At 46.0% G+C, this 126,725-nt stretch overlaps 3 long non-coding RNA genes across 5 annotated transcripts; 2 read left to right on the plus strand and 1 right to left on the minus strand.

Annotated features, from left to right (window-relative positions):
- Nucleotides 1-6,809: 6,809 nt before the first annotated feature.
- Nucleotides 6,810-95,667, minus strand: LOC131492491 (uncharacterized). Of its 3 annotated transcripts, XR_009252064.1 has the most exons (6): nucleotides 95,559-95,667; nucleotides 91,190-92,074; nucleotides 87,983-88,038; nucleotides 16,984-17,154; nucleotides 10,459-10,625; nucleotides 6,810-8,045 (listed from the first exon to the last, which is right to left on the minus strand). It is a non-coding gene; the product is annotated as an uncharacterized LOC131492491 (long non-coding RNA). The 3 variants fall into 3 exon arrangements; XR_009252066.1 differs by lacking the exons at nucleotides 87,983-88,038; nucleotides 91,190-92,074; nucleotides 95,559-95,667 and adding an exon at nucleotides 26,564-26,708; XR_009252065.1 differs by lacking the exons at nucleotides 87,983-88,038; nucleotides 91,190-92,074; nucleotides 95,559-95,667 and adding an exon at nucleotides 24,994-25,539.
- Nucleotides 25,797-28,394, plus strand: LOC131492493 (uncharacterized). Its single transcript, XR_009252068.1, has 2 exons — nucleotides 25,797-26,046; nucleotides 26,580-28,394. It is a non-coding gene; the product is annotated as an uncharacterized LOC131492493 (long non-coding RNA).
- LOC131492492 (uncharacterized) lies at nucleotides 91,863-94,372 on the plus strand. Its single transcript, XR_009252067.1, has 4 exons — nucleotides 91,863-91,928; nucleotides 92,601-92,684; nucleotides 92,979-93,142; nucleotides 93,632-94,372. It is a non-coding gene; the product is annotated as an uncharacterized LOC131492492 (long non-coding RNA).
- Nucleotides 95,668-126,725: the final 31,058 nt, after the last annotated feature.

The raw sequence follows: 126,725 nt of genomic DNA on the forward strand, positions 1-126,725 counted from the left end.
CTTTCCCTCTGATGGTGCCCACAGCAGACCGTACCTTAAAGCCACACAGGCCTGTTGTGCGTCTTGTTTTTGTTTTTGTTTTTGTTTTTTTATCACTGAGGAAGATCGTTCTTGCTTTTCTATGTAAAAAATCCCTCAAATTTCCAAGGCTTTGTTCCGAAAGATGATGCGTCACTTGAGGTGACTATCACCTCTCCTGGGTCAGGCACCTCAGATGCTGGGGGCCATCCTTGGCAACCGAGGGAGGAACATTCCAGGTGAGCCAGCAGCTTGTGCTGTCAGGTGGCCCCAGGCTACGCTGTCACCTGAGGTCTTGCCACAACAGAGCCAGCCCTAGACAAAGCCCTCGCAGGCTCTGAGACCCCAGGGCAGAGCCCATCCCTCCAGACCTTCCCACACAGTCTCCTGTTCGCCCCCCCGCAGACCCCTGCTCCACGTGAAGCTGTGCGAACATCCCTGTAAGATATTATGCCTTTGTCCCCTCCCTCAGATGGCTCTTTCAACGGAAACTTTCCCAATGTTTTGACTGATTTCCACACACCTGAATTGCGGCCTACTCTGCCACGATCATCATCATGATGGACGAGGCCGAGTTTCTCTCCTAGAAGAGAATGTCTCATCCTTGACATTCGCCTTTCCCGCCAGGGCACCTAGCCCGGGCACCTAGGGGGCTCCCCTGCAAGCCTGGAGAGCTGACCCCACACCCGGTCTCACTGGCCCAGAGGGAGCACCTGTGCGGAAGCTCCAAGGCCAGCCTGGATCTTTCTTTCACTCTCTCAGCCGGTGCCCCGGGGTCAGGTTCCCAGGCCTGGCTGTCACTTCAGTCATCTTGTCCGTTTGTATAACTGAGCACTACTCGCCCGCCAGGCCGCCCACCATCCACCAAGCCCCAAAGGGGCGCTCCCTTCCTGCTTTTGTCACTTGTCACTCCTGACGACAGAAGTGGCCGTGTCTCCAGAGAGTCTCTCAAGCGCGTCCATTCCCAGCACAGCGGGCTTTGTGGCGGGAGCGCCGAGTTCCCCTTGGCGAAGGGACTGGGAGCCTTCGGCCAAACTTTAACCTTGATGGGGGGAGGCGGTGTTCTCGTCACCTCAGCCACTCGTAGGCTGTAGAGATGTGAAGGAAAAGGTTGGAGAAGAACCTATTTTTAGCCCACCTAAGAAGCGTCCCCGGTCGTCACCAGGCCCGTGCCCGATGGCATGCGAGGTCTCAGTCACCCCCACTATCAGGAGGGCCAATAAAGCAGAACCTCTGTCTCCACAGAAGAGACTCTGGCCTCATTCCCAACTTCCCCTTCCTGTGCTCGAGTAGGTAAACACTCGGTTCCGTGAAAGCAGCTGGGATAAAGGCCAAGCTTCTCACGCATATTACCTCACCCCTGCTTCCTGCCTTGGGTGATGCCCTAGTTTATAAGGACTCGGGTGGATCGAGGCAGCCAGGCTGGGCTCCTGCCCCCTTCGGTGAAGCCCTGACTTTTGAGCCCTTGCCCTCTCCTTGGAGTCCCCTTTGTTTCTGGAGTCAGCTTCCGGCCCAGACCAGAGGCAGCCTCCACGGGCAGTGCGTGGGCCCCTGAGACTTGTGGAGCCGCTGTGCTTGGCACCCCTCCCTCCCCTAAAGGTTCACCTTCCACTCCTCGGCCTCTTCTTTCCTCTGGCTTCTGCCATTGCGCTTCCCCCTTGCACCCCTCTGTCCCCCTTCTCTTTTTATCTCCCCAATTGCTTATGCCCGAGCGAGGCCCCCCGACCACCCCGCTTGGCTCTTGGTATCTCGAGTCCAAAGGGCTTATCTGTGCTCTAGGAAGGGAAACTCCTCTGTGCTTATCCAAACCCGTGGATGAGCAAAGAGCCACAGGTCAACCAAGAAGATAGTGTAGTTTGGGGACGCCTGGGTGGCTCCGTCGGTTAAACGTCCAACTTCGGCTCAGGTCATGATCTGGCGGTTTGTGAGTTCGAGCCCCATGTCAGGCTCTGTGCGGACAGCTCAGAGCCTGGAGCCTGCTTCAGATTCTGTGTCTCCCTCTCTCTCTGCCCTTCCCCTGCTCATGCTCTGTCTCTCTCTGTCTCAAAAATAAATAAAACATTGAAAACAAAATTTCTTTTTAAAGAATATAGTGTAGTTTATAAGCTACAAAAAAGGGAGGGGAGTAAACCCCTGTATTAAAAACTCCAACCTTTAAAAAACACTGCAATTTAGAAGCAGAAAGGAACAATTGAAAGATCCTCATTGGGGCGCCTGGGTGGCTCAGCCGGTTAAGCGTCTGACTTTGGCTCAGGTCATGATCTCACGGCTCGGCTTGTGGGTTCGAGCCCTGCGTTGGGCTCTGTGCTGACAGCTCAGAGCCTGGAACCTGCTTTGGATTCTGTCTCTCCCTCTCTCTCTTGCTCTCAAAAATAAATAAACATTAAAAAATAAAAAAAATTTAAAAAGATCCTCATTACTCCCTGAAAAATATTGCCATTGTCCCATCACTGCCTGGAAAGAGTCACCACACCAGTAGAGGAGTTCCAAGCAAATGTCCTCCTGGGGCCTTAACGGGCATCTGTCAGGAGGCCCAGACTTCACCTGTGAGAGAGCTGGGGCACCGGCCAGAAATGGGGCAGCAAAGCGAGGCAGGCAGATGACAGGCGACCTTTGAGCCCTGTCATGACGGTCAGCACTTGCTTCAGTCACAAAATACCACAGAGTGGGCGGCTGAGACAACCAGAATTTATTTCGCACAGTTCTGAGGCTGCAAGACCAAGATCAAGGTGCCAGCTGGCTCAGTTCCTGGTGAGGGCCCACCTCCTGGCTCACAGACGGCTGCCTTCTCGCTGTGTCCTCCCACGGCAGAGAGAGACAGCCCTGGTGTCTCTTCCTCTTCTTATGAAGACACTTAACCCCATCCTGGGGCCACCCTCCTGACCTCATCTAAACCCAGTTGTCTCCCAAAGGCTCCACCTCCAAATAGCAGCCCCTCGGGGGTTAGGACTTCCTCGTGTGAATCTGGGGTAGGGGGGCACAAAATTCAGTCTATAGCTCCCTTATCACCGGGGGAGAAGTTCCTTGAGCATATGGATACCCCAGAGCAGAGGCCTGTGGGCTGCATTATTCCTAATTATATTCCCCATGTGACAGAGCTGTATGTTTGGAATTCAGAATCCCGCCAGTCTGCTGGTTAGAAAGGCCAGGGCAGCCCCTACGGAAACATGGAAGGCATTCAATCTCTCTAGAATCCAACTGTTATTCTGTACATGGTCCCCGGGAAGCCAGGGGCCCCAAGGCTCCTCGAATCTCTGAGGGGAATGACTATGCTTCAGAAAGAAATAACAGCAAAGCAGTTGTCTTGTGACGATAGGGCCGATACAACACAAGAATGGGGGGGGTGGTAAGGGCTGAATGCGGACCCCACTGACTCATCTTCACTTGAGCACAGCATTGGCAGGGTAGTTTGATAAAGCCTGGCTAATGTGAAATCACGGTAAGGATCTGGTTCGTTAAGAATTCATTGCAGGGGCGCCTGGGTGGCGCAGTCGGTTAAGCGTCCGACTTCAGCCAGGTCACGATCTCGCGGTCTGTGAGTTCGAGCCCCGCGTCGGGCTCTGGGCTGATGGCTCGGAGCCTGGAGCCTGTTTCCAATTCTGTGTGTCTCCCTCTCTCTCTGCCCCTTCCCCGTTCATGCTCTGTCTCTCTCTGTCCCAAAAATAAAAAAAAATAAAAAAAAAAAACGTTGAAAAAAAAAAAATTAAAAAAAAAAAAAAGAATTCATTGCAGTCCTATTTGCCACTCTGTTACCCAAGATAACATTTTGTAGGTCAGCCTCCTTTCCAGTTCCATTAAGAAATCATTAATATTTGGGACGCCTGGGTGGTTCAGTCAGTGGAATGTCTGACTCTGGCTCAGGTCATGATCTCGCGGCTCCTGGGTTCGAGCCCCGCGTCGGGCTCTGCGCTGACGGCTCGGAGCCCGGAGCCCCCTTCGGATTCTGTGTCTCCCTCTCTCTCTGCCCCAATCCACTCGCATTCTGTCTCTGTCTCTCTCAAAAATACACAAACATTAAAAACAAAAGGTTTTTTTTAAAGAAATTATTAATATTTGCGATTCAGTGAACTATTATGAATAAGTTCATAAAGAAAGTAGAGAAAACTGACCTAAAGTATTGTGGTCCTCGGCAACAGAATTGTAAATAGAGCCGTAATTATTTTTATAATCAGATACAGAGATAGCATACCCATGTTTTCGTTTTTAAGTAAAATACATATCGTTATAGAATAGGCACATGATAGTCATAGGATTTTGAATCTCGCAGATAAGCTTTCTCCCATTAATTCCTCAACTCTCCAAATTTACCCTTCCTCTGTTGCTTTCTTGAGCTCTCGTGCCACTCTGCCTTCTTTTGTTCCCTCAGAAGGATATGATCTTGTCCCTCACGACATCTTGGTGGTTATGTTCTTTTTGAAACATAATGATGTATGAGCTTATCCCAGCCTGTCACCAAATCGTTACTCCCTGCGTGGCACAAGGACTAGGGCCTCGATACCTTGTGTTAAACGTTACAGTTTATCCACAGCCCACACTTTATAAATGTGTGATATGACTAATCAAGACTTAAAACATGACGGAAAACCGGTCCACAAAGAAGCCACACAGAACATCTGAGACCTGGGGGCAGACTTTTACTCCTCTGTTTTATCCAAGCTATAAAGCTGGGAAGATTTAACTTCTCTGCCATAGAAGCGAAGTTTTCCTTCACTGCCGTGTGCCCTGAGTTGTGAGAACCCCCACTCTTTTTGTGGGAATAGGGGAAGACTCATAGATGCTTTTTGCCAAACCTATGGTCAGAGTCTGAAAGTGGGGTTCCCTGTACCCCTATGTACTGCTCATCCTTTAAGCCAGCTTGTCCCCTCCCCCTAAATGGATGACCCCCTTGAGAGCCCACATTTTCATGTTTCTGGGGATTATTTTCATGATAAACAGAACTGGGAGACCGGGGAGATGAGGAACAGACACGGGCTAGAGAATCAGTGTGACTATAAAAAAAAAAAAAAAAAAAAAAATCAAATAAGGAAAAAAAGCAGTTGGTGTTTTTAAAGATGAAGAAATGTATTCCATCTGCGATTTGGCTCTGTGTGTCGCAACCAGAGACGAAGGAATTTTTGAAGGAGACTGAAAAGCGATTTTCGTTTTTTTTTTTTTTTTTTTTTCAGATCCATTACTTCACTAGATGGTATTTCAAGCAAGCATGGGAAGGTCTGAGAATGCCAGGTTTCTTCGTAAATCAGATGTAAAATGAGAAGGCCAGCCAACTCACAGGAACCCAAGGATCCCTTGACTAAAAGCGGTCCAGGAGAAAGAAGGAAGTGGGGATATACCTAAAGGAAGTTAGCAGAGGAGTGGGAAATAAGAGGAAAAAATTTTTTCGACTGAAGAACATACATGGGGCAAGGAACTTAAAGACACGCTATGTGTTTGCTAAACAGGTCAGAGAGGTGACAAAGAGAAAAGTCTGCTTGAAGCTAATTCCAACAAACATAATTCTCAGTGACAGACACCAGAGCTTAGGAGTTTTCAAAACGGGGGCGGGGGTGGAACAAGTGATCAGACCTTTGCATTTTTTTTTTTAATTAAAAGTTGTTTTAATGTTTATTTTGAGGGAGACAGAGACGGAGTGAGAGTGGGGAGGGGCAGAGAGAGAAGGAGACCCAGAATCCGAAGTGGGCTCCAGGCTCTGAGCCGTCAGCATAGAGCCCGACGCGGGGCTCGAACTCACGAACCGTGAGATTGTGACCCGAGCCGAAGTCGGAGCTTAACCGACTGAGCCACCCATTCTTAACATGGGGATTGACCAGCCCAAGGAACAGATGCGGCCAGCACTAGCTTTCTGCGGGACAGCATGTTGGGAGCCACAAAGGGGTCCCTGGGAGAAAGGTGGGGGAGCGGGGTATCCCCACAGGAGCCTGGGGCCAGCCCTCCGACCCAAGCCCAGAGCCCCACACACGGTGGAAGCTGACTGTTGCTGGGGTCTTCAAAGCCATGTGGGAGAGATCCGATTCTCACGCCTACACCCATCTGAAAATGTTGGTTGGATCTTCTCAATGAACCCTAAGGCAAACTTTTGGTGATTAAGAAAGACTGCAAAGTCTCCTGGAAAAGAGACGTCTTGAACTTCCATTCCGCACAAACTTCATGTCGTGGGTAAGTTGAGTTGAAGACTGTTGACGGAAGAGATGAATTAAATTTATTCCGACGAATTCCAAAATACCTCATCCTAGAGACCATATTTGAAGTGATTGTAGATCCAGAGGTTGAGGAAACATTTGTGGAAGAGAGTTTGAGGGACAAACATGTAGTTCCTCCCCCCTTTTACACCTCTCCATAGTTTTGTTCTCAGAGGCCTGGCGTACAAAACTTTCAAGGATCCCCCAACCTTTAGTGTTTCGGGAGCTACGTAACCATTTAGGCAAAGCGGATTCTCCTTTCTTCTGATGAACCAAGGAGAACTTATTATACCCAACTTCGACCCTATGAGATTGCTTCTAGCCTGATGATGAGCCCCTCTTCATGGCCCAGAATTCCTCTATCCCAAGGAAGACTCCATATGTAAATGTTCAACAGAAAGAAAACCTACCCTGAGAGTCCTAGACCTGCTTGTTGCTGGCCCTTTTGTGGAGGTCTGTGCATGGTGAGAGGACATCAATCCCAGTACAAGGCAAGGAAAGAGACAGAGGCTCGTCCTCCCCACGTCCCTTTATTTTTTTTTTTTTATTTATTTTTTTTAACGTTTATTTATTTTTCAGACAGAGAGAGACACAGCCTGAACGGGGGAGGGGCAGAGAGAGAGGGAAACACAGAATCTGAAGCAGGCTCCAGGCTCTGAGCCATCAGCCCAGAGCCCGACGCGGGGCTCAAACCTGTGGACCGCGAGATCGTGACCTGAGCCGAAGTCGGACGCTCAACCGACTGAGCCACCCAGGCGCCCCTCCCCACATCCCTTTAAATGAGCCTGGCTCTTACCTTCCTCAGTGGCTCCCCCAAACCATTCAGATCTCCTCTTACCCTCTGTCAGGCCAGTAAGCCTTAAGGTACAAGGCCCACTGGGTTTGCTTCATACAAACTTCTTTGCTCTAGAGCCAGTTCTGTATTATTTTGTTCATGGTGTTTTACTATTTGTCCCTTTTACAGACGAAAACACTGAGGCGGACTACAATAAGAGTTTTATAAAGAGCCCTTAATAAGTATCATGAACCAACCAAATCGTTATAGATTCATTATCTTATTTCAATTTCTAACAGCGCAGTGAGCTGGAGACTGTTCCTATTACCAATCTCCAGAGGAGGAAACTGAAGCTCAGAGAGGTTTAGTTGCTTCTCCAAGGCCACACAGCTAATGAGTGGTGAGCCCGGATTCAAAGCTGCCGGGTCTGACTCTAAAGCCTCCTCCCTCTTTCTCCACCTCGTGCCCTCTCCGCCCTCCGCCTTAACCACTAGGAGAAGTTAATTATCCAAACGTACAAACAGCCTTTGTAACATGTATGTTTGCTCTTGTAGTAAACAAAGCACGGAAAATTAGAAACATAAAAGCATCGACCCACCCTTGGATTGTTCTGGAAAATCAACGTCAGAGAAATCGGAAAGGCTTTCAAGGAACAGGATAGCTAAAAATACACCAGAGACAGTGACAATGCCTTAGCTCTGGGCAGGAGAGGGATCAGAGCAGCAGCAGCAGAGAAAGGCCGCATCTGGAGAAACTCCTTACCCATGCACAGAGCCCAGAGGTACAGTGTCCCCTCTCAGGTTTTCCTCCCCTTCCATCTCAGCCACTGCCCCTTCCGGGTTGGACGTGAGCAACCGGGTTCCAGAGGGGAAGAGAAGTGAGGCATACAGCAGAAGGTCAAGGACCCAGCCAGCTACATCAGTCCCTGTGACATGGTGGCCGGGATCGCAACATGAAGTCGCCCCTGAATGCGGGCCAGGCTCCTCACAGCTGCCTTTCGGACCAGGGTTCTCTTGGGAGTCAGGCAGGACTCGGCTGCAGGGAACCTCATCTGTCTGAAAGCAGAACAGGACGGCCTGTAAGGGAACAAAAGGCTCACAGAATCTATGGAACGGCTCACGCAGGCCAGGCTGGGTCTCAGGTTCAACTCCCCAAGCCACCCCACAGGACCAGGTGACAAACGACCCGTCCCCGCTCCCCTGCCACGATCAGGAGCTTGCCGGCCATCAAGCCACAGTGCTTCCTCTAAAAGCACTCCCGCCCTGCCTCTGTCTCCCCACATAACTCCACCGCGAAGTAGTTTCCTCCGGTGCCCTTGGCCGGCAGAGCCTGCGTCCCATCCAGAACCCGCGTCCCGTCCAGAACCTGCGCGCAGAGGATCTGCGAGGTGCGGGCTTAGCTTTCCAGTGTTTGCGGGTGGGGAGGACACAGAAGGAAGCTGACCGACCAGCCGCATCTTCGCAAATAAAAGTAAAAGAAAGGAAAGGAAAGGAAATGTGGCCAAAAGTTTCCGGTGCTGAAGAAAGGACCGCCCTGGATGCCTACACCTTCCTCCCTGCTCCACAGACCTGCAGTGAGTGCCCGCCCTTGCACAGAAGTGTAGACAGGGGCCTGCCCCTGAGGGGCTTTCAAAGAGAAGCTAGAGTCAAGGAGGGAGTGGGCAGAGCCCTTTAGTTTTGTAGCTGGGTAAGCTGAGGCCCCAGGAGGCCGCCAGCCCTGCCCAGCAGGCCTCTGGGTAAAGCCCAGGCGCAGACCCCTGCCCTTCCAGGCGGGGCGTCTCCGGCTAGCAGTGAGCTCCCACAGTGACCCAAGCCACAGAGGAGCTCAGATTCCGGGGAGCCCCCAAGCCGCACATGCGGATTCCAGGAAAGAACCATTTCACTAGAATTTTCAATGAAAGATCAAGTCAATTCGTACTTAGATTTCAAGATGACGTCGGGGGGTGGCGTTTCATGCACAGGAGACTTTTCTGAAGTCCTCTTTCTCCTTCTCTCCCACTGACCCTCCGTAACTTTTCTCTCACCCTGCCCCCTCCCCGCCACCCCTCCTTGCAAAGCCCGCCCCCTCCCAGTCCCCGGTGGACAGCTGTCTTTCCTTGTCTGCTTCCTTCATTTCACCTCCACTACAGATTCTCTCCCGTCGGGAAATTTCTGACTCTCCTGCCACGGCCACTCCTCAGCACGTGCCTCCAGGAGTCTCCAGTCCTTTCTCTCCCCGCCTGGCCCTGACTCCGCAACGGAAGAGCTCAGGAAGGCAGCTGGCAAAGACAGAGTCCACTGTGGTTGGCGGAGGGCAAGGGGAAGGCTGTAGAGGCTCCTTTGCAAACCGCAGGGTCCCTGTTCACTCCCGTGGCGGAGAGAGGGAAAGCGAACCTCTTCTTCTTTCTGGAAGGTGGCTTGGCATCTAGAATTCCTCTCGGGAGCTCTCTACAAACTTCCCACCCCCCTCACCCCATCACTGTCCTTGAACAGTTGGGTAAATCTTTAGAACATGTCACAACTTGCCCAGGTTCACAGCAAAAGCAGAAACACATTAAAGACACCTGGCTCCCGGCCTGACTTCCCTACCTCCACCCTGGCTTTTCCACCATCAGACTCCTTTGAGTGGTTTAAGCACGAAATGTGGCAATTGCTGGTGCTGACCAAGCTGGAAAGCAGCAGGTACCCACACCTTAGGTCACCACTGCCCACCATGATGGCTCAAATACTTGAAGTTAATTAAATCCATTTACTACCTACTCTGTGCCTTCGCACAAGCATTAATTCATGCCCCGTATGGAGATCAAACCCAGGAAGCATTTACATATGATGTCCTGCCCAGCATGGCACACGAATCATTTCCATCATGGAAAAAATCCAGGCAGGAAAACAATAGCCCATTGAAACGAGTTATGCAACGGAGCCTGCATGGTCAAAGTCCTCCTGGCTTTCGGTTAACACAGGGAGTTCAGGTTAAGAGGGCCGCCTGCTTATTGATGGGTTGATTGTTTATGAGAAGAAGAAACGTCTCTTTTCCCTATATTCCCCCGCTGGCTGGAAGCCCAGATGCTGCCTCCAGCACCATCTTGCAAAGGCAGAGAACATTCTGTCGGCTTCTCCTGACCTCCTGGGTGCCATTGCCCCCACGTTCCCCAAGCTAGACCCCTCAGGAACCCCCTGGGTCCCTCCTTGCCCTTGCCTCCTCATGTGACTGATCCCCACGGCCTCTGACACCCCTCCCCTCCTTTCCTCCTGTCTCTGCCTTGGCCTTCTATCACCTGGACAGTAATTTGTTTCCCTAAATCTCAGATTGGGTCACGGTCATCCCTCGACAGAAGCCCGTCTTTTGGCCAATGAAAAGGGATGGAAGTGAGAAGGCATAATAAGGGCCCACGCCTGATTGGAGACGCTCTTTCTCCCCCTCTGCCACGGCAGCCGGCCGTGTTCTAATGAAGTTCTCCGTGAACCTGGGGCCCAGTAGGAAGCCCCTGAGGGACAGAGCGGCACCAACCTGCAAGGGCCAGACCGCGCAAGTGAACAGCAGTGTTTTGTTTCCAGTGATCTTGAAGCTCCTGTTATCAGAATGTTATCTGCGCTGAGTTGAGGGATCGCTCCAGTTCCCTTCTATAGAGAATGTCATGACTTCCTCAAGCTCACAGCCAACGCATGAGTCAGAATCTGGAAAATAAAACCAGAAGGCTAAAAGCTAGTATCATACGATAAAGAATCTGACTGGCCTCTCTCCCTGGTTCCTGGGAGAGAGACTCTAGGTCCTCGGAGTTTCCCAAGCAATAGGAGTGTCTTCGTTATTCACGAGCCCCTGGATTGTATCTGAGTTTATGCTAATGAGCTGACTCACGTGGGCCCCCGGTTAGTTTCAGGGTGCTCTGATCGTGCTGGAAAGACCGACCATGTGATTGATTAGCGAGTTAGGGCCACTGGCATCAGCCTGACCTCCCGACCTCCAGGGAAGGGTGGGGGGCTGATGGTTGAGCCACATGTCACATGGCCAATGTTAAGCCGCATGTCACATGGCCAATGGTTCAATCAACCATGCCGTTATAAAGAAATCTCAAAACAAACTCTGGACACTGAAGCTTGGTGGAGACTTCTGGTTGGGGAACACGTCACTGTGCTGGGAAGGTGACGTGCCTTGATTCCACAGAGACGGAACACGGAAGCTCTGCGTCTGCAACCTTCCAGAACTTGCCGTACGTACCTCTTCATTTGGCTGTTTCTGACTTGCATCCTTTACAATAAAACGGTAACTGTAGCATGGCACTTTCCTACGTTCTTTGAACCATTCTAGTGAGTTATCAAACCTGAGGGGGATCGTGGGAACCTCCCAGATTTGCAGCTAGTCAGTCAGAAATGAGAACACTCTTATTGTGGGCCACACCCTTTGATTTATGGGGTCTGCTCTAACTCCGTGTAGTTAGTGCCAGAATTGAATCCCAGCATACTGGTTGGTGTCCGAATCAATAGACAAATAGGTCCAATGGTGGATCAAGCTGGGAGATCCAGGCAGGAGACCCAGGGGACTTAGCACAACGGGGTAGAGATGAAAGGCTGTGTATCGTTGGTTGTTGTAAACCCCACCTAAGTCAACTTCTTCAACCTCTCACGTTCCCATCTTTTTTTTTTTCTTACATTTATTTATTTTTGAGAGACAGAGGAAGACAAAGTGAGAGTAGGGGAGGGGCAGAGAGAGAGGGAGCCACAGGATCGGAAGCAGGCTCCAGGCTCTGAGTTGTCAGCCCAGAGCCCGACGCGGGGCTCAAACTCACGAGTGGTGAGATCATGACCTGAGCCAAAGTCGGACGCTCAACTGACTGAGCCACCCAGGCGCCCCTTCACGTTCCCATCTCTTTGCAGACAAATGAAACCATCTCTTGCTGAGACACTGGATTCAGCCTGGCATCACTTGGCCTAACAGGGAAGGCTACCAACCATCTCCTGTCCCAGAGAGTGTGGTGCTCATGCAGGGATGAGAAGAGGACCCCACCCCTCATTCCAGCCCACTCTGTTTCACCCCCATTCTTATTCTGTACACACATTCCTCAGGGGTTAGGCCACCATTTACAGTTCCCAGGGATGGCTGATCCCTTGAGTCTGCTCTTAATTTGCCTTCTAGCAATTTCTAAAAGCTCACTTGAACATCAAGATGTGAAGCAAAAGTACACACGCCCCTTTGGATGGCCCAGATCTCTCACATAAGCTTCAAAAACTGTCTACCTAAAAGGTGGCTCAAAAATATACCACTTCAAAAACAAATGTTAAAATAACAGATGACATTCATCAACTCAGGCCTGTGTGTAGCGAGCATTTAAACGGAGTCTGGCAAAGCTCTAGGGAAGGGGTGGCAGGGTGGGGGGGATGGTGATCAAAAGAAGTGTGACACAGCCCTTGGCCTCAAGGCCTTGACCGTCTACTTGCAGAGACAAAGTTTATAAACGGAAAAAGTACTACAAGGCAGGCCGGGATTACATTTCCAACTGAGTTGGGCAGATTGAGAGTCAGTCTGGGGAAGAATTTAGAGAAAGAATTGAGCCTCAGGGAAATGTCACAAATGATGTGGGTCCCTGGTTCCTGGGAGAGAGACTCTAAGTCCTTGGCGTTTTCCAAGTAATAGCAGTGTCTTCATTATTCATGAGCCCCCGGATTATATCTGAGTTTCTGGGTTTATTAGCATAAACTCAGATATAATCCGGGGGCTCATGAATAATGAAGCTAATGTTATTTTTATGTGTATTCTGATGCTAATGAACTCAGATAGAATCCGGCAGACAGGCTGAGTCTTCGTGACTTTCCAAAGAGGAAAAGGCTGCCCCTCCACTACTCAGCTCCTTTCCTTTCTGTTCCCTGAGAATCTGTCTTTGCCTCTTGTGTGTGGCACTTTGCTGTTGGTTTTTTTTTTTTTTTAATGTTTATTTGTTTTTGAGAGAGAGAAAGTGCGAGCAGGGGAGGGACAGAGAGAGGGAGACACAGAATCCGTAGCAGGCTATAGGCTCCAGGCTCGGAGCTGTCAGCACAGAGCCCCACGCGGGGCTCAAACTCACGAACCGCGAGATCATGACCTGAGCCGAAGTCAGACGCTTAACTGACTGAGCCGCCCAGGCGCCACTTGTGTGTGGCACTTTGAAGGGTACACAAGGTAACCCAAAACCAGCCCACTGAAGGTCAAGGGCAGAATTCTTTGGATGTACTGAGAATGGAAGTCAATGTACTATCCACCAAAGATCTTGCCTTCACTCAGATTAGCTCAGTCAGAAGGACAGCAAGGATCTCAGCCGGGTTACTAGGGAAAGACCTCTCCCCCACTCCCAAATAGAGTGCAAATCACCATCTGGGACTGGATCCCAAAGAAATGACTGAGTGTGGGGAACCCATGTGGGGCCCAGCTGGTGACTGTGGCTGGGGTTTTGGTACATGGGGCAGATAAGGCACCAGGAGTCCTCAGGTAATGCGATACTTAAGGGCAGCAATGGGGTGTCCTAGGTTCAGGTGGACTGTGACCTAGAGCAGAACCCAGCCATATGCACAGAGGTTTAAATCAGGGCTCCAGTCCCAGGCGTGGGGTGGGAGTATTCTACTTCCTTTGGGAAATCTTCCCTAGATTAGTCTCCTTTACCCAGTCTTGGTTAGGGGTCCCTGCGGAAGGCTCCTACGGTGTTCTGTTCTTACCTCTCTTTCATTACCTTGTGTTAGAATCTTCCATTTCTATCTCCCCAGCTAGAATGGCACGCCTTGGGGACAGCCTCCCTCTTTGTAGCCATCAATGTCCTACATGCAACGAAGGCTCAGAAAACATTGGTTGCTGCTCTATATGAAGATTGCAAATGAAGGAGTCGGGACAGAACCCTGCATTTAGGGGAACCCGTGGTCCTGAGACCATGTGTGAGGTCAGAGTTTCCACAAGCAGATGAGACCTCGGACTGCTACGGAGACTTAGAGTCCATCTGCTAATGGGAGTGGCTCAGAAACTTGAAGGGGCTGAGCCTATGGTTGGAAGGTCAGTGAGGTCCCAGAGACATCAGAGCCTGTGGCTAGTTGGGGCTGGGGAATGTGACAAGAGCGTTCATGAGAACACTCACTGTTAGGCTTTCGTAGGAAAACCTACTCTGAGTAGCAAAGTTTACACTAGTCACGCTCAAGCCATAAAATCCAAAATCAACGACACAACCCAAGAATGACTTTGCCTTTCTCCACTCTCTAGGGGAAAGGAAAAAACCTGTGCTCAAAATGTAGCTTCAGTTTCTGTCTTGACTTAGAGATGGTGTTTTTGAGCACATACGTTTCTAACCCCTCCAAATAACCACCCAGCCCTCCTCCCAAACACCCAGAGCAACTGACTGGTGCACCTGCTCTAGGCAGGTCCAATAAATGTTTACTATGCAGAAGCGTGCCAGCAATGAAAGAAATCTTTATCGTAAATCACTACACCTTGCCAGAATCGAAATAAACCTAAAATTACACCTGAAATGGGATGGGAAGGGAACTTGCCTCCAAGTAGGGTCAGAGAAATAGTGGGGAGAGAGAGGGTCTAAGCAACATCTTTGAGGCTCAGAACGAGGCTCTTCCTGTTGGCCCCTAGTTCTAATAAATAGCCCCAGGTTGACAGAGGCCAATGTGGGCCCTTCCTTGCAGCATTCCAGGCACTGGGCAGGGAGACAGACGTCAGCCCAGGGCCGGTTCCATGGTGAAGGCCAGCACTTGCACAGCAAGCTCTTGGCCACCACCATCAATCAACCTTCAGAGGAACTTGATCCATGGTAGCATACCCCTCACATTCTAAAGAGGTTTCTGCCAGTCAGTGTCTGTTAACTGCCCTGCCACTAGGGACAGAGTTTGGTTACACGAAAGGCTGCCCTCCCCTTTCAGCTCCTCTAGAGACATAGTCATTTCGTTGCCCTTTCTGTTGCGGAAAGTCAGGGGCAAACGTGTCCTCCCCCACTTTAGGGCTGGGGAGAAGAACAGGGCACGTGTTTTTCTTTGAACAGTTCCTGTCTTCCGGGCCACATTCTACGTGACTTACCCATCTCATGTCAGTGCACAGAACAACCCTGTGAGGTCGACTGTTGTCCCCATTTCACAGGTGAGGAAGCCAAGAGAAGTGATAGAATCAGGCTTAAAGGCAGGTAGACTCCAGGGTCCACATCTACTGCCCTCCCTGGGAATCTGGAGGTAAGAGGTCACAAAAGGCCTGGCATGTTGCCTCACTAGCCCTGATTCAGTGGGAGAGATGACAGAGGGCACAGTGGGGTGCACAGTGCCCCCACTGCATCATGAGAGGGTTCAAAATATCTTCCAATAATACACTTCGAAGTCAGACTGTGGCTCAGCAAACCAGAAGGGCTGGGTTTACCCTCAAAACTTGTCCTGGCCCAGCGGCAGGGTTGGCCTCTGCCTTTGTTGCATTTCTTTTTTTTAGGATTATTTAAATTCAAGTTAGTTAACGTTGGGTTTCGGGAGTAGAATTTAGTGATTTATCACTTACATATAACACCGAGTGCTCATCCCAGCAAGTGCCCTCCTGAATGCATTTCTTTAAAGCCAGGCAATGTATTAACTGAGCTGAGGAATTCAGGGGTGGAGCCAGACAGTTTCTAATAGGTCACTGGCCCCTAAGATGTCAGCCATGTCCCCTGGGTCCTAGAACCACCTGAAGCAGACAATCTCCAAGGAAATGAAGAGAGAGAGACTTGGGGGGCAGGGGGGAGGGAGGGCACAGAGAGACCACAAGCATCAGAGAACACGTGAGTAAGAGGAGAAATGAAAACAAGAGAGAAGAGAGAAAATAGAAGAGACTAAGAACACAGGGATATTTTTGCAGTAAGACCTGTCTGCGCGTGCATCAGTCTGCTGGGGCTGTCGTAACAAAGTACCACAGACGGGCTGGCTTAAACAACAGAAATCTATTGTCTCACAGCTCTGGAGGCTGGAAGTCCCAGACCCAGGTGTTGACAGGGGTTGCTTCCTTCAGAGGGCTGTAAGATTTGTTCCAGGCCTCTCCCTTACCTTCTGGTAGTTTGCTGGCAAACTTTGGTGTTATTTATCTTGTAGAAGCTTCACCTCAATCTCTGCCATACCTTCACATGGTGCTTGCTCTCCTTGTGTTTGTCTGTGTCCAGATTTCCCCTCTCTATGTGGATGCCAGACATATTGGATTAGGCCACCCTAATGGCCTCATGTTAACTTGGTTGCCTCTGTAAAGACTCTCTCCGAACAAATTCACATTCGAAGGTACTGAGGGTTAGGACTCCAACATCGTTTTGGAGGGACACAAGTCAGCCCATAACAGCATGCATTTTCCTCACTTTTAAGAAGGGGTCTAAGCCTGTGACTTTTGAAGGACTTTAAAAAAAAAAAATCCTTCGATACAAAAGGCCATACAGAGAAAGAGAGATACCATATGTTTTCACTCTTATGTGGATCCTGAGAAACTTAACAGAAGACCATGGGGGAGGGGAAGGAAAAAAAAAAGTTAGAGAAGGAGGGAGCCAAACCATAAAAGACTCTTAAAGACTGAGAACAATCTGAGGGTTGATGGGGGGTGGGAGGGAGGGGTGGGGGGTAATGGGCATTGAAGAGGGCACCTGTGGGGATGAACACTGGGTGTTGTATGGAAACCACTTTGACAATAAATTTCATATTAAAAAAAATCCCTTGTGGGGCACCTGGGTGGCTCAGTCGGTTGAGCGTCCGACTTCAGCTCAGGTCACGATCTCACGGTCCGTGAGTTCAAGCCCCGCGTCGGGCTCTGGGCTGACAGCTCAGAGCCTGGAGCCTGCTTCCGATTCTGTGTCTCCCTCTCTCTCTGCCCCTCCCCCATTCATGCTCTGTCTCTCTCTGTCTCAAAAATAAATAAATGTTAAAAAAATTTTTTTTTTTTTAAAAATCCCTTGAAATCAATCAATCAGTTAATTGCCAACTGCTATCTATGGGATGTGTGTTTGAGTAGAAAGCAGTGAGGGTGTTGACCCTTTCACATGAAACCCAAATTTCTTGTGTGCTCCATTGCAAGACCCATACTCACAGAGGCAGACGCCTTGGAACATCCCTTCTATTATCTGGCCAAGACCCATATTATAAAAACATTCTCTTCTCTCTCTCTCTCTCTCTCTCTCTCTCTCTCTCTCTCTTGCCTGCTTCTTCCACTGAGAGATGATGATGCTCCTATTCACTGAAGACTCAATGTCAGCAACAGCTGAAAGGAAAGAAAATTCTTTTACTTGCTGATATAAAATTCGGCTCCTTTTTAAGGTCAGTGTCAGGTGGTACTCGAGAGCATGGACGCTGGTGCAGGACTTTCTGGGTTCAGGTCCCAGCTCCGCCATTTAGTAGTTATGGGATCTAGAGAAAATTCTCAAACTCGATAGCTCAGTTTCCCCACCTGTGATAAGGGGTGAAAATAGCACCTCCCTCCTGGATTTGTGAGAATTATGCGATGTGGTATGAATACATAATATGAAATAGAGCCTGAAGCCTAGTAAGACCCACGTAAATACTTGCCGTTAGTTAATAGTTAATGGTTACACTGTTTTGTTTGGAGTCAAATATAAACTTTCCCCCAGATACATTTTTAACCGTCTAAAGCCCACTGAAGATCGATCGGAAAGTACAGAAGAAGACAATATACAGAGGCAACAGATCTAGAAGTTTAGAATCAGACTCAGTAGAGGCTGGAAAAAGACAATAATCATGATTAGAAGGAGTCATCGCCAGCAACCAGTTCATGAGAAGGAAGCGGCAGCTCCCGTGTAAGCTTCATCAGGGACTGTGGGAAGGATGCCAAGGCACATAACAAAAGACTGCCAACTAAGAAGCACTTGGAGGTGTGCATAAAGGTAAAAAAAAAGATCATGGTCATCAAGGAGGAGGATTGGGTGCTGGGAAGTACACTCAGGAAAAACACAGGGGCAGTCACAAGGGCCAAGGGGTTAATTTGCTTACCAGGCCCCCATCACCTCGTCCCTGGGTTACTGCTATGGCCTCCTCTGTGGCCTCCCTGCTCTGCCTTTATCACTGCCACCTCTGCCCCCATTCTCCACACAACAGCCAGAGCGATCTTGTTAAAACATAAGTCAAATCAGGGGCGCCTGGGTGGCCTAGTCAGTTGAGCATTTGACTCTTGGTTTCAGCTCAGGTCACGATCTCATGGTTCGTGAGCTCGAGTCCCACATCAGGCTCTGCACTGACAGGGGCAGAGCCTGCTTGGGATTCTCTCTTTCCCTCTCTCTCTGCCCCTCCCCCACTCACACTGTGTCTGTCTCTCTCAAACAAATAAATAAACTTAAAAATATATATATTGGGGCACCTGGGTGGCTCAGTCGGTTAAGCGTCTGACTTCGGCTCAGGTCATGATCTCGCAGTCCGTGAGTTCGAGCCCCGCGTCGGGCTGTGTGCTGACAGCTCAGAGCCTGGAGCCTGTTTCAGATTCTGTGTCTCCTTCTCTCTCTGACCCTCCCCCTGTTCATGCTCTGTCTCTGTCTCAAAAATTAATAAATGGTAAAAAAATTAATATATATATATATTAAAAAAAACACATAAGTCAAATCACCTCCCTCAGTAAAAACCAAAGTCCCTATAACGTCCTGCAAGGACCTCAGATGACCTCTCCACTCCTTACCTCTCAAACACATCAAGCATGATCATGCCTTATACGAGTTTACTATTTCTGTGTAACAAATTACCACAAACTTAGTGGCTTAAAATAACAAAAGTTTGTCCTACAGCTCTGGAGGTCAAAAATCTAAATCGTTCTCACTGGGCTAAATCAAAAAGTTAGCAGAACCAAGTTCCTTCTGAAGGTTGCAGGGGAGAATCCATTTCCTTGCCTAGGCCAAGTTCTAAAGGCCGCAGGCATTCCTTGGCGCATGGCCCTTTCTGTCATCTTCAAAACCAGTGGCGCGATGTTCTCACACCTTCACAGACTGACCCTCTTTCCTTCCTCTTGCAAAGGCTCTTGTGATCACATTGGGCCCACCTGGATAATTCAGGATAATCTCTCTGTCTCAGAATTATAAACTTAGTCACATCCACTAAGTCTCTTTTGCCATTAATGTAACATTTTCCGTTTCCTGGGATTAGGGTGTGGACATTTTTGAGAGGCCATTATTCAGCCTACACACGCCTCAAGGCCTTAGCACTTGGAATATTCTTCATCCAGATATCCACCTGGCTTACTTCCCTTAGGTATTACTCAAAAGGTACTTTCTTAATGAGGTCTGAACTGACTATCTTTTTGAAATTTCTATACACATATTCTTACTCCTTCTCTCCCTTTTCTGATGTCGTTTCTCTTTAGTCTATATTTTAGGAGTATATTTTATTATGTGAATCTATTATGTGAAATTCTATACGAGGTCAAGTTTTTGTTTGTTTTGTTTTGTTTTTTTTTTGATATAACATGGACATACACATCTATACCAAAAAAAAAAAATAGCACTGAAAATGGCAACTACATGAGTAAATATATAAGATCATTTCTTCTATTTTGAATCTCTCTAAAATCTAAGTAACCACTTAAACATGAAAGATGCAATGTATTTTAGCACTTACATGTATTAGTAAAATACTTACATGTATTAGTAAAATATAAAATATATGACAACAATAGCATAGAGTCTGTGTCGGGGGATGAAAATATGTTATTGTAGTGTATTTACACTGCACATAAAATCATATAATATCACATGACGGTAGGCTATAATAAGTTGAAGATATACGTTATAAACTTTAAGGCAACAACTTAAAAAGTTATAGGTAATAAGCCAACAGAAGAGTTAAAATGGAATTACAAAAAATATTCAATTAATCTAAAAGAAATCAAAATAGGAAAAAGAAATATAGAACAGATGGGACAAATAGAAAACAGCAAAACGATAGACTTACACTTAAAAATATAAAAATATAAAAATATGCCTGGGTGTCTCAGTTGGTTGAGCATCCAACTTCAGACTAGGTCACGATCTCACAGTTCACAAGTTCGAGCCCCATGTAGGGCTCTGTGCTGATAGCTCAGAGCCTGCAGTCTGTTTCAGATTCTATGTCTCCCTCTCTCTCTCTGCCCCTCCCCAGCTTGTGCGCTCTCTCTCTCAAAAATAAATAAAAGCAGTTAAAAAATTTTTTAATTAAAAAATATGTATAGATAGATATATCGTATGTATAGGGGTATCTCTGTGGCTCAGTTGGTTGACTGTTCAACTTTGATTCACATCACAGTCTCAAAGTTCCTGAGTTCGAGGGCCACATCAGGCTCTCTGCTAACAGTGTAGAGCCTCCTTCAGATCTTCTGTCCTCCTCTATCTCTCTGCCCCTTCCCTGCTTGTGCTTGCTCTCTCTGTCTCAAAAATAAATAGACATTTAAAAAAATAAATCATATATAAAAAATAATATTACATGTAATGGTCCAAACATCCCAATTAAAAGAGAGAGACTGTCACATGGAATAAAAAAGTAAGACCCAACTACATATACAACTTACAGGAACATTCTTTAAAGACGTAAGTCAGTTAAAAGAAAAAAATATAAAAAGATATAGCATTCTAATACTGGTCAAATGAAAGTTGAAATGATTAAATTAATATCAGACAAAATAGGCTTCAGGGAAATTACCAGGAATAAAGAAGGTCATTTCCCAAGCATAAAGGGATCAATTTATCAAAAAGACATAACAATCTTAAACATTTATGTACCTAATAACAGAGCTTCAAAACACATGATAGTATTGCAAAAACTCAAAAGAGGTACAAGGAGAAATAAACAAATCTGCAATTATAACCAAAGATTTTAGTATTCTTCTTCCCAAAATAGATAGAACAAGCAGACAAAATCACTAGGATACAAGGACTTGAAAAACATTATCACCCAACTCGAGATAATTGACATTTATAGAACACTCAACAAGAATAAAAATTCTTTTAAGTACAGTTATCAAGAGAGATCTGGGCCATAAAAGAAGCCTCAATAAATTGGAGAAGGATTCGAATCGCACACTATATGTTCTATTCCCAGAATGGAATTAAACTGGCAAACAATCATAGTAAGATCTCTGGAAAATCCCCAAATATTTAGAAACTAAAAATTATACTTTTGAATAACCTACATGTCAAGAAGAAATCAAATAGATATTTATAAATTACTTAAAACGGAATGGAAATGAAAACATGGCACTTCAAAATTTGTGGGATGCTACCAGAGTAATATTTAGAAATAGCCCTAAATGCCTTAATCAGAAGGGAAGAAAGGTCTCAAATCAATGGCCATAGCTTTAAGCTTTAAAAACTAGGGGGAAAGAAAATCAGATAAAACCAAAACTAAAGACAGGATAGAACAACATAAATTACAGTAGAAATCAACAAAACAGAAAACAGAAAAATAATAGTGAAAATCGATGAAATAAAAGCTGTTTCTTTGAGAGGACAATAAAACTGACAAAACTCTAGCTCAACAGATCAAGCAAAAGGGAAGGAAGACGCCATTTACTATTATCAGAAATGAGACAAGGACTATCTCTACAAATTCTACAGATATTCAAATGTCGACATTTTGTTAACAACTTTATGCCGATAAATTTGAACACTAACACGAAATGGATAAATTCTTTGAAATACACAAACTACCAAATCTCCCTCAAGAAAAACTAATTACGCTGAATAGTCCCATTACTATCAAATAAATTGCATTTGTAGCTAAAAGCCTTCTCACAAAGAAATCTCCAGGCCCAGATAACTTCAGTAGTAACTTCTACGAAACGTTTAATAAAGAAATAATACCAAATCTTACACAAGTTCTTTCAGAAAATCGAAGAGACTACTTTCCAGTGCATTCTAGGACAGCTATTATCCTGAAAATAAAGCCAGACACAGGCATTACAAGAAGAGAAATCTACAGATCACTGCCTTTCATAAACATAGAATTAGAAATTATAAACAAAGTTTGGGGTGCCTGGGTGGCTCTGTCAGTTAAGCGTCCAACCTCGGCTCAGGTCATGATCCCACTGTTCGTGAGTTCGAGCCCTGCCAGGGCTCCGTGCTGACAGCTCAGAGCCTGGCCCCTTCCTCGGATTCTGTGTCTCCCCGTCTCTCAGCCCCTCCCCTGCTCATGCTCTGTCTCTCTCTCTCAATAATAAATAAATGTTTTTAAAAATTTTAAAAAAGAAATTATAAACAAAATTTTAACACATAAAATCCAATAATACGGAAAGTGACCAAAAATAGAAAACCCTATATGATCTCAGTTGACATTGGAAAAAGCATTTGACAAAAATCCGACATCCATTCCTGATGATAACTCTTGGCAAACTAGGAATGGATGGGTATTTCCAACCTGGTAAAGGTTATCTACAAAAAACTCCTACAACTAATATCACACTTAATGGTGAAAGACTGAATGCTTTTATCTGCGGGTAACTGGAATGAGGGACAAGTAGAAGACAAGCTATTGTCTTGGTACTAGATGCTAGAATGGTACATGGAGGAAGTTGACTGTTTTTAACTGCATTGAAAACCTTCTTAATAAGAGGAAATAATAAGCTCAGGGCAGTCATCTGCCAACTCAAATATGGTGGCCTTAAGGAGACTCTAGCCTCCGGCAGTCACAGGGCAAGCTAGGCTGAAAATCAGGCTCGGGATCAAACTGTAAACACAGCAGAGCCATAATGGTTACAGAGGAGACTGAATCCAGAGTCTGGGTAGGTGTTCTAGGTCAAAGTCAAGGCCCCGATGAGAAAAAATAAATAAAAGTGGGACTCTGAGATCTGTAACAAGATTATTTGAATGGATGGGACTGAGAATTTGGAGCCTCTAGACTGTCCTGAATCCAGTGAACCATCAGAGGCAGCCCAAATCTCCTCCCTAGAAAAGAATATTCCTTTGCCCGGAAATTAAGCAGCAAAAGACCTTCCTGAAGCACATGACTTGCATGATGATACTTGTTCTCCTCTAGATTTGCTCCCAGCTACCCTGATTGATTCCAGGACAAAAGTCACCTAAATGGGAAAATATAGCCCATGTTCCAGGATAAAGTTTACATACCAAAGGAATTGCAGTCCTGGATCATCAGTACTGTCAAAAACTGGGAAACATGTGGGAATAATGTTGATGATAATGTGGGGTGAGGAGGCATAGGCTGGGTAAGGGAGAATTTATTTGACATGCGAGTTGGAACTCAGTGTTCAGACAAGGACGCCTGGAGCCAGTCCCAAGAGTTTATTGAGATGCCTCTTTGATGATTTGACATAAAGAAAATCTACATAGAAGGAGGCAATGATACCAATTTCCTTTTCACACGATCCAGGAAAGGGTCAGTTAGCTCAAGGAGGTAAGACGGTTAGAGCGGATTTACCCTACCAAGGAAGACCTGCGAAGACCTGAGATCAAGCTATTAATGCTCCCCTAGTTAGAGTGGGGAAATATGGAGACCGGGTGACAAAGAAAATTTTCCAAAGCCAATACTCCTGCCAATACTGTCCACAGTAGAGGACAAATTGTTGCAACTTGCACTAACAAAGGAGGAACAGTGCTTGGTAGGGAGGGCGCTTCAGGTTTTAGAGGACGCAAACATAGCACATGGGAACACTTCTCTGACCCATTTGTCAGGTGACGCAGAAGGCTCCCAGTCTTGAGTGGGTCACTGAGCAAGAAGGAACCCCTGCAGCAGCTTCAGGCTGCTTGGACCATATAACTCACCAGATCCCGGAAGATTCCTTGATGCTGGAGGTATCTTTGATGGATTAAAAATTGTGACCCGGGTGGGGGGCGGCGGGGGTTAGGAGATCCACAAGAGGGAAGTCATAGCACAGACCCCTAGGGCTCTGGAACAAGGCCTCTGCCTACTTTTTGTTGAAAACAGGCAGGAACGCCCACCTGGGGGCCTCTCTCTTCTCCTTTCTTTATCTCCATCCTCCTCATTCTTCAAGGACCAGCCACTTTCCATTCTTTATAAAGCCTCCTCTGATGACTCCAGTTCCAAGAAGCTTTTCACGCCTGTGAATTCCCATCATCCTTACATCCCAAACCACCTAGTCTTGAATTTGCTAATGGTTCTCTGTGGGAATCACAACTGGTGTGATTTAAGCATGTGTAGCAAAGGGGGGCGCCCAGGTGGCTCAGTCGGTTAAGAGTCCGACTTCGGCTCAGGTCATGATCTCGCGGTTTGTGAGTTCGAGCCTCGCGTCGGGCTCTGGGCTGACCGCTCAGAGCCTGGAGCCTGCTTCCGATTCTGTGTCTCCCTCTCTCTCTGCCCCTCCCCCGTTCATGCTCTGTCTCTCTCTGTCTCAAAAATAAATAAACGTTAAAAAAAAATTTTTTTTTTTTTAAAAAGCATCTGGAGCAGAGCAGAGGAGAGAGAGGCCTTCGGGCAGCGCTGATCAAAGCCCTCTGCCTGTATTAGTCTGCTGGGTCCGCGTAACAAAGTACCACAGACCGCGGGGCTTAAACCACAGGAATGTATCTTCTCACACTTCTGGAGGCTGCAAGGCCGAGATCAAGCTGTCGGCAGGGTCGGTTCCTGCTGAGGTCTCGCTCCTTGCCGTGCAGAAGACCATCTTCTCCCTGGGTCTCCACACGGCCTTCCCTCTGCTTGTGTACTCCTAATCTCCTCTTTTTTTTTTTTTTTTTGATTGTTTAGTTATTTATTTTTGAGAGAGAGAGGGACACACAGAATTCAAAGCAGGCCCCAGGCTCTGAGCCGTCAGCGCAGAGCCTGACGTGGAGCTTGAATCCACGACCACGTCGGACGCTCAACCGACTGTCACCCGGACGCTCAACTCAGCCACCTGGGTGTCCCTCTCCTCTTTCTAGGAGGACCACCGTCACGGTGGATTAGCACCCACCCTAATAAGCTCGTTGTAACCCAACCCCCTGTTTAAAGGACCCATCTCCAAATACAGTCACAGTCTGAGGTACTGGAGATTAGGACTTCAACATAGGGATTCGGAGGACGGGAGACACACAGTTCAGGCCCTTCTGGTCTGACTCAGAACCACTCAAAGGTCATCGAAGGTCAGGAACGAGAAGAACCTTCGGGAGTGGAGCTGACCTACCTGCTCAACAGGGTCCCTTTTGTCCTTCCGGCCCAGGCTCCTGTCTCATGGGCGGTGCCTTGAGGCAGACATGGTGTCGAATCCTGGCTCCTCCTCTTCTTAGGGTGGACACTTGCAAGTTTACTCAAGCTTCCTGGGCCTCAGTTTCCCCTCGAATGAAGTGAAGATGAGGCCATCTATGTCCCAGAGCCCCAAAGACAGCTAGTACAAAGAACCCAGCTCACAGGCAGTGCATGCTGTTCCCCGGCTGTTTCTTCATCCCCAGGGCTGACTCCCCAGCCGACAAATGGCTGGTCGTGACATTTGTGATGCTTACAAATATTTACATAGGATTTGGTTAACCTGCAAAATTTGACTTCAGCCTCAATAGGATTTTAACCTCCCAGGGGCAGCGCTCCCATCTGTCTGATTGTCCTCGTAATTCCCCTGAGGACAGGACGTCGGGCAGATAGGCCTGGGGACTGGCTTGTGAAGGGGCATGCAGACGTAGAGGTCCCGCACTTCTGTCCCCTTGTCACCAGGCATTAACTTCTGTCCCCTTGTCACCAGGCATTATCTCAGCCGCCACAGACCCATCAGGGAAATCCACCCTCCACCCCCTCCACCCTGTGGTGCCAGGCGGTCCTGCCTCAGACTTTCAAATCAGGCCATTACTAGCCTAGAAGCTTCATTGCTATTCACCGGGCTTCAGTTTCTCCGCCCTTATCTAATCAACACACAAACCCAATTATTCAGCCAGTATTTACATAACCCTTCCCTCCAGAGCCTTCCGTCCTCCAGCTGCTCCCCTGGGCACAGAGCTCTGGTTTTACTTAATCAAGTGTCCCAGGTAACAAGCCGTCCGCCCGTTTGTGTTGGCAGTTTTCAAAGGTGAGGGCCGGATAAACACGGAGCCTCTCTGTCGGAGCTGGGGCTCGGAGAACGGGGTGTCCTGAGCCCGCCAGAGAGAGCCTGTTACACAAAGTCACTCCCTCCGTGTCCAGGACTCGCATGATTAGATCCCTGGCCGCAGCCCAGTCTTCCCTGAGGAAGCAACGCACGACGGACGAACAGGTCACCGGGTCACCTTCCGCCACGGGACAGCTCCCGCCGAGTGCTTACCACTCACCGCGGGGTGGGCAACACAGAACACCCGGGGCCCAAACTTCACACTGAGCTCTTCACACAGTCTCTATCATTCTGGTGCACTAAGTTTGAGAACCACTAGGCTTCACGATCCCCAGGGTTGCCTTCCATCCTTGGACGTTCCCTGGCTTCGAGAGATTTTAATAAGAAGCGACACATTAGAGCCCCCCCCCCCCCCGCCCTCCCCGGGCTCCTCCCTCTTCCCTCGGTGACCATCCCTGTGTGCTCTCCGGGGCATCTCCCCATCAAGTCAGATGGGAGGACACCAGTCACCGCTGGGTAAGGCAGGCCCTAGACCAGCGCCTAGCTTCCTGCTGGAGCTGCGGGCCCTCAGACGGCCTGAGGGTCAGGGACCGCATTCTGCCTCCAGAAGACTGAGGTGACAGGGCGGGTGATGGCAGAGGTGGGGCAGGGCTCATCCCATCACATGCATTTTGGCACTTACCCACAATATCCTCCAGGCCTAAAAGCGGGGAGAAGACATTTCTGCTCTGCTCCAGGTCAACAACCCACCAGACTTCATTCCAACAGCCTGGGCTGACCTCTGACACCTATCCAAAGTGAAATCTGAAGATGAGAACACGAGCTTTGGCAGGTGACTTTACCGGAGGCCCCCTCCTGCAGCACATCCCCATGAGGAGTGCCCTCGGCCCTTCCCCCGTCTGAAAGGGTGTGTGTGAGTTCCAGAGGTGGCAGGTGTCCCGGCAGGGAGGACTCTGGGGACCCTGGGCACTGGGAGAACTTGTGAGAGCAGCTAGGAGGTCCTGGGAGCTCTCCGTCCAAAAGCCCCGGGTGGACACACAGCAGGTGTAGCAATGCCCCGACAGCCACAGCTCCTGATCTGGGTCAGGCCATGGGGCCATGGTCAGCCACACCACTGAGGTGAAGACAAGAAATCCCAGGGGAGTCCACGTGGGCCAGATATGTACAGAGGGAGACACAGAATCGGAAGCAGGCTCCAGGCTCCGAGCTGTCAGCACAGAGCTGGACGCGGGGCTTGAACTCACAAGCTGCGGGATCATGACCTGAAGTCGAAGCCGGACTGCTCCGCGGGATATACAGCAAAGTTCCAGAGAATGGCCATGGAGGCCAGGGTCAAAGTGTTCTTTTGCCTGGAACGGTTCTCTGGGTTCATCTCCTGCAGGAAGCTCGTGGAGACCGAGGTCGAGGATACGATTCTGGATCCTGTGCAACAGGCACAGTTCCAAGCAACAGTCGCTCTAATTTCCCAACACGCATGAAGCAATTTCTTTTAACTCATGAATTTGCAAAGCGGCAACATAATAAGGTGAACAGAATTGAATTCATGCTATGGCATAAGTTATCGGTAGGTTATTAAACAATTACGTTAACCATAAGTATAGAAAGCTATAGATGTGCATCAACTTCAAACCCTGCACGCACGTAACTGCATTGTGAGACTATTACTAACGTCCGTGGCCCTGGTCCTCGGCCAGTGGCCTGGCCCCAATTTGTCTGAGCGCTTCACTCTAGTCACCTGGCTCTGTATGTCACCACCTCTATGTCCCAAGCTAGTCCAGACCAGCCTGAGTCAGACTTGTCTCCTCCCTGAGTCAGCAGGGACAGGTGACTGCAGAGACACTCCATCGCCCTTGCTCAGAGTTCAGCTGGAGAAGTGTAGAACCTTCCTACAAAAGGTACGACTGCATCCTCAAAGCTGGATTGCTCTCTGGCCTCTGGCGGTCCCCTGTGCCTTTGCAAAGGATAAAAGGCCCGGACGTTATGTGTCTTTGTACTTCCTGAGTGTTCCATGAACCCCTGTGACATGCTCACTGCTGGAGAAAAGCCTGTGATAGGAGGCGGTAGAAAGAGATTTCCAGACCTTGTGGGCACCCAGAAGGGGAAGTTGCTCCTTTCACTGAGGGATGCCTGGACACCCCTTGTGCCCATGGTAAGCCTTCCTCTCCATGATGATTTCCTGTCTGTCTCTCAGTATCAAATCCCTCCGCCCACCACCCCCAGGTATGAAGCCCGGAGCTACAAAGCAACCACGAGGGACAAAATGCTGCCTCACCGAGGTTATGGGTTTACCATTTTCATGCTGAATGTGAAGTGTCTGAGATACACAAAAGAATAAAATGGCTAGCCAGACTGCTTGAGGAATAATCCTAGAGAACCATACGTACCTATTAACTGGGTTTTAATAAGAAGTCCCCTTTGTTTTGTTTTGGCTGGTACTGTTTTCCTCCAATCTTTCTAAAATGTAAGCAAGCAGCATGGTATACAGGAAAATAAATGAGGTTGTTGGATGGGCACCGGGAGACCTGATGTTTTGTCCAGGTTCTATAATTATCTAACCATGTCTCCCAGGACAAGAGTGCTCCAGGCCTGAGTCTCCTTGACTATAAAGCCAGGGAGCTGGATTAGATGATTTTCAACGCCCCTCCCACAGGTGTGAATCTGTAGTTCACTTTCCTAGTGGATTAAGTCTAGGATACAGGACCTTTGGTCATTGAGAGTGGTGCCACATGGCCCAGGAGCCCTGGGTGGGTGAAGGGGTGGGCAATGGGTTTCCCGCCATGCCCAGAGGAAGTTGCCAGCTAGAGGGAGTTGGAGGTGGGGAAAGGGTGTCTAGTCCCAGGGGGTAGGGCTCTGGATTCTACCTCCCTTCAACCAGGGCCACCCCACTTACACTGTTTTATATTTTTTTTTCAACTTTTTTTTTTTTTTTTATTTACTTTTGGGACAGAGAGAGACAGAGCATGAACGGGGGAGGGGCAGAGAGAGAGGGAGACACAGAATCGGAAACAGGCTCCAGGCTCCGAGCCATCAGCCCAGAGCCTGACGCGGGGCTCGAACTCACAGACCGCGAGATCGTGACCTGGCTGAAGTCGGACGCTTAACCGACTGCGCCACCCAGGCGCCCCTGTTTTATATTTTAAAATAGTAGATTAGCTCCTGTTTAACCAAGAAGTTATACTACAAGAGGCACCTGGGTGACTCAGTCAGTTGAGCATCTGACTCTTGATTTCAGCTCAGGTCATGATCTCACAGTTTTCTTTGTGGGTTCAAGCCTCACATTGGGCTTGGAATTCTCTCTCTCTCTCTCTCTCTGCTTCTTCTCCACTTGTTCTCTCTCAAAAATAACAACAACAACAATAATAATAATACAACTTAAAAAAAAGAAGTTACACTACAAAAAAATGGTGCGTAAAGGACACTGATGTTGGAGATCTTATTCGAACAACTGAGAACCTGGAAATCACTCTTCCTTTCTTTGTTTACTAAATGCCTAATATGAGCTGGTTTTCTTATCAATTGCCCTTCTCTGCAGAAACAAACAAACATAAAAGTATAGTGTAAAAAAGATTTCAACCAATTGGGAGAATCTGCTCAGTTGTGATTCTAGCAGCTAGGGCCTTCTCTGTCAAGGCTAGCAGCCTTGAGCATATTAAGGAGAGGCTGGGCTGCTTTCCACAGCAGCCTCTGGTTGCCCCATGGAAAAATGACACACCCCAATGCAAGTCAAAATTTCTTTCAGCGGGGATTGCCTCCTGCTCCTGTTTTTTTTCTCCAACAAAAACTAGGAGAAAACAATTTGTGCTTCTGCATGAAACTCTGACATGCCTCCCTCGATAATCATGCACTTCCTGAACTACACAGCACCTACCCCAGTGGCAATACCAGATAAGATGAGAAATATTCACCGGACGTCTGAATGAAGATTTTGCTGATGCCCTGAAGACTTCCCTGTGTTATTTCTTTTCATTTCTCTCCTCTTCCTCCCTCTGGCCTCCCATCACCTCTCACTGGAAACTGCTGCAAGGACCTGAGTCTTTAGAAATTCAGTCTCGGCAGCCTTTGTGCAAAGTCTTCTGGTAGAATCTTTTCTCTCAAAGAGCTTTAAAGCCATTTGACTTAAAACCTAGATGGGGCGCCTGGGTGGCTCAGTTGGTTAAGCGTCCGACTTCGGCTCAGGTCACGATCTCGCGGTATGTGAGTTCGAGCCCCGCATCGGGCTCTGTGCTGACTGCTCAGAGCCTGGAGCCCGTTTCAGATTCTGTATCTCCCTCTCTCTCTGACCCTCCCCCGTTCATGCTCTGTCTCTCTCTATCTCAAAAATAAATAAATGTTAAAAAAAAAAAAAAATTAAAAAAAAAAAAAAAAAAAAAAAAAAAAACCTAGAAAAAATGTTCCTTTCCTCTCCTCTCCAGTTCTTTCCAACTCTCTTGCACCCTGCAGCTGCCCTAAAGCCTTCCCACTCTCTGGATGTCTCATCCTTCACCCTGCTATCTCAATTACAGCCCCAAAACATGAGCCTGCCCAGATTTTCCATGAATCAACTCTTGATTATATACATGGACTTAACCTCTTGATCAGTCACCTTAAGCTTACACTTCCCTAGCAGATACCTCCAGAAGTTTAGTGGCTTCTAACATCCAAGACTTAATTCTCATTCATGTCAGAGCCAAAAGGGTTGGCTTCAGCTTCAGCCTGCTCCAGGTTGCCAGGAATCCAGGATTGAAGGCGAAGGAGCAGCCCCTCCCTGGCACATGCTGGTCTTACAGCAGAGGGAAAAGAGAGATGGTGTACCCACGAATGGCTCTTAAGTCTTCTACTCAGAGATGGCTCCATATTGATCATCCCATTCCAGAGCATTCCACAGGTAGGAGGCAGCAATGATCTCCAGATTCACTCTATGATGCAGTGGAAGGCTCATGGCAAAGGATCTGGGGATCGGTGACTGAAGACAGTCGCTTGGCCCAGAGGACTCAAGTTGTCCATGTGGGAACTCTGCCCCAACCCACCCCATTCATCCATCTACCTGGGGTCTGGCTAGTTGTCAGAGAGTAAATCTGAGAGCGAACCAGATTCAACAACTCTTCATGTTACCAAGAAGACACACACCCTTCTCTCAATAACTGAAATCCCATTTGCCCGAAACTAGTGGTGGGGACATTCTTTTACAGGCCAAGTTCTAGAAGCAGAGCAGGCTACTTAAGTGTTTGGCTGATCTACAGTCCAACTTTCACTGGATTTTATGGGAAGCTGCTTTCATGGAGACAAAATAGAACAGTGGTCTGCAGTAAGCCAAGGAAGAGTTCCTTCAAAGCAATTGATTTATCCATTTTTGTCTCCATGCCACAGTTTTGTCATCCTTTACTCAGGAAAAAACATGCTAAGCAGTTCCATGAGACAGTTTAAGGGAAAAATGATTGTGCAGCATTTTGGGGGAATGTATCAACAAGTGAAAATATCAGCAGATTTGCTGAAGAAGCAGGGAGGGCTGCCCTCTTCAGTTGAGGAGACAAGTCCTTGACAAAAGAGTTTGAAACTCCCTGATAAGCATTTTGTTGAAGAGGTTAAGTCTTTATCCTCTCCTGCCAAAATTAGAAACCCCCCTTTTTTTGTCTGTAATAACAACTCTGGTGCTTAATCAGCAGTTGTGTAGGGAAAAAAAAATTTGTGTACTTGAAGTCTAGTAGTCCTCCATATCAAGGACAGCTGAAAATTTCCAGAACGTCCCTGTCTAGGAAACACTTTCCTTTTTCCCTCTGACCTGATATCCTGAGTGGATCATCTGATCTTCACAGAAGGAAGAAAATGATACAAAGGAAGAGATTCCTTCCAATAAGGAAGCTTTGCCCAGGAGGTCACTTCAAGTGAGGTAGATGGAAAAGTAAATCACTCCCGTGCCATCCAATGTTGCTGCAAATGGCCAGATTTCATTCTTTCTCATTGCCAAGTAGTATTCCATTGTGTATATAAACCACATCTTCTTCATCCATTCGTCAGTTGATGGACATTTAGGCTCTTTCCATCAGTTGGCTATTGTTGTAAGTGCTGCTATAAGCAGAGAAAGACAGATACCATATTTTTTTCACTCATATGTGAATCCTGAGAAACTTAACAGAAGACCATGGAGGAGGGGAAGGGGAAAAAAAGAAGTTACAGAGAGGGAGGGAGGCAAACCATAAGAGACTCTTAAATACTGAGAACAAACTGAGGGTTGATGGGGGTTGGGGAGAGGGGAAAGTGGGTGACGGGCATTGAAGAGGGCACCTGTTGGGATGAGCACTGGGTGTTGTATGGAAACCAATTTGACAATAAATTATATTTAAAAAATAATAAATAAATAAATAATACTGTTAAACTCTAAAAAAATAAAATAAAATGTTTTATATCAAAAAAAAAGGACAAGTAAATCACTTGTGAGATGGAAAAGAGAGAGACAGAGAGAGACAAAGACACACACACACACACACACACACAGGGAGGGAAGAGACAGAGAGAGGGAGAGAGAAAGAGTCTTGTTAACCCTGCCTGGCTCTGCTTCTCAGAGATGCTCCAAGTGTCCAGACAAGTTGAGCTCATACTCCACTGCCTGATACCTTCAGTAATGGCCGTCTCCAACGTAGCTGAATTTCTCCTCCCACTCTAGGATTGTGTAAGTTAAGATCATGGACAGGGGCACCTGGGTGGCTCAGTCGGTTGAGCGTCCGACTTCGGCTCAGGTCATGTTCTCACACTTTGTGAGTTCGAGCCCCGTGTCAGGCTCTGTGCTGACAGCTCAGAGCCTGGAGCTTGCTTCAGGTTCTGTGTCTCCCCCTCTCTCTGCCCCTCCCCTGCTCAGGCTCTGTCTCTCTCTGTCTCAAAAATAAATAAAAACATTTTTAAAAAATTGTTTAAAAAAAGATCGTGGACAGCTTATGGGCCTTCCCATATTCATCATGCAAGGTAACAGATAAACAAGGAGTAACATACGTGGTTTCCAGTCCCTCTGCCTGGCCGCCTGGGGATGCTAATTATCACAACCTCACCTTCTAGCAGCAGTATGTTAATCAGAATCACAGCCTTCAGATGCTAATTCTATGACCTCCCACTTTTTCCAGGAACAAGTGAAATGAATGAGCCCAATTTGTAGCATGAAAATGTGAGGCAACTTCCGCAGACGGAGGCGCTTGGGAGGTGGATGGGAGCATCACTGCAAACGTGAAGCAGGAAAGACATCGTTTCTTGGGCAATGAACTTCAATGAAGCCTTATTATTAGGAAGGTTGTGTTTATGCCCCAGTGTCGATGCAGGTGGAGACAGGCGTGCAATAGGAGCAATGCTCCAATATGGAAGGATATGAATACTCAATCTAATTTGATATAAAATCTCAAGCTGTTTTTGTCTTTCTTTTCCCACCTTACACGTGACACATTCTGGGATGGGCAGGAGGGAGAACAATCTTTCCCAGAAAGTGCACAACAAGCAGCTGTGTTTCTGAGTAGAGTCTCTTGACAGCAAAGAAGGGGGGAGTGATTTCTTCTGTTGCTAATGACTCATAATCTTGTTTTAAAGGCTCTTTCTGATTTGGTCATCATGGTGTTTTGTGAAAGAAAATCCTGGAAGATGGCTTTAGTGTGCAGGGGAACAAAGGATCCAGGCAGAAGGTGAGGAAGGGACTGAGAAGTAGAGAGAGACTCCAAGGGACTCTGTGACCATGGCAAGAAAGAGGTCAGAGCACAACACTAACTCAGCATGTGCAGCAAGGGAAGGCCCATCTGGAGGAGTGCAGTTTGAATGCCCAGGAGCTCCTTCAACTCAGGGGTCTACACAAAGAGACCCAGACTTCACCTTGCCATCACAGTGCACCCCACCCAGCCTCATAGCATGATCCTGGCTCCACACACCCCACACACAGGTTCATGCGTGCACGCACACACCGTGATGCAAAAGAGTCTTCTGGCAATCATGCAGGGTGGTGGACAGCAGTTCAACCCGTGCTAGGTTGAACTGAACAACATGTAGAATAGTAAGATATCAACACACCCCAGGAATCAGAATTCCCTAAAAAAAAAAAGGCGGGGGGGGGGATTTTGTGATTATCTGTGGTAAAGCAAGTTTGAGGAAAACTATGTACCGTGATCTCTACCTAAGATCGTGTAATGTCACGGGAACCAGCCGCCAGATGGCTCCCAAAGATCACCTTCTTGTCTGGCAGATTGTCTGGGAGAAGGTGGCCCCCATGCCATGAGGACACACAAACAGCGCTGTGGGGAGAGATACCTAGAGAAGAACTGAGAGCTCCCACCAATAACCAACACCAACTTGCCAGTCAGGTGAGTGAGGCATCTTGGAAGTGGCTCCTCCATCCCCAGTCGAGCCTGCAGATGATGCAGTCCCACCCAACATCTTAACTGCCACTTCATGACAGACCCTGAGCCAGAACCACCCAGCCAAGTTGCCCACAAACTCCTGACCCACGGAAATTTTGGGCACCATTCGACATTTGCTGTTCTCAGTCACTAAGTTTTAAGGCAATTTGGTACATGGTGATAGACAATTACTACAAAAATGTATTAACATATTTTAATCTCAGAAGCTGTCCTGCATGTTTTTAACTGTATTTTACTTTGTTTGACTCAGTATTTTCTGAATGCTTTAGTTATAAAACAGTTTCTTCAAAGAATGCTTTGTTAACATCTCAGGATATTAGAGTTTCACAGAGCATAGTTTGGGAAGATCCAGGCTAGCTGTGGTTGTTTTTATTAAATAAATTAACTCACATACACTTCATGCAATAGTTTAATGCCAGATAAATTATCTCTAATGAAAAATATTTGGGGGCGCCTGGGTGGCTCAGTCAGTTAAGCATCTGACTTCAGCTCAGGTCATGATCTCAGAGTCTGTGGGCCCACATAGGGCTCTGTGCTGACAGCTCGGAGCTTGGAGCCCACTTTGGATAGTGCGCCTCTCTCCCACTCATGCTCTGTCTGTCTGTCTCTCTCTCTCTCTCTCTCAAAAATAATAAACATTTAAAAAATTTAGAAAAACATAGTTGAAGAAAAACTTAATTCTAATTTTAGAAACAAAATATATGCATTTAGGTAGATCACCAATTAAAGGAATGTTAAAGAAAAGTTTTGTCCACTTAGCGCTTTGAAAATAGAAAGGCTCTTCCAACTTCATCATTTTTTTCATGTATTGGTATGTGTTAAATTGAATTTTATTTTTGTGGCTCCAAATTATCTATAAGATGTGAAAAATCTCTGGCCATTAAAAATGTTAACCCCAGTTATTGGTCAAAATAGGGCAACTGAGCTATTTGCTGTCTTAAATAATTTGGTGGTCTTAGAGGATGACCTTCATCCTGGAGAAGAGAGGCTAAAGAAAAAGTGACTTGCCAGAGCCCCCAGGTATTGGGAAAGTTAGGAGAGAAACACTGAGCCCCCATTTTTCTCCACCATTCTGCACGACCACAGTGGAACCACCCAGAAAAACTGCATCTCATGACAACCCATCTCCTTTCTTAAGAATAAGGGGGCTTAACCCTGAGATTAGTTTCAAAGAACTGCAGGTAAGAGTGGCTTCAAAACCCAGAGCCTAAATCACTTGCCCAGGTTGCTTCCCATTGAAAAGCTGAGGCACCAGAGGACCGTGAGCTCTGGGAGGTCCCTCTGAGCCAGGTGGTGAAGTGCCCTTGGACTGGGTTCTGGCCCTGCCCGTGCCTGCCTACAACTTTGGTCATGGACCCCTCCTGAGCCTCACTTTCTCCCTTTCTAAATATGGACAATAACACCAGCTCACAGGACTCTGAATGGATTATGTGAGAGTGGGAACACCGGGTGCTCTGTTCACCTCCGATCTCCCTTCTTCTCCACTACACTGCTCTGCCCACATGTGTGGTCTTCAAGAGCCATTCAGACATGAGCTAATTCTAGTACATTAGTGACTATATACAGCAAGATAAATGCCATTTATTAGATCAATTGGGGAGAGATTTTTCCTCACTAAAATGGGATTTTGTGCTTTACAAAAGGATTCACTTAAAATAGCTTATTGCTTTAAACAGAGAGCACATTTATGGACAATTTACCACTTAGGAAACTAAAAAATGAAGTATTTGGGGTATTTGATGATCAATTAGAAATGCAACAATTCTGTCAGCCAAAGGTGAAATATTTATAAAAAATACATACACATCATTTTTTAGGAATATTCCTACTACAAGCAGCCAGTCCAACACAGATGCACCTCCACGGTGCTCAGCATCAAAGACAGCCTCAGTCCAGTGCAGAAAGGCAGAGGTAGGGCCCTGTTCCCTTGTGTTCACCAATATAGGGCCAGTGCCTTGCTAACCAATCTTAATTTAGTGGTGAAAAATAGTCTATAATAACCTTGTCAAGAAGTTGGTTCCCAAAATCTCCCTAGCTTGCTTCTCAAAGTCTTCTCATTCAATAGAACTCATGACTGTTTCATGTAAAAACCCTTCTTCCAATTTCAATATGTTGCCCATGAAGATTCCACAGGGTGTACAAAGCAGGAGACTCACTGGCCCCTGGGGACCATAGCCATGAAGCTGCTGGGCATGTAGGCCCTTGCCCAACCCCTCCACTGGCCACGGGCCAACTCTGCTCAAACCCAGGCTTGATGTCTTCCCAGGTTGCAGCAAGGAGGGAGACCCCAGCTGAAATTGCGTGCAGGTTACAGGCTCATTGTAGCCTAGATTCAGAAGACATGGACTTATAGTGGATGCAGAAACCACCCCATGTTTCCCTTAGCTCTGAACAGAAGATTCCACAAGTGCTGTGGACAGACAAAAGGCATATGAAGAAAAACCACCGTCTGTGTCCCCAAAAGTGTGCAGTCTAGTGTGGAAGATATGTCTAATACATCCACCACGTGGAAAAAAATTCAGGGTCAAATCTGGTGCCCACAGTGCACTAGGACTTGATTGTTATGCAGCTAGAGAAGTCAAAGAAGCTTTGTGAAGAAGGTAGATCGGGGATGGACTTTAAAGAATGGTTGGTAACAATGACCATAACCAGGAGTCCTTCTCATTGGCCTGTGCAAGGTGCTTTGCATGTGACTCTCCACCATGTCACTCTTCTGTCAACACATGGAAATTTATATTAATATTTTCATATTATATGAGGTAACTCTGACTTTCAAGGTTAAAAAAAAGTCACACACAGCCAGCCAAGTGGTAATTACATAACTTTAACACAGATCTCTTTAACCTTGAAGCTCAAAATTACAATTTTACACATTAGGGTAAGCAGGAGGAAGGAGGAACTAACTGTGTTTTTCAAAAAGGCAAAAGGGAAGATGGGGTTGAACAAACCTATGATCTGTGTGGGGGACAGAGGGAAGGGCACCCTTGTTAGTCAGCAGGAGTCTACTTGCAGAGGAAAGGATATGAGGTCAAATATGTTGGGAAGGGTGATTATGGACCATCTTGAAGACCTACCATGGGAGACTGGCCTTGGAAAATATGGCAGTAGGGCCTCACAATAGGTTCTGTAGTAGAGGCCAGGCTGTGACCATAAAGACAGGACCAGGGGCCAGCAAGAAGGTCATGGAAGAAATCCAAGTGAGGACACTATGTGTTTGAAGTCCAGTTGGGGAAGGAAGGAAGGAAGGAAGGAAGGAAGGAAGGAAGGAAGGAAGGAAGGGAAGGGAAGGGAAGGGAAGGGAAAGGAAGGGGAAGGGAGGGGAGGGGAGGGAGGCAAGGAAAGGAAGAGAGAGGGAGGGATGGAGAAAGGAAGGGGAAAGTGGAGAAGCATTCCACAGGCAAGGACAAGGAGGCATGGTAGAAGGAGAAGGCAAGAGTCAAGATAAGGTTACTATGGACCTACAGAACATCTGAGCCCAGGGCAGCGGCCACTGAGCTGCCCACCCAGGGGCCAGATTTTCCATGGTGTGGCCGTCTCCCCAGCTAATGTGAAACTTCCATCAGAGCAGGTCTTCATTTCATTCACTGATATATCACTAAGGGTATCTCCCTTCCATTCCAATCCTTTCTCCCCACCCGATGTTCACATGAACTTACAGTCTTATTGTTCTTTCTTGTTACTCTAGATCTCAAGAGAAGAAAAAGAAGGACAGAGGGAAGGAAGAATCCTTAGTTGCTCTGTGATACTGGTACATTTCATCATTTCCCTGGGCCTCAGTTTCCATATCAGTAAAATTACGATTGTAACCTCCTGCAGTTGTTACGAGAATTAAATTAGATAGCAAAGTGCAATCATCTATTAAATGTAGCAGAGGTTAAGTTATATATGCAAATTATAATTTATATAAAATTCTACATGTAAAATCCGTTGGAAGTAACAACTATCACACTAAGTATTGTGCCTTCTATCTCTCTGGAATCTATTGTGAGTAGAATAATTGGGCAATGAGAAAATCTTGAAGCAGTGAGAACACGTGACTCCTCATATACAAAGCGTCCCAGGAAGATTAACAGCTGACTTTGCATGAGAAACCATGGAGGCCAGGTGCAGTTGGACGCCATATTTAAAGTGTTGCAGGGGGAGGGGAAGAGTGATCAAGGATTCTATATCCAGCAAAACTATTTTTCAAAAACCAAAGATGAAATAAGGACATTCCCAGATAAACGGAAACAGAGGATCCATTGCTAGGAAACCCACCTTACTAGAAATACTAAAGGAAGTTCCTTAGGTTGAAAGCAAGGGACTCCAGATGGTAATTCAAATCCTCATGAAAAAGAAAGCGTACCAATAAAGGTAATTACATAATCATAAGAGATATTTTAAATGCACATTCTATTTTCTTCTCTGAACTGATTATAGAAACAGTTGTGTATGTATATGTAATACATATAATGTACTGTGAAACCTGTAACATACAGAAATGTAATATATTTGAAAATAACATCACAAAGGAGGTGGGTGGGCACAAACTTGTAGTCGAGTAAGGAAATGGCACCAGGCGGTAACACAAGTCCTCAAGATCAAATGAACAGAAGGATATGGTAAAGAGGATTAATATAACCAACTCCATAAATTTGTACTTTATAATTCCTTTTATTTCTTTTGCTAACTTCTCTAAAAGGTATAAAGTACATAAAGTAGTAATTGTAACAATGTATTATTAGGTTTGTAACATATATAGATTAATGTGTATCACAATAGTAGTATAGAAATGGGAATGAGAAATAGACTTTTTTTTAAGTTTATTTACTTATTTTGAGAAAGAGAGAGACAGAGCATGGGAAGGGGCAGAGAAAGAGGGAGAGAGAGAGAATCCCAAGCAAGCTCCATACCGACAGCACGGACACGGATGCGGGGGCTCAAACTCACAAACTGTGAGATCACAACGTGAGCTGAAATCAAGAGTCGGACGCTTAACCAACTGAACCACTCAGGCGCCCCGAGACAATAGAATTATGCAGGAGTAGTGTTTCTGTATCTCACTGGGATCAAGTTAGTAAGTCATATGTAGTTAATAGATCCAGAATACATTCTGATGAGTAAAGAGCTATGTGCTAGGCCCTAGGGTGACCACTAAAAACAACAAACAAAAACTCCAAGAAAATCATTAACATTTAACAATCATTAACAACGTTACAATATTATCCTAAGAAAATTATCATAAGTATGCCCATATACTAGTGACCAAAAAATTCGTTGCAGAATAAACTGTGAAAAATAATTTAATTTTTTAACACAGAGAATTAGCCATATATTTAATGTTTATCCATATAGTGGTTTAAGTTAGTGATTACAGTCATCTAAAATTATGTTGTAGAATTGCATTAAGGGAAAAGAGAGGTGGCTACAATACAAATTTTAAGTGTTATAAAATAGTAGGTACAGTATGGTTCCACTTCGGGAATGACATTTATATTTTCACAATTTAAAAATGTGCTTTTATCGCATTTTATTATTTCTGAAATGGATTCATCTTTCCACTGAAAGTACTTCTTTTAGTTTGCAAAAGGCTATTAATTGGGCAAGATGTATCTTAGAATTGATATCTTAGAATCAAGAAAACACACACACACACACACACACATACACACCGGCCCCAAAATGCTGGGCTTGAATGTGACACTTGCCAATGAAATGAGAATGTGCACGACCGTACTGTGCCAAGACCAGGCAAAGCTTCGAACGTTCCCAAGGGTTTGCTTGGCCCCTGCCCAGACCACTGGGAGGAGGCCAGTCGTCTTCACCCAGGAGTCCCCGGACTTGACCTGACCTGGAGCAAAGCCACGCCGCTGCCCTGCCAACCACGTGGAAGAGAAGAAAATCACTGAGCGATGTGGGGCTTTTGTTATCTCGGCAAAAAACCGACTAATACCTTCTCCCGAAAGTTGAACGCAGGAAGGAAAACCTCATTCACCTCAAGGGTCTAGTCTGTTAAGTTCTGGTTAGCCAAGGATCTACAACGTGCTTCATCGAGGTTAATATCAAAGTAGATGAGTAGCAAACTTCCTGGGACTGTTTGGTCTAATCTATGAGTCGCCGCGTACTCATAACTCCAAACAGACTGTGTTCACACCTCATGGTAGCTTACTCAACATTACCTCTAAGATCTCTGTGCTCATTACTTCAGACAATGCTCTATGTCACTGTGACCTCATGGGGTCAATGGTGATAGGAACTGTATGGCCCATCAGTACCCCCTGAGGTCTGCTCATCCCCCACTCATTCAGCACGCATCCATTCATTCAGCACGTCACTCTCATGTGGTGTGGTAGCCACTCTGGTGGCCCCTGGAAACACAAATGTGAGGATGACGAGATCCAGCCCTAAAGAAGCTCATGGTCTAGCGAGCCTATAAATACCATTCTGTTGGGTTTTTTTTTTTAAAAAGAAAAGGGCTCACTATAATCTCCAAGTTACTTGTCCAACGGTGAAAGGAATAGGGATAACAAATCCCGTGTCCCGATCTGTGGTTTGAGGCAAGGAGCCTTTGTGCTTCAAGGCCACTTTGGGGAGGGCTAAAGCGTCAGAGGCAATGCAGAAAGATCCTCAGAGCAAGGTGATTGTGTGTGTGGATGGATGAGCGCGTGGTGTGTGGAAGGAGCACACGCGTGAGCATACATTCAGTCCTCCAACGCCAACTGAGGAACAAAGTGAGGACGTTTCTCCTTGGCCCCTCTGCCTCGCTCAGGGCCCCCCGCTCTGTGCAAATTGACCCGGTATAAGTAGAAAGAGCCTCAGAGGGTAGTCGGGCCGCCACCAAGCTGTCATTCTTGAGCGAGTTTCAATTCTCTTCACCTAGTCCAAAAGTGAGAACTGTAGAGGGCTTACGGAATTGTGTGGGAACATTTTTGGCGGACACCATGGACGGGGAAGGAGCTCCTCGCCTTCCCAGGCACAAGCGACTTTCCAGGTCAGCAGAGCTGGTAAACCACTCAGCTAGATGGTGCCCTGCATGGCATTTGATGATTCTAGGAATATTCCAAACGGAGTATCTTAGTAAAATTACCAAAAGACACCCCTGATGTCCCCCCGCACTTCTGATATCTGTGACTCTGGACCTGCGGATTAATATTTCCAGGTTGTGTCAGCTTCATATATTTAACTGCCTTTCTTTTTTCTTCTCAGTCCTAAACTATGTCCTTCAAGCTTCAGTGGCGCCCACTGGCTCCACTGTGGAGGTCACACCATCCCTACACTGACCCCGCACTAGCTTCCTCCAGCATCTCGTGTCATGGGGGCTGACACCCACATACCAGGAGGGAGCACCTTGTCCATGGATGGCTGAAACGGGCTTTAAATTATAGGCTCGGCTTTAATACAGAGGAAAACAGAGGACTTCAGGGCTGCTTTCAAAAAAAAGAGACAGGGTACTTGGATGGCTCAGTCGGTTAAGTGTCCAACTTCGGCTCAGGTCATGATCTCACGGTTTGTGGGTTCGAGCCCCGTGTCGGGCTCTGTGCCGACAGCTTAGAGCCTGGAGCCTGCTTTGGATTCTGTCTTCCTCTCTCTCTGCCCCTCCCCCGCTCACGCTCTGTCTCCCTCTCTCAAAAAATAAATAAACATTAAAAAGAAAATTAAACACACACACACACACACACACACACACACACACACACACACAAAGAGCCAAGGACATGCCCCGTGGATGAAATGAAAGCTCATTTACTAATTGAGGAAGAAGCATGCAAATCCAATCAGGAAGTAATTGGATTGGAGGCTTAAGGCCCTATGTTGGATGTGGGTAGAGGAAATCCCTTAAACTTATACATCAAGAAAAATAAAGCCTGCAGCTTCAAGAGAGAAAATGCTCTTAAAGCAGTGCTGCGGCAAACAAGCAGATGAATCAAAGACAATTCCACCTTTGCTTTGCATCTGGGGGGCTTTTTACAAGCCCGCCGTATTGAACTTGCTAGCTGGCAAGACAAAGTCAGTGATCAAACATCTGCTCACATGTGAATCCAGCTGATGAACAAGAAATGACAGAAACCTACTGGGAATGGGGGTAAAGGGGGAGAGACAGGGACAGAAAGGGAGGGGGGAGGAAGGGAGGATAAAAGGGGAGGAGAGAGGGAAACCATGGGGGTAGGGGAGTTGGTGGGGGGGGGGAGAGGGAGCCAGATCAGAGTTCAAACCCATAGGTTCAGCATTTTCCTATATTCTCATATATTATTAGGCTCCCACCTTTGTGGAGAATTGGGAAAAAAGCATCAAACCTCTATTGGGGGTAAAGACAGATACGGACATTTTAGTGACTCCTTTGCACGAGAACCATACGTGACAAATACCTTCCAAGGAGAAAACGGGAAGAATGGAGGGTTGACCTGCCTTCTCCTCCAGGCTGAGCAGATTTGCACGCGGCAGGGCCGGGGGAGGTGAGGAGGGGTACACGTGTTGTTTTGTCTGTCCAGCCTCCTCTGCTCACCACACACAGTCTTCTCCTCACAGCACCTCCTTCCATTGGAGAAGTACTCCTCCCTCTCACCAAATGCTTCCACCCATTACAATATCCCACCCCTAGACTTGCCCCCGCCCGGCCCATCCTAATACCTTCGGCTTGGACACCATGACTGGCCCAGGGACGGCCGTGTGGCCTGGTATTTGCAATGCGCACAATAAAAAGTCTTTCTTTTGTTGTGGCGTTGCTAACACTCTTACACGGATGTGATCTGTGGGTCCCTCTTCTGCTGTACGAGGAACAGGCCCCTCTGTACAAGGAGCCTGAGTCCCCCCGCTGGTACCCCAGAGCTGAGAAAGGACAAGAGGAAAGAGAGATGTCCCGACCTCGCTCTTCCAGTCCTTAGATCCAATCATGCCCAAGGAATGCCACTCCATCTGTGCCTGTCCCAACTGAGACAAATAAGTCCCTCTTTTCCTTAAGCTACTTTGAGAGAGTTAGGTTTTTCCTGGCCTCAGAAAGTGTCCTCATGGGGTCTGGTTTGTCACAGCACCACCCTTAGACCTGAGCCACTCCAGTGCCCCTGGGTGTCCCACTTGAAAGGGCTCTTGTCCGCTCAGGCTCTCATGTGGCCACTCCCCTCCCCGTGGTGCGAAGAGTCTGGGGCCAGGGGACCACCTCGCCTTCTAGGCCAGGCTCCAGAAGCTCCTGCCTCAACCTGGGTCATCTCCCAGAGCCACACAGACCTCTCCCCTGGGTCTATCTTCCAAAGGACAGAACACCCTGTAGGTGTGTGAGCTCCCGGGCTCAAAATGCCATCTGCAGGGGCGTGAAATTAAGGTGTTCGTCACGTGGACCTAAGGCCATCACGATGCAAAGTAGAGTCAGGTCAGGGCTGGGGGAAAGGAGACTTTTTTGGTTTTTTGAGAGAGCACAAGCAGGGGAGAGGAAGAGAGAGACAGAGGAGACAGACAGAGGATCCAAAGGGGCTTTATGCTGACAGCAGTGAGCCCAGTGTGGGGCTTGAGCTCACAAACCACGAGATCATGCCCTGAGCCAAAGTCGGATGCTCAATTGACTGAGTCACCCAAGTGCCCCGGGAGAGGAGACTTTCATCCGCACTCTTTCCTGGGTGCACAAGTCTGGGGTGAGGGTGCATTTAACCTCTCAACAACCCATGAAGTCAGTACCATGACCCCATCAGATAGATCAGCCAACAGAGTAGTCAAAAACATGAGAGAGAACACAGTGTGGCCAGAAGTAGGGCTTTCCCGAATTGGTGACATTCTCTCACCTTTTGTGTCTAAATCACAGGGCAAATGCCCCGTGCCAGCACAGACATCAGGGCTTGTGCCTGAGCCGTACCAGCCAAATGGTGACCCCAAACTCTGCCTCTGTCCCCAGCTGACTCCGCTCAGAAGGCAAGTCCCTAAGTCCTTTGATTGGTCACCGAAGCTCCAGCTTCACAAAGCTCAGGGAGGCGTCAAACTGTTCACTCTTCAGGGACAAAGAGTGGGCACAAGAACACCAGGCTTTAGTCAGTTTGCTTCAAGGACTTAAGGAGGCCAAGTGCACAAGGCCCCGGGCACCCAGCGGTACGGAGCTCCTCACCCCAGCCTCCGGAGGTCAGTGCTCCCGATGCGCTTTCAGATCAAACCTCAGGAGCAAAGGAGTGATTAATCAGCCTTTCCAGCTGTGTCCAATCATTCTCGAACGCCAGCCCAATCTAAGTGGCTACAGGTTAGGGGCACAAAGAGGAACTCAAGACATGAAGCAAATTCCAAGAACCATCAATAAACCAGCTCCTCTCCGGATGATTAATGTTCATAAAATACCGGGGCGCCTGGGTGGCTCAGTCAGTTTAGCATCTGACTTCGGCTCAGGTCAGGATCTCACGGTTCGTGGGTTCGAACCCCGCGTCAGGCTCTGTGCTGACAGCCTGGAGTCTGCTTCGGATTCTATGTCTGCCTCTCCCCTGCCTGCACTGTCTCTCTCTCTCTCTCTCTCTCTCTCTCTCTGTCTCAAAAATAAACAATCAAAAAATTTTTTAAAAGGAAAGAAAAAAAAACCTGCATCATTGGGCTGGGACAAAAGAATTTTTAACAGATCAGTTTAAACCAGAGTCGGGAGGAATGGGAAGAGACCAAGGCTGATTTTTTTTCACCTTTTAAATGTGGGGGGAAATCAAAGGTTCCCAGAGGTGACCATGTATCCCAGGTCACCCCAGCATAGGCGAGAGCCCAGAGAGCATCGTTTAGGCTCTGCAGTGAACCTTCCTGCCTCCTCTCCGGCCTCTTCATCCAGGACTGGGATCCTGCTGCAAATAAACGTCAACCGGTGTCTGGGTGGGAGCATCGCTGACTCCAGCTCAACTCCGACTTCTCTGGCTTGGGAGGCCCACGGCTGAGAGATGAGGCCTTTAGTTTCTGTGTGACTCCAGAAAACCACACCACCAGACACACTCTGCAGCCAGGGAGATAGAAAGACAGGGGGAGAGAGAGAGAGAGCAGGGCAGGTCCGCCCTTAGAGAAAGTCCCTGCTGCCCTAAATAATCTCTGCTTCACAGGTACCATAGACTCTCCACTTAAAGAGCACCCAATGCAAACGTCCTCACCTTTAAAACACAGTCATTGGGAACGGAAAACGAAAAGATTTTTTTTTTTTTTTCAAAAGAAAGGATGAAAATAAAAGGTGGGAAAAGATATACCAGGCAAATAGGAGTCAAATCCAAACACCAGGACAACAATCTCAACAATTTGCCAAAAATAGAATCCGGGGGCACCTCAGTGGCTCAGGTGGTTGAGCATCGACCTCTTGAATTCGGCTCAGGTCGTGATCCCAGGGTCGTGGGCTCTGTGGTGTCTAAATTTTTTTTTTTTTAATGTTTATTTTTGAGACAGAGAGAGACAGAGCATGAATGGGGGAGGGGCAGAGAGAGAGGGGGACACAGAATCGGAAGCAGGCTCCAGGCTCTGAGCCATCAGCCCAGAGCCTGACGCGGGGCTCGAACTCACGAACTGTGAGATCGTGACCTGAGCTGAACTTGGACGCTCAACCGACTGAGCCACCCAGGCGCCCCCTCTGTGGTGTCTATAAAGAGTGACCATGTACCTTGTTGGGTTTTAAGGAATATGTATATTTAATAACTAATATATATTTATATATACAAAAGGAATATAAAAGAATATATAAATAGAATATATTATGTTAAATAATAGAATTGATTAACATAATTTAAAATCCTATTATATTATAATATATTTAAAATACATACTTATATACAATATATTTTCTGATCATGTAACAATAAAATTAGAAATCAATATCAAATGAGTATGTCTTAAAATCCCGTATACTAGGGTCACCCGGGTGGCTCAGTCAGTTAGGCATCAGACTTGGGCTCAGGTCATGATCTCACGGTTCGTGGGTTCGAGCCCCACATTGGGCTCCGTGCTGACAGCTCGGAGCCTGAAGCCTGCTTCAGATTCTGTGTCTCCCTCTCTCTCTCTTCCTCCCCTGCTCACACTCTGTCTCTCTCTCTCTCTCAAAAAGAAAGATTAAAAAATAAAATAAAATCCCATATACTAAAAAATAACGCTGAGATTAAAAATAAAATTAAAAGAGAAATTGTAAAATACTCAGCAGTGAACTAACAATGAAAACACTACATATCAAAATCTATAAAGCCGTCACAGACTGCTTTAGAGTAAGTTCTACCAAGTTTTCAAGGCATAGATAATATGTTTCAAAATCTGACTCAAACAGCATATTAAGAAAAATTATAACTAATTAGGATGTATCTGTGGAAGCCATTAAATGGTTCAACGTTAAAAAAAAAAAAAAGACCAGTCAATGTAGCTTTTTTTAAATTATTATTTAAATTCTAGTTAGTTAACATGTAGTGCAATATTGGTTTCAGGAGTAGAATTCAGTGATTCATCACTTACATGTAACACCCAGTGCTCATCCCAAAAAGTGCCCCTCTCAGTACCCATACCCCATCCACCCCATTCCCATCCACCTCCTTCCATCAACCCTTAGTTTAACTTTACTAGAACAAAAAGAACAATTCTATGATTATCTCAATTTTTGCAGAAACAGTTGATAAAGTTCAATCCATATATTTTTTTAAAGAGCCCTTAACAGACTGAACAAATTACAAATTGAAAGGAAATGCCTTAACTTTAGAAAAAGTTATATACCAGAAAACTTATAGCAAATTTTATGCTGAAGGGAAAAGCTTTATCCTTGCTCCCATTAAGATTGAAAGTAAGACAATGCTTTCCCATCACCACCATTCTTTAATACAGTCCTAGAGGTCTCAGCCAACAGGAAATCTTTTTTAATTTTTTTTCTTTAATGCTTACTTATTTTTGAGACAGAGCATGAGCAGGGGAGGGGCAGTGAGAGAGAGAGAGACAACAGAATCCGAAGCAGGCTCCAGGCTCTGAGCTGTCAGCACAGAGCCCAACGCGGGGCTCGAACTCACGGACCGTGAGATCATGACCTGAGCTGAAGTTGGACGCTTAACAGACTGAGCCACCCAGGTGCCCCAGGAATTTTTTTTTTTTTTAAGAGAAAGAACAAAGGGGCACCTAGGTGGCTCAGTCCATTAAGCATCTGACTCCTGATTTCGGCTCGGGTCATGATCTCACAGTTTGTGGATTCGAGTCCCATGTCAGGCTCTGCACAGAGAGTGTGGAGCTTACTTGAGATCCTCTGTCTCCCTTTCTCTGCCCCTCTCCTGCTCACACTCTATTTTTCTCAAAAATAAATAAACATTAAAAAAATAAAAGAGGAAGCACATAAAATTTGGAAGGGAAAAGATTAAAAAATACCATTATTTACCAACAATGGAATCATCTATATTCAGAAACCAAACGGGGGGCGCCTGGGTGGCTCATTCAGTTAAGCGTCTGACTTCGGCTCAGGTCATGATCTCGTGGTTTGTGAGTTCAAGCCCCGCCTTGGGTTCTGTGCTGACAGCTCAGAGCCTGGAGCCTGCTTCGGATTCTGTGTCTCCGTCTCTCTCTGCCCCTCCCCTACTTGTGCTCTGTCTCTCTATCAAAAATATATAAAATGTAAAAAAAAAAAAAAGAAACCAGAGTTCATAAAAATTGCCCTCCGTGGAAAACAAACTCTTTTAAAGGACATTTTAAAAGAGCTGACTAAATAGGGTGACATTCCATGATCTCAGGTAGGTTCCCATCATATTTTAAAGGTACCTGTTTTCTCCCAAATAAACGTATAAATTCAAGGCTATGCCAATGAAAGTGATAGCTGATCCTCCTGAGAATTTAATAAACACATTCTAAAATGTTTATGAAAGAATAAGATCTAGACACAGCTAAATCTGTATTGGAAGAGAAGAGCGGAGTGGGGGGAACATAATCTACTAGACATAACCACCTTCTCTAAAGCTCCGCTGATAAATCTGCGCACTAACAGCTCAACAGCAGTAATGACAACAAACATGACAGAGTGTTTGAGGCTACAATAAAGGACGACCGCACCCACGGAGGCCAGGACATCCCGGGATGGGCTTACGAAAACTGACTCCCAGCATGCCATGCTTTCCTAAACCCATATGAAACCCTTCCACCCCAACGTGGAAGGTAAGACTGTAAGTTTTAGAGAAGATGATGTAGGAGAAAAACCTGGCATGCTAGGAAGGGAGAATAACTTACACAGAATCCCGAAAGCACAAAACATAAATTCAAATATTACTGAATACGATTGTATCGCAATTAAGGAGCTCTGGTCAACCAAGAACTCCGGAACAAAGGAAATATTTTGTGCTTATGTAGCAAATACTCATACACTGCACACCGTGTGCCTCGGTGCTTTAAAATACTGACTGAGTCAATGTTCTTAGCTGCCCTATGAAGTGGGTACTGTTATTATCCCCATTTTGCAGACAAGATGCTGAGCTGTGCAGACGTTAACTGGCCCAGGATCACATAGGTTAATGAGCATGGCCAGAAGGCAAACCCAGGCTGTCTAGATGCAAACATCTGGAGTCACATTCTTTTCCTTTTTTAAGTAAGCCCTATACCCAACATGGGCCTTGAACTCACGACCCCAGATCAAGGGTCACACACTCCACCAACACTCTACCAGGCACCCCTAGAGCCACATTTCTTAACTACTATGCCGCACAGACACTCCACAGAGTGGAGACAGATTGGGACAAGATACTTGTGAAGGTGTGTCTAAAACATGTTCCAAAACAAAGGACTAACGCTTGGAATACGTAAGGAGCTCCTGCAAATCGGCAAGCCTAGGACAACGAAGTCCAACAGAAAAATGATGTGCGTGCCAAGGCTAGAAGAGGAGATCTAAAAGGACTGACGAGCATATGGATAGGATATTCAAATGCATTACTATCAGAAAAATGGAAATTAAACAAGAAAATATCACATCACACCTGTTGGACTGGGAAAAACTGAAAAGCCAGACGGGAGGCTGCAGGGGGTTAACTGTTTACTGTAAACCGGCACGGCCATGTGGCAAACAACCTGATCGTTGTTATTCCGCGTATGTATATGGATACTTTATGACCCAGCAATGCAGCCCCTGAGTAGTTCCGTCTTAGTCCATTGTACTGCTATAACAGAGCACCATAAACTGGGTGGCTTATAAACAACAAAAATTTATTTCTCACAGCTCAGGAGGCTGGGAAGTCCAAGATCAAGGCGCTAGCTGGTTCAGTGCCTGGGGAGAGCCCACTTCCTGGTTCATGGATGGCTGTCTTCTCCCTGTGTCCTCACAAGGCAGAAGGGTTCTATGGGGTCTCTTTCATAAGGGCACTTATTCCATTCATAAGGGCTCTGCTCTCGTGATCTAATCACCCCCCTCTGGAGGTGGATGTGATCAGATCATGACCAGGTCGGATCCTAACCCCTAATCACATTGGGATTAGGATCTGAACATGTAAATTTCAGAACACAAACCTTCCGTCTATAGCACGTTCTCATAGATGTCCCAGAACGGGATGAATATATGGACATTCATCTCAGTTTGTTACAGAGTCCGGGAAGTGGGGCGATCTAGGCATCCGTTTCCAGATGAAGCAACATACACCATAAGACGGATATGCACTGTGGAATCCTGTGCAGCTGTGAGGGACCCACACGCCAGATGTACACACAGCAGTAGGAACAGACCTCAAAAACATCGTGTTGAGTAAAAAAAGGAAACAGAATTAGATGTAAAGCACATTACCATTTATGCAAATTTTAAAAAGGCATCCATGCAAACTACACCACATGTTTTATAAATCACACTTATACATAGTTTACGCATGAACTATATATTTTATAAATTATATGTTTGTTTACAAACAAAAAGACAGATACAGATACAGATCCAAAACAGGCAACGATTGCCTTTGAAGGAAGGAACTGGAAGTGGGAAATGCCTATCAAAAGGAATGAATAATGAAAATTAGAAACCAGCGTGGGATCTTGCACAAACAATGATGATAAAGTGTCCTGAGCCACGAAGTGTGATTAATTCAGCCCTCCTTGTCTGGGGTTAAAAAATAAATTCCAAAATTATGAAACACAGTTAGGGACTGACCATTGGTTTTACACAATGGATTCATCCTCCATAGGGTCACAAGCTTCCCTTATCTACTTAGATTATTTTGTTGTAAAATTTAGGTTTCCAATAAGACTATTAAATAATGCATTTGTCAAACAGGGCTATAGGGCACGCCTTTAGGGAGGTTTCGTTTTTTTTCTTTTCAAACAACAAATATATATCAGACTTGTTTGCTATCTTTGTCCTAAAAAGTTACTTTGGTCTCATGTTTAGAGCAGTTGGTCTCCAAAGTAGGGTACAGGTAACTTAAAACTAGTTACAACAATCTACTAAGGGATGGAAAGAAATGTTAGAAATTCAATGTTTATCTTGCAAAATGAAGACTTGTTTTAGGCTATTTGCTCCACAATTAAAGTTGCAACTCTTGCTTTTTCAACACATCAGACTGTCCTAGGTTGGAAGCAATGCACAATGTATCGTGAGCGACCCTGGAAGAGGTGACATGGGGTTCTCATTCACTCATTTCTTCCTGCATGTGATGCAGTGACATATGCCCAACTAGACTGTCTAGCTTGAACTGGAGCCACTCTTACAAAATGACCTTAAAAGATTCCTGCAAGAAAACTATAGAGTGAAGAGAAGGCTAATCATGCAAGCCCAGTGAACAACCAGAAAATGGCAGAGATGACCCTTTTCCCATCCTTGAGACAAAACCTCCATCAGCCACGTCCACAAGAAAAACAGGGACAATCTAATCAGACCTGATGGATAATCAGTCACAAATATTGAAATAATCAAGGAGATGATTTGAAGAATGGATTTACAGCCACTCTTAATCTCCCCGAAGTGTGTATTATGCTGAGATATTGGCTAATGATAGCATAAAACCATCATGATGAGTCAGACATTTCAAATCTAAACAAGATTATAGAGGCAAGGACAGACCTCTATCCGTTCTTCAGCAGTGTTTAAAGTAAGAAAATATTTAAGCCACCACTTTTGGCTATTTTTAAAATATTTTTTAGGGGCACCTGGGTGGCTCAGTCGGTTAAGCATCCAACTTCAGCTCAGGTCATGATCTCACAGTCCGTGGGTTCGAGCCCCGCGTTGGGCTCTGTGCTGACAGCTCAGAGCCCGGAGCCTGCTTCGGATTCTCTGTCTCCCTGTCTCTCTGACCCTCTCCCACTCACACTCTGTCTCTCTGTCTCTCTCTCTCTGTCGAAAATAATTAAACATTAAAATTTTTTAAAATATTTTTTAAACCTTATTTATTTATTTTGAGAGAGAGAGAGAGAGAGCAGGAGGGGCAGAGAGAGAGGAAGAAAGAGAGAATCCCAAGAAGTCTCCACCATCAGCTATCAGTGCAGAGCCCAATGAGGGGCTGGAACTCACCAACCATGAGATCATGACCTGAGCCAAAGTTGGACGCTTAACCGACTGAGCCACCCAGGCGCCCACCCACCACTTTTGAAAAGCTCACTGAACCCAGTGATAAATTTGAAAACTTCCTTCAAGGCTTCTCTTTCATAGCAATGGACTAGCAAATGCGCTTACTTGGGAAACACACTGTTTTTTTTCCTGCTGGGGAAAAAAAGTGACTGAAATAAAATATGAAAAACAATAGCAACAAACTAGAACGTAATCCTTTGTTAGCAGATCCTGCTGAAAGACACAAATTCAAATCTTGGTGAGCATTTGAAAGAGGAGGCATCAAAGCAAATTACTTGAGGAAGTTTGTTATACAATCAGATGAAAGTACAGATGTCCCTAACGTGTCTTGGCTTATAGTATTTACTAGATTCTGTATTAATAATGCAGTGTGCTTTCAAAAGTCTTTTTTTTTATGAGCTTCTGACAGATGCCCTGGAGATGTGCTCACCATTAAATGATATCCTTAATAAAAATAAAGTCTTAACAGGAAGACTGTGTAAAATGTGGCCATGGAGGGAGCTACTCCTTTAACCAGAATTCTCTCTCTCTTTTTTTTAATGTAAGGAATTCTGGGCTTAGGTTTATGAATAAAGCACCTCCCTTGAATTTCATTTGCAATAAGTTACTGTGCCATAGAAGTGGATGTCACAATGCAACAGTAAGTGACGCTGGATGTCTCTGATGTTGGCTTTATAAAAACAAGACCTTTAAACTTTCACTGGGAGTGATCATTCAACTTTATACCACAATGGTTGCCTCATGGCAAGATACTTAAGAGACTTATCAACTCAACCGTTCTTCTTGTACAAGGTGTTCCAAGTCGGCTGACATTTTCTGTGATGACAAGAGGCACTCAACAGTTTGCCTGCCAGCAGATTTTATTAAGATATGTAAATGAATTTTTAAAACACTCTGGGTCTGCAAGGTAAAAGTAAACTTGTAACTAAGAGTGAAGAAAGAAGTCTTTCAGAAACAAAGTTGTGTATTGGAGAAGGCATTTTTTAAAACCAAAGTCGGGAAAGGGTTGCATCATTATGTGACTTCATTCCTGAAAATTACCGAAGTGTGACACCTACAGAAACCCTGGTATCTACACACTTTCAAAACTTAGAAACATCAAGAAAATGAAAAGGCAACCCAAAGGATGGGGCAAAAATATTTGCAAGTCATATGTCTGATATCATATAACATACTAAGAACACTTACAACTCAAGAGTAAAAAGGCAAACAGCCCAACTTAAAAATGGGCAACAGATTCGAACAGATATTTCTCCAGAGAACACACAAAATGCCCAATAAGCACATGAAGACATGTTCAACATCATTAGTAATTAAGGAAACAGAAATCAAAACCACAAGGAGGTACCCTTCACACCAACTAGGGAGGCTATAATAAAAAAGACAGATAGTAACAAGAGTTGGAAAAAAAAAAAAAGTATAGAAATTGGAACCCTCAAATGTTGTTGGTAGGAATGAAAAATGGTGCAGCCACTTTGGAAAACAACCTTCCAGTTACTCAGAAAGTAAACACGGGGGCACCTGGGTGGCTCAGTCGGTTGAGCATCCGACTTTAGCTCAGGTCGTGATCTCACTGCTCGTGGGTTTGAGCCCCACATTGGGCTGTGTGCTGACAGCTTCAGAGCCTGGAGCCTGCTTCGGATTCTGTGTCTCTGTCTCTCTCTCTCTCTGACTCTCCCCCAATCATGCTCTGTCTCTCTCTCTCTCTCTCTCAAAAATACACATTAAAAAAAAATTTTTTTTAAAGAAAGTAAACACAAAGATACCATATGACCCCATAGTTCCACTGCTAAGTATGTGTTGATAAGAACTGAAAACATATGGGGGTGCCTGGATGGCTCAGTCAGTTAAGGTCCGACTGTGGTTCAGGTCATGATCTCCCAGTTTGTGGGTTCAAGCCCGTGTCGGGCTTTGTGCTGACAGCTCAGAGCCTGGAGCCTGCTTCCGATTCTGTCTCTCCCTCTCTCTCTCTCTCTGCTCCCTCCCCCACCAGCACCACTCATGTGCTCTCTCTCTCTCTCTCTCAAAAATAAATAAACACTAAACTATAAAATTTAAAAAAAAGAATTGAAAACATATGTTCACACAAAAGTTTGCATGTGAATGTTCGTAGTAGAACTAATCATAATTACCAGAAGTGAAAACAACCTAGATGCTCATTAGCTGATAATGGATTTTAAAAATGCAAGGTATCAAGATAGTGGGATATTATTTGGCCATGAAAGGGAATAAAGTATAATACATGTCACAACATGGATGAACCTTGAAAACAGTACGCTAAGCGAAAGAAACCAGTCACAGAAGACCACGTGTTGTATGATTCCATTTATACGGAATATCCAGAAAAGGTAACTCCCTAGGGATCAAAAGTAGATTACGGAGGACCTAGTGGTCGTCAAGGGCTAAGAGGAGGGGAGAAAGGAAGGGTGACCGTACTGGGGATAGGATTTCTTCTTGTGGCGATGAAAATGTTCTAGAATTGCCGAGAGTGATAGTTGCACAACTCTGTGAATATACTAAAAGCCATGAAATTGGGGGTTTAAACGGGTAAATCGCGCAGTATGTGAACTATTAACTCAATAAAGCTGATACGAAAAAAATCCTTAAAAACAGACCCTTCCGACACGTTTCTAAAATTTCCAGACAACCCATAAAGGCAACCCCATTCGTTTTAAGAACCTCGCTGATTAAGGCAAGGAACGCAGAAATGTAGTTACTACGTTTTGTTTTGTTTTGTTTTTTTAATTTTTTTTTTTAACATTTATTTATTTTTGAGACAGAGAGAGACAGAGCATGAACGGGGGAGGGGCAGAGAGAGAGGGAGACACAGAATCGGAAGCAGGCTCCAGGCTCTGAGCCAGTAGCCCAGAGCCCGACGCGGGGCTCCAACTCACGGACCGCGAGATCGTGACTTGAGCTGAAGTCAGACGCTCAACCGACTGAGCCACCCAGGCGCCCCGGTAGTTACTACGTTTTGAAAAAGAAAGTGGCGTAATCAATAGATAGAACTGGAAAAGAGTAACGAAGCTCAGCGAAGGCCTAGCAAGTGCCACCAACCACGGGTGGCTTCCACCTAGACCCACTGTGTCTTCTTTGGGGGCAGCTGCCATTAATCCAAGTATCCAAACTGGACCTAACACAAGCCTTAGAATCACCACATCACACAGAGTGGAGCCAAGATGTCAAAAGAAAATAAAGGCTCTTCAAACAATTTTCCTCACTGAGAGAAAACAACTTTTGCACCTTTTTTTTTTTCAAAATTTTTTTGATGTTTATTTATTTTTGAGAGAGACAGAGACAGAATCCGAGTAGGTTGGGGGAGAGAGAGAGAGGGAGGCACAGGATCCAAAGCAGGCTCCCGGCTCTGAGCTGTCAGCGTGGAGCCCCGTGCGGGGCTCGAACTCACGAGCTGCGAGACCATGGCCTGAGCCAAAGTTGGACACTCAACAGACTGAGCCACCCATGTTTGCACTCTTTACTAAGTAACACATAAATGTTAACTCGCAATATTTATTGCATCACTTTGACCTTTGTGTGTAGGTATAGTATACAAATTATATTAACACAGTTGTATAGTGGATAAAATAAAATAAGTACCCCCGCTGAGGCTGCAAGCCCAAAATCTTGTCGCAGACATGATCAGAAAATCTAAGAACCTAGGCTGGAGGAGGAAGTTGAAGTTGGAAGGCTGGGATATTCTACGTTCCCCCAACTCGCTGCGCGAGTCTGAGCGAGGGGTGCAGTTGTGAGTAACTGAGCCACAGTGGGCCACCCCATGAAGAAGGAAGTCTCTGTAAGGCTCCAAGGAGCCTGAACCTGGAACAGAAGCCGAGGAAGGGCAGGATGGGCTCCCATTTGCCCCCAGGGCTCTCCCGGCTCCTGCTGTGACTACTGCTCTGTCCCGGTCTGCCTGTTCCCTGCCAGCTGGTCAGTCCTCCTGTCTCCCTGGTTCGTGTGATGCAGGGCTAGACTGCTTAGTGTGGTTGCCTGCCCCTGGTCCCCTGGGCAGAACCCGAAAGCTGGTCTCCGGGTCAGGTATGCATACGTGTGCTCACACACACACACACACACACACACAGCCTGGACCACCAGGGATGGAGCAGGGAGGAGGGGTGCAACTGATTATAGCAGGCACTGTGCCTGATAGGGCTCCTACAGGGGATGTAACAAGAAATGCTAAGACTGGCAGGGACCCGCGAACAGACCACCTTCTCCATCCCGCTTTCTGCAGTCCAGGGATACCACCCCCGCCCTTTTAGGGGCCACAGGGTCCCACGAAGTGGGAGTCAGAGGCCTGGGTTCTCGTCCAGCTCTGCACAAGGAGCCTGGCCTCTGCACCCCCCGTTCTGCGTGCAGGGCACACAGGCGCTTTGCAGGTCCTTGCAGGGATGCGGAGACAGTGTCATGAGGCGAATCTGGATTTTCCCAAAAGGATTGTGCCAGTACACTTGGGTACATCAGGTGACGAGCTCAACGGTCACGTTGAGGTTTCTAAGTGGTCTTCCCAACAAGTCTCTTTTGCCTGGGCCGCAACAGAAAAGCATCCAGGAGCACCCCGTGCCTTCCTGAGCCAGCAGCATCCTCTACTGCTGTGTCCAATATCACAGACAGGTATTTCGGACACGCTGGGGACACACACGACATAGACTCACTATCAGAGCCAGGAGGAAACCCAGCCACTACCCAGGGCTAACTCCCGTTTTATGTGTAAGGGAAGTGGGGCCCAGGATGGGAGAGGGACATTCTCAGTTCACACAGATACACAGACACAAAAGACATTTCTCACGATACAAGCCAGTGCTCCTGGGATGGCCCGTAGTTAAGAGTTGTGGAAAAAGGGGCGCCTGGGTGGCACAGTCGGTTAAGCGTCCGACTTCAGCCAGGTCACGATCTCGCGTTCTGTGAGTTTGAGCCCCGCGTCAGGCTCTGGGCTGATGGCTCGGAGCCTGGAGCCTGTTTCCGATTCTGTGTCTCCCTCGCTCTCTGCCCCTCCCCCGTTCATGCTCTGTCTCTCTCTGTCCCAAAAATAAAAAAAAAAAAAAAAAAAAAAAAAAAGAGTTGTGGAAAAATAATAATAGCTCCCCCAGCAAGTCCTTTCCACTTGCCACGCATTATCTAAAGCAATGTTTCCAAACTGTAAGTCATGACTTGATATTCTCGGGAAATCTCTTTAGAAAATTGAACCCAGGTCGAAGTACAGACTAGAATAGGATCTATCAAAGTACGTCACTTGGTGCGCCTGGGTGGCTCAGTCAGTGAAGCGTCCGACTCTTGATTTCTGCTTAGGTCATGATCTCATGGTTTGCGAGATCGAGCCCCCAGTTGGGTTCTGCACTGATATCTCAGAGCCTGCCTGGGATTCTCTCTCTCTCCCTCTCCCTCTGGCCCTTCCACGCTTGTGCCTTCTCTCTCAAAATAAATAAACATTAAACACACACACACACACACACACCAAATTCATCACTTAAGAGTAGAGGTAAGTATTGTTGTCACAAACCGTTGTTTCATTTTTATAGACACACAAACACATGCAGATACATACGTGTCTATAAGCGCTGAGTATTTATCTACTGGGTTACTAAAAAATGCCTTTCTTCCTGAGGTCCTCTTCAAAAAGGCATGAAGGCCCATGACCTGAGGACGAAGTGTGCAGAAAGCAACACTGATGGGAAGAGAAGCTCTTTGTGCACGCACATAAGGGGATACAGCTGAGGAGCAGCCGGGCAGGGGTGGTCACTGCCACCGGTGAGGTGATTGGAAGCCACGGGGTAGGCTCTAGGCAGCTGCAAAACCATCTGGTCCACTTTTGTCACACTCCAGGCCACACCTGGCTGCCTCAGGTAAGGACATGGCAGGAGTTCCACCCAGGATGGGCTCAGGCCCACCCTACCCAGCTCCCATCCCTCGGCCCAGGATGCTCCCGCGCTGTTCAGCCTCACCAGAATCAGGAGGACATTAGGGGGCCTCACTCCCCTGTGCTTCTCAACAGTAGAGAATGTATCTCCTGGACACTGGCCAGGGCCTGCTACTCTTCCAAAGGTCACGATTGCTACACGAGGTAGAGGAGAAGCGTGCCCGGTGTTGAAATTGGGTTTCCAGTGTCCTCCTGTCCGAGAGCAGCGGGCCGTGGGCAGCAAGGGTGCTCAGCAATGCTGTGGATCACACCCCGTCACACAAACTGCAAAGGAGCTTCTCTAAAGGGAACTGGGGTTGGTACAAACATTTCTTGAAGCAAATGGTCCACTGGCAAGGGCTTGACAGATAATCAGGGAATTTAAGAACTGCCCTTACAATTCAGAGTACAAACCTGGGTGAAGCCTTTCCAGGTCCCCTAGTCCAAGGGTCACAAACACTGTCTGTAGAGAGCCAGAGAGTCAGTGTATCAGCTTTGCAGACCACACAGTCCCTGTCACAACTCAGCTCCGCTGTGGTACAGCAGGAGCCCCACAGACAGGAGGAAATGAGAGGGTGTGGCTGTACCCATAAAGCCACATCCACAGGGACAGGTAGGGGCCACATGATCTGCTAGCCACAGTTGGTTGACCCCACTCTAGTCCAATCTCCCCTTTTTATGATTTGGAAACTGCTATCTGGAAGAGGGAAGCACGGTCAAGTGTCCTGGGGAATGACTGCTGGCCAGATAAGGACTCCTGCTGCCTGGAGACAGCCTACCCAGTTCTCTATCAAATAACGTCTTGCTACTGAGACATAGACTTTCTAGCTCTGTCTTGCCCAAGAGGAAATTCAGTTTAAAGGTTAAATCGTTGGGACCAGAAGTCAGGCAGATCTAAGTTCCAATTCAGGCATTGCCCTGAATTGCCTAAGTTCTCTAAACATTGGTCCTTTTCACTGGAAAATAAACGATAAAATTGCATTAGGCTAAAACTGTCCTGAAGTATATACAGGTAAAGACGAACAAGGTGAACATTTGGGGCAAATGTGGGCAGGCTAAGCATGTTGAGGTGAGGGTGAACAAGGCGAAGCTACGTCGCACACAAGGCAAAGGGAACAAGGAGGGGTATGTGAAGGGCCTAGATGTAATGAGCGCTCAGTAAATTCCGGCTGTCTTTCCCCACCCCTCAGACCTGAACTCTCACACCTCCTGTCAAGCTCCACCCTACTCTTACTTGAAAGGATGGAAGATAACATAGGTGGACTTTGAAAACCATAAAATACTGAGATGGCATCATCACACCCTCCTAGACCTCATCCACTCCTTTTTGTCCATTGAGATGTCTCCTTCCATGAACATGGTATACTCGTCCCCAGCTACACATTTGTCGCACATTTATGGAGCGTCTTTGGGCCAAAAACTACTAAGCAGAGTGTCATACGTGTGATCTACTCACACGGTTCCACTCACTTGCAAAGGCATCATCTCTTCTCTTTTTATACTCAAACCCTATTTCTGCTTCCTGACTTGAGTATTATTTTCCCCAGGATGCCACCATTCTCCTACTGTCTTCTGATCCTCAGCAGTATTCTTACCTCTGATCATTCCTGTATCTCAGGGGCTGAAACTCTTATTCTCTCATCCCAGGAAGTTTCTGGCCTAGCTTAGGCCATTGAGAGGCACTGGCACATGAAACGTGGAAGACGGAAGAGAAAGAGTAAAGTAATATTCTTCTCTAATAGCAGTGGGTATGTGTATAGTTAGACAGCAGACACAGGGTTCATGGTGTCTAGGCAAGCTCCCAGAAATCGCCTACTTCAATTCAGCAAGCAGCTGACTTCCAAGTGGTGACTTCCTACAATTCTGAGCACTTCTTAATTTTCTTAAATCCCGGAGCACTGCTCCTGACCCTTGTAACCTCAATTTTATAAGCATGTAAGTCCTTACATTACATCTTTTACTACTAAAATACAGAGTAGTTTTAGACCAAACCCTGACTGATATGGTCATTGGAGCGCTGAAATGAGTTTCCACCATGAAAACTAAATATGGCATTATCTTAACAGTTTTGTGGCAGGCATGAGGAAACCAGGATCGGAGTCTGGGAAGATGGCACCACATGTCATGTGGTGGTAAAACACTTGGTAAAACTTCCCCTTGCGATAATTTGGAAACCATTTGCCTCCCAAGCAGGGTCTCTAAGGGAAATCATTGGAAAGAACCAGTGTGATAGTATGCATTGGCCACTACTGGCTTCTTGGGGCTAGGTTTATAAGTAAAAGAAGAGATCAAAAGAGACCTGGCCAATGAGTAAGCAGAATAAAGAGAAATACAGTCTAGAAATTTGGGTGTTGAAGGGTTGGAAAATCCAACTATTTCTAAAGTCAAAAGTTCAATAGATTTCTCAGCTGAATAAAATAACTCGGCCCTCCATCGATGATCAAATTAACATTATTTTTCTAAAAATTTTCTTGAATAATATGAAAATGGCCACCATTAAGCTGACAAGGAAAGAGCAATGACAGTCCGGTGGAAAAAAATAATTATTAAGAAAAATAATAATGGGGGGGGCACCTGGGTGGTTCTGTCAGTCAAGTGTCAGACTTCAGTTCAGGTCATGATCTCACTGTCAATGAGTTCAAACCCCACATCAGGCTCTGTGCTGACATCTCAGAGCCTGGAGCCTGTTTCAGATTCTGTGTCTCCCTCTCTCTCTCCCCCTCCCCTGCTCACACTCTATTTCTCTCTCTCTCTCTCTCTCTCTCTCTCTCTCTCTCTCTCTCAAAAATAAATAAACATTAAAAATTATTTGAAAAAAAGGAAAATAATCATGGGAGTTATGTCTAGGAAAAATGCTTTGAGTATTACTAACAGTTACTAACACAGAACTATACAGAAACAACGGATGTGGAGGGTCTTCCAGAAGGCAGAATCATTGTTGTGATGGTTTTAAAATATGTCTCTAAAGTTTCTTCTAACAAACAGAACCAGGTAAAGGGACAATGTATGACTTTTGAAATTAAGATTTTTAAAAAGGCATTGTGGCTTCCTCCTTTCCCTCTTAGATAGTTCACTCGGGGAAGCTAACTGCCACACCGTGAGAACACCGAAGCAGTCCTATAGACAGGTCCATTGGTGAGCAACTGAGATTTCTTGCCAACAGCCAGAGAGGAACTGAGGCCTCCAGCCCACCGTTGTGTGGGTTAGCAGCTCCTCCGACACCAGTCAAGCCTTCGGATGACAACAGCCCCAGCCAACGTAGTGACTGAAACCTCAGGAGAGACTGAGCCAGAACCACTCAGGAAAGACACTTTCAGACTCCTGACCCTCAGAAACTGTAAGATAAATAAGCATTTATTGCTTTTGGCTGCTAAGTTTTAAGATATTTTGCTATGCCACAATAGACAGCTAGTACAATGGCTGAATCCAGAGGTGGGAGGGGAGGGGCTCTTCACAATGTCTGCCCAGCAGGAGCTTGAAACTACCACATGCCTACCGCTTTTCAATTTGTGTCCAGTTCTAGATGAACCTGAAAATATGGACTTGTACTGTGGCTATCCTGTTCTTCTTTCACCATTTATATTCAGTTTATGAGGACGTGGGAAGACACACACATTTTAGTTCTTAGGGCGTTACACCATAAGCAACCACATGTAGACTGGTGGGACGAGTTGCACATCATTTGAGTGTGACCATTAAACCGGATGCAGAGACTAGATGGGATTAAGGGATGTGTTTCTCTTGGGGAGGGATGAATGTAGGAGAAAGATAAAAACAGGTACTCGATGCGGTGCCTGGGTGGCTCAGTCGGTTGAACATCCTACCTCCACTTAGGTGATGATCTCACGGTTCATGGGTTTGAGCCCTGCATCGGGCTCTGTGCTGACAGCTCAGAGCCTGGAGCCTGCTTCGATTTCTGCGTCTCCCTCTCTCTGTCTCTGTCTCTCTCTCAAAAATAAACATTAAAAAAATTTAAAACAAAAGCAAAAACAGTTATTTGATGACCAGAAGGATGGACCTTGGCAAAGACAATACTATTCCCAAATAGTATTCTCCACATCCCATTTTTCTTCTCCTCCTGGACACACAGCTAGGTTCTATTTCCCAGTCTTTCTGTGGTTGGCGAGGCTGTGTGAGCTCTGTAAGGGAATGTGGGCAAAAGTGTCCACGGCACTTCCAGACCCGGCCCCTAAAAAGCCTTCTGAGCCCTTCTTCGTGCCCTCTATTCCCTCACTGGCTGCCCATAGGCAGTGTATCCAGTGGGGGGCTCAGGGGCTCAGGGAATTGCTGCTTCTAGAGCGAAGCAACCTAGGTCCCTGCAAACATCATGCACGTGATGCACACACACACATTCACACACACGCTGGCCTACCGAGTAAGACAGAAATATGTTTTTATTTGAAGACATTTGTTATAGCAGTTACCTGCCACAACTAAAACAATTTAGCTCCTCTGCTCTGCGTTGCAATTTTACTGAGAGCTGGTGCCACACTATCTCACAATTATATGCAGGCAACCCGTGAGTTATAGCAATCCACATTTACAATCCTCTGACAACCGCCTCGTGACATTAGTTATGGTATTTCAAAACCAGAAGAATACAAAACCATATCTCCCCGGAGGGCTTTGGCCTTGGTCTGGCACCACAAGCCTCCTTTAGTGGTTAAGAGCGTAGACGCTGGAACTCATGTTACTCAATTTGGTTCTCATATCGGCCATGTAAGAAATGTGTTTTTATCAACAGTTTGCTATGCCTGAGAAAGTCAAGGCCCTAGGAGGCTTGGAGCCTTGCCCAAAGTCATACATCTGATAACTTTAGAGCTAGTGTTCCTGTCGAGCTCTTCTGACTTCAAGCCCCACGGTGTCTTCCTCATATCACGACGCAAGGGGGAAAGTCCATCTGTGGCCTTGAGGTTGTCTCTCTCTCTGCATGACTTACTGCCAAATGCCTTCAAACATGTGAAAATAACAGAGAGGACAATTACACATAACGCTTCTTCCCGGTTCTGACAAAACCCTTCCCAGACAAAGATGATTCCATTCCCAGTTGGGAATATTTTCCTGAAGCAGGAATGTGCATTCCCCATCGAGGACAGAGGCCCCTACCCCATCCTATGTGTAGAGTCCACAGGGCTCTTCCCTTCTCTGTTGGGCCAAAGAGAGGTAGCCCTACAACATTCCCCTGGGAAGAAGACCAACTTGAAACTTCGGTAGTCTGGACCCCAACTGCTTTGAGAGGTTAATATACCCCTAACCTCCAGTCACTAAGCAAATGAGCCAACTGTTAAAATTGTCTTTCCCCAGTTCCTGATCCGACAGGACATATCTGTCCTGTGGTGACTCTAGAAATACCACAATAGGTGGAACAGGGTTCTTGGGGAAACCCAACTACACAAAGCACGAGCCACGGTGTTCATCACAGTCCATCGCGGTTCTCAGTGGCCGTAACACAGCATCCCTCAGCTGGGTACAAGGAAGACCACGTATGTGCCTTCTGAAGCAGACGGATGCTCGGAGCTGGATAAACCAACGAAAAGGTGTTTTTACACACGCCAGCAGCTTGGGGTTGGAGCTCAGAGGCCGGGCAACCAATGAGCTCTTGCCTCCATGATGCAATGCTTCCAATATGGAATCTGAGTGGGTGAAGGACTTATCACTCACTCACCAAAGTTTACAGGGATGAAATCTGTGTAATCCAGGGCTTTCTCCCATAAGGAGAGGCTCAGGGAAGCTCTGGTCGAACTCCCTTGCTGTCTTCCTCTCCTACAATTCACTTCTGAGGGTTTCTTGGGCTTTTATGCCTTCTAATATCATTAGCGTAAAAAGCCCTTCAGTTAAGAGACTTTCCGAAGCAGTAAATATTTTCGGGAGATTGATGCTCCACACTTTTCAGAGTCCTGCTGTTATTTTTATCACTTCCATTTTATCCATGGAAACAGAGAGCCGGCAGCAGAAAAACTTCCCAATTGCGTGGATTCGTGGGGTGAGGACTGCTGGCCCCCGGATACAGATTTTAAAAGCAGAAAGGACAGAAAGGAGCCACAAATCCAAGCGTGGCTCTGGCAGCATTTTCTGGGCTTTCAGTCCAACCACTCCCACCTGCACGCATCCTCTCTCTCATTGTGCTGGCCGGGGGCCTGTGTGCAGGGCAGCGAGGTGGGAGACTGGGCCAGCTGAGCTGGTCTCTGATCCCAGAGGCCATGTGACCTTGAGCGAGTCCATATGCCAGTGTGAGCTTCAGCTCCGACACTATAAAGTGAGCCGACCAATGTCTCCCTGGCAGAGTGGTTGTCAGGATTAAAGGAGGGTATGCACGAGTCCCTGGCACGAAGCTGGTGCTCAGGGAAACCTGAGCCAGGAGACTGGCTTCAAACGGTGTCCGTTCCAGGCAATGCAGTCCAGGAAGATGGTGGGGGGGGGGGGGGGGGGCGGGGGGGTGGTTCAGCTCAAGTGGTCAGCGACATGGCTTCAGGGAGCATCTGCAGGAGGCTGGGACGAGCCAATCTGCTGGTGCCGACCAGGGTCAGGTGCCCGAAGTAGCCTCACGCCAGAGCGAAGACCACTTTTCCAGGAACGCGGACTCGGCATTGCCCGTGTGAACTTCCACAGCGTCCCCAAAACAGAGGAGCCTCGCCAGCATGGCAGTCACACTTCCCACAAAGGTTGCGCGGGGAACACACTGGTCTTCACCCAGGAATGTGCCAACAGGAACTTCACTCAGCCAGATTGCCTTGGGCGCCTGAGACATCTTCCTGGCACATGTAGGGGCCGCTGTGCTTTGAGAAAAGTAGGAAAGGAGTAAAGGGAGAAAATGCTCCCGATCCCTTATGACCCAAAATCACACTTCTTCGGTTGAGTGTGGTTTTAGATCCGGCTACTCAAAAACATCAGGCAGAGGGGGGCCGGACGTCTGTCTTCCCTACCGTTTGAGGACAAAGGAGGCAACGGCCTCAAGAGAAGCTGTGTGTAAGCCAGACAAGCTCCAGTCAAGGCCTCTGGGAGAGGGAGGGACCAGTGGCAGGAGGGCACGTGTCCAGAGGAGGGGGAAGGGGACCTGAGATCAAAGACTGGCGTTCTCCGCCCTCCCCCAGCCCCCTCCCTCTGCCCTCTCTCCACATCTCCTCCCCAGCCACCAAGACGGCTGCCCTGCCAGCCCTGTACCAGTTCGTGCAAAGGGAACAAAACACGTCACAATCACAGAACCACCTCCGAAACAGAAAACGCTGCCAGCTTTTTTGCCCAGGGTGAAGCAGGACTTGGGTAGGGAGCTCAGCCCCGGCCACCATCAGTGAGCTTGCAAAAACTGCAGTGCCACACCTCGGGGAACACAAACCGTTGAGGATGGAGTCCTGGCATGTCACGCTTGGCATCAGAAGCTCATCTGAAATTTCCAAGATGTTCTCTTTAATACCGTCATCTGGATGATACGGAGGAGCTTCGATAACTTCCCCGAGTGATAAAATTAGTCATGCTATGCTGCAAAGCTGTTTCCAATTTACGCCGCTGCTTACACTCAAGTTCTCCCAGCATTTGGCACATGCATATTTCAGTGCCTTCTGCCTTTAACAATGTTTCTCTTAGAGGCTTACTACTTGGGAGACTGAATTTCTTGCTCGGAAGAGACACAAAGACACAGGATCGCCTGCCACTCTGAGCATGCGGGCTCCCCAGTGGCCACCATCTTGAGCCACGGAATTTTTTTTTCTTTCACAAATGGGGATCCTGATACTTGGAGAGGACTTTCTCACGGCTGCACAAAAGTGAGGGAACCTGGATTTCGGTCCAACCTGCCTGGATGCACACCCGGAGTGTTATTCTCCTAGGCGGTCGCAAAATTAGGGGCAGGGCCGTCGTTGGGTACTTGACATTGTGTCCATCAGCCTCCGTGTACAGCTAGAGTCCCATTTCCAGGTGAGGTCAGTCCTGAGGACACTAAGCCACTGAGTCCCTGTCGCTTTGCAGTGATGATGGGCAAACCACAAATTGCAAATTGGCTGCCCCTGCGTGCTTCAGCATTGTTGCTAGGTCGGTGGTGGCCAGGCCAACCTGGCTAGGTTGTTGGTGGCCAAAAACAGAGCCAGCTAGGTGAGTTAGCGGGCGGCTGACACATCCTCTCCCTTCTGCTTCAGCATTAGGCAAGGAGCCCTTTAGATGGTCCAAAATGCCTGTCCTCTTCCTTTTCCTTCCAAACCTCCTCCTTGCCATCTTTTGGTTGAATCTTCTTGAGGTCTTCGGATTCATCCACTGTAAGCAAGCCTCCTCCAGCTGTCTCCCGCAGTGTTCAATGTGGCCAGGCTCTTAACTGAGTCTTAAACCCAGTTCTGAATTCCCTAACTCAAAGACGGGCGGATAACCTGAGAAAAGCCTTCCTCGGCCCTTCGTGGCAGAGGTAAGTGCCCACGTTCTTCCCCTCCACTTGGATGGACTGAGGAGGGACAGGGAAACAGCTCACCGCACCTAGAGACAGAACATAAGAGGACTCCCACAGGTCAGACCCCAGCCGCAGGGCAGATTTCTTCTGGGGGCGTCTGGCCCCCACCCTGTCTGGACCCTGACTGAGCAGCGACCCCCTGAACAATTTCCAGGAACGATCCCTGTGGATTCCGGAAAAAGGTCATAGAGTCTCAAACAACAAAACTTTACCCCCCTGCTAAGTATCAATCATGTACTAAATGTTGCACAGGACGTACACTGACCCTCAGCTGGCCCGTTATCTGAATTTCAGATGTCGCCCCCTGAGAACACGCGGACTGCTAATCACACGTGGTAGGGTGCTCTGCAGGCCCTCGACAGGTGGGCTTCCGAGGGGTCTGGAAGAGGTGTCACTGCAGATCTTAGTGAACAGCGTGTCTCCTCTGACATCGGGCTGCAATCCTGCTCCTCTCTCCAGGCCAGGGTGGATAGTGTTCTAGAAGTGGACATTAGTCTCTGTTACAGAAACAGTAGGAGATCGCTCCCAGGGTAGGAGGTTGCTCACTCTGCACCATAAAAGAACCGTCTTTCCCTTCCCATCGATGACAGCACCCATCTTGTCCTCTCTTCTACTCAGTGAATTAGGTTCTGTTTTCAAAGGAGTTTTATTGCTGATGGTCAGGTCAGTCCAGCAGGTACTGGTGGTGTCAAAGAGTTTAGGGCAGGATTTTTTTTTTCCTATGGAGGGGCTGCAACAATTTATTCCTGCTCAGATTCCTACTAAACCAGAGAAAAATCACTGCTGCCTTCAAGGTATCAGATTGTAAACGGCACTCTTGTAAAGGTATTTTTGCTGTATTTTATACAGTTCTGCATGCAAGAATTCTTTTTTAAAAATTTTTCTAACGTTTATGTATTGTTGAGAGACAGAGAGACACAGAGCATGAGCAGTGGAGGGGCAGAGAGAGAGGGAGACACAGAATCCGAAGCAGGCCCCAGGCTCTGAGCTGTCAGCACAGAGCCTGACGCGGGGCTCGAACTCACGAACCGCGAGATCATGACCTGAGCTGAAGTCGGTCGCTTAACCAACTGAGCCACCCAGGTGCCCCAGGAATTCTAATTTAACAGCCCTCTTGACTCCCCAGCAACAGAGGTGGCACACGACTACCCGGGGACAATGCAAATTGAAGGCAACGTTCAAAGAATATCTAAAGATCCCACCACTTCATGAATGAGTCCTTTCTAAAGACTTTTTCTTAAGTAAGATTTCTCTAGCACTTTCCAAATCTCTTGATTGTGTCCCAAAGATGAATTCAGCCCTTTCTTATTAAGGGAGGGAAGAGAAGAGGGAGGGAGACTGAATGATATTCTCCCTTTTTCAGCAGCATGAGTATGAACCTCTCCTAGACATCATCAACTCCTCACTGTGACTTAGGGACTTAGTGGCTTCTTGAATGGCTATTTTAGAGATAGGTAAGAAAAGACCAGGATGGGGGTTGCGTGACTATTCCAAGATCAGAAAGAAAGACAATTGGTGAATTCAGAAATAGGTCCCGGAGTCCTAGTTCAGGCCAAGGCACCTGTCTTTCCATCCCAGATGGATTTACTTAAAGAGCTGAGTTTGCCGAACACCCCCAGGAATAGGCAGAGACCGCAGGCAGTACTCAGGGCTGAGGCCCTTCACAGGGAAGCTCCAAAGAGGATCTCTAGGTCTCTGATGTCATAGGGAGCACCGAGTTCTTGATCGCTGAGTCATCACTCCCTATACCGCTGCCACCTTATAAGCGTTTAAGAGCCGTTCTGGGCGCTCCTTATCCCAATTCTCAGCTCTTATCCCCTCAGTTCCTCCTCTTTGTGGTCCCAAGGCTCCTACCGAGGCAAGATTAGTATAGACGTTGCCCTCCAAGCAGCTTCGGGGTTATCTTTTCCCAGGAAGCGGTGGTTCAAGTGTGCTTGGGGTCTGACCTTATGGCTTGAAGGTAAAACCACAATAAAGGAAGTGAAGGAAGGGGCGCTGGCTTCCCCTCTCAGCTGTAATTACACTGGAAACAATAGAGAGTTTTTATAATGAACTGGGTCATTTCTTGGCCTGGTGACACCGAGGTCTGGCAAGAAACCTGTCGGTCAGGAAAAGCAACTATGCAACTTACAGCTTATTGGATCTAACGCTCTTGTCCTCAGTCCCCAGCTCTCTCACCTGAACTGAGCACCCTGCTTGAACTGTTTTGCGGTGAATCCACTTAGCAAGTCTAAGGGTCATCTAGGCAGAGGGGCCCCTAAGTAATGTATTTCTGTAACAAACCTTGACCTAGCACTTACTAACTTCCACGTCTCATCTAAGCACTTTACATACACTAGTCCCTTAAGCCTCAGAAGGGTCCTACTGGGGGAGGAGGCTGGGAGATGGCAGAGTAGGAGGACCCCAAGCTTACCTCATCCCATGCATACAGCTAGATAACACCCACATAAGCATAAATAACCCGAAAAGCGACCTGAAAACTGGCAGAACAAACTCCACAACCAAAGACGGGGAAGAGGCCACGTCGAAGAAGGTAGGAAGGGCAAAGACGCAGTTTGGAAGTGAAACAGACCGTGGCCATCCATGGCAGGAGGGAGCAGGGGTCATGGAGAAGGGCAAGAAACAGGCTATCACACTGGGGAGCCCACACGGGTTAGATGAATCCCCGTAACATTTGGCTTTGAAAGCGAGAGGGGCCGACCTTCGTGAGTTCTTACAACCATCTGGACTTAAAGCCTGGAATTTTAAAAATCAGCATGCTTAGCCCTGGAAGAGCCGGTTAGGAAGCTGAGTCCCCGCCCTTAAAGAGACAGCAGACAAACAGCCGGTGAGATACAGCCTGGAGGCAGCAGTTTGAAAAACGCCAGGGACAGATGGGAGGGAGAGTTCTTTACTTATCTCAGAGCATGGCCTGGAAAGTCTGGGATCATGGGGAGACCCTTTCGGGAACAAAGTAGCTGGCATATACCATTTTCCTCCCCCATCCCTCAGTATGAACAAATGGCCACCTGCAGGAACCAGCACTGTGCCAACACTCACTAAATAACTTGCTTACAGCAAGCCCCACTTCCTGCACTTCCGCGGATCCACCCTTTCCAGTCAAGGCCTACTTTAGTCCCTGTGCTACAGGGCCCCTCCCCCAGAAGACCAGCCCTGCATCTCCCGACCCACACCTTTTGTGCGGCCTCAGTTTTGGCAGCAGTGGTGGCAGGTCTCATTTCACAAGCAGACTAGTGCACACCGTGTTAAAAAGGAACCAAACACTGCCAACAATAGGCAAGAAGAGCCTTGGCAGACAACCGGACTAAAGGAAGAAGAAGCCAGGACTCAGCAGGAGGGCACACACAACACACATAGGAGATGCTCCCTGATGTGCCAGGTCCTGGGGAACAGGGGACGTTGCAGTGCAGGACACTACAGGACCTCTTTCTTGTTCATAAGGCCATTACCTTCAAGGCCAAGAGACATAGTTGACTTTCCTAACATGCAGAAACAGACACAGAGAGTTAGACAAATTGAGGAGACAGAGGAATGTGTCCCAAATGAAAGAATAGGACCAAACCAGAGAGAAATGGATATAAGTAATTTGCCTGATAGAGAACTTATTATTTTCTTAAGTAGACTCAACAACAGAGTCCAATTCAGGGCCTGAACTCACCACCCTGAGATCAAGACCAGAGCTGAGATCAAGAGTTAGATGCTTAACCAACTGAGTCACCAAGGTGCCCTGCCTGATAGAGAATTTAAACAAATGATTATAAAGGTATTTATTGAACTTAAGAAAAGAGTGGAGGACATCAGTGAGACCCTTAACAAAGAGATAAAAAAGAGCCAATCGTCAAAAGCAGTTCTTGAAGTAGCTCAAGAAGCAAGAAAAATCTCAAATAAACAGCCTAATCTTACACCTAAAGAAGCTAAAAAAAAAAAAAAAAAAGAACAGATCAGTGAAACCAGGAGCTAGTTCTCTGAAAAGATCAACAAAATTGATAAACCTCTAGCCATATTCATAAAAAGAGAGAGACAGAGAGAGGACCCAAGTAAAATCACAAATGAAAAAGGAGAAACACCAACACCATAGAAATACAAACAGTTGTAAGAGAATATAACGAAAAAGTATATGCCAACAAAGTGGACAACCTAGGAGAAATGGATAAATGCCTAGAAAGAGATAACCTACCAAAATTGAAGCACAAAGAATAGAAAATTTGAACAGGGGCGCCTGGGTGGCGCAGTCGGTTAAGCGTCCGACTTCAGCCAGGTCACGATCTCGCGGTCCGTGAGTTCGAGCCCCGCGTCAGGCTCTGGGCTGATGGCTCGGAGCCTGGAGCCTGTTTCCGATTCTGTGTCTCCCTCTCTCTCTGCCCCTCCCCTGTTCATGCTCTGTCTCTCTCTGTCCCAAAAATAAATTAAAAACGTTGAAAAAAAAATTTTTTTAAATAAATAAATAAATAAATAAATAAATAAAAAAAAAGAAAATTTGAACAGACGTGCTGCCAGCAAATTAACTGAATGAGTTATGAAAAAACTCCCAACAAACAAAAGGCCAGGACCAGATGGCTTCACAGGCAAATTCTACCATTTTTTTTAAGTGTTTATTTATTTATTTTGAGAGAGACGGAGACACTGTGAGTGGGGGAGGGTCAGAGAGAGAGGGAGACAGAGAATCCCAAGCTGACAGTGTGGAGCCTGACACAGGACTTGAACTCACAAAACTGTAATCATGACCTGAGCAGAAACCAAGATTCAGGTGCTCAACTGAGCCACCCAGGCACCCCTCACCAAACATTTAAAGAAGAGTTAATACTTATTCTTCTCAAACCATTACAAAAAATAGAAGAGGAAAGAAAACTTCCAAATTCATTCTATGAGGTCACTATCACCTTGATACCAAAACCAGATAACAACACCTCAAAAAAGGAGAACTACAGGCCAATAGCTCCAATGAACATAGATGAAAAATTCCTCAACAAAATATTAGCAAACCAAATCCAATAATACATTAAAAAAATCATTCACCATGATCAAATGGGTTTATTCCTGGGATGCAAGGGTGGTTCAATATTTGCAAATCAATCAACATGATATACCACATCAATAAGAGAAAAGATAAAAACCATATGACCATTTCAATAGATGCAGAAAAAGTATTCAACAAAGTATAACATCCGTTCATGATAAAAACCCTCAACAAAGTAAGTCTAGAGGGCACATACTTCAACATAATTAAGGCCTTATATGAAAAACCCACAGTTAACATCATCCTCAATGGGGAAAAACTGAGTGTTTTTTCCCTAAAGTCAGTAACAAGACACGGACATCCACTCTCACCACTTTTATTCAACATAGTACTGAAGTCTTAGCCACAGCAAGCAGAAAACAAAAAGAAATAAAAGGCATCCAAATTGGTAAGGGAGAGGTTAAACTTTCACTATTTTCAGATGGCATGATTCTATATATAGAAAACCTTAAAGAGTCCACACACATACACACACACACACACACACACACACACACTACTAGAATTGATTAATGAATTCAGCAAAGTCACAGGAAATCACTGTACAGAAATCTGTTGCATTCCTACATAATAATGAAGCAGCAGAACGAGAAATTAAGAAAACAATCCCATTTACAATTGTACCAAAAACACAAAATATCTAGGAATAAACTTAACCAAGGTGGAGAAAGACCTGTATTCTGAAAACTATAAAACATTGATGAAAGAAATTGAAGATGACCCAAAGAAGTGGAAAGGCATTCCATGTTCATGGATTGGAAGAATAAATATTATTAAATGTCTACATTACCCAAAGCAATCTACAGATTTAATGCAATCCCTATCAAAATACCAACAGCATTTTTTCACAGAATTATAACGAACAATCCTAAAATTTCTGTGGAACCACAAAAGACCTTGAATAGCCAAAGCAATCTTTAAAAAGCAAAGCAAAGCTGGATGCATCACGATTCCAGACTTCAAGTTATATTACAAAGCCGTAGTAATCAAAAGATTTTGGTACTGGCACAAAAATAGACACATAGATCAATAGAACAGAATAGAAAGCCCAAAAAGAAACCCACAACTAAATGGTCAATTAATCTTCAACAAAGCAGGAAAGAATATCCAATGGGAAAAAAACAGTCCCTTCAACAAACGGTGTTGGGAAAACTGGACAGCAACATGCAAATAATCAAGCTGGACTCCTTTCTTATATCACATACAAAAATGAATTCAAAATGGGCTAAAGACCTAAATGTGAGACCTGAAACCATAAAAATCCTAGAAGAATGCACAGGCAGTAATTTCTCTGACATTGGCTGCAGCAACATTTTTCTAGATATGTCTCCTGAGGCAAGGGAAATAAAAACAAAAATAAACTCTGGGGACTATATAAAAATAAAAGGCTTTGGCACAGCAAAGGAAAAAAATCAATAAAACCGCAAGGCAACCTACTGAGTGGGAGAAGATATTTGCTAATGACATATCTGATAAAGGGTTAGTATCCAAACTATATAGAACTGATACAACTCAATACCCAAAACACCAATAGTCCAATTTTAAAATGGTAGAAGGAGGGGCGCCTGGGTAGCTCAGTCGGTTGGGCGTCTGACTTCAGCTCAGATCACGATCTTGCGGTCCGTGAGTTTGAGCCCCGCGTCGGGCTCTGGGCTACTGGCTCAGAGCCTGGAGCCTGCTTCCGATTCTGTGTCTCCCTCTCTCTCTGCCCCTCCCCCGTTCATGCTCTGTCTCTCTCTGTCTCAAAAAATAAATAAACGTTAAAAAAAAAAAATTAAAATGGTAGAAGGAGCGCCTGGGTGGCTCAGTTGGTTGAGTGTCCAACTCTTGATTTCGGCTTAGCTCATGATCCCAAGGTCATGTGATTGAGCGCCACATAAGGCTCCACACTGAACATGGAGCCTGCATAAAGACATTCTCTCTCTCCCTCCCTCCCCCTCTCCCCACTAATTTAAACAGAAAATCTAAAATAAATAAATATATATATATGTATAATGGGCAGAAGACATGAACAGACAATTCTCCAAAGAAGACACACAGATGGCCAACAGACACATGAAAAGATGTTCAACATTACTCGTCATCAAGGAAATGCAAATCAAAACTACAATGACACATCACCTCCCACCTGTCAGAATGGCTTGAATAAAAAACACAAGAAGCAACGGGTGTTGGTGAGGATGTGGAGAAAAAGGAACCCTCTTGCACTGTTGATGGGAACGCAAACTGGTGCAGCCACTGTGGAAAGCAGTGTGGAGGTTCCTCAAAAAGTTAAAAATAGGGGCGCCTGGGTGGCTCAGTCGGTTGGGCGTCCGACTTCAGCTCAGGTCATGATCTCACGGTCCGTGAGTTTGAGCCCCGCATCGGGCTCTGTGCTGACAGCTCAGAGCCTGGAGCCTGTTTCGGATTCTGTGTCTCCCTCTCTCTCTGACCCTCCCCCATTCATGCTCTGTCTCTCTCTGTCTCAAAAATAAATAAATAAACGTTAAAAAAAATTTTTTTTTAAAGTTAAAAATAGAATTACCTTGGGGCCCCCCGAGTGGCTCAGTCGGTTAAGCGTCCAACTCCTGATCTCGGCTCAGGTCATGATCTCATGGTTTGTGAGTTTGAGCCCTGCATCAGGCTCTGCACTGAGGGTGGGGAGCCTGTTTGGGATTTATTTATTAAATAAATAAATAAATAAATAAATAAATAAATAAAACAAACTACCTTATGATCCAGTCATTTCACTACCAGGTATCTACTTCAAAAATACAAAAACGTTAATTCAAAAGGACACCCCTATGTTTATTGCAACATTATTTACAATGGCCAAATCATGGAAGTAGCCCGTGTCCTTCGATAGATGAATGAATAAAGAAGAAATGGTATATATATATATATATATATATATATATATATATATATGTGGTATATGGAATATTACTCAGCCACAAAAAAGAATGAAATCTTGCCATTTGCAAGGACATGGATGGAGCTAGAGAGTACAGTGCTAAGCGAAATAATTCAGTCTGAGAAAGACAAATATCAAATGATTTCACTCATATGTGAAATTTAAGAAACAAAACCAATGAGCACAGGAAAAAGAGGGAGAAAACAGACCGACAAACCAAGAAACAGCCTCTTAACTCTAGAGAACAAACGTGGCTACCAGAGTGGAAGTGGGGGGAGGCATAGCTGAAATAGCGATGGGAACTGAAGAGTACACTTAACATGATGAGTTCTGAGTGATGCATAGAATTCTTGAACCACTATATTGTATAACTGAAACCAACATAACACTGTATGTTAACTATACTGGCATTAAAGCAAAAACTTAATTTTAAAAAAGAATCCTACTGAATAGATCCCACTGTTGTCTCCATTTAAAAAATAATGGAGGGGAGGGGAGGTGATGGGCATTGAAGAGGGCATCTTTTGGGATGAGCACTGGGTGTTGTATGGAAACCAATTTGACAATAAATTTCATATATTAAAAAAATTAAATAAATAAATAAATAAATAAAATAAAAAATAATGGATCCCCTCCCACTGCTCCTTTTCAATATTGTACTGGAAGTCCTAACTAATGCAATAAGAGAAGAAACAGAAATAAAAGGTGTAAGATTAAGAAGGAAGAAATAAAACTATCTATGTTCACAGATGGTGTGATTGTCTATATAGAAGTCTGAAAGACTCAAAAAAGGACGCCTGGAACTAATAAGCAGTTACAGCAAGATACAATACAATACAAGCAATATCTTGTATTACGAGATACAAGGTTAACATACAAAAGTCAATTGTCATCGTATATACCGAAAATGAACAAGTCAAAATTGCCATTTGCGTTGACACCGCCTAAAATGAAACACGGTAAAACCTTGGATTGCAAGTAACTCGTTCTGCAACTGTTCCGCAAGGTGAACAAACATTTCTAATCAATTTTAACTTGATAAATGAGTGATGTCTTATAATACAAGTAGTACGTGACACTGAATGTCACATGATCACCACTGAGTCCATGGTTCTTCTCTCACGCGCGTGTGCACACGGAATTGTGGGTGATCATCTCCCATGCTCAGATGCTTGGTCTCGGGCCACGGTATTCGGCAGAAATCAGTGATTTTTCAGAACATTGGAAGGTGCCCACGACTGGCACTTGTGTATTTTCTGTCACTTCAAAGCCCCCGTGGACAGTCCTTTGCTTTTCCGTGCAAGGGTGAGCTTAGGAATGCTTTGCGTCCTTTTAGGTCAGGCTGCCTGCAGATACAGAGCCTTTCCTCTGCTGCCTTATTGCCAGTTACATTAAATACAGTATATGACAAGAGTTTATTAATACTTTCTGTAGCAGTGATTCTGTTAGTGATAGTGAAAGTCGCCTTACGCGATAACCCTCCTCTCTCTTGTCCCCCTCACACAGCGGCAAAGGTTCTCAGAGGTAAGTGCAGGTTACTTTATTTTTCTTTATATTTTGTATTTTCTGTATTCTTTTGTATTATATTACAGCATTGTAATCATTTTTCTAGGAATATTTTGGGGTTATGGAACGAATCATCTGAGTTTCCATTATTTCTTATGGGGAAATTCGCTTTGATACACAAATGTTTTGGATTACAAGCATGTTTCCGGCATGAATTATGCTCGTCAACCAAGGTTTTACTATACTTTAGGTATAAAGCTAACAAAATATGCCTAAGGTCTGTATGAGGAAAATTATAAAACATGATGTAAAATCGAGGCACAGAGAGGTTAAGTAACCTGTATGCCTAAGTTTGTACAGCTTGTACAGGGGAGGGTGGGCTCTGAAATGAGGGAGCCTGGCTCTGATGTCCGTGTTATAACCCCCATGCTATGCTATCTTGCTGCTGAATTTTAAGGACATCTGGGCCTGAGGTACCAAGGATTTACACGTATGCACTGCCCTCTACTGAATCTAAGCCACTGAATAGGAGACCTGGGAGAGACATTGGGGTGCGTTGAGCTCTACACTCAACTTAATAGATGAGAATGCTCAGGCCCCAGGGAGGAACTTCTTAAGGTTACTAACTAAGCCTCAGATCTAATCTTGAACCTAGAAAGAGCATATGTGTCTGCAGAATGACTGCCGTGTTCACTAAGCCCTTACACTCATTGGTGAGGGTGGGCTTGCCCATTCTGTACAGACCCTTGAGATCTCAATGGCTTGGCACAATAACGGTCTACTTCTTGATCTACTATAGTCTGAGGTGGGCTGGACGTGCGGCAGAGCTCTTCCATGCAGAGGCACAGGCTGCTCTCAGGGGCACACGTCCCCCTAACATCTCAAGGCAGGAGCCCGTTGTTTCAGAGGAAGGGAAAGAGCCTGGAGATAGTGTTCATCCTTTCTGCCCGCCTCTAATTGGCCAGAACCCAGTCAACATGGCTCCCACTTAGCTGCAAGGGAGGCTGGGAAACGTAGGCTAGGAAGAGTGAAGGGAAACAAGATTTGACAGACACATAACACAGTCTCTAACATTTACCTTTGCATATATCACCTCATTAAACTTTCCCAGCAGCAGTACAAGAGGAGCATTATTATCCCCACTGAAGGAGATTAAGTAAATTGCACCGGATTCACCCTGTTAGTGGATGGCCGGATCAAGATTAAAACTGAAGTCTTTCAGGGGCACCAGGGTGGCTCGGTCAGTTGAGCCTCCGACTTCCGCTCAGGACACGAGCTCACATTTCGGGGGTTCAAGCCCTGCGTCGGACTCTGTGCTGACTGCTCAGAGCCTGGAGCCTGCTTCGGATTCTGTGTCTCCCTCTCTCTTTGCCCCTCTCCTGCTCACGCTCTCGCTCTCTCTCTCTCTCTCTCTCTCAAAAATAAATAAAATAAGTTTTAAAAATTAAAAAAAACAAACAAACCCTGAAGTCATCCTGACTCCAAAACTCTCTGATTTCTGTACTACACCAAACTAGCTCTACAAGATTGTCTTGAGTCCCACCTCCAAGCTCTTTCATGACTCTACACAGCAGTGTGAGAATATAGAGAGGTGGAAAGATAACTTCTCCCCAGCTTTGTAGCCAAGGATGTAGCTCTTCTCCCAAATGCTGTAGGTGAGAGTATAAATTAGCACAACCTTTTTGGAGAGCAACCTGGTAACACTTATCCAAGTGATAAATATGTGTATTTTTGACCCAGCAATTATACTGGAAGTCCAGGAATTTCTCTCCTACAGATAAAGTTTCAACAGTGTACAATGATATACTTGCCTAAAAATCTTTATTGCAGCCTTGTCTTTAATAGCAAAAGAACTGGGGGAAAAGAAAACAAAAGTCTAAAAGGAAGGGACGACTAAAATAAATACTGGAACATCCATTTGGCAAAATACCCTGCATCCATTAAAGAACAACGTGAGTTATCTCTACACGCCGACAGGAAGAATGGCTGACCTATATGGACAAGTGGAAACAAAACAATAATATATATGAGCTAATCTCATTTGTGAAAGAAAACATGGGTATGCATATTATATATAATGTATATGTTATATGTCATGTGCAAGGTACTGAAAGTATTCCCAACAAAGTATTATAAGTGGGCAAATTCAGAAGAACCTTTTATGTGATAACATTTGACTACTAATTTTTATAGTAACTATAAATTATGTATATAAATAAAAGAACTACATTTTGAAAACAATGCTGCTACAGTTCTGTACTCGAATGCAATGTTCCGACTAAACCTGAACTCTGATAATGTCCTACAGTTCCGAGGTGAAAAATATATCATATTTAAATTCATTCACTCTGTTGATTGCTAAATGCAACAATCCCTCTCTTGGTCAGCCTGGGATTGCCACAAAGGACAGGCTTCATTCGATGGGTTAGCACAGCCTCATATCAGCCGGGTAAGAGCTCACTTTACTGTCCCCCAGATTAGCCACACCTAGCTCATGCTTGTTCCGTGGGCTTTTTAAGGGGAACTCCATCTCTTTCCACGCTGCTTGGCTCCTACATGCTCGCGGTCAGCCATAGGGTTGGCAGTGAGATATTTGTGGGAGCCAGCCCACACCACAACACCAACAATAACTGATTACACACAGAAGTGACTGCAAACCGCTAAACCCTAACTGAAAAGAGTCCCCCGCTCTCATCAGGGTCCCAGAAATGCGCTATTCAAGCCCCACAACACAAGTAAACAATGTTTTAAGGAGTCTAAAATACATTTTCAAATACAGGGAAGAGAGCCCAGAATACAAACAAAATGCAAATGTTTGTTACAAGCTGGGGCGCCTGGGTGGCTCAGTCGGTTAAGCGTCCAACTCTTGGTTTTCGGCTCAGGTCATGATCTCATGGTTCGTGAGTTCACGGAGCCTGCTTGGGATTCTCTCCCTCCTTCTCGCCCTCTGCCCCTCCCGCACTCGTTCTCTTTCTCAAAATAAATAAATGTTTGTTTGTTTGTTTTTAAAGCTCATTAAAGCATAAATACGCCATTATAACTGCCACCGAAAGATATTGTGGAACATAGGTACGGATTCCTTTTCTGGACATACATGAAAGGGATTTTCTTTTCTCATCTTTCAATTTATCTGTTAAAAAACTGAGAGAAAATCCATATATAAATTAACGGAATATGAAACAAAAGCGACAAATGGAAGCAGAGACACTGATAGAAATTGTTCTGATATCAAGAAGCGTATTGTAACCAAAGAAATTCAGACCACGCCAAAAGCAATAATTCGTTAAATAAGAAATCGATTTCTAGTCGAAGTAACGGATTATGATGACTAGGCTCTTGTACTGGCTGGTAATTCAACTAGTGAAGAGAAGTGAATCATAGAATTCATTGAGAACACCAATTTTTTTTTACTGATTTGGCCCCCCAAAAATGGCATCAACATAAATAACATAAAATTCCTAAGAAACCAGTACCACTGGAAGATTATCCCTGGCAAATTAATGAGTTTTTTTTTTTCAACGTTTTTTATTTATTTTTGGGACAGAGAGAGACAGAGCATGAACGGGGGAGGGGCAGAGAGAGAGGGAGACACAGAATCGGAAACAGGCTCCAGGCTCCGAGCCATCAGCCCAGAGCCCGACGCGGGGCTCGAACTCACGGACCGCGAGATCGTGACCTGGCTGAAGTCGGACGCTTAACCGACTGCACCACCCAGGCGCCCCATTAATGAGTTCTTTCAAAGCAAAGAATACTCAACATCAGTCACTTGCACAAGAAAACTTGAACTGACCAGTGACAGAGAAAGAATTTATTCTGTGAATAAATATTAAAGGGAAGAGGCGAAAAGCTAATTTCTATTGATTGATACTCCCACTCTGTGTTTCTTATAAACTATAAGAAAATTCAGTAATAATATAAAATGATTAACTCAATATCTTTCGGCATACACTTAACCACAACCAGTTAGAAGATATATTAAAGAGTAATTTACAACAGAGAAAAGAAAACAGCTACTTAGAAATAAAGCCAACAAGAATTCAGGGAAAATCTATATAAAAAAATTAAAATGTTACTGTAGGACACATTAAAAATATTCTGAGCAAATGAAAAGATTCATTATACTTCTGGATCGGGAAATAACACAGTGTCATTTCTCCCTTACTTACTGTATCAGGAGCCTATAAAGAAGCAATCCAAATAAAATGCCAATAAGAGTGTTGTACTAGATAATGAGATCCTAAAGATTATATATAGAAATAAGCAAACAAAGTGGTCAGGACATTTCTGAAAAAGAAAAGTAATAACGAGGCAGCACAGGCAAATACTGACATATTCTCATTAATGACTGAAATAGTGTGATAACGATGAAAACCAGACAGGCAGATAAATGAGACAGAACTAAAAGTCCACAAAGAAACCCAAGCGCAAACGAAAATTTAGTGTATGGAAAGGACAGCACATGAAATCAGTACAGAAAATATGATGTCGGAACAGTTGGATAACCACCTGTGGAAAAAAGGAAGTTGAATCCACACTTCACATCTTACACCAGGGTAGATGTAATGTGGGTTTAAAATGTTTGTATAAAAATTAAGTCATGGGAGAATTAGGAGATTCCATGAGATAATCTCTACGTTAATCTTGGCATAAAGAATATCTTTTTAACTGCAAAGCAAAACAGAAGCCATTTAAGAAAAGACTGATCCATTCGACTACATACAATATTTCAGGGTCTGCGTGGCTAATATATAAACAGCTCTTTTTCAATATAAACATAACCCAATAGAAAAAAAAACAATGGATATGGGTAGGGGGTGGGGAGGGGCAGGGGAATACTTCCAAAATAAAATGAAAATAGGTTTTAAACACGAAAAGGTGTTCAGATCCACTTATTCTAAGAAGAATGTAAATTAAAATTTCAGTGGAGCACATTTTTTTTCACATATAAAATTGCAAATGTCAAAAAAAATTGACAATCTATTATGGCGACATGTGGTAAAACAGGCACTTACGGATGATTAGTGGCCATGTCAACTGGTACCTCCATAGAGGGAAATCTGGCCATACGCGTCAAAACTACCTCGGGGCGCCTGAGTAGCTCAGTCGGTTAAGCTCGGGGCGCCTGAGTAGCTCAGTCGGTTAAGCATCTGACTTCGGCTCAGGTCACGATCTCACAGTTTGTGAGTTCGAGCCCCGCGTCGGGCTCTGGGCTGACCACTCGGAGCCTGGAGCCTGCTTCGGATTCTGTGTCTCCCCCTCTCTCTGTCCCTCCCCTGCTCGTGCTCTGTCTCTCTCTCTCTCTCAATAATAAACGTTAAAAAAAAATTTTTTTTAATCACCAAAGCTCATATCTTTTGACTCAACAATTCTACCTTTAAAAATTTAGCCTGCAACATACTCGCAAGTGTATTAAAATGGGAAGTTTGGAAACAACCTAAATGGCCATGGGTAGGGAACCAATTAACTAAACCACAGGTCATATACACAATGGAATATCACACAGTCACGGAAAGAGTGGGGCATCTTCTCAGGGACTGATGGGGCATGATCTCCTAGATATATTTTTAAATAGGTAAAAGAAGGAAAGTACAAAACAGAATTTGCTCCTAAAATAAAGACAAATCTGTTCCTTAGTATAGAGAGACTATCTCCGGAAAGATAAGAGAGATGTGTGCCCTTGGGAGGGCCGGTGAGGCAGGTGCTATTTATGTATTCCTCATACATTTTCTTTTTCAGCTCTGTGTTTTGCTTACTCAGTAAATAAATGCTAAATAAAACTAAGTAGATAAGAAACAAGTACACCTCCTTCTGGAGAGAAGAGGGAGGTAGTTGAGATCGTACCTACTCGGAGCGGCGAGGGGCAGCTTGGAGGTGACAGCAATAGGGAATCACTCACATAGCCAGAGACGGACCACCATGGGACAGAAGAGGAGAAGGGTCTACCTGTTCTGGAAACTCTGATGATTCCAAAAGCCACTGGTAAGAGCTTGAGACAAGAGTTGGGAATTTTTTAATAATTATTATTATCGAGACACACAGTCTGATATTTATCCGTCAGACCTGTTGGGACCTGCAGAAAAATGGGCTCCCAGATACCTGGGAGCTGCCTTCTCACCCCCCTCCCCCTGTCATCTGGTGTCACCTTTTCTTAGCAGTATTATCCCCCCTCTTTCCCTTCACGAAGGCCCTATTTCAGATCAGGGCTAGCCTTCCCGCTCTCCCGGCTCCTCATGAGATCTAGCCCTGGTCTGAGCTTCACGACAGAAAAGGGGGCTGTATCTGTCATTGCACTCAGTAATATTACCTCTGGGTTCCTGGGCGGATTGAATGACTCTGAGACTGTCCCCCGGGACACCGTGTCTACTGTGTTAGCAAAGAGACACAGGGATGAGCTGAGGTCCAGGGGACACGAGACCACCCTGGCTTAGGGTGGGTGGCTTCATCCTAAACCAGCCCCAGCTCCCGCCTCAACAGGATTAGGTCAGAACTTGGCACATTGTAGGCACAACGAGCCATCGAGAATGAAGGCAGGCCAAGGAGGGACTCTGACAAGGCTCACCTGTCCTTCTGCCCACTGGGTTGTCAGCACATCTTCCCGGAAGAGGAAGTGTTTCTGAAAGTGGCAATTGGCCGCCTGGACCAGAATCCTCTGGGATGCTTGCGGAAAATACACATGTTCAGGCTCTCCCGAACCTGCTGGAACAGAGGTCTGTGGGTGGAACCCCTGAATCTGCACCTTAAAGACCCCATGGAATTCTAACATAGACGACTGGGAAACACTCTGAAGGACATGGTCCTAAGAACTCCATAAGCTCTGCTTTTTTATTTTGTAACTTTTTGGTGTGAAATAATTTCAAACTTTAGAGAATTCAGGAATAGTACAGAGAACCCCCTTATACCTTTGTTTCGCTACATCTGTGCACTCTCTCCATATATACGTACACACATACGTACGTATGATTACATATATAATATTTTCTGAACTATTTGAAAGTGAGTTACAGAGACAACATTGCCTTTCACCCCTGCATATTTCAGCATTTTTATCCTGAGATTTTACATAGCAACCGTATAATATTCAAATTCAGGAAATTTAAAACTGATGCAATTATCTGTCCTATAATCCGTGTACCAACTTCTTCAATTGCCCGATGGCGTCCTTTACAGCCATCCTCCCTGACCCAGGATCCAATCCAGGCTACACGTGGCACTGAGACATCACGTCCTGTACCCAGGAATATTTCCCCAGTCTGTCTCCATTCTGCTCCTGGGGACCCCTGCTTTGGGGTCCGTCTGCTGTCTGTCCTCTCCCCACGCACCGGTCCTGCACTTCCGGGGACAGATGACGATGCACAGAAGACAGCAGGAAGACGAGACGCTGACCTTTGGGACACCTGGTTGTTCGGGTCGTTGCTGCTCTCTGAGTGTGCGCTGCGGCCCCAGGAGACCGAGGGCTGCTTCCCGGGCTCCGGGGAAGACGCGGACCTTGGGGCCCAGAATAATGGGCTGGCTGCACCCGCATAGTTCAGCCCACTTAAACCATGCCTTTGCTCTCTCCCTCGCCTCTGCTCTCCCTCCCCTGCCACTGCATCAAGACCAAAGCATTTGGATTCGCTCCTTAAACATGCTTTCCCTGGCCTTTGAGTAGGCCCATAAAGATGGGGAAGGTCCAGGGGCCTGGAGTCAGGATCAAGTTCCAGCCGCTAGTTACCATGACCCATGTTTCCTCCCCGCTAGAGCTCAAACACAACCCCCCCCCCCCCCCCCGCAGTAGGAGATAATGGCGTGCCCTTCAGGGAGCCTCTAAAGGGGGGAGACCTCCCAGGGGCTCTCACAGGAAGCCAACTGAAACTCAGGCTTCAGCCAGCACCTGGGAGGGGTTAACACACTTGTGTTTCTGGAAAATTCTGCAAAGATCATTTGTATTTTTTTTTCTTTAAAAAGGCCACCCGAAATTTTATAAGCTACTGCCTTACGAAACTGGTATCCAATCCTGTGTCTATAGATATTACCTGTGTGTATGCACAATAGATAGGTACATAGATACGTAGATATGATATGTAACAATGAAGAATACTCCAGTGAATTCTTTCAGGGAGCCTCAAAATGGAAATTAAAGCTATTTACATTTAGATTAGTTTTTTTAATTATTTATTTATTTTTTAATTTACATCCAAGTTAGTTAGCATATAGTAGATCAGTTTTTAAACTGAGAGGTAAGGAACTATATCAACCGGATGGAAACATGACTATTCAAAACTTGCCTTGGGGGACGGGGGTGGAGAACTTGCCCTGGATTTTTTGAGCGAAATTCCAGACCAAAAAATGTTTCTATCCTTTTCTTTTTCTCTTTTTTTCTTTCTTTCTTTTTTTTTAAGTTCCTTTTGAGAGACAGAGAGAGCAAGTAGGGAGGAACAGAGAGAGAGGGGGAGAGAGAGAATCCCAAACAGGCTCCACACTGTCAGCTCGGAGCCCGACTTGCTGCTTGAACCCACCAACTGTGAGATCATGACCTGAGCCGAAACCAAGAGCCAGATGCTTAACTGACTAAGCCGCCCACATACCTCTCTCTCTCTCTTTTTTTTTAATGTTTATTTATTTTTGAGAGAGAGAGAGAGAGAGAGAGAGAGAGAGCACAAGCTGGGGAGGAGCAGAGAGAGGGAGACACAGAATCCAAAACAGGCTCCAGGCTCCAACCTGCCAGCATAGAGCCCAACATGGGGCTCAAACTCACGAACTGTGAGATCATGACTTGAGCCGAAGTCGGACGCTTCACTGACTGAGCCACCCAGGTGCCCTTCTTCTTCTTCTTCTTCTTTTTTGTTGTTTTGTTTTTTAAACATTACTGGCCTCTTACTGGATTCTTCCTGGTTTTCTAATCCAAAAATCACTTCTCTGGCTTTCTCTTTACCAGAAAGTATAAACCCATATGGCCAATGAGGTACAGAAATCTGCAGCCTTTTGCTGAAGGAGGAGAGGACAGAGCCCAACATCTGGCTGAGAAATAGTGTATACACAGAGCATGTCTCTTACCCTCGTTTGGAATGTTCTAACCATAGAATTAATGCTATTGCCGTCAACTGTCTTCCTACCTTAGACCATGTTCATTTTGTCCTTTTTTTTCCCCCTTGACATGCAGACTCATTCTAGAAAATAAAGACCATTTTTCATCTTGCTAGTTATTCCATTTCAAATAATCTCTTGCTAACTAAATGATCCAGTGGGAATAAAGTTGTTTTCCAACGTTTCCATAATCATTCAAAGAAACACCTTGTGTTTTGTCGCCATCCCCTTTTCCGGAAGACTCTGTGGGACATGGCAAGATATTCTCATTTGCTCCTCTCTCTATACAGATCTTGTGTCTACTAGGCCAGGCAGTAAAAACAAGTGAGGACCCAGGCAAGAAAAGACTCTAAGAGGTCACACAGAAAGGACTCCCCATCCAGGAATACCCCTTAAAGCCACACTGTTCCCCTCAAAAATCTCAAAGCTTTGCATCACCCCAAGCCATAGAGGGCCTCTCCAGAGGATACCTGCTAAGCGCTTTCCATACATTCTGCCATCTAACCCTCAAAAACAAAATCCTGGAGGGCTGTTATAAACAAAAAGCATCTTTAACAGAAAATAGCACGTGTGGCGGAGGATGTGGACCCGGAACGCGTGCACGTGGCTGCTAGGAAGGGAAAATGGTGTAGCTGCTGTGGAAAACAGTGTAAGAATTTCTCAAAAAAATTAAAAATAGAATTACCATGCCACCTAGGAATTCGACTCCTGGGTATACACCCACGTGAACAGAAAGCAGAGACTTTAACAGGTCTTTGTCCCCCCATGTTTATAGCAGCATCGCTTACTATACCCAAAAGGTGGGAACAACCCAGTTGTGTCTCCATCGATGGCTGAATGGATAAGCGAAACAGGTGCACGCAGTGGGATCCTGTTCAGCCTTGACAAGGAAGGAAACCCCGACGCACGCTGCGGACATGGATGAACCTCGAGGACGCGCGGCTTCGTAAAACAAGAAAGTCCCCAAAACACAAATGAGTGCATGATTCCACTCGTATGAGGTACCCAGAGTTGTCAAATGCATAGAGACTGAAAGTAGGACAGTGGTTTCCAGGGTCTGGGGCGGGGGGAGGAAGGGGGAGTTGTTGTCTAAGGGGGACAGGGTCTCAGTTTTGCAAGATGAAAAGAGTTCTAGAGGTGGACGTTAGGGAAGGTAGCACAAGTGTGAGTGTATTTAACAGGACGCTTAAAAATCATTAAGATGATGGGGCGCCTGGGTTGGTTAAACTTCCACCTTCAGCTCAAGTCTCGAGCTCAGGGTTCGTGACGGGGCCCTCTGCTGTGGGCGCAGAGCCCGCGTTAGATCCTCGGTCTCCCTCTCTCTCTCTGCCCCTCCCCGCCCTCAGAAACAAATAAACGTTTAAAAATAACAGTCGGGGCGCCCGGGTGGCTCAGTCGGTTGAGGGTCTGACGTCAGCTCAGGTCGTGATCTCACGGTTTGTGGGTTCAAGCCCTGCCTCAGGCTCCGTGCTGACAGTTCAGAGCCTGGAGCCTGCTTCGGATTCTGCGTGTGTGTCTCTCTCTGCCCCTCCCCCACTCGTGCTTTCTCTCTCAAAAATAAATAACCGTTAAAACAAATTTAATAATAATAATTAAGTGGGTAAATCTTTTACCACAAAAATAAAATCCCATGAATGAGGTGCTATTATTTTGCTGAGGCAGCAACCGAAGCACAAAGATATGCTGCAAATAAGTGGCAAGGCCGGGATTCCCAGTGGGTAGGCGGACCTCAAGGTCTGGGATCCGGCCGCTATCGTCCACCACTGTCGACCCCTGACCATCCACACCCGCCATCTACCGTCTACCATCGATCATCTACTTGGTGGGAAACAAAAGACAACCAGAAGATAAGCAGTAAAAATAATAAAAATATCCACCCTGGCTCTGGGCACTCAGGCATCCCAAGCGCCTAAAAGAGTTGACGTGGCCTTCTCGTCATAGCTAATTACAGACGCTAACCCTCTATCCCGAGCCAGTTGTAAATTGACCACAAATCAGTAGTCATCTTGCTCTATAACGTGACATGGGATTTGAAGCCAGGCCTCACAAAACCAGAGTGAATTCTAATAATTCCCTGATTTCCCAGATTTCGGTGCCCCCCCCGCCCCCCCCCCCCCGCCAATGTGCCAACAGGAACTGCCATCCTGTCATTCCCAACTTGGTCTCTCCATCCAGCCCATCTGTGTCAGCCCCCCTCAGTGGTCATGGAAGGTGTCACGTGAGCAACCAACCAAAGGAAACAGAATTGTCCAAAAGCAACAGAAAGCCTCTCTTTCCACCCTCGGTGAAACAGAGTCAACTGAGGGCTACCTGCAAATTGGTCCTCTTCATGAGGTCCCCGGGGACTGGACGACCTAGTCGATTTACCCGGATTGCACAGCAGTCCACCCGTGTCATGGTGGCGGCAGTGGCTAAGACCCCCACCCGACGCCCACCCACACAACAGCCATGCTTCTGTATCTCCAGGTCCCGGATACAAGCTCCACCACTCACACTTCTGAGGGAGGAAGGGGCTGGGGGAGCCACGTGCCTGTCAGAGCAACCCCCCACGGGGGGTCACAGCGCTAAGACAGCTCATTTAAACCGCGCGCGGTATTGAAAACCAAATGAAAGAGAGAAAGAGTCAAGTAGAGAACACTGAAAAGTAAACATTACAAAACCTTCCAAACCAGAAGCCCAGAGGCACATTTTCTTTGGGGAGAGACCAGCTATTTGTTCTTCCTTCCAGGAGTGTGATGTTTATTTAACTGGAAAAGACAGCTTGACTTAATTGAGTGTGTGTGTGTGTGTGTGTGTGTGTGCGTGCACACAGAAGAGGGGGGCTTCTCTAGCTAGGCAGAATTTCTGCTCTCTGGGGCAGAAACAGGTCACACTCTAAGGTCCGTGACTGAACATGGGCACAATTTGGGTTTCTAGAAAAGAAGGAAGGGGATACACAACCATTGTTAAATGCCTACTTTCACTGGACAGATCTATGCCACACATTTAGGCTTTAAACATTTTACGCAACAATCCACAGGAAGAAGCACATTTTACCGTAGCCCAATGCACGCACGAGTGCACAAACACACACACACATTGACACATGTATTTCATAAAACTCATGCTTGCCCTTCTACATGTGAGGCACTCTGATCTTTTCTATGCCATTGTTTATATTTAATTTTTAATTGAGGTCTAGCATACCACAATAAAGCGCACAGATCTCAAACATACAGCTTGATGGATTTTTTTCAGGGTTCCTAATTTTTTTTTTATAAATCATTTTATTGCTATATATATATATATATATATATATACAACATATATATATATATATATATATATATATATATATATATATATATTCACCCATTTCAAGTATACACCTCAAGAGGTCTTAGTATATTTCCCGAGCTGGGCAGTCATCCCACAAACTAATCTTGGAACATCTAGCATTTTCATCAGCACAGAGAAAACCCACTATATGTTCTATTTTTTACTTACTTATTTTTTTAACGCTGGTCACAACCTATCAAATTTATGTCACCAGTGGGTCACAGCTGCAGGTGAGAAAAGCTGTATCAGACGTTTTACTATAATATCCCACTTACTTTTCAAAACGAGTCCTGATAGGCCAAAGTATGTCCAAGTAGCTGGAGGGCCAAGGGGCAGGTGTCACAGTAATTCCAAGCTCACAGCACTCAGAAGTGATAGAGGCTGGTCAGGAGAACAAGCCAGACCCACACAGAAACCTCCCTCGTGGGGAGATGCTGACCTTGGTGACTCATTGCACGGAACAGATTACATCCAGAAGTGTTGCCAGACAAACTGAACTCAAACCTCGTTACGCAGAGCTCAGCAATGACATTCATAACCTGGGTGGAGCTGGGGGGACGTGTGCCCTAGCAGGATTTAGGAGAGGAGTCTGAGACGCAAACAAATAACCTACGAAAGCCGTCAGAGATATTGCTGCCTCAAACTCTTTCAACGTGGAGCAGTTGGTCCACATACATGGGAAGAATCCCACAGAGTAAGAGCGAAGATCATTGCGGGGAGGAAAGTAGATAAAAATTTTCCCCTTCCGATCTAGCCCCATCCTCTGTCTAGACACCTGTAAGTAACAAAACCAGGCTCCCCTTCAAGATCCCAGTTTCCTGTTCCATAAGCCGCCTTGATTCATGCAATTAGCAAGCATTTCTTGAACACCTCGTAAGGGATGCCAGTCGGGATAGAGAGCACAAAGCCGTTTCATTTTCCCCTCGAAACCGTTGGTCTGAAGTTGAGGGTAAGTGTCTAAGAGGGTGCCGCATAAAAATCACCAATTTGGATACTGGGGAAGAACCAAGTTCAGTTAATGCCAAAAAGCTATGCCTGAGAGCCTGCAAACCCTATGCTAATCTGAACACATCCGCACCTTGGGCTCAGATAAGCTCACCCGTGCTCCACCCCCCAACTGCAACAAAGGGTCCCCACAAAAGAGCAGAAGCATGATGGGAGCAAAGCCGTGGAGGCAGCCTCTGAACGGAGCAGGGCTGACCGACTCACCAGCAGTGCGTTTGGCTTTATCACGCGCTTGCTCTAGGATGGGCTTGACATCTGTTCCGTGACCTGCTCCGTGGCCATGAGGGCTCCCGCTGCAAAATGCAGGGCAGGGTTAAAGAGCACAGCCTGATCCCATAAAACAGAGCAGAGCTGGCCATGGTGGGTTTGGGCCTCCCTTCCCCTGGAGCCTGGGACACTGACACTGACAAGCAGTAAAAGGCGGGGGGGGGGGGGGGGGGGGGCAGAGCCCTCAGTCCCCTCAGATCCAGGTGCCTGTGCTGCCAGATCTCCCTAGGATATGGGCTCCTTTGAACTTTTCAAAGGTATGGAAGAAAGCCTGGCTTTTTATGAGTTGTGCCTCGGGCAGAGGAAATGGCTGTGTGCAGAAATGGGGGCCAATTAGAGGCAAAGGTCCGGGAGTTGCTCTCCAGAAGGGCTTGCTGCAGCCTTGCCTCGGGGGTCCCGGGGCCAAGGCTCCAGTGCCCCGCTCCTGAGGGCTCCTGGACAAGGGGCTGCTGGACAGAGGCAGGTGACCATTCCAAGGTGTCCTCTTTTGAAAAAAAAAATTTTTTTTAACGTTTATTCGTTTTTGAGAGACAGAGACAGAGCATGAGTGGGGGAGGGGCAGAGAGAGAAGGAGACACAGAATCCGAAGCAGGCTCCAGGCTCCGAGCTGTCAGCACGGAGCCCGATGCGGGGCTCGAACTCACGAAGTGCGAGATCATGACCTGAGCCGAAGTCGGACGCTCAACTGACTGAGCCACCCAGGCGCCCCTCAAGGTGTCTTCTTTTGGATTGAGGTCCGCCTTTGACCCCTCTCACTGCCAAATTCTGGAAGATAGCAGCTTGGCCCGCATCCCCCATTCATCAGGTGCTGCGAGAAATGCCTGCATGCGGCCAACATCGATTCTGGTGGTGGGAGGAAATGGCACATTTTTTTTCTCGAGCAAAACTTCTTCCCTGGGACTCTTACGGCCACAGAGCTCTCTTGCAGGGCTACCCCACCTGAGACCACTTACATGCTCTGTCCCACGGGGTGGCCGGCCCCACCTGGGACTGACGGTTTTGCAGGGACACAGGACTTCCAGGGCCAAAACAAGTTAGTCATTCCGCGCACAGAGCTTTTATCCGTCCGCTAAGAGACGCAGCGTTTCAAATGGAAACAAAGGAAACCTATCCCTGAGGACAGAGAGCATTGAGACCGGCCCTCCAGTTGCAGAACAAAGGCAGCCTCGTTTGAGATTCGGAGGACAGAATGCATGGAGACTTCCACATGTGCCCCAACCCAAACTACCCGGGTCAACCCAGACCTGAACAGGTGCCCAAGTGGAGCTGAGGCTGTGAAATGAACAAATCAGGAGACGCTAGATGCTGGCGAGGATGCGGAGAAACGGGAACCCTCTTGCGCTGTTGGTGGGAATGCAAACTGGTGCAGCCGCTCTGGAAAACGGTGTGGAGGCTCCTCAAAACATTAAAAATAGAGCTAGCCTATGACCCAGCAACAGCACTGCTAGGAATTTACCCAGGGGATACAGGAGTGCTGATGCGTAGGGGACTCATACCCCAATGTTTATAGCAGCACTCCCAACAATAGCCAAATTATGGAAAAAGCCTAAATGTCCATCAACGGATGAATGGATACAGAAATTGTGGTTTATATACACAGTGGAATACTACTTGGCAGTGAGAAAGAATGAAATATGGCCTTTTGTGGCAACGTGGATGGAACTGGAGAGGGTTATGCTAAATGAAATAAGTCAGGCAGAGAAAGACAGATACCATATGTTTTCACTCATATGCGGATCCTGAGAAACTTCACAGAAGACCGGGGGGAGGGGAAAGGGGGAAAAAAGTTAGAGAGAGGGAAGGAGGCAAACCATAACAGACTCTTAAATACCGAGAACAAGCTGAGGGTTGATGGGAGGCGGGGGAGAGGGGAAAGTGGGTGACGGCCATTGAGGAGAGCACCTGTGGGGATGAGCACTGGGTGTAGAAATGGAAACCAATTTGACAATAAATTATATTTAATTAAAAAAAAAAAAGTGAAGCTGAGGGCTGGACCCTTAGAAACCCGACATCCTCGGGCCCAGCTGGGGCCGTGCCTGTCATCACAGTCACCACCACCACCACCAGGCTCCCAGACCCTGGAGTAGCCCTGCTCACACCTACCCAGGTATCCAGGAACAGGGAGGATAGACGCCGCCCAGGATGAGGTCCACAGCGTGGGTTCCAGGCCTCAGCTACAGGCAGGAAGGGCAGGGAGAGAATGCAGAGCTGAAGGGAGAGAAAAGGAGGCCATCCGGCCAGGAGAGAGAAAAGAGCCGAGAGAGAGAGAATTCTGGTCGGGGTGCTTCGAAATTGGCTCAGCCTTCACTGAGCAATGATACCTAGCATTCCCCGAATGCCTCCGTGGCTGAGATCTCTATTAGCCACACAGAGACTCTTCCAGCATCCCCCTGAGGGCAGCTTGGATTCTCCAGTTTTTCGTGTGAAGAAACCGTGCCTGGAGGAGTTTAAGCCACTGGCTGGAGGTAAGGTAGCTAAGCAATCTCATCACAGGGATGTCTGACGGCAAAGCTCTCGACAGCTGGAACATCCAGCTTTCTGTCTCCTAAGGTTCTATCTGCAGAAGTACCCAGTGAATCTCCGTGCCATGCCCAGGACGGTTTCTATCTTCCCTAAAACGTTAAGATCCACAGGTACTGTCCTTAGGACTCCTTAGGAGAAGCCCTGGCCGGTCACAAAGCCCCGCCTGGGGCTCGGAAACGGCCGCGTAGCTCCCCCTGCTGGCCACTCCGAGAGCACAGAAAGGGCGTTGGGATGGCAACGCGACCGGCAACGAGGACGCTTCACATTGACAAAGAAACCGGAACGCGGCAGCCATGCTGGGGACTGCTCTGTACTTGGCGTAGGTCGTTCCGGAGCCCAGAGGAAAGCGGGGAGCGGTGCCCCGCGGCTGGGTTCCCAGAGGAATCCTGAGAGGGTCGTCCCGAAAATGGAAATGATCTTTCGGATGGAAGGATCTCCAAGGCAGGCAGATTGCGCTCGCACGGCCTGAATCCAAACACAAAGAAAAGACGAGAAATGAGAGCTGATGCTTGACTAAAAGAAAAATCACAAAAGCCATACATAGACCTACGGCAAATGTTTACATGTTTGAGCCCTTACTGTGTGCCTACCACTGTTTTAAGAGCTTTCCCGTTGTTATCTCATTTAGTCTTCACAGCAATCCTATGAGATAATATTTGATTAATTTTATCGGATGTGGAAAATGGGGCACAGAGACGTAAAGTAATCCGTACAAGGTCACACAGCCAGAAAGTAGCAGAGCAAGGGCAGATACATAAAGCAAAAGCCCCAAGTGCCTGGCCGGCCTAGTTGGTGAAGCGTCCAATTCTCGATTTCTGCCCAGGTCACGATCTCACAGTTCGTTGGATCCGGGCCCGCGATCCGCTTTGTGCTGACAGCGCAGAGCCTGTTCGGGATTCTCCCTCTCCCTCGACCCCTCCCCAGCTCGCACTTGCTCTCTCTCTCTCTCAAAATAAACTTTTTTTTTTTTTTTTTTTTTTTTTTTTTTAAGGCAAAAGCCCTGTGGGAGACAGATTTTATGCTTCAGGAACAAGTAAATTCTGCCCTCCTGTGTGTACAGAAACAGTGTCTCCAGGTATTCGGTCTGTCTGTTGCTCCTTCTTCATTCTTATATCCCTGGTAACAAGCAAACAAACAACAGAGCATTTGTGAGTCCAAAAGTTAAGGTGGTTCACGTTGGCCACAGTGAAGAGGGAGCCCCATACACTTCCCCTCCCAGAAATAGACACTCTGCCCCTGCACCCTGAAAAGATCACCTCACCCCCTGAGTGGAGCAGCCCACAGAGACAAAGGGGGCAAGCCCGGGTGCCCGGAACCCTAGCCCAGGGCAACGGCAATATAGTAAGTTACCGCTCATGGTTCGTTACAGGGATGTGGCATTCCCGGGAAGAAAAGAAGGCACATTGGCCGAGGCGCAGACAGACATCTGAATCTTATTCCCCAGTTCTTACAAGCCGCTTAGAGGTCATGTTTCCCCCCACTCCGTTTTCTACTAAAGAGATGACGTCGCGCCCTACTTGCTTACCAGGAGAGGTAAGTGAGGGCAGGGGGCAGAGGTGACTACAGCCGACCTCAGTGCGATACTTGGCTGGAGCTCAGAACTGAGACTAAAGAGAAAGAACGTGGCGCCTGGTGTCCCTGGCTGGGTGCTCTTGCTTTACAGACGGACGCCCAAGACACCCTGGACCCCCAGAACTCTACCCTCGCGAGAGGGAGGAGTTGGTGGGCTGGCGTGGAAGTGGGAGGCCGGCTGCGGGGAATGAGCTTAAACCTTAAAACTGGAAATGTCCCCGGGATCTTGGCAGGGTTTTAGCGCTTCCCTGCGCCTTTAGATGAGGGACTTAAGCTGACCTTCCGACAGCGCCCCCCAGTATTGTGCAAGGACAGAGCTAAGCTTTTAGCAGCACGCTGGAGCACAGATGTGCCAGGGACGTTCTGTTAACAGAGCACAAAGGCTCGAAGGCAGGAACAGACCATTCTTGTCCACCGTTGGGAGAGAGCTCCGTTGTGTTTCTCCAACAGGGCAGAATTTGTTTCATTAAAGACTCAGTCATCGCCACCACTGTCAAAGGCAAATCCCTCCCAAGGCCGGCATCTGAATCCGACCACTGGAGCAAGGATTCTGAGGTTTCGATGTCAAAGCCTACAGCTCCAGAGAAAACCCAGGCGCTCGGATCCCCCGGGTAGGGGGAGGGCGGGCCACGCTGCAGCATCCCACCCACTCAGGAATCCCTTCTTTCCACTTGTCTGAGCAGACTGGGAAGGAGGGCCTCCGGCAACCAGCTGGAAGAGAGTTGGCTGGGGCTCCACTGTCACTGATTTATGAAGGCCTTTCGGGGCCAGAATGACACCATCCACCCTCCATCTACCTCCTGCTAATTTATATTCTCAGAGCTTTAAATCACAGCGACAGCCCCGCAGGCCCTTTGACCAGTCAAGGGCTTCCGGGGCCCCGCACGCTGCTCTCCTGTCCCCACAGTGGGTCCTACAGTTCCCCATCCTCCCCAACCTGCTCCAAACCGTACTCCCTCCCAGCTCCTGGGGCTCTCAGGCCCTCTGCTCAATCAGATAAACAGCAGAGCAGTGACTTTCTTTTCGCTGACTTGGAAGCTCCCTTGTCTGAAAAACATTGCCAACGTTAGAAAAAAAACAAAAACAAAAAACCTTATTGATGTTATGACTCACCCTCACCCGGTATTATTGCTAATCTGCTAAGCAAACACCTGCTCCCACCAACAAAATAAATGCGAAATTACTAAGATACCTAAGTTCATTTTCTTTTTCCTTTTTTAATGTTTTTATTTATTTTTGAGATAGAGAGACAGAGTGAGAATGGAGGACGGGCAGAGGGAGAGGGAGACACAGACTCCAAAGCAGGCCCCAGGCTCCGAGCTGTCAGCACAGAGCCCGACGCGGGGCTCGAACTCACGACTGAGCCACCCAGACGCCACCCTAAGTTCGTTTTCTAAACACATTCTACCACACCACTTACATCTTGCTAGGCTAGAGGTATTTTCCAGTTGCCCGAGGCATCTGAATGCCCATTATTTCCACCCCGCTTTTATTATTTTTTTAATTATTTAAAAAAAAATCTTTTTAATGTTTTTATTTATTTTTGAGACAGAGAGAGACAGAGCACGAGCAGGGGAGGGGCAGAGAGAGAGAGGGAGACACAGAATCCGAAGCAGGCGCCAGGCTCCGAGCTGTCAGCGCAGAGCCGGACATGGGGCTAGAACTCGCAGACTGTGAGATCATGACCTGAGCCAAAGTTGGACGCTTAACCGACTGAGCCACCCAGGCGCCCCTACCCTCCTTTTAAATGCTAGTCCAAACCTTTGAAGTCTACTGCCTCTTGCAAAATAATAATAATAATAATAATAATAATAATAATAATAATATAAAAACCACAGCACACTGGAAAGCCTTATTATTTTTGAGGGTACCGCAGTAGCTTACTCTCCAAATGGTGGCTATAGTCAAGCACACGAAACACAAAGCAGGTAGAAGCAGAAAGTAGGCAGGAAATGAAAACCAGGCTGGCTAGAAATTGGAGAAAGGCTTTAGGAAGCAAATATGACAAGGAAAAAGAGAAAGTTGTGGGTGATTTCGTCCCTGAGATCAGAGCTCCGGCCCACTGCTAAGGGTACCAGGAGCCATTCTTTCAGTGGGCAGACAGCCAGTAAGCATTTATTATGCTCCCACTGTGTTGCCACTGTGTTGGAATTAGAAGTCGTCCCTGAGTTTAGCCAGGCTCTTCTAGAGAAAGAAATCCACCCTTACACAGTTAAATCGCCCAGATTGCCTCTGTGGCCTTTCCTGTCCTGCTGCTTCTGTCAGAGGGATTCCGTTTCTGACACAGGGAGACCAGGGATAGACTGTCATCTGTTGATTCAACTCAAGGGCGAAACTCAGGAGCCTGTGATCTTGGCCGGGGTGCTCTCCTACTCACTTTATGTACGGGGAGCCGTCACAGCACTGTTTTCCTCCAAACTCCAAACAGGAAGCGAGGGTTGTGATTTACTTCAAAGGGCACAGGGGGGCCCTAAGATGGCCTGAAAGTGAAGGCGTAAAACATTCAGAGTGAACAAGTGCTGTGGCAACTCGATTGCCCCCAGTGGACTTTCACCTTGCGTTTTATTCTAATACGATCAAAGCAGTGGTGGGGGGAGGGCACCTTGGAAGAAAGGGGGTCTGATTAAGACTGTTTGAGTTTATAATCTAGTTGGAGTAAAAAACCTCTGAATCATCGGCAACCCCAAAGTTCTGACAGCTCTGAGAACTAGGGGAATTCGCAAGAGACACATCACACCAAGAATAATTAAACGACCAGCTACAGGTGGAATGGGAACTTCAGACAAAGCAGAGGTCAGAGGGAGCAGGGCATGGCCTCCTCCCTGTGGGGACTGAGCCAGCTTTGGAGAGGAAAAGCAAAAGGAAAAGGCACCACAGTCAGGAGGCCCGATGAGCAAAGTCATGAAGAAATGGAGCAAACAGGTTTCTGAGGACGGTGGTCATTCACCCAGTAGGTGAGGAAAGTTCACTTAAGGCAGATGGCAGATGAGGTCAGAGAAGCTTATAAATAATATAGGGGTCATTAGACATCTATGGAGGGAAATCAAAATACTGGAACAACTATTTTACAAAGATTAATCTAGTATCAAAATATAGAAAGGGGGGGGCGCCTGGGTGGCTCAGTCGGTTAAGCGTCCGACTTCAGCTCGGGTCACGATCTCGCGGTCCGTGAGTTCGAGCCCCGCGTCGGGCTCTGGGCTGACGGCTCAGGGCCTGGAGCCTGCTTCCGATTCTGTGTCTCCTTCTCTCTCTGCCCCTCCCCCGTTCATGCTCTGTCTCTCTCTGTCTCAAAAATAAATAAACTTTAAAAAATATATATATAGAAAGGGGACGTCAGCCTCTGTGCTGACAGCGTGGAGCCTGCTTGGGAGTCTCTGTCTCTCTCTCTGTCTCTCTCTCTCTCTGCTCCTCCCCCGATCTCTCTCCGTCTCTCCCTCTCTTAAAATAAATAAATACACATTTTAAAAATATAGAGAGAGAAAGGAGGGGGAACACAAAAAGAAGAAAGAGAAAAATTCTAGGAAGCCCCTAATGTCACCCAAACCCAAAGCCCTGGAGAACTGGAGACAGGAAGGAGCGGGGAGCCTAAGAGTGACATCAGAAGAGGAAAGATTCGGGGTCCGGGTGACTATAGAAAACAGAAGGAGAAGTAAAGACGATGTGGAGACTTTGAGCCTCTGTATTTCTAACTAACATGGTGGGACTTCCCATCAAAGCTCCCCCAGCCGCCACTATTGTTAGCATCCAAATCCTGCCTTCAAATCAGCCGGATCTTAGGAGTTGACTGAGCTCTGAGGCAGAGCCTGGGGGCAACCGGGCCTCGCTGGTGGCTGTTTTCATTGGGATACATTTCAAGCGTTCTAACGGAGACCAAAAACAATCGGGACTTAAAGCAGACATTGATTTCTCTCTCCCGTAATAGTTTGCACATGTGAGAGCCCAAGGCTTGTACGGCAGCCTCCTGTGTCTAAGACCAGGTTTCTCCTTTCCAGTCGCTCTGTCATCCTTAAGGTGGTGTCCTTCCTGGCATTCTCCCAGCTGGCCTGCTCCACCCCCTCCACAGTCTAGGCAGCAGGATGGAGGAAGGGGTAGAAGGAAATCACTCTCCTTCCCTTTAAGGATATGACCTCGACGTTGCACAGCCCTTTGGCCACACCTTAGTATGTCCACACCCAGGGCCAAAGGAATCTAAATGAAAATCGAGGGGCGCCTGGCTGGCGCCGTCAGTTAAACATCTGATTTCAGGTCAGGGCGTGATCTCACGGTTCATGGGTTCGAGCCCCACCTCAGGCTCTCTGCTGTCAGCACAGAGCCTGCTTCAGATCTTCTGCCCCCCTCTCTCTCTGCCCCTCCACTGCTAGTCACAAATAAATGAATAGACAGATAGATAAAAATGGAGTCTTGATCCCAGACAACCCTGGTGAAAATCCTATTGCTGTGAAAGAAGAAATGAATGCATATTGGAGCTTCACCTGCAGGTACCGTTACAGAAACACTTCACCTAAAGCAATAAATCACACCTGTTTTTGAGCAGTGTGGGAAGAATTGCCCAAGAAAATGGTGGTACCATTCACGGAAATAAGAGAAACGAGGAGGAATCCCAGCAGGGGAAGTAAGATGATTAATTCATCTTGGGATGTTTTCATGAGCGCCCCAACGAGTACTGGATTGGGGCCACGAGAGACCTGACACCATAGCTCAGGGGAGAGACGGGGGTTGGAAACTCAGGTGACAGCCATGATGGCAGAGACCAGGAATGCCTTCCAAAGAGACTAAGAAGGATGTGTCTTATCCGGGACTATTTAATGGGCTTCAGTTACAGTACTGGATGTTCCTAAATGGCTTCCAGAAAGAAACTAAATCCTTCTCTCCACGGGGATTCTTTGTTCCAAATGGCACAGTGCTTAACCTTGGGAAGAAAAAGGGTTCCTTTTTTCTATTGAGTCTGTATTTGAACCCTTGATGGACAATGACTTCTTACTAAGCAAGCCGGCACCTTCTTGATGTTGGTCCCTCTTAGCCTGCACTGCTGGGAGGGAGGGCTCAACACAATAAGGGAAGTGTTGAGCATTTCCAAGGCGCCTACCATCAGATAAGCTGCCCTTTTTCTGGCAGTCATCAGCATTTTTGAGCATCCTGAATTTTTCATCCTCCATTGCATAGCCGTCCATTTTTAAAGTGTTTGCAAATAAGTAGGATCGGGGGTCAAGTGGATTGGGAACCAGCACCTTCACCTGGCGACAGAGATGGATGGATCTCCAGTCAGTGGGCATGAAGTTGGCTCCAGAATATAGAGTGGCCCCCTCTTCCAATCTACTCGGCAACGTTCTAGCTAAGCTGGGGAGCCAGCCACCCTCCCCTCTAGAAGATAGATATAAATGTCAAGCGCTGAAAGAATGTGCACAAAATGTGGCAAAAAGAAAGAGAGAGAGAGAGAGAGAGAGAGAGACAGTATTCCAACCCACAAATCTGTGGAAGTCTCTCACAATCACGGCTGCAAGATCACTATTTTGTCCGATGACTTTCTGAGCATCAAAAGATCGGGTTTTATATCGAGTTATTCCTGTCCTGAAGCAAGATCAGAAACGTCGCACAGGGGGTTTAGATTCGTCTGGGGTGCAGGGTAAAGCAAGAGTGCAGTGAAGTCAAGGCAATGCTTAATGGTTTGGGTTTCTTGCCAACCAGCTAGGTACAGTTGGAAGCTAAGTAAGGCCATGCCTATTTTTAATAGCTTTGTGAACTAATGAGGCAAGAGTCCTTAAGAGGCACCTGATGTCTTTGCCTCCAGCACAGAAGGAAACTAATATTTACTGAGTATGTATTACATGTTAGACACTTTACATATGCTATCTCGTTTATCGTCCCAACAAGCCTAAGAGACAGGTTTTATTACTCCTACTCCACAGGTGGGGAACCCAAAGTTCTGAGAGATTAAGTAACTTGCCCAGGGTCACACAGCCAATTAGTTGTGTGGCCAGGATATGAGCCCAAGTCAGTCTTGATTTATAGATAGTACATAAAGGGGAGCAAATTATCGTAAAGGGAATATACACAGAATTTTTTATTAGAAAATGTTGTATAAAATCTTGACAGTAGGATGGTTCTACAAAATGTTGTCTCTGTAGATTAGAGAGATTATAAATCTATGTTAAAACTGAACTAAATGAAAATGGACAAAGTAGGGGCGCCTGGGTGGCTCAGTCGGTTAAGCGTCCGACTTTGGCTCAGGTCATGATCTCATGGCTCATGGGTTCAAGCCCCGCATCAGACTCTGTGCTGACAGCTCAGAGCCTGGAGCCTGCTTCAGATTCTGTGTCTCCCTCGCTCTCTGCCCCTCCCCCACTCATGCATATGTGTGTGTGTGTGTGTGTGTGTGTGTGTGTGTGTGTGTGTGCGCTCCCTGTCTCAAAAATCAACCTTAAAAAAATAAAAAGAAGGAAAATGAACAAAGTAAAAATATAAATTACGTGTGACACCACATGAGCTTATTAAAAGAAATATGAAGCCTTATAAATAAGGTTAGAAATCTGAAAATATCAAAAGTCAGTGAAACTTTAAAGCATGTAACATTCTCACCCACTGTTTGATTGGAGTGTAAGTTCAGGTGTTTTTCTGTTTTGTTTTGTTTTGTCTGGAAACTGTTTAACATTAGCTACTAAAGCTAAATATAGACCAGCCCTCTGACCCATCAGTCCTACGTAAATACCCCAAGCAAAATAGGTGTATGTGCCCACCAGATACCTGAGCATTTATAGCAAGTTTATTTGCCACAACAAAAAACTGGAAACAACCCAAATGTCTGTTCAGAGCAGATGGCTATTTCTTGCCTTTAAGGCCTTTCATGAGTCCCTGTTTTACTGATCCGACTTCATTCTCCATTCCTATTATTTAAAAGATCACAGTTCCAAACTGGTAAGCTTTGCACTCGGTCCTGGTGGGAGTGAATCTGTCGGTGATTCTGAACATGTGAATCTGGTGGTGATTCTGAACATCAGGGCAGCCCGGGTCAGAGGCTGAGGGAATGAGAGCAAGACTTGGGAGGTAATTAACTACCCTGGGAGGGTTTGTGCATGTTTACATTTCAAAGACTAATAAAACCCAGATCCTTTCCTCCTGTTCCAAAGCGCTGTAACAATCCCAAAACACCAATGTCGTGGTGTAAAGAGGAAAGGAGTCAATTCACAAAAGGGCTCATAAACATGTAATCATGTACAACCTCACCGATACTCAAAAAACAAAAAAAAACGCAACCAAATCCAATACGACTTTCTTCTGTTCGTCAATTTAGCAGGGGGTTTTTAAGTTTTTAAATATCAAGTGTTAGAAAGGTGAAGGTAAGTTTCTCCCAAACTGGGGATAGAAGGTATTTTGATAATAAGTTATTAAATGTCTTAACTCACACGTGCCCTTTGTCCCCTTTTAGAATTATCCAAAGGAAAAACTAGTGGACCCATGTGACAATCACAATGCCAAGGGCCTCATCATGGGGTTGTCTTTGATAGAAAAGCCTAATAGTTCAACAGTAGAAAGTTGGTTAAATACATGATGGTATGTCCATCCACTTTGAAATGCTGCAGGAAAATATTCAATGACATGAACAATATTCACGATATACTGTTAAATGACGAGCAAGTTATAAATGTTATCCAAAGTATAAGAACATATACATATATGTGTACTTATATAAATATAAATATATATATACACATTTATAGAAAAACACTGGAAGTCTCCATACTGAATAATATTATAATAATATTCCATATTATTAATATAGAAATATAAATATATATATACACATTTATAGAAAAACACTGGAAGTCTCCATACTAAATTGATGACAATATGGAATATTTAAATTTCCTTCCTTCTGCTTATCTACATTTTCTAACTTTTCTAAAATGAATTCTCATTACTGCTGGATTAAGAAAACCAATAAACATTAATATATTTAATAACATAAGGGAGTCAGCTGAGAACTGGTTGCAGCCTAGTGGCTCCTGGGTAGGAGGACCATTGTTCTCCAGCTGCCCGACCTGCTTCCCTGGGGCCCAGAAACAGCCTTTCCTCCCCGCCTCCCCCACCGCCTCCAACCATTGAGCCTCTCAGGGCTTGAAACCCACAGCTAGTCTCCGCAACGGTGGGCGGGGCAAGAAGGGAGGGAGCTTCTGATGCTCCCGGAGGCTGGGATGAATGTGCTCCCACCAGTATCTGCTGGTCCCCCAGTGCTCCCTTTACACACTGGGCAGGTTTGGCAGTATTAATAGACCAGTTCACTATGGGTTACATAGGTGTAAGCAAGCTGGCGACCACCTCACCACAATGCACGACATCGTTTCTATGAGAGTACCTTCCAGGTCCCAAACACCTGACTTCTTGGCAACCTTTGGCTTCTAACACGCCTGTAAACTGACCACTTAGAATTTACTGCTTTTGGTAACTCGGAACGGTTCAATCACAGGCAGCAATGAGGATTCCTCCAAGAGGAGCTGCTCTCAAAGGTCCTGCTGCCCACGGCCACCTCTTGCTACGGCCCTCAGTACCAGCCCTCCGAGGGAAACCCACAACTTGTAAAGAAGATCCAGAGCTTCATTACAACAGGATCAATGAGTGCTCACTGACCTTTCAGCCTCTGAGTCTAGTGGACATAAGGGCCATTTACTCTGCCCTAGCCACCACCTTGTCAGTGACGCTTAATGCAACGATGACATCACGTGACCCCATTGGGGTTGTTGTCTCGGGAGGTTTCGTGCATCGACTGGCAAAGCCATTCTAAGGTCAGCACCATAACTAGGAGCAGAGGGAGCCTAGTTTGAGCTAAACTTTGCTGTCAGCTCCCACTCATTCTCGCAGAGTTGCAATATTTACCTCCAATTACTGGATCTCCGACGCCACCCTTCCGCCTCCCTCGAGTGGCTCTTGCAGGGCCACTCACCCACATAAAAACAGAGACGTTTTTCTTTTTTCCCCCAAGGAGGGAACTATGGAAATGAGGTGGGCAGCTGTGTCAAAGTGAAAGGGACAGGTGACAGGAGGCCTGCACAGTGGGGTTTTCTGCCCACTGCAAGTGTTAGGCATGGCCTTGTAAACCAGTCCCTTAGATTTTGTTTTTCCTAGTGACTGTCAGTTGACTGGTCAATGCTTCAGATCTTAATTTCCTTAATTGTCGGATAATGAATAAATCTATACCGACCCATCATCATCCTAAGAAAGCCCCATTTTATCAAAAGAGGGAAGGGAAGGGAGTTATTATTTAGCCTCTGAGGAAGGAATCCCTGAGGCCTCCTTTAAGTGTTAACATGTCTCCTACACCTAGTTTAGAATGGCTTATTGAGAGGAAGGCCCAGGTTAAATCAGGGCCCTCAAACAGCCCTCTAGACTAGAACACCAGCAAACTATGACCCAAGGGCCTTTTTGTAAATAAAGTTTTATTGAAACACAAACGCCCTCATTTGTTAACTGTTGTCTATGGTTGCTTTTGTGCTACAAAGGCAGAATTTAGCAACAGAGGCCACGTGGCCTGCAAAGTCTAAAGTAGTTATTCTCTGGCCCTTGGTAGAAAAAGTTTGCCGACCCTGGTCTAGACAGTGGAGAGCTGCTGGACCCCATCCTGTTGCCCCGGGGCATGGCCCCTAATAGATACCCCAACGCCCACATCACAAAAGCAGTCTACTGCTTTTGGAGGAGAGGTGCAGAGAGGTTGGGACATAGGGAGTTTAGGGGAGAAAAAAGGGGGAGAGAGGGAAAGACAATTTAAGATCTTCAGAAACACAGAAGGCATCTCAAAAAAAAACATAAATTCATAAGAATATATAACTAAATGTACAAAATTACGATCCCAACCTAAAGTTTTAGCTAGTGCCTAAATCTGAGCACATCTGTTTCAAGCCAGCAGGCATGATAAAAATCATAATAAGAATAATGAACCACCTTGTATTTCTAGAGTGACTTTGTTCTAGCAAGTTCAAAGCATTTCCTTCTCACCTTTCACCTGCCTTCGTAACATTTATGAGAAGTGTTGTTGGACTCACTGAACAGATGAGACAATGAATGAAGCTGTAACAAAACTGGATTTGAAGTCTCTTCACTTCAGATGACCATATAGCTTTTTGTCTGATAAGCCCTTTTGTGAGTGAAGGGGGGTGCAATTAATAATTTCTCTTAGACAACAGGTGTGAACCAGAACTGTCTTGGGCACCCATTGATTCTCACTTTGAAAACTATATTCCAGGGGCACCTGGGTGGCTTAGTTGGTTTAGTGTCCGGCTCTTGATTCGGGCTCTTGATTTTTGTGAGGTCCCACTAGGTGTGAAACCTGCTTGAGATTCTTTCTCTCCCTCCCCCTCCACCCTTCCCTTGCTCATTCTCTCTCTCTCAAAAACAAACAAAAAAAACAAAAAAAAAACAAAAAAAAGCAAAAAACACAACCCTGATATTCTAGAGAAAAACTGGAATGAGAAAACTTCAATTTATATGATTTTTAGCAAATCAAATACCACCAAACTTATTTCTTGGGACTTTGGAATATAGAAGACAGAGAAAAGGAACCTCATAAGCCTCCTAGAATCACAACCTTCTAGAATCCTAGGAAGTGGCTGAATGGCTCAGTTCCAGGCCTGGGACCACAAAGTGATTCATCCATCACCCTGTCATTTGGACTTCCAAAGCAAGAAGCGTTCTGAAGAGAGAAGGAAGTAGAGGCAGGAAAGCAATACCTGTGGCCAAAGGAGCTTTGAAACCCACGAGCAATCTTGACCTTCATGGCGGCCCAGGCCCAAAGCCGAAAGCTTGTATTCTTAGATGAGTGGGTGAAGTGTTGGCAACGGATTCTTTCAATTCTTCTTGTGTGTTGGTCAAGAGAGAGGAAGGAGAGAGATATGGGGAGGGGTGGGTGTTACCAACCTTTGTTGGCTATTCATCTTTGTCCCTTCATGTCACACAGGAGACATCCCATACATGTTTGATGAGGGAATGAAGATATAATGCCCAAGAATTTTTTCTGTGATGAAAAATCACAGATCCAAGAAGTTTAGAGAACCCCAAACAGGACCAACACACACACACACACACACACACACACACACACAAAACCACCTGCCACGTCATAATCAAACTACTGAACACTCAAAGATAAAGAGAGAAATTATCAAGGCAGCCAGGAAAAAAATGACTTATATAAGGTGAGAAATGATAATAATTATAGCTACTGCTTGACCAAAACCATGGGAGCCAAAAGACAATGCAGATATATCTTTACAGTAGTGAAAGGAAAAAACCTGTCAACCTAGAATTCTATTTCAAGCAAAAATGTCTTTCAACAACAAAAGCAAAATAAAGATTTTTCAAACAAGCAAAAGCTGAAATGATGTATTGAGGCATACCAGGTCTGTAAGACATGTTAAATTTCTTCAGCCAGCAGGAAAATGATGTCAAATGAAATTCACAATCTCAATAAAGGGAGGAGTGGAGAAGAGTAACAGATATGGTAATATGGGCTCAATGTTTTAAAAACATTCTGTTCCTTAATATATAATTTTTTATTATTTAAAGCAGAGTTCACAAACTATAGCCCACAGGTCAAATCGTGCCTGCTGCCTGTTTTTGTAAATTAGATTTACTAAGGGGCACCTGGGTGGCTCAGTCAGTTGAGTGTCCAACTCTTGATTTTGGTTCAGGTCACGATCTCACTGTTCATGAGTTCAAGCCCCATGTCAGGCTCTCTCTCTCTTCCCTCCCCCATGCTCTCTCTCCCAAAATAAATAAATAAACTTTTTAAAAAATTTTAAAAAATAGAGGCGCCTGAGTGGCTCAGTCAGTTAAGCATCCAACTTTGGCTCAGGTCATAAATAGGCCTAGATGGATTAAAATAAAAGTAAAAGGCTGGGAAAATCTATGGTGTATAGACAACACTAATTTTAAAAGCTCAAGAGTTTCTATTTATAGCAGACAGAATAGACTTCAGGACAAAGAATATTATCAGGGATAAATATGAATGTTAAGGTGTACGGGGGAGGAAGAATTGAGAAAAGGTGGTCAAAAGGTACAAACTTCCAGTTACAAGATAAGTAAGCCCTAGGGACATAATGTACAACGTGGTAACTATAGGTAACATTACTGATTGATGTAAAGGAAAGTTGTTAAGAGAGTAGATCCTGAGAGTTCTCATCACAAGGAGACATTTTTGTTATTTCCTTGCTAGCGTATCCACATGAGGTAACGGATGCTAACTAAACCTGTCATGGTAATCATTTCACAGTATATGTACATTAAACAATCATGCTATCCACCTTAAACACATACAGTGATATATGTCAAATATTTGTCCGTAAAACTGGAAAAAAAAGAAGATGTTCTATTATGACAAATGGATCAATGCTTCAAGAAGCTATAAGAAAGCCGATACAGTTGCCCATAATAATAGAGCTTTCAAAACACAGGAAGCAAAAGCTGATAAAAAGAATAAATAGGGGCAGCCGGGTGGCTCAGTCAGTTAAGCGTCTGACTTCAGTTCAGGTCATGATCTCACAGCTCACGGGTGTGAGCCCCGCATTGGGCTCTGTGCTGACAGCTCCGAGCCTGGAGCCTGCTTCAGATTCTGTATCCCCCTCTCTCTCTCTGCCCCTCCCCTGCTCATGTTCATTCTCTCAAAAATAAATAATAAACTTTTTTTTAATTGTAAAAACAAAAAAGAAAGAAAAAATTGACAAATGCAGATTTATTGGAGATTCCAACATTTTTCTCTTAGTAATTGCTAGAACAAGTAGACAGGAAAATCAGCAAAGATGTAGAAGATTTCAACAACACTACCAACCAACTTGACCCAATTGATATAGAACACGCCATCTAAAAAGAGAAGAAGACACATTCTTTTCAAGCATACGTGGAACATTCACCAAGATAGCATTCTAAGCCGTAAAACAAATCTCAATAAATTTTAAAGAATTGAATTCATACAAAGTATATTTTTCTGATCACAATAGAATCAAACCAAAAATTGACAGACAAAAAAACGGACTATACTCGACATTGCCTACAGTGTAGAAAAACAGCATTCTCATACATTGTTGACAAGAGTGGAAATTAGCATAACCCTTCTAGAAGTTAATTTGGCTCCATTAGAAGTTAATTTTGTACCAGGAACTTACAATGTGCATCCATTTAATCCAACTGTTTAGGAATTACGAGGAATTTTAGGAATTATGCTAAGGAAATAACCATGGATGTGGATAAAACTTAAATGCCAGAAGGTTCAACACAGTATTATTGTTAATAGGCAAAACAAAAACAAAAACAAGTGTGCATAGGGGAAGGGCAAGGTATCTTAAATGTCCAAAAATAATAGATTAAATAAAGTTTTATGTAGTCATATAGTAGAGTACTATGCAGTACTTAAAAATATTTTTATAGTGGGGCACCTGGGTGGCTCCATTGGTTAAAGGTCAGACTCTTGATTGTGGCTCAGGTCATGGTCTACAGTTTGTGAGATCAAGTCCTGCATCGGGCTCTGTGCTGTCAGCCTGCTTGGGATTCTTTCTTTCCTTCTCTCTATTCCCCATTCTTGTTCTCTCTCTCTCTCTCCCAAAATAAATAAACATTAAACATTTTTTTTAATGTTTATTTATTTTGGGAGAGAGAGAGCATGAGCAGGGGAGGGGCAGAGAGAGAGGGAAAGAGAGGATCCTAAGCAGGCTCCAGGCTCCAGACTCCAAGCTGTCAGCACAGAGCCTGACGCGGGGCTCGAACCCACGAAACACGAGATCATGACCTGAGCCGAAGTTGGGCGCTTAACCGACTGAACCACCCAGGCGCCCCTAAATAAACATTTTTAAATAAATAAATTAATAAAATATTTTTATAGAAAAATACTAGCATGGGAAAATGTTCCCCCTAACATATTAATGTGAAAAAAGTAAATATATTATGAAACAGTATATACAGCATATCCCCAAAGTGTGTGTGTGTGTTCATGTATGTAAAAGGCTAAAGGACATACATCATAATGTTAACCTCAGTTATCTCTGATCACAGAGTAACCGACAACTATAAACGTCTCCTTTGTGCCTCTCTATATAAAATCCAAATTCTTTGGAATTAATATGTATTGCTTCCAGAATCGGGAAAACAAGTTTTATTTAAGAAACACTTTTCTGTTATAGCCGGTTAGAAATGCAACGTATTTAAACTCAAGTCTGCTGCTACGTTAGGCAGAGGCGCAGAAGTTTCGTTTCCTTTTTATTTGAATGAAACAAGTCTGCTAATAATACAAGTCTGTTATGGAACAAAGCCTGCTAATAATAACATCTGGGGTAGGCGTGGGTAGGAAGTTAGAGAGAGAAAAAGAGAAAAGAGCTACTAAGAATCGGGAGAGGTGCAAACAGTGCAAAGGGGGGGGGGTTGAAATGCCAGTTTAAGCCACAAAGATACACACACACACACACACACACACACACACACACACACACGGGGGAGGGGGAGACAGGAGACAGAGAGAGAAACAGAAAGAACAAAGAGAGAGAGCACTTTGGCCAGCAGGTCTGAGGAAGGCCTTCCTCCTACGTGTTCATGCTTCCCTCCAGCAGAATCGCCTTGCGACATCATGGGACTAGCCTAGCTCTGCCCAGACACACACCACACTTACCGCTACCAGCAGAGTCTCTCCGTTAGGTTCAAGAGGCACTTCCTAAAGCGAGAATTCACCTTGCCCCTTTTAAAAATGGGAAGCCACTTGGACCAGTGAGCTGATAAGCCCTCTACACTTTCATGTGAATTAGTCGCATCAATATATTTCGGTGTGCTGTAGAAGAGACATGGAGTTATAAAAAAAAAAAAACAAAAAACAAAACGGTATCGGGATTCCTGGGCCTGAGAGAATCTACAGGAAGCTTACACTTCCCCTAGAATGAGCTAACTTATGAGACAGCCGACTTGGAGGCAGGCGGATTGGCTGACTTACGAGACAAGGACCAAAGTGGAAAGATGCAGAAACATGGCGGGGGGTGGGGGGGGGGGGGGGTGGAGGGACTCGGACAGAGGGCTGTGGTAGTGAAAATATTTCCGCGAAATCTTTGAGACTCCTCCCTTCACAAGACGGAGGGTTGACTGCCTGCCTCTTGGGTGGGGGCAGGATGCAGTCACTTGCTTCCGAGGAATAGGATCAGGCAAAAGTGGCAGGGGGTTTCAGGGAGCAGGTTGCAAAAGGCACAGTGGCATCCTTCCTCCCCTCCCCTCTTGCTCTCTCTCTCTCCCTCTTCCTTTGTGCCCTGCCCCACTCACTCTCTTGTCTCTGGTCACTTGCTCTGACGACAGCCAGCTATCATGTCATAAGGACACTCGAGCAGTCCTCAGAGAGGCCCACATGGCAAGCCAACCGCATGTCAGTGAGACTTTTTGGAAGCAGTCTCCCACCCCAGTCAAGCCTTCGGATGACTGTAGCCCCGGTCGACAAACGGACCCTGTGAAAGAACCTGAGCCAGGATCACACCACAGGCCACGCCTAGGTTCCCAAGCCTTGGAAACTCTGTGATCGCTTATTTGTTGTTTCAAACACTACTGCCCGGGATGTATTTTTGCACAGCTAGATAACGAATACAAGAGAAAGAAGGGAGAAAACACAAAGACTGGGTAGGCACTGGACTGTATACTTTTAGCTTGATTTCAGGTTCACTTCCTCCCCCCACCCCCCAACATCTTTTGCCTGTGTTTGAGGAAAAGAAAGACCATGAACTGGGGCACCTGGGTGGCTCAGTCAGTTAAGCGTCTGACTTCGGCTCAGGTCATGATCTCACGGGTCATGGGTTCGAGCCTGATATTGGGCTCTCAGCTGTCAGCATAGAGCCTGCTTTGGATCCTCTGTCTCCCTCACTTGTGCTCGCTCTCTTTCTTTCTATCAAAAATAAATAAACATTTTTTTAAAAAATACAGTGTGGGGCACCTGGGTGGCTCAGTCATTTGGGCGTCCGACTTCGGCTCAGATCATGATCTCTCAGTCTGTGAGTTCAAGCCCCGCGTCAGGCTCTGTGCTAACGGCTCGGAGCCTGGAGCCTGCTTCGGATTCTGTGTCTCCCTCTCTCTCTGCCCCTCCCCTGCTCATCTCTCTCTCTGTCTGTCTGTCTCTGTCTCAAAAATAAAAAAGAGTGAGCTGTCACGGGGAGGCACGGGGAGGCGTGAGGAATGCACTCCTTGCTTCAAAAAGGTCTCCATACCAGTCGAAAGGCAAGCATGTTTTATTTTCTAGGTCAGAAGTCAAATGTGGTGTCTCTTTGGAGACAGAGACACTCCCAGGACACTGGGGAGAGAAAACTCGCAGAAGAACCCAGCATCCAGCCTGCTGGTGACCACTCTTCCTACCACAGCACAGTTGAAGCACACACAGCCCCACCCATTCATCTCCTGGATCTCACTCTCCCGACCCAGCCCTGCTCAGGCCTACATACCCCATCGTGTGTATTTCAGTTCAAGATGCTACCGAGGAGTAACGAGGAAAATGAACGTGAACGCCAGCAGGGAATCCAGCCAGCACATGACTGCCCACCCCAGCACAGTACATCAAGACTGGTCCTTCTGCCTGTCAGACCCAGATCAAGTGTCTGTAAGTCCTAGACGTAATCATCTGCAACAGACATGCAAGGACCTGTGCTATTACCCCTTATGCTACAACAAAGCTTCCCTAAAGACCAGCTCCCTTGTTCTAACAGCCCTGTCGCTTTCACAAACTACTACAGTCTGCATCCCTCTGCTCTTTTCCTTCAAGCTTCAGAAACTAAATTAGGACCCGGCTTCAATAGCTAGTGCATTTAGGTAATCAAAATGATCTGGCAAGCCCATTGATTTCTGACAGTTCAGATTTTACGAACAGAAAGTCCAGAGACATTGTGCTCTAGGAGTTCAGGGTAAGAGCCTGGAAATTGGTGAGTACGTGGGGCTCCCTAGCCTCCGTTTGTGAAGAGGGCAGAAACCAAACCCCGGGGGTTTGGGGACAACGCTGTCCTCCTGTCCAGGCTGTGGGGCTTCCTTCCTTCTCCACGGTGGAAATCAGTCCTGCCTGATCAACCACTCAGGCAAGTCTAGAAGCAAGATCCAGGAAATGGGAGCGGAAACTAAATCTACACCAAAGAGCATTGTTAAAGTTTTAGTATATCCATTCCAAAGACAGGAAAAAAAATGTAGTGATTACCTATACCGTGCCCGGCATTGCTGGGTGTTGGGGCTGCCGAAAAAGCACCTGGGGTTTCTGCCCTTAAGGAACTGGCTGTCAGCTCATGATAAACCATACAGGAATACAAAAAGCACTGAAAAGAGTGACTGCAACCACCTGCTTTGTAGAGCAGACGCGTTTGAAGGATGAGTAGGAGTTTGCCAGGAGTCAAAAAAGGGCTTTGAAGGATGAGTAGGAGTTTGCCAGGAGTCAAAAAAGGGCTTTGAAGGATGAGTAGGAGTTTGCCAGGAGTCAAAAAAGGGCTTTGAAGGATGAGTAGGAGTTTGCCAGGAGTCAAAAAAGGGCTTTGAAGGATGAGTAGGAGTTTGCCAGGAATCAAAAGGGGAACAAAACCATGGAGAGGCCAACAGGTGTAGCATGTTTAGGGGATTTTGGAGCAGAGTGACCAGAATATAACGAGATATGACGAGGTTGGAAAGGAAAGGGTCAGAGTTTGAAAGCTTTTATGTACCATACTAAGTTTATGTTTTACCCTTTTTGACAGCCTGGCATTTAGTCTGCTCATAAAATAAAGATCTTAACTAAAGCCTTGGTTCTAAGCTTTATCAGATCTCTTAAGGATGAAAAGTGGCTTTCTTATTTCTTTCCTTTCCTTTCTCTTATTTTTAACCTTTAGTGAATACTTTACCCACCATGATTTCTTGTTCTCTCTTACCCTGACATGCAGCTGCCTAACAATAGAACAATTCATTTCTTTATTTCTCAATATTGACCTTTGGAAGGTTTTTAGGTTTTTTAAAAATCTGAATACTTTTGGCTATTGTGATTCAGGGAAAGCCTGAGGGCACTCCAAGCACAGCGGGAGAGGTCAGCTTCCGGAAGACAAAGGGGGCTTGTTAGATCTAATCATGGGCTCCCCACCAAGAGCACTGGGAGCAAGAGAAAAAATGCAGAGGCAGAAACTGAATGGAATTCTATGTGCACAGGAGGAGTGAGTTCTAGGGCACGGTGTCCATGAACTATCTCCCACAATAAATAATGCAATGCTTCAGGATCTCCTTCCCCCTCTTCCTACTTGCTCCAGGTGGCTTCAAATACGAGCAATATCCTAAAGCCTCCAAATGTCATCTCCCCGACCCTAGCTCCCTTGACGCGTACATCCACCTGCCTGCTCAACAGCCCCATACAACAGCCCCATACAAACCTTCCTCCCTCAGGTGGCAGATTGTATTTTCTGAAGAGAGAACCACAATATCTCCCAGCCCATATGCTCTTCTACAATGTGATGTGGATCCCTCCCCTTGAAACTAGACTGGTCTTTGTGACTTCCTCAAGCAATAGAGAACAGGAGAAATGGGCTCTGAGACTCCCCAGGCTAGGGCGTAAAAAACGTCATGCACTTTCACCTTGTTTTTGGAAGGCTCACCCTTGGATCTCAGCCACCAGGCTGTGAGGACACCACCAGCCACACGGAGAAGTGAGGTGTGGGAGTTCTGGCTGACGGTCCCAGCCGAGAGCCCAGCCCGGCCACACAGGATTGACGAACCCCAGAGCGTTCCGGCCAGCATCTGGGTGCCCCCACTCACGCCACCTGCACCTACTAAGTCCCCACTGAGCTCCGTCCAAACTGCAGATTTGTGAGAACTAATGATGACCGATGTTTGAAGCCACGAAGCTTGGGATGGTTTGTCACTCGGCAATAGACACAGTTAACTGGGCCTACTCCTCCCGCCGTCTTCCCTCTCTCAGATAGGAGAGCCACTGTCTACCCCACTGCTCAGGTCAAAAAAAACCCAGATTCATTTCTCTCTCACATCCCACATCCCATCTATCAGTAAATCCAGTCGATTCTGCCTTCAAAAGATATCCAGAAGCCATCCACTTCCATCACCTTCCATCCAAGCCCCCATCATCTCTCAGGGTTGTTGCAACGGCTCCCCAACCCCTCCCCCTGCCACCAGGCCTTGCCCCGCTGTGGCCTAGTCTCCCCATAGCCATTAGCGGTCTCAGAGCCTCTTGGGGCTAATTCACTCAGAAGAGAGCCAGTCTCTCCTCGGTGGCCTACAAGAGCCCATACGCTGCCCTCACCCTTTGCTGAATCAGTAATGCGTGGTCCTCACCGCCCCAGCCTCCTGCTGCTGTCCCCCAATATCCAGCACACTCCCACAGCAAGGTCTTTGCCTTTGCTCGTATCTCCTTATGGAGGGCTCCTGCCACATATCCAAAGGCTTGCTCCCTTCCTCTCCCTTCAGATCTCTGCTCAGAATGTCTCCTTATCAAAACCAGCCATGATCACTCTCCCCCAAAATGGGGACCGCCACCTCCCTGGCCCCTCCCCAGCACTCTGGACTCTGGGCCACCACCTGTTCTTCCATGGCATCCATCACTCCTGACATAGCACATATTAATTTGCTCACGTTTCGTCTCCTCCCACGAGCAAGTCTGCTTCACGAGGCCAGGAACTTTGCTTCGTTTCCTGCCGCATTCCCAGGAACCACAACAGAACCTGGCATTAATCGGCATGCTGTGAAAATTTACTACTGAGATTTACTAATTTGCTAATATTTACTAATCAGAATGCTATGAATATTTACTAATCATGCTATGAATATTTACTGATGGAGGAATGAATGAATGAATGAGTGAATGAATGATTTTGAAACTAGCCCCAACGGACACTATTGACACAGAGGTGAGTGAATTAGAAGAGCCTACCTTTGTGTCTGCTAATTTGCTCCCCTGGCTTAGATTTAAAAAAAAAAACAAAAACAGCACAACAGAATCTGACTTCTTTAAAAGAAAATCCACCAACAAGCTGACAGGGAAAATACCAACGGGTTGTCTTCACTGCTGGACATACTCAGCTATTGAGTAAAACATTCAGAAAGTACCCTGCATCATCCACCTCTGGGCTTCCTGACATTCCTTGAAGACATTAGAGCTAAATAATAATAATAATAATAATAATAATAATAATAAGCACCCAAGTCAACTATTTCACTGAACTGAACATTTATAAATATAACCTTGATAGAAGATGCCTTCAAGGTAAAACGGTGCATACCAAAGTCACCTGGACCTTCTGCTGCTCTAGAAACCATTTCCTATGTTAGGTGCAGACTATGTGTGATTTTATCTGTATTAAGAAAGAGAAGTCACAAATTACAATGAGACCTTACCTTATTGCAGCCATTATCATTTGGACACCTAGAAAAATTTTTAATTTTTTTTTTAACATTTATTTATTTTTGAGACAGAGAGAGACAGAGCATGAACAGGGGAGGGGCAGAGAGAGAGGGAGACACAGAATCTGAAACAGGCTCCAGGCTCTGAGCTGTCAGCCCAGAGCCCGACACGGGGCTCGAACTCACGGACCGTGAGATCGTGACCTGAGCCAAAGTCGGACGCTCAACCGACCGAGCCACCCAGGCGCCCCTAGAAAAATTTTTAAATCACATAAGCGATTCATACACCTTACACAAAAATTGGAAAACATAAATAAAAAGAGAAAAGAAAAACAGTTCAAAATCCCGCTCCCCCTGGAAATCACAATTATTACCATGTTGATGCACCTGCTTTTACCATATACATATTTATACACGCATATTTACATTTTTCTTATTAAAATGGAACCATATCGAAACAACTGCTTGTTTCCTTAACATGCAGGCAGGTTCCCCAGATGACTGGGGCCTTCACAAGTTCTCAAAGGGGGTTTTCACTTTTCCCATATGAAGCATAGTATGTTTCGGGAAAACAAGCCAGTACACGGGCTCAGGGCATCTGGATCCTGGTCGCCAGTCAGCAGAGTCTTAGATGATCGGACATCTGGTAAAGACACTGTAATTTTCGGAACCTCAGTCTCCCTTTTTGTTAAAAGGGGACAAATGGCTACTACCAGCAGGCTAAAGAAGCTTGGTGGCTTCTCCCTTTAGGCACTAAAATGTTACAAAAGAAGCAGCATCTCCCTGCCACCCCTGGCTTACTGGAGACATTCCAGAAACTGCTGACGCCCCAGGAACTGCTGAAGCTCCTGCCACGTGTATTCAAAAGCCAGGTGATTTACATGCTGATGTACGTTTCCTTGCAGAAAATGCCATTCATTCATCCACTCACTCATTCATTCCTTCTCTCCCTCAACGAATGCACATCAGGCAGCCATTCTGTGCCAAGGGCTGGGGAGAGAGAAAAACGTTAGAGAGATGCCTGATACCCACCAAGGAATTGGTCTAGTGATAGCAGAGAGGCAAAGAGATTAGAAATCACAGCCCAGCCCAGTGATCATTGTGGAATGTGTCAAGGGCCACTAGGAAGGGATGGCTGGACTGCCGGCGTTGACTGGGACGTCCACAGAAAACTTCATGAAAGAAGCGACACCCTGAGTCTTAAAGAAAGAACAGGGTACCAGAGCACAATGATGATGGAAGAGGTTTGGAGAAGACAGACAGTGACAGGAGAGGAAAGAACTCTGAGGAAGGGAAAACTACCCCGTGCAGAAACCCACAGCATGTCTGGAAATTACCAGTCATTCGGAAGCACCAGAGTAAGGAGTGTGAAGTGTGTCCAGCCACAGACGGGACACAGAGTGGGGCGGTGAGGCTGACAGAGGGACACCTGCTTTAGAATCACAAGAAACTCAGTGGGATCTTGGACCCTCTACATCTTATCTCTGAGACATTTCTTATCTCCAAAGTGTGAAGGATAAAACTCACTCCTTGCAGGGTTCTTCTAAGGATTAGAAAGAGTACGTAAAGTGCCTACCACCCAGGAGACACTCAATATGCTAATGTTGTGGTCACTGTTACTAAAAGTCAGCTGGAGTCAGATTGCCACACTGTAACCAATGTTTGATCCGGCAGGCAATAGGGGTCAGGGAAAGATTTTAAACAGGGAGTTACATAATTATATTTGTGTTTTACAAAGATCTCTGTGGACCATGACCTTAGAACCTCTTGAAATTCGATCTAGGATAGTAGTCTGTGTAATTGTATGTGTGCTTTACTGGAGGAGGGTCCCCTAGTCCTCTTTAGAGCTCAGGGGGTCTGAGGCACAAAAAGGGTCAAGAACCACTGCTGAAGGGAAGAACGTGGTGAGGGGAGCAGGCGGGGGTGGGGGTTGGAGGAATGAGGAGATGGAATATCATGAAAATACTCGAGGTGACCCATGGAGAGGACCACATGGTAAGTTAGGACTGAGGCCTCCTGCCAACATCCATATGAGAGCGCCATCTTGGAAGTGGGTCCCCTCCACCCCCGGTCCCAGCCAGCTTCTTGAGTGCATCCTCATAAAAAACCCCAAACCAGAAGCACCCAGTTAAATTGCTCCAGATTCTTGACCCACAGGCCCTGTGTGAAGTAATAAACGTTCATTGTTTGGAGACAGTACACTTTGGGGTAATTTGTTACAGACTAACCATTTTCTGATCCCTCTAATGCATTCCAGATCCATTCCTGGGCATCACTGCCTTTGGCTCATTTGAGAATCAAGTTTTCATGATATTCTCTTTAAAAAAAAAAATATATATATATATATATATATATATATTTATATTTATATATATATATATATATATATATATATATAATTCATTGTCAGATTGGCTTGCATACAACACACGGTGCTCATTCCAACAAGTGCCCTTCTCAATGCCCATCGCCCATTTTCCCCTCTCTCCCCACCCACCCTCAATTTGTTCTCTGTATTTAAGGTCATCCTTGATATTCTACATGTGGACCCAGGAAAACGAACTGCAGGGCCTAGATCTCAGCCACTGCACTATACTACCTTTTGCTACATAATAACATCACATTTTCACAGTGCTCTACCGTGAACAAAATGTGCTTACATACATGATCACCCTTCACCCTCACAGGAACCTTGGGGTAGGGGAACTCTTACTTTTGCATGTTTCCATTGGCGATTGATAAAATTGAGGCTCAGAGACACTGAAGTGATATGTCCACGGTCACACAAGTTGTTAAGTGGTAGCTGGGGTCCTGACTCAGAATCCCAGACTCTCTCTGCATTAGCTCGCTGAGGCCGTCATAACAACGAAGCACAAATAAATGTCAAACGGGCAGACACTTACTCTCTCACAGCTCTAGAGGCAAAATCAAAGTGTCCACCCAATTGGTTCCTTCCGGAAGCTCTGAGGGAGATCTGTTCCTTGTCCCTGCCCGAGCTTCTGGTGAGGCTGATAATCTTGAGTGTTCCTTGGCTCAGAGCTGCGTCACTTCAGTCTCTGCCTCCCTTCTCACGTAGCCTTCTCCTCCCCTGTGTCCCTCTCCTCTTATAGAAGGACAGCAGCCATATTGGATTTAAGAGCCTACTCTACTGGCCTGATCTTAACTTAACTTCTTAATTATATGCGCAAAGACCCTGTTTTCAAATAAGCTCACGTCCACAGGTATCAGGGGTTAGGACTTCAACATATCTTTTCTGGGGAGGTCACAAATTAGCCCACACCACTGTCATAAATTACATTCTTGCCTAATAGACAATCCACAGAGAACCATCAGACTGGGCCTAAACCAGAAGTAATCCTTGCTGCTGCGGTCTTGCGTTGCCAGAGCCAAGGTTCCTGGAGAGTACATCGAAGTACCACAAGGGGGCACCACTTGACCAAGAAAGTAACAAAAATACCTGGGCTCTTATTAAATCCCTCACAGAATTTGTTCCTCAACTTTTTTTTGTTTCCTAAGTTTATTTATTTTGAGAGTGTGTGCATGAGCGGGGAAAGGGCAGAGAGGTGGAGGCGGGGAGGAAATCCCAAGCAGGACCTGCCATCAACACGGAGCCCGCCACCAGATCATGACGCGAGCCGAAATCAAGAGTTGGACGCTCAACCCACTGAGCCACCCAGGCGCCCCATCTTAATTCTGTTCCTTAGATCAGGATCTTCAAATAGGACAGCCCAGAGAGATTCAAAGATTTCCTGATTTCCCAACAATGATTTCCAAGCAGCTTCAAAACTCACTGTTCCCGTCGTGTAGCAGTGGATCTGCCCTGTGCTGGTAGATTTTTCAGGAAGAGAGAAGTAGCTCCTCAGTGTCCTTACCACGGGGCACCCTCTGGGGATTCCAGAAAAGCTCAATTAGAGGGGCCAGAAGCTCCCACTGAATCCAAGATTCAAGTGAAATCACTCGTGAAAAAATAAGTTGAAGAGTAAGATGGCCACCCTTCCAGGGATGGACCAACCTTGCATCTCTGAGCTAATTTTCTTTCTTTTTTTTTTTTTTAATTTTTTTTAACGTTTATTTATTTTTGAGACAGAGAGAGACACAGCATGAACGGGGGAGGGGCAGAGAGAGAGGGAGACAAAGAATCGGAAGCAGGCTCCAGGCTCTGAGCCATCAGCCCAGAGCCCGACGCGGGGCTCGAACTCACAGGAGCCATCAGCCCAGAGCCCGGCACGGGGCTCGAACTCATGGACCACGAGATGGTGACCTGAGCTGAAGTCGGACGCTTAACCGACTGAGCCACCCAGGCGCCCCTCTGAGCTAATTTTCAATGCTAAGCAAATCTGGCCAAGAAGAGTCTGCATTAGGCCACCACTTCCTTGTGGACCCCATCACTCCACCCCTTCTTCCATTCAGACACATGCTCCAGCCACCTTGTTCCCACACCCCCATTGCATATTTTTTCCCACAGAGCCCCTCAAGTTCTGAAACCACTTCTCCTGCAAACAAAATTTCCATTCCTTTAAGCTCAGTAGTGAGGAAAGACGCCTCTTGACTCAAACACAGTGTGAAGCCTTCTAGGCTGAGCAAACAAAGGAGGCTGGAAGGAAAACCCATAGAAAGAGCCTCAGTAAAAACAATCTCTGATTCCTACCCCTAAGTGATTCACCTGTTCCTTGGTACTCTGGCACTTAGCCTCCACACAGCCTTAACATGGACTCGTCTGAAATGGTTTAAAGGCTCCATATATTCTCCACAGTCAGCTCTGCTGTTTACAGGTGGTAACAGTATTCATTTGTTCATTCATTCATTCATTCGTTCACTCATTCAATTCTACAAATACTTTGAGGCACCTAAAATGTGCCTGGCACTAGGGCAGGTGCTAGAGGGGGGAAAAGAGTAAGAACAATGAAGGTCAAGTCTCTGCACTCAGAGAGTTTACATTCTAGTGTCAGAGGCAAACTCCTTGCCTGGTGAATCCGGGACTCTTGCTAAATTATGGGGGCAAGCAGAGGAAAAGAAAGAAAGAAACCAGACTGTGCTCTTAAGGAGATTCACCACCTCAACAGAGGATCGAGGGTAAGTCTTTGAGTCAAGATCCTCCTTAGGAAGGATCAGTCGGTCAAGTGTCCAACTCTTGATCTTGGCTCAGGTCACGATCTCACGGTCCGTGAGTTCGAGCCCTGCGTCGGGCTCTATGCTGCCAGCTCAGAGCCTGGAGCCTGCTTCAGATTCTGTGTCTCCCTCTCTCTCTCTGCCCTTCCCCCCACTCATGCTCTGTCTCTGTCTCTGTCTCTCTCTCTCTCAGGAAGGAATAAACATTTTTTTTTTAATTTTTTTTAAAAAAAGAAGAAGCACACTTCACCCAGCTGTTGGATGGAAACGGTATTGACTGCTGTTTGGGCTCAGAGAGCAGCAAACACAAAGGAGATTAAAAGAGGGAGAAGGACAGTCTGTCAAGATGTCTGCAGTCAGAGGAAACAGTGGTTAGTCTCTGCAATGGGAAATCCCTACCCAATCTCATATGACATATTTTCTCATGTGACAGCCAGTAATCCTCTATCAAAGCTTCCTACGTCAGCCCAGAAGGCATTGCAAAGGGACGTGGAAGAAGTCTGCGGGTGATATAAAGGTTCTATATCAAGGGGCGCCTGGGTGGCAGTCGGTTAAGCGGCCGACTTCGGCTCAGGTCACGATCTCGTGGTCCGTGAGTTCGAGCCCCGCGTCGGGCTCTGGGCTGATGGCTCAGAGCCTGGAGCCTGCTTCCGATTCTGTGTCTCCCTCTCTCTCTGCCCCTCCCCCGTTCATGCTCTGTCTCTCTCTGTCTCAAAAATAAATAAAAGACATTAAAAAAATAAATAAATAAAGGTTCTCTATCAAGATTGTGTTGTCTTTTGTCACACAACTACGTATAATTTGTCAAAACTTATGGAATTGCATAGTTAAAATTGTTGAATTTTACTGTATATAAATTATACCTCAATAAAGCTGATTAAAGTAAACAAATCAGCTCATAACATAAAGTTCTGGCTAAACGTATTTGGTAATCAGGAGGAAAATCCAAAAACAAAAACAAAAACAACTCATTTTGCAATCTTTTTTTGAAAAAAAAAATTTTAACATTTATTTCTTTTTGAGAGACAGAGTGAAACAGAGCATGGGTGGGGGAGGAGGGGGGTGGGGGGGGACACAGAATCTGAAGCAGGCTCCAGGCTCTGAGCTGTCAGCATAGAGCCCAACGTGGGGCTTGAACTCACGGTCCACGAGATCATGACCTGAGCCGAAATCGGATGCTTAACTGACTGGGCCACTCAGACGCCCCTACAATCTTTTTAACAAGAAACCAGACTGGAAATAGGCCAGTTGATTCAAAATGTGTAGAAAAGTTTAGATCTAAAGATTTAGAAAAGAAATGGAAAAATAAAACAAAGAAAATTGTAGTTTTAACAGAAAATGGGAAGAAAACACATGTATTCTAGTATCCTCAGTCGGATAGTTAATCTGAGCTCTAAAACATGATTAAAAGAGGGGTGCCTGAGGGGCACCTGGGTGGCTCAGTCGGTTGAGCGTCCGACTTCGGCTCAGGTCACGATCTCGCGGTCCGTGAGTTCGAGCCCCGCATCGGGCCCCTGTGCTGACAGCTCAGAGCCCGGAGCCTGTTTCAGATTCTGTGTCTCCCTCTCTCTGACCCTCCCCCGTTCATGCTCTGTCTCTCTCTCTGTCTCAAAAATAAATTTAAAAAAATTAAAAAAAAAAAGAGGGGTGTCTGGGTGGCTCAAGTCAGTTGAGCTCAGGTCATGATCTCACATTCCATGAGTTCGAGTCCTGCTTTGGGCTCTGCGCTGGCAGCTCAGAGCCTGGAGCCTGCTTCCTATTCTGTGTCTCCCTCTCTCTGCCCCTCCCCTGCTCATGTGCTCTCTCTCTCTCTCTCTCTCTCTCTGTGTGTGTGTGTTAAAAACAAATAAACATTTAAAAAAGTTTTAAAATATGATTAAAAGAAAAGAAGAACCAGAAAACCCTCTTTACTGAATGCAGAACAAAAATCAAAAGGACTCAGAAAAAAAAATCTCTGAGTATCCATGTTGTTAAATGCAGAAATAAGCAGAGAAGCATTCCCATTAGAACTAAGAAGATTTGCTGGTAACTTTCAAATTAAAAGGTGAAGGTGAGGGACTATTATGTCACCGAACTAAGCACTGTGCCTACAGCTCTAGCCTCTACCTTTCATACTGTTACACGGAACATTTGCAGTATATTCTTGTTGGATAAACACAAGTCTGTTTGCCTTTAGAAACAGGTTCAGAGACTTGAGTGGAGTACTGGAGAATTGGATGTGACCTTCAGGGTTCATGTTCTAGCTTAGAGCTAGCTTGAGCTTATGCTTAATTTATAGAGGTGCTCAGGGAATTTTTTTCTCCAGGAAACACTTTCCCATTCCTGTCTCCGTCTTTATTTAGCATCATAGTGCAGTAAAAAAAAAAAAAAAAACCCTGGCCTGGAGCCATCCTCGACTATACAAGGAGGGTGAGGAAAACCACCTTGTCAGGAGACGGTCAGGGAAGTTACATAAAGCATCCAGTACAGGGCAAGACCCCAAGGGCACTATTTTCCATAGGTTCCCTTCCATTGAACAGTTTGATGCCTTGTGAAGTCACGCTTGTTTGGGATGTTTTTATACTGCATTTTCTTCCCTGTTACACAATATCGATGAAAAGGAGAGGTGTCTAGTTTAGTGTGGGTTTAGAGAAAAATCCAAACATTGACACACATTAGCCCTGAGAATTGGGGCAAACTATATAATGCACCCGGACCTTTGTTTCCTCATCTACAAAATAGGATAACATCTCATGAGTCTGTAGTAAGAAGCAGGTTTTGCAATAATACATGTGAAGCAGGAGAATCTCAAGCAGGCTCCGTGCTGTCAGCACAGAATCCAACGTGGGGCTTGAACTCACGAAACTGTGAGATGGTGACCGGAGCTGAAATCAAGAGTTGGGTGCTTAACCAGCTGAGATATCCAGGTGCCCCACCAAATGCTATTTTAGGCACGAGGACAGACCTGAGAATAAGAGAGATACAACCCCTTCTCTTATAGACCGTGCCATCTAGAGGTAGAGTAGACAACATACTAATAAATGATATATGTGTTAGGTGGTGGTAAATGCTATGAGGGGGCACCCGAAGTAAGGAGTGTATGAAATGCTGTGCGGGGGGGGGGGGGGGGGGGAGGGGCAGGGAAGAGGGATCACTCTTTTATATCTGAAAGGGAAGGCCTCACAGATGAAGTGCCATATAAGCAGAAAACATAAAGGCCATGAGGGCACAAGCCATGTAGAGATCTGGGACAAGAGCATTCCAGGCAAAGGAAAGCACATGCAAAGGCCCTGAGGCCAAAATCTTCTTGATGGGTTCAAAACACAAGAAGGCCTATGTGATCAGAGATAAGAGAGTAAGTATGAGAGTGGAAGGAGAGAAGCTGGGAGACCATAGACGATCTTTCAAGCCAGGGTAGGTAAGATGAAGGGTTTTGAGCAGAGTGGCAGGATGGAACTTATATTTCCCTTCCCTCCTTCTCCACCCACCCACCTGCCCCCAACCCTGGCTGCCTTTAAAGCGGTATTGTTCTTCTTGCTTTTGTTTTTGTTTACTTACATTCACTAGGATCTCTCTGGCAGCTGCGTAGAGAACAGACTGCCAGGAGACAAGGACAGAAGCAAGAAGGCCAGTTAGGAGCATAATGCAGAGAGAGGTGACGCAGGCTTGGACCAAGAGGGAACGACACAGGGGTAAAGTGGCCGTGTTCTGGATGTCTTGAAGGCAGAAAACTTGCTAATGGACCAAACGTAGGCATTAGTGACAGGAGTCAAGGAGGAAATCAAGATTTTGTCCGGCACAAACTGCCACTTAACTGAGATAGGAAAGATTGCACAAGTTCGGTTGAGGAATTTGGATGTTTGCTTTTTATTCTCTTAGTGTGAAGAAGCCTAACAAACGTTCAAGTGAAGGTAGCAAATGAACAACTGTATGTAGGAGCCCAGGCAAGAGAGAACTTCAGGAAGCATCAACTTTAGATGGTATTTAAGGCCTTTGCAGCTGGATGAGATCCACTAATGAGTAAGTGAATTGGACACGGGAGGAGAAGGTAGCACTCCCTGAGCTCGGGAGACGGTGCTGGGAGGCCATGGAGGCTGAGAGGTAGCTAGGGTCCTCAGGGCTCAGTAAGGGAAGGAGGGAGCTGTGCAAAGACATAGCACCAGAGATTTGAAAGGGTTCCCTTCCAGCTCCCACCTACTGATGGGTGCAGGCACCTGGGGGAAGTACCCAGGGCCAGGTAGAATCACGTCTAAGGGCACCTGGGTGGCTCAGTTGGTTAAGTGTCTGACTCTTGATTTCAGCTCAGGTCATGGTCTAATGGTCTGTGAGGTGGGGCGCTGGGCTGACAGTATAGGGTCTGCTTGAGATTCTCTCTCCCTCTCTCTCTGCCCCTCCTGCACTTGCTCTTTCTTTCTTTCTTTCTTTCTTTCTTTCTTTCTTTCCCTCTGTCTCTCTCAAAATAAATAAAGATTAAAAAAAAAAAGGATCCCCTCTAATTTTTACATCAATCCCCAGCACACACACAAAGCCCAGAAGAATTCCTAAACCTTATATATTATACATACAATGAAACAAAGTAAACTCCTCAATGTCTGGCATCTAATCAAAAATTACCTGGCACGTAAAGCAGGAAAACACCACCTAACAACAATCAAGGGGAACTGTGTCAGAAATTCCTCAGATGATAACAGTAGCAAATGACGTTAAGAGCATTATTATAACACATTCTATACGCTCAAGAAGCTAAAGGAGAAAATGAGAATAAGTACTGAATATGATAGGCATATATGCAAATGGAACTTCTAAAAATGAAATTACAACGTCTGAAAGGGAAAACACACTGGATAGGATTAACAGAGTAAATATCGCAGAAAAGATTAGCGAACTTAAAGACATGGCAGTGGAAGTGATCTAAAATGACACAGAGAAAGAGAAAAGGTTGGCAAAAAATGAACAGAGCATCAGTTACCTGTGGGATAAATTCACATGGCCCGATATATGTACGATGGAGTCACCAAAAGAGAAGAGAGGGAGGGGCAGAAGAGACATTTGAAGAAATAATGGCTGAAAAAAAACAAACCAACTCCGATAAAAATTATAAATTCACAGACCAAAGGAGCTTAATGGAACGTGAGGACAAAAACTAGGAAGAAAACCACATGAAACCACATTGGAGCACCCCATACAAAAATGCATACACTGGTAATAAAGACAGCATCTTTAGGGGTGCCTGGGTGGCTCCGTCAGTTAAGCGTCCGACTTCGGCTCAGGTCGCGATCTCACAGTCCGTGAGATGGAGCCCCGCGTCAGGCTCTGTGCTGACAGCTCAGAGCCTGGAGCCTGCTTCCGATTCAGTGTCTCCCTCTCCCTCTGCGCCTCCCCTGCTCACGGTCTGTCTCTTTCTGTCTCTCAATAAGAAATAAATGTTGGGGCGCCTGGGTGGCGCAGTCGGTTAAGCGTCCGACTTCAGCCAGGTCACGATCTCGCGGTCCTTGAGTTCGAGCCCCGCGTCAGGCTCTGGGCTGATGGCTCGGAGCCTGGAGCCTGTTTCCGATTCTGTGTCTCCCTCTCTCTCTGCCCCTCCCCCGTTCATGCTCTGTTTCTCTCTGTCCCAAAAATAAATAAACATTGAAAAAATAAAAAAATAAAAAAAATAAAAAATAAAAAATAAAAAAAAATAAAAAAATTAAAAAAAAGAAATAAATGTTAAAAATTAAGAAAAAAAAAAGATAGCATCTTTCAAAAAGGCAGAGATTTAAAAAAAAAAAAAAACAATGCATACAAAGGGATCAAGAATGGCCACAGACTTATCAGAAACAATATAAGCCAGAAAACACTGTGTTAGAAGGAAAAAAAGAAAAAAAAAAAACTTCTGAGAAATCTAAACTTAAGAAAAACATCACTCAAAATAGAAGTGAAATAAAGATATTTTTAGATATATGAAAGCAGAAACAATTCATTCCCAGCAGACCTGCCCTTCAGGATCTGCAAAGAGAATTACTTCCAGCAGAAAGGAAATGATACCACATGGAATCTGAATCCACACAAGGGATGGAAGAGTGCTACACCTAGTAACTCGGTGGATAAATTGAAATATTTATTTAAATCGATTGAAGACAGAATTTTCTGGAAACTATGGTATATATGTGTATGCGTGTTTTACAGATCTCATACACACACATACAATGCACACACACACACACACGCACACACAGGAACATTATTCATTCTCGAAAAGGAAGGAAATTCTGACATATGTACAACATGGATGAACCCTAAGGACATTATGTTAAGTGAAAGAAACCAGTCACAAAAGGACAGATACCGTTTGACTCCATTCATACACGGTACCAGGTTCTTGTACTCTGCATAAAATGGCATGGCACTTGAAGGTGGACTGTGACAAGTGAAAAACCTGTACCATGAGCCCTAAAACAGCCACTAAGATAACCTTCCAAGAAGGTATTCCTAATCGGCAACAAGGAAGATAAAATGGAATCGTAGAAAATGTCTCCACTGAAAAGGCCCACAGTAGTGACATCCCAGTGGCACAAGCATAGGTAGACACCTATACCAAAAATCATCACTTGTGTACTTCAAATACACTTCAACAAAGCTGTTTCAAACCAGAGCAGACCGAACTGCCTCGACAGGTACAAAGCCCTGTGGTGGTCATCACATCTTTCCAAATACACCCTCTTCTCCTTTCCTTCTGGGACATACAATGTGGTACTCCCCACCCTCTTCGAAATCAGGTGTGGGCACGTCACTTGCTTTGGCCCATGAAACGTAAATGGAAACTATTCTATCCATTCCCGATGGAATCTTCATGAGCGGATGCACAATCGGTGCTGGTTCCTTCTCCTGCCTGGGTAATGGTGGGAGCGTGTGTTTATCCGAGACTTGGGTCAGCCTGGGTCTATGAGTGCTCACACGGAGCTGAGTCTCTGCACCATGAGTGGGGCAGGTGGTCTGAGAGATGAACGCCATTGTGTCAGTCATAGGCATGTTGGGAGATCTTTGTTACTGCACATAATTTAGCCCATCCTGACCGCATATTCCCGAACAACAGGCGTGTCCAATGAGAGATGTGGTAGTCTTGTTCGGCCCTGGAGAGCAAACTGGTCTAGTGGCCTCTAAGGTCTCTTTCAACCTGAAGAGTTACAGGTCACAGGTGTCACCAGCCTGGGTGTTTAACTGAGGTCACCTTTTCAAGCCTCTACCTACCTGGGCAGAACCTGGGTCCTTCTTTTTGTTGTCGTTTTTTTTTTTTTTTTTAATTTTATTTGAGAGAGCATGCAAGCAGGGGAGGCAGGGGAGAGGGGCAGAGGGAAAGAGAGAGAGAATCTTAAGCAGGCTCCACGCTCACCACAGAGCCTGACAAGGGGCTCGATCTCACGACCATGAGACCATGACTTGAGCCAAAATCAAGAGTCAGACGCTTAACCGACTAAGCCACCCAGGTGCCCTTCTTAAAGTAACACCAAGATATTTCTGAGTCTGCAAGGACCCAGACATAAGTTGGCTCGTGTTCTTCAACTCCAGCCATCAAGTAAAGTCACCAAACCACATAGGCTGTAACCAATGCTCTCCACCAAGCCTAGCTCCACCAAGGATGCCATTTCCTTTCATTCCCAATGCCATTACTTTCTGGGCCATCAAGGCTATGCTGGATTCTCATTCCTAAGCCTTTTTAGGGCTCCACTCCATGGGACTGGACCACTGGTCTCGGTCCAACCCTTGCCTAGGAGTCTAAAAGGCCCCTTCAGTCATTGTCCATCTGTGCTCACTGTTCCCTACAGAGACCGCTGTCCCTACCCCTGTGGTCCTCTGCTGGTCCTGGAGAACATGAATCCTTGTGAGGCCGGCAGCCCCCTGAGATTCCTAATTGCTCATTTCATGTGAAGCATTGCCAGGGAGCAAGAAGGAAAGTAAAGGAGGCGTTGGAGGAGTGGATCTTCTGGAAGAAATCCTTCTCCCTTCATTTCCTGTGGACACATCCCCAGTGTACTGAGGCTTTTGGAAACTTACTTTTACTCCACCACAACCCCCCCCCCTGAAAAGAAAGGAGAAAATAACTGGAGAAAACACTAATTTTGCAATAAGTTTTCCTTCC

Source organism: Neofelis nebulosa, chromosome 13 (assembly GCF_028018385.1).
Source record: "Neofelis nebulosa isolate mNeoNeb1 chromosome 13, mNeoNeb1.pri, whole genome shotgun sequence".
NCBI lineage: Eukaryota > Metazoa > Chordata > Mammalia > Carnivora > Felidae > Neofelis > Neofelis nebulosa.